At 38.8% G+C, this 144179-nt stretch overlaps 1 protein-coding gene across 1 annotated transcript; it reads left to right on the plus strand.

Annotated features, from left to right (window-relative positions):
- Positions 1 to 3838: 3838 nt before the first annotated feature.
- Positions 3839 to 67461, plus strand: KCNK5 (potassium two pore domain channel subfamily K member 5). The gene is made up of 5 exons (XM_003769030.4): positions 3839 to 4500; positions 60063 to 60174; positions 60820 to 60986; positions 61575 to 61743; positions 64724 to 67461. Exons 1-5 carry the CDS (start codon positions 4315 to 4317, stop codon positions 65596 to 65598), a joined length of 1509 nt encoding a protein of 502 aa, XP_003769078.1. The 5' UTR covers positions 3839 to 4314; the 3' UTR covers positions 65599 to 67461.
- The last annotated feature ends 76718 nt before the right edge of the window (positions 67462 to 144179 follow it).

A 144179-nucleotide genomic window follows, 5' to 3' on the forward strand; every position in this document is an offset into this window, starting at 1 on the left:
CAACTTTGACTTTCTCCTCTTCTCAGGAAAGGAGAGATTCAAAAGGAGCTACTTGACTATGCTTTTAAAAAGAAATCACTCTGTTCTCACTGATTGGCCAATAATAGATTCCAGTCCAAGTCTCACTTGCTCATTGTTGGGCTCAGAGTAAGGGTAAATTATAACTGTTTCTGTTTTGGCCTGAAATTCTGAGGATCTTCCCCTCCCAGTTTCTTTTGTGAAAGCAAGACCATTTTTGCCTCAATTCTTACTTAGCCTTTAACTACTAAAATGGATGTTGACTCAGACAAATTGGGGAGGAAGACCTCAGCTTAAGAAAGTCAAGGTCTCCCACTCCCAAGTGGCACTTCTTGCCACTTGTCTTGATCTATGACTTGCTACTGGACTCAAGGAGAATGAGGCTGATGACTTTGCACAGCCCTATCTCACTTAAATCCAATTCACTTGCAAGTCAAGACATCACCCTCCTGCTTCTATTGGTCCTCTTTGAGAACAGATGGACAACAATTTCAGTAAAATTAACAGTTGTTGTTGGTCCTTCATTCTTGAAGAGGGCCATGATATCAGGGAGGGGATGCCATGATATGCAAGTGAATTGGATTTAAGTGAGGGAAAGCTGTGCAAGATCACCTGTCTCACTTTCCTCTCCAGAGCCATGGAGTTCTAGTGGTCAGATATAAACCAGGATGACTGAAGATGGCCCTCGCTGAAGAAGGAGATCATGGCCTTTTTAAGTCTATCTTCAACAAGTCTCAGATTGACTGAGGTTCAGTGATTAAGGCTAGGTAGTAATTAAGGAAAAGAATCTCCTCTTTCACCTAGTTAAAATGAATAAATCTGGGAGGAAGACCCTCAGAGTTTTTGGTCAAAGCAAAAATGACTGGTATTTATAGTTCAATCTAAGTCAGGACCAAATGGAGCTTGGCCAGGGGCCAATCAATAAGAATCAGATCGGTTATGGTTTAAGGCTAGGTCCTTAAGAAATTTGGGCAATAAAGTTAACAGTGCTAGTTCAGGGGAAATTATAAAGGTTGAGTTAGGTGGCAATACTAGAAGTAGAACATAGTAACTGAATAGAAGGGACTGGTCAGGAAACTGCTTTAATAAAGGGAAGCCAAGGCTGAAAGGCCATGTAGGAAAATATGCTAGAGGAAGAAAGAGGTGGAAGAGGGCTAAAGATGGTACAGATAAGGAAGACATTGAAAAAGCAGGAGAATGAGAGACACATAGAGAAGAACAAATTTTGCCTTAGACATTTACAAGCTGTGTGACCCTGGGTAAGCAACTTGACTTCCCCCAGCCCCAGTTTCCTCATCTGTAAAATGGGGATGATACCCTCCATCTCAGAGGGTTTTTTGTTTGTTTGTTTAGGCAATTGAGGTTAAGTAACTTGCCCAGGGTCACACAGCTAGAAAGTGTTAAGTGTCTGAGAACCGATTTGAACTCAGGTCCTTCTGACTTCAGGACTGGAACTCTATCCACTATGCCATCTCAGAGGGTTCCTGTGAGGATCAAAGGTGCTTTGTAAAGCTTAAAAGCACATGTAAATTAAATGATAGCCATTAGATATGGAGATTAAGTAAACATAGGCAACTAGGTGGTGCCTTGGCCAGAGCAACAGATCTACAATTAGGAAAACCTGAGTTCAAAGCTAGCCTTATCCATTTGCTAATGGTGTGACCCTGGAAAAGTCACTTACTCCATTTTGCTTCAGGTTTTAATCTGTAAAATGAGCTGGAAAAGGAAATGGCAAACCCACTTCAGTATCTTTGCCCCCAAAAAAAAAAATCCCGAATGAGGTCACTAAGAGCAGAAACAACTGAACAACAACAACAAAAAATCAGAACATACAGAGATGGTAGTCATCATATCTACTAAAAATGCCAAGTTAAAGAGCTGGCCAAACTTTCAAACAATGCCTGGCATATAGTGAGGTTTAATAAATGATGGTTATTTAAAAAAAAAACAACAACCTCTTTCTACCTTCCATTTCATTGTTACAAGAAAACCATAATGAAGAATTTCTTTTCTCTCTCCACCTTCCACCCAGCCACAACCTGACAGACAGTGCCTTTTATTCCCCAAGAACAAACAAATTTGTGCCATCCCTATATTCCCTCCTACTCCTGTTAGGATGAACTGTTCAGACCAGCTGCAGAAGTTTCTCACAATCATATGTCTGAATTCTTCTCTCCTAGAAAGGAGAATAAATTTAGAAAGAATGGGAAAATGTTCCTTTTAAATGACAATGGACAGGATTAAAGAAAATAATGAAGAACTTGATTTGTGAAACCAAGGAGGGTGAGGTAAAGGATAGTCTGCCCCTAATATCAGCATCAGACAAGCTGGGAAAACCAAAGAACTATTTGAGACTGTGATACTGGAAACCCAAACCTTCTTCTTGCAGCAAAAGGCATAGGGAATAACTTACATAAATTCATAGGCACATAATACAGACACTAGAAACAACCATTTCCACCTTAAAGCCCTTCAACTGCCACTTTTTCATTCCCCCCCATACAGAGTGTCCAGAGCTTTAGATTACTGCTGCTCTATCCTCATCCCTACATTAAAGAATTTGTTGGACCCCCCCAAAAAAGGGACATTTATAAAAAAATTTTTTTTAAAAAGTCCAGCTTCCAGATGTTATGCCCTAGGAAGCTATGCAAAAGTTGTCAAACTTTTTTTTCCTAGCAACTAGCTGGAAATGGTATCTGAAGAAGTGGGGTATTTTATTCATTGTGGCTACCTTTTTCTCCTTCTGAGAGCTGTTCAGTGTCAATATGATCATAGAATTTAGAGCAGTTAGGCACTTTGGAGGTCATATACTCTACCATTGTAAAAGAGATGGATAGCATCGTCGTTCAGTCATATCCAACTATCCAAGACCAAGCAAAGACACTGGAATGGTTTGCCTTTTCTTCTCCAGCTTATTTTACAGATGAGGAAACTGAGGCAAGCAGGATTAAGTCCAGGGTCATATAGCTTTAAAAGTATTTGCGATCACGTTTGAACTCGTATCCAATTTGACTCCAGGTTCAGAGTTCCAGCCAATGCGCCTCCTAGCTTCCCCACACAGCACTGACCTCTCTTTATTTTACAGGTAAAGAAATTGAGACCCAGAGAGAGTAATAGACACAGGAAGTAGTTAAATTTAAAGGAAAACTTACATCTGCAGGAGAAATGTGCCTCCCAAATTAGAAGGTAAAGTAAGGTTAAATGGGACTAAAACTTTAAGTCAAACAGAAATCCCCAACTGTTCCCAAGGGACTATTTATTGTTTTTAAAGTTTTTGGAAGCCACCTACTTCTGTACGGCTCTCCAGCCTTGCAATCTGCACCCTTTTCTTTGGCCCACTCGCCTTTCTCCCTATTAGTTCCTTCTTTCCCCTTTTTCTGTCCCTGCCCCTCGCTTTCTTCCCGCAGGTCTCCAGCTTTGGGGGAGAAGCGAAATAAAGACAATTAGAAGCATCTATACTAATATAAAAAATAATAATGGGATGCCGCTGCCCTCAGGCAAGTTCCTCCAGCCCAGTTCCCAACATTCCCGCCCCCTCTCTCCCGGGACTGGGTGCCGGGTGGGGGTGATGCACCTGGAACTTAGGTGCTCCCAATCCTCTTCTAGGAATCAGGAGGAATAAATGGTTAAGCTTCCTACCATATTCAAAATTGTAAGCGCTGGAAGCCCTAAATTCCACCTTCCCTCCTCTCTCCTACACCCCCTTTCCCGCCGCCGGCAGACTGGCCCATCAAAGAGGGGCGGGGCCGAGCTCGCTCCCTCCTCTCAGTCCAGGGTTGGGGAGGGCGGGTGAACCGGTTGGCCCCTCCCCGGGCTCGGAGGAGTGCTCTTGGGGCCGCTGGTTAAAGAGGCGCAGGCAGGCAAGGCGGGCGCAGTGTAAGGCAATAGCTGGGTGGCGGGCAGAAAGGAAGCCCACGTGTCTCCCCTTAGAGTGAGACCTGGAGCGCCCACTTCTTTTTTCCAACGCAGGACTGCCCCTCCCAAAACTCCCTTCTGTTCTCAACCCCCAAGGTGGTATCAGTCGAGGGTCCTCCCCCCATACCCCCGATCACGAATCCTCAGCTACTCTAGGACCCCAAAGCGGACCAACTTGGCGGAGAAACTTTGCCCTGGGAGAGGCGCTCGGAGAGGCAAAAGGGGGGCACTGCGCATGCGGAGCTCCAAATTCAAACAGCTGTTTCTAGAGGCTGCTAGGGAGGGCGGTGGGGAGCCCTCGGAGTTGGGGGGCCATTTGCCCCCGGCACTGCCCGCCCCTACCCTGGAGCAGGCTGGGAGCGGCCGGCCTCCTCCAGAGCCATGGTGGACCGGGGACCTCTGCTAACATCGGCCATCATCTTCTACCTGTCCATCGGGGCGGCAATTTTCGAGGTGCTGGAGGAGCCGCACTGGAAGGCCGCCAAGGATAACTACAATAGGCAAAAGCTTAAGCTTCTCCAAGAGTACCCGTACCTGGGACAGGAGGGCCTGGACAAGATCCTACAGGTAAGCATGGGCAACCAGCCGGCCTTGGGGTTCTGCATTAACTCGGAGGCTTAGTCTTGCTTTTGGGGGGAAGGTGACTCAGCGTCCCCATTGTCCTGCCTCGGTGGCTCTCCGCATCTTCCAGGAGTGCTTATTCTAGGGCTTGGTACGTTCTGGGATGGTGTGGCGCCGACACTTCAAAGCTTTAGAGAGGGATTCCTGAAAGGAACCTCTTTCCCAGTCTTTCCTGTAACATTCTCCTGGATTGAAGCTGTCTCCTTTCCCTGGGATCCTTCTCTTGACTGAACTGAAAGCCTGGAAAGCTTCCTGGGGAGTTAAGAGAGGAAGGCTGGACCTTTCCTGGGACGATATAACTTTGGGGACAGAAGAGAGTAGTGTGTCACAGTTTTCAAGCGCCTGAAATGTGCCGGTTACTGTTTAGAAGCTTGGAGGAATACAAAGATGGGGAAAAAACGAGGGAGCCCCTGCTTTCTGGAAGCTTTCCGTTTACTAGAATACCGAGAAAGGTTCGGAGTCCTTTGAGTCCAGGGACATTGTGAGGTCCGCTTTGGCGAGTCTTAAGGATTGACCTTTCCTTGACCCTGGAATTGGCCCTTTCTGTGCTAGTGTGTGCCGCCAGTCCATCCCTCCCAGTGGAAGGGCTGGAAGGGAGGACAAAAGCTTCTGATTGTGCCTTGGAGCCCTCCATGCCAGTCCTAGGGGGATCTTGCATCCCCTCCCCATTCCATCCAATGCTACGAGTTGTGTGCGATCTTTCCACAGTTGCCACAGTGAGACTGGGGTGGGGATGGGAGGCCGAGGTGCAGTGCAGATCCGGGGCTCTGGCTCCCCAATTCTGCTCCCCACGTGCTGCCTGGAGGAAAGGCTCCACTCCCACAACGGGGCCTCAGGGAAAGGGAGTTGTGGAGCAGGTTGGATGTTGTGAGCTGATAACCCTGGAGCAGCCGGTCACGGATAGGGGGGACGAGGACGCCTTCTGGGAGATGAGAGGGTATTGTGGGGAGGGGGGGGACTACGGACTAAAATGAGAAAGAAGTTTGTGGCCTCACTTCCCGAGGTGGCTTATCTCCCCCAGACACTGGAGCTTAAAAACGCTACTGTTGGAAAGGAGGTTAAAATGCATTTTCCCAAAAGTCAAAGCAACAAAAAGAAAATCCCCTAAAACTTAGATTCCCCAGGGTCTCCAAGTTTTGCTCCAGGCATAGCTCTCCAGGTTCTTTCTTGAGGGAGACCACTGGGACTAAGGGTGGATAGCACTAGATGAAGGCGGGAATGGGAGATGGGGGGAGCCTCTAATCTTTGGTCGGTACACACCCCATCGATCCTGCTGACCTCACTGTTCGAGCTTCCAGCCGCCCATTCTGGGTGGTGCTGATCTTTGGGGGTACTAAAAACACTAGCATGGGGACAGGGAGAGACCACTAGCAGTCTGCACTGGGGTCTTCCAACGATCTCTGCCTGCTGCTCTGCTCTCCCTGTGCCTGCGGACAATGGGGGGAAGAAGCTAAGGGGGCCTGGGTAATCCTTTGACTGCAAAGTGGAAAGAAGAGCTGAAAGTGTTTGTTTTACTGAGGTGTTTATTTAAGATTAGGGTAAGGGTAAAACTGGAGACCTGTTTTTCCCTACTATCTCCTTGATGTTACTTTGGACAAATGGCACAGAGGCTCAGGTTCCCCATCTGTATAATAGGGAAGAGGTAGAGAGAATAAACTCAACTCTCCTTTGAGATTCTTAAAGCTACAAAAACAGAAATGATTGTGAAAACAGTGTACTCTGTTGGGGAAGCTCCCCAGATTTTTTCGAATCTTCAGGAATCCAGTTTCTAGTTGTTTTTTTTTTTTTTTTTAATGTCAGTGTCCAAGGTTCCTGTGAGTGAGTAGAAGTACTAGCACAATTGGCTTGTGTAGACATGCTTTCTCAAGACAAGGAGCCAGAGAGGACTTTCTGTCATTTTTCTGGGTCTGTCAACAGAGGGTGACCTACTAGTGGGACTCCATACCCATTTCTTGTGCTGGGGCCCAGAGAAGTCAGAGATGGGTGATTTGAGATTCAGAGAAGGGGCAGGGAAATCAGGATCCTGAATTTGGAGATCCTAGTGATGGGTAGTAAAGACCCTTACCAGGTTCATTTACTGAATCTGTTACTCTCAGGTACATTGCTGGTCTCAGCTGAGGGAAGAGGGAGGAGAGTATTACTGGATGGTTTCCCTTGAGGAAACAATTTCCCTGGAAAACAAGGTTTTCGTGTAGTTTTCTTTACCTCTTTGTTTGGTGGTGGTTGGGGAGGGGGGGTGCACATCAGGAAGGATTATAAAGCCTTGTTCTCTAACTCTAAACGTTTCCCTTTTAGCTGCTACAGGACTGTGATAGGGGAAGGAAGGAAAAAATTCAAGGCTGAATGTGAGAAAATAAATTTCAAAACATGAAGGGAAAGGGGGGAGAGGCAGCTGGGTACAGCTGCTGGTGGTACTGCAGCCTGCTGGCTTCCTTAAGGTGTTTGAACAAATAAAATGCCTCTTATTCTTAGATCCTGCTAAGATTGTAAACAGAGCTCCGGCCCTCACTATAAAGTGGGCAGGTAACTTGAAAAAAGAATTTGGGCATCGGCCCAGGGCTTTGAACAATGTGATTGAAGAACATCATGGACACGTCCACACATGCACTATTTCTCTTTCCTTCCCCCCAACTACTGACCCCCTTCTTTAACTTTCTCCCCAAAATAATGACCCAAGTGAAGCATTTCACCAACTGCAGTTTCCCTGGTGCTGACCTGCTTATGTTGCCCATCTTGCTCCTTTGCTATTTTTTAACACAAGAGTATTTAAGAACCATGTTTTCCTGTTATATCTCAGTAGAATAAAAATCCCTTTAAGGTAGGAATTGAGTTTTGGATTTGGTTGGATTTTTTTCTTTGTATCCCCAGGGCCTCAAACATAAGCAATAATCTAGAATATTATATTATCAGTTAGAGGGCATAGTGGATAGAGCACCCAACATGGAATATAGAAGATTTCTCTTCAAGTCTGGCCTCAGACACTTACTAGCTTTATGACCTTGGCAAGTCACTTTACCCTGTTTGCCTCAATTTCCTCCCCAGCAAAGTTGAACTGGAGAAAGAAATGGCAAACCACTCTAGTATCTTTGCCAAGAAAATTTAAATGGGGTCAGAAAAAGTCAGCCACAACTGAAATGACTCAACAACAACTTCCTGACTTAAAACACTATCCATTGCACCACCTCACTGTTTTGGGCTGTGTAATTCACAGTCAATTTAAGGAATATTTATTAAGTGCCTATAATATGCAAAAACTATGCAAAGTTCATATCTCCCCCAACAGAATTTAAAATCTAAAGACATGAGAAAGAGACTGAAAAATGCAAGGGAGAAATCAGTGTGGGTAGATTATGGGGAGCAACAAGGTTAGCAATGGAGTGTTTTGTCTGCAACTGCATAAAGCATTTCATTTTATAGATTTGCAGACAGTTTTCCAAATGTTTATTTGGAATTTGATACACCTTCACCTAGAAAAACTTTTTTTGACTTTCTGGTACTATGATTTGAATATACTATAGTAGAAAGAATGTTAGATTCAAACCCAAGGTCTACAATTTATTCTCCATGTGGCCTCTAGGATGATAATTTTAAAGACTACTTAATCCAACCCAAATCTTTCTGCTGACCTTCAATCTTATATCTTAAACTACCCAGCAGACATTTCAACATAACCAAAAATGAATTCATTATCCTTCCTCACAAACCTTTCCCTTCTTCTTACATCCATCCTTATTGCTGTCAGGGTACCCCCATCCTCCTAATTACCTGGTTCTGAAACCTAGGTATTATCCTCATTACTTTCTTCTCCTGACATTGCCGCACTATGCTATAATGCCTTCATTCCTGACCTCACACCTGAACTATTCAGTCTGCTGGTTTTGGTCTGCCTGTCGAAAATCTCTTCACAAGTTTATCTAAACTTCAGATCTGACCATGTCACTTCCCTATTCAAACTCCCCTGGTTCCCTGTCACCTCCAGGACCAAATATCACATCCTTTGTTTGGGCCAATTCATAATCTGCTCATCCTGACAGCTTTTCCAATCTTACTCATTTATTTTCCACTTTGTTGTTCTGTAATATCTAATCTGAAGTATCTAAACATATTTTTGTTCAGTCCTGTCCAACTCTCCTAGATTTCATTTGGGGTTTTCTTGGCAAAGATACTGAAATGGTTTGCCATTTCCCTCTCCAGCTCATCTTATAGATGAGTAACTAAGGTTAAATGATCATCAGATTTGAACTCAGGAAGAGTAGTTTTCCAGACTTGATGTGTCTGGTGCTTTATCTATCGTGCCACCTACTGCACTCCATATGCCCGGTGATCTAAAGACACCCTTTTCCTTGCTGTTCTCACAAAAGACAATTCATTTCCTGGCTCAGGACATCTAAACTGAGTTTCCCTTCCCTGGATTTCTCTTTCTCATGTCCTGTTCCTGGCTTTCTTCAAGTTCCAGCTAAGATCCCATCTCCTACAGAAAGGCTATCCCAATCCTGCTCTATTCTAATGCCTTCCATTCATTGATTACCTCAATTTTATTTTGCGTATATGTTGTTTGTAAGTAATTGTTTGCATCTTGTCTCTCCCATTAGATTGTAAGCTTCTTGAGAGCAGGAACTGTCTTTGGCTTTCTTGGTATGCATAGGACCTGACACATAGTAGGTACTTAAGAAATATTGACTGATTTGGGGCAAGTTGCTTCTGCCCATGTGTTTTTATCTGTAAAATGAGGGATTTAGGTTAGAATGCACTTAAGGTCTATTCCGATTCTAAATCTATGATTCTAGCACTATATTTTATTTACATTAAGAAGTCCTCCCAGTGTCTTTGCTCTTTAGACTGTCCTTATATTTATTTCTTTAAAAGAGCTGCTTCTCCCCAGTTTTAAATGTCTGCCTTCCTCCCAACCCCCATTCTTTCTTAATTACTAAGTTGGACGAGACAGCACAGATAATTGTGGGGGGAAAGGCACATTCTTGTTTCTAGACTTGGCTCTACTTTTTGTGCCTCGATTTCATCACTTGGAAAATGGACATTACAATAGCATTAACCTTTCTCCCTCACTGGAGTCCTCATTGCACTGAAGTAAGGGCCCCCAAAGTGGTTTTCCCCAGTATGTTGGTCAGCCTTCCCAGATTAACTGATTAATTTGCTCTTAATCGACACTTAGGTACCAAGTCCTGTGGTTTAGCCTTTTAAATGGTTTTTACTTTGTTTGCCAAACTATCTCCCAGTAAATATACTTAATCGGTAAGTGAGAAACTGGATGGATTGCAAACTCCCCAGAGGCAGGGACTTACTCTTTAGAGATACTCTACTTTTATTTTAGCAAGTCTGTACTGAAGTACCCAACACCCGTGATTCCTCTAGTAACAACAGTCATCTCTCTTTTGACCTGGCACTTATTATCCTCCCCACTTAATTAGCACTCATTGTAAGCAACACTTAATTAGCACTTAATTACACTCTATTCTTAATTGTTGCATGTATGAATCTTGTTTCTGCAACTAGATTTTGTAAGCTCCTTGAAGGCAAGCCAACCTCTCGAAGATATTTTATTTCCCCATGGTATGTTAGACTCGTAGATTAATTAAGAAGACATATTTCCCCCCTATAAAAACCCTCAACCAATATGGAACTGATAAGGTCTCTATACCAATCAACAAGCATTGTTAAGGAAAGGACGGGGAGGAAAGCATTTTTAAAGCACTACACACTGTGCTAAAGTCATTAATAAATATTATCTCATTTGATCCTCACAACAATCAGGTGGTAAGTGCTATCTTTATCCCCTTTTTACAGATGAGGAAACTGAGGCAGAGGTTAAGGACTTGCCTAGGGAAGCTTCCTAGGTAGGATTAGACTCTGATCTTCTAGGCCCAGCACTGAATCCACATTACCACCAGTATTTTCTCTGTATCAGGCATTGTCTTGTTGGGCCATTGTCATGCAAGATAAAACAGTCTCTTGGCCTCAGGGAGCTTATAGTCTGTCCTTTTAAAGACTCTTGATCCAAGATAATCTGGTTTTACCTCCAACTCTTACTGGGAGACTTTAGGCTAGAGGCTTAGCATTTAAATTACAGATGTGTTAGAAGGTGTTTATATAGCCATTCTCTACATTGAAAGGACTGCAGACATCTCTTGAGGGTATACTCCATTCAGAGTCATGGACTGCTAGGAAATGAGATCTCCAGAATTAGGTAATTGACAGTTATTTCTCCTCTAGAAATCTGTGGTGCTTTGGATCTTTTCCCAGTCTTTTGCATGAGAATGATCAGGACTTTTTTTTTTTTTTTTTTTTTAACTGGGAGACACTGGAAGTTCTTTATAAGAAAGGTTAGTGTTTAGAAAATGAGACAAAACACTAGTTTCTTTTCATAGCTGAGGGCAGCAAAAAGTAAATCTAATCTAGTTAAATGAATGTTTTTCTCCTTAATTGAGATTTTACTGTGGTTTAAAAAAAAAACCCAACATGGATTTTTAAATTTTTGAGAATCTGCAAATATTTTTACACTACTCAGTGAACACCATAATCAAGTCCAGGTAGGGAATTGCTGAGGACAGTATTTAGTTATATTTAGACTGAATAGTTCACCCATAAGTTTAGAATTAAAAAACATTCCCCCCTCCCCACACACACATTTTATAGATGAGGAAACTGAGACCTACAAAAGTAATTTGCCCAAGATCTCTCAGGTATAAGTGATAGAGCCAAGCTTCAAATTCAAACTCTGGCTCCAAATCTAGTCTTCCCTCAAACTGTCCCAAAATGCCTGGGATGATGAGGGGGATGGGTGGCTCAGGGAAGATGGTGCCTATTGCCCCCGAAAAAGGCAGGGAGAGAGGAAGGGGAAGGGTCACGGGTTATTTATAGTCTGGCACTTAAAAGAAACAAAATCTCTTGGTTTGGGTGCTTTGCTTCAGTGGCCCTGACCTTAAGCCAAGAGCTTTCATCTTTGAGTTTGGCTGGGCTGCTGTCTGATCTGGCTAGGCTCTGAACTCTGGGTTTTTTCCTTCTGGTGGTGATGATGGCAGGCGGTGGGGGGCAGTTAAGAGAGATTGCCAACTAAGATTTGTATGGCAGGCATCTTATAGGGCCAAGATCAGCCCCAGAGACTCTCTTTTCATACTGTGACTTTGTGTCTGAGTCAAGGAGGGGACCCTTAGAGGAGGTGGAATGGTGGATTATCATGGGGGCCTCATGAGGTATGATGGTGGGGGCAACACAGGAAATGAGGTATCCCAATAAATCCCTTTACTTCTTTGCTTGGTGTTGCTTTGGATGAATGCTGGAGGATTTCACCAAGGGGGACATTTTGAGAATTTCCACAAGCAGGACTAGAGATGTTCCTCCCAGAGGGCCAGGTCTTTGGGGTCTGGGAGTGGGTGGGATGGAGGCAAGGGCTGAGCCTGTTCTCCTGGGAAAAGTGTCTAGTGGACCCTGAGGAAGAGGGAGGAGGAGCCAAAAAAAAAAAACCTTCTGCATTTACTTCCCTCGATTCCTGTCCATCAGCTTACAGCTGCCCTAGAGACTCCACTGCTGTCCCTCCTCTGAACTCTGGCTGTTTTTGCCCCCTCAAAAGAACATCCTTCTGTGGGAATATTCCCCCTCTCCACCCCTAAGAGGTGTCACTGTGAGAACACAAGGTAATTTCCCACCCCTACTGCTACAGGCAGCTGTTTTTTTTTTTTTTTTTTTTTTTTTTTTAAATATAACTAGCTGATAAACCATCAACATCTCTCTAGGAGGCTGAGGCTGTAATGGGGACGCCCCCTCCTTCCTTCCCCTATACCTCCCCATCACCAAATCACTGAGTAATTTGTTTATAACGGAAACTTTTTTTTTCCTCTTTCCTTTCAACTGTTGACTTAATGCCCAAAGCCACCCAAAGGAGCTCCTATAGATCAGGGAGCAGAGGATTTTGTGTGTGTGTGTGTGTGTGTGTGTGTGTGGAGAGAGAGAGAGAGAGAGAGAGAGAGAGAGAGAGAGAGAGAGAGAGAGAGAGAGAGAGAGAGAGAGAGAGAGAGAGAGAAAGAGAAAGAGAAAGAAAGGAAAAAGAGCACCAGCCAGTCCAGGAGCTGGGAGACTTGGGTTCCAGAACCTGCTTACCTGACTGATCACTGCCCTGATCTCTGCCTCAGTGATTCAGATTTTCCAGAATGCTTTGTCTGCCTCCCCTTAGTTCTTATCTCATTCCACTTTATATCAATTATCTATACACAGATTTCATCTCCCTGTTAGATTGTGAGCTGCCGAAGAGAAGGGATTGTATCGATTTTCATCTTCCCCAGCATGTTTTATTTATTTTGTTAATCAGACCTATGATTTCCTCAGTAATGGGAGCACCTCAAGAGAAAACTCTTTCTGTTAATACAAACTTGCAATTGTTCTGTCACTTAAAATGTTGAAGAGTTGTCTGGGGCACTAAAAGGTTAAGAAAGGTACCCAAGGTTGGTTACAACCCATTTATCAGGTGTTGGAAGTCAGAAGTAGCCCTCAGGTCTTCCTAACTGAGCCTGGCTCTTAGCCATTCCTCTAAACAACCAACTTGACATTATCCAATTGTTTTCAGTTACGTCTGATGCTTTGTGACCCAGTTTAGGCATTTTCTTGGCAAAGATAATGGAATGGTTTGCCATTTTCTTCTCCAGCTCATTTTACAGATGAGATAAATGAGAAAAACAGAGTTAAGTGACTTGCCCAGGGTCTGAGTTCAGATTTGAACTCATGAGACTCCAGGCCCAGCATTCTATTTAGTAGAGAACCTGGCTGACCAATTTACACACAGGATTATTAATTTAGAACTAGATGGGACTTTAGAGCTCATCTAGTCCAGTGGTTCTCAAAGTATACGCCAAAGAATACTGGGGGTCTCTACCCCTTTCAGAGGGTCTACAAATTCAGAATTAGTTTTTATTTCTAAAGTGATAAATATCTATAAATATGACCCATATAAACAAAAACTTTTTGGACAGGTCTTCCATAAATTTTAATAATATAAAGATACTAAGAACAAAAGTTTAAGAACCACCAATCTAGTACAGTCCTTTCATTTCACAGTTGAGAAAATTGAGTTCCAAAGAGAAATTTAAGTGACTTGTCTAGGATCACTCAACTAATTTAATTGTTTTTGGTGAGATTCCAAGCTTGATTTTCCAGACTCAAGTACACCAAGTATACCATCGTCCCTTTTATGTAGGCACATAAAAGCTTTTTTTTTTTAATTAAATCTTTCCTTTGTGTAAAATACAATTATTTTTCTTTTCTTGCTTCCTTCCCTTGCCACTTGTGAAGGTTGTGTGATGATTGAAACTTCTCCTTGTGAGATTATTTCTGAATAAGCTTACCTCTTCCGAGAGGGGAAAGAAGATGGATATCTCCATTCTGACTAAAAATTGAACACAAGCTTCCCTTTCTAGAAAATGGGAATAATGTTAATTACAATATCTGCTTTGGAAGGAAGTGTGGTAGGACCAGAAAAGAGGACTGAATTTGGAGTTAGGGGAACTGTGTTCACATTCTGGCTGAGTCACTTAACCTTCTCTAAGTCTGTGAATTGGAAGCTATTCTAAAAATCATTGATTTGTAAAGTGCTTTGAAATGTGTGCACAACTTTGCTAACTCCCTCACTTGACTACTTTGTGCAGAAGTTTGGGGTTTTATTAATCGATGATTGCTTGTTTGTCTCCTCCATACACACACACCAAGTGTGTGATATCTCTGAAACTTTACCAAGGGACAGAGAGATTAAATGATTTGCTTAGTCATAGAGCCAGTGAGGCAGTTGGGTGGTATGATGGACAGTGCCAGGCCTAGAGTTAGACTGATCTCAGATAATTGCTGACTTTGTGACCCTGGGCAAATCACTTATGCCCATTTGCCTCAGTTTCCTCATCAATAAAATGAGCTGGAAATGGAATTGGCAAATCACTTCAAGTATCTTTGCCAAGAAAACCCCAAATGGAATCACAAAGGGTCAGACATGACTGAAATGATCAAATATAACCAGTACTATCAGAGATAGGAAGTCAGTTTTCTATCTGTGACCTCACAATGTCTTTCATACAATAGTTATTATTCAGGTATTATCATTCTTGTCTTAGAGCAATGAGGGTAAGAGAGATTAACTTGCTTAGAGTCTCACAACTCATGCTAGAGGTAGATTTTGAACTGGGTCTTACTGAGAATGGGACTGTAGCATGCCTTGATGCCTTTGCAAAATGGAGAGGGTAAGCCTGAGTGAGAAGGGCATTGACAGGAGAACAAGGGGGGGGGCTGGAAAAGGTTTTGTGAAAAGAGGTGGAACAGATTTGTTCCGATCTCTTATCTTGTAAGTGGAAGATATGTGCCCTCTTCCCAGCCCCCACAGTGGCCCAGCTCCACCCCATCAGCTGTTTGCTGGGCCATGAGTTCCCCTGTCAAATCACGAGTGAAGGAGACTGCCTTCATAGCCTTTTAAAATCAACAATAAAACCCTTTATGTCCTGCCTGTAAAGATTCTTCTCCCTCTAGCTCTCCCTTCTTCCCTGACCTGCCCTCATTTTCAAATCTGAATGAACCTCCCACAATTTTCCTCTTCCCTCCTAAGAAACTTTTCTCTCCTCTTCTTTCAAAGAAGGTTTGAAAACCTTGGAAAATTGGAGACTTTTTGCATCTTTCTGCCCTCCTTCCAGCTGAGCCTCCTCCCCACTGGTTGACTGACCTGAACTAATGAAAGGTTTTCTCTGTTCCAGGTCTGTCAGCCCCTGGAACTTGACAGTACTGGTCTTTCTGGTGTGTGGTCAGTGTTAGATCATGCTCTCTGATAGGGGGCCAAAGAAGGAGGGAGAAGATAACAACCAACTACCTCTTCTCTCCTATTATACCTTAGAGCCTGTTGGAATCATCCGTCTCAAGCCTCTTCAAAAGCCTTGATTTTGAAGCTTGTATCCCTATTTTAAATCTCTTTCTAAATATTTAGGTTGTCTTTAGTGATGTTTATCTAGGACTAAATTCTGTTAAATCCCTGTCTTCTCTATGATCCCTCCCCTTCAGCCCTGACATGCCTAGTCAGTAGTAAGTAGTTAGTTGTGGTTTTTCTAGGGCGCAAGTCCTACTTTTTTGGGGGGCATTAAGATATACTTCTCTTGGATCTAGAAAGGAGGAACTAATATCATGATCAGAAATGGTCACAGATGTATTTTCTAAATTATATTGCTGTCTTTAAAAAAAAAAAAAAACCCTTCATTTCCTAATGAATGACTCTGTCTTCCCTCCTAGAGTTTCCCTTTATAACAAATAAAGTCAAATAAAATACATCATCCAAATCTGAAAGTGAATCTCTAATGTATTGTTTGCTACCTCTCTCCTGAGGGGTAGCAAGAATCCCACAATCCTCTCCAGTAGGTTCTCAAAGTGATCCCCGAAATTGCTGATCAGAGTTCTCCTGTTTCATTCATACCAGTATCTATTCAGTTTATAAATTGTTTCTCCTGCTTCTTACCATTTGCCCATTAGCTTCTGTGCATTACATTCTATATCAGTTCATTAACATCTTCCTAAGTTTCCTTGATCTAAGATCTATATAGCCATGAAGTTGATGGGTTAGAGGCACAGAGAGCAAGAAAGCTACCATTTTTCCTATCTCACCTGGATACTGACTTGTTTCATATTTGACATAGTTAAGAGGGTGATTTGAGGTAGCATCAATACATCCTCTCTCCAATGAACAACCTTATAGCCATTCTCTACATATTCATTGTATGTGAATGAATGGGAGGAAAAAGCATTTAGTGGCACTTGGATATGGTATAGTGGATAGAGCTTCAGAAAATGGAGTCAGAAAGTCCTGAGTTCAAATCCAGCCTCAGAAATGTAATAATTGTATGACTTGGATAAATCACTTTTCTGCCCCAGTTTCCTTTCTAGAAATTAAAGATAATAATAGCACCTATCTCCCAAGGTTGTTGTGAGGATCAAATAATTGTAAGTTGCTTAGAACAGTTCTTGGCACACAATAAGTACTATATAAATGTTAGCTATTATTATGATGATATCGTGTGTCAAAAATTATTCTGTTGATGTTGTCCGGTTGATGAAATATAGCATTTCAGGTCTCCTGATTTGGGGAGGGCTTCTGTTCTAACAATAAGTCAATAGTCCTAAATCTTTTGGCTTTGGAGACTGCCTCAACCTGTCTGATTCTGAATAGACCACTCCTCAGTCAGATAGCTTCTGGCCTCAGGATAGTCCCACAGATCAAACTCCTGAGACAATAGTGAATAAACTACTCCTCAGGTCATTACTGTCTCTCAGTTGGTCAGTGATAAACAAATTCTGGAGACCACTTCTTTGGACCATAGAATTTGCATGTCAGTAATACAAAAGTGGATAAAGGGGCCTCCTCTGTCTTAGGACTTGAATTTAACCCGCTTATAATGGTGTTATAATTACAATAAACTTTGCCCCTTGGCTAGGAAATGGATTCAAGCCTGCAAATTCTTTTGAGGCATTTCTTGATACTGATCTGTGACCCCAAACCCTTCCCAGCTTCAACACAGTCATATCCAATACCTCATGAACTGTGGATTATAGCACACCAGGTCCTTCAGTCCTCCACTATATCTTCAAGTCTGTCCAGGTTCATGTTCATTGTTTCCATGACACAAGCTTTCCATCTGGTTATCTGTGGACCCCTTTTTCTTTTGCCTTCATTCCTTCTCAACATCAGGGTCTTTTCCAGTGAGAACTGTCTTCTCATCATGTGGCCAAAGTGTTTAAGCTTTAGTTGCAATACTGGTGATAAGAATGGAAAAATTGAGACATAGTCCCATAACATAAGGTGCTCACACTCTAATTGGGGAAGATAACATATAAAATTAAGTCCAACTACAGGGAAAATGGACTCAAAAGTTTTTAGGTTACTTTAATTTAAAGGATTAAAGGGGAAGAAGAGCACTTGGAAGAAGATGTTGAGGTTTACAGAGGCTATTAGGCAGCAAGGTCAGGCTGATGGTAGTGACTCTACCTAGCTAGGCCTGGGAATCTTCTAGCAACCCTGGGGTAAAGGGGAAGGTTGTCTTCCCTCTTTGGAATATAAATGTCTAGAAAGATTTTTTTTCTTTTTGTTTTTATATCCCCAGTGCTTAATTCAGTGGCTCACACATAATAGGCGTTTAATAAAATGCTTGTTGATTGATTTCTGTACAGCCCTGCCTTCAGGGAAGTTCACACACAGAACAGCCAAAAAAATCTCTGATTTCTTCTGCGTCTTTAGGAGTATAAATCTAGAGCTGGAAGAGACCTTAGAAATGTATCTAGTATTACTAACTCATTTCTTAGAAAAGTTTCCAGGTCGGATTTAGGAAAATAATGTGCCTAAAGTTACATCTTACTAAAAAACTCAGCAGAAGTTGAACCCATGTCCTCTTGACTTCAAACAGTATGCTGTACTTGCAGATTAGAGCTGTCAGAGCTTGCAGCTTGGTGACCAGAACCCAAGGTCACCTTGCTCCAAGGTAAGGCATCAAGGTAGGACTTTATTGCATGAGTAATCTCTATCTATGACTTACATAGAATTGTGTATGTGTATACACACCCCAATATACACATATATATCATATATATATATTGTTTTTTATATGTGTATGTGTGTATATAATCACAATATATATGTGTCTATATATGGCATTTATATATAACCCAATATGAAAAATCTATGGAAAAATTAGTCAAATATTCAATTATTGCAAGGGCAAAATGACCCAGACCAAAACAAAACAGATGGGAATAAGAAGAGAGTATTATTCAATCAGTTTCAATCGATGAATATATATAGCACTATAGTAGCAATTACGAGGTATACAGAAATATAAAATGTGTCTCTTACCTTCCACAAGCTTTAGTATATCATACCAAAATAATAGCGATGGTTGTGGCAGAACATAAAAGCATCACTAAGAGGAAAATGGCCTCTAAAAGATGGACTTTGACACCAAAGGGAAGTTTGGGAGTGTGAAAAATTTATGGATTTATACCCATGAAGGAATGTGTTGAATATTGCAGTTAGTCTCTATATGGATAGTTAGTACCCAGGAAGATTTGCATTACAATTCTGCTTTAGACTTTAGCTAGCTGTAGCTCTAGCTCTGTGGCCCTGAGCAAACCACTTAACTCTTCCTAGCTTCATTTCCCTCCTTTGTAAATTGGGGAATAATCCCTGCATTGTGAGGATCTTTTGAGAGAACAGACAAAAAGTACTTTGCAAACTTTACAAACCTTAGATGTATAAATCTTAGCTACTGTTATTTTTATGAGAAGGCACAGCAATGACTAACTGTAGCCAAGTATTAATGAATTTTTGACTATACTGTGGGAGGTCATGAAGACTTCCCATAAGAAGGAGGTTATTATGGTGACCTGGGGGGACAATGGCTGTTCCCCTTTAGACTTGGGAAGAGGTTTTGGACCTGGGTTTGAATGCTGCCTTTTTATGACCTTGAATAATTACCTGGAGCCTCAAGTTGTCATTTGTAAAATAAATGGTCTGGACCTGATGGAAAGCACTTACTAACTTCCTACCTTTAAGATCTTCTACCTTCCTCTTGTTTTTGCTTGCTTGGTCTCCTTGCTTTTCCTCACAAGAAGATACATGTCAGCTTCTGACTTGGCATTTTCCCTGGAACTCTCCTCTTGCAGCTCTACTTCCTCCCTTCCTGGGCTTCTTTCTAGTCTTAGCTAAAGACTTTCCTTTATGAGAAACCTTTGCTCATCTCCTCAAACTTCTTGTATATAGTTTGTTTGTACAAATCTATTTGCTAATATCTCCTACATTAGACTGATGTCTTTTGCCTTTTTTTGGATCCTCAATTCTTAGTACAATGCCAGGCACTTAATAAATGCTTATTGACCAGCTTAGCACTGGAGTAATGTTTCAGGAAAAGTTATTTAATCTTTGACCTGAATTTTCCCCTCTATAAAATGGGGATAATGGTCCCTCTACCATAAGATTGGGATAATGGTCTCTCTACCATAAGATGGGGATAATACCTTCCTTTTCAGTCAGAAATGATAAAAGTGTATTATAAATCTTGAGTAATAATTGCACCACTTGCACCTCATGAGTGGAGGGAGTACTTGGGGAGATGAAGGTGAAGATCCTTAAAAATAAAATAATTATTATTGGTTCAGATCCAGTAGACTCCTGGGTTCACAGACAAACAGGCGAACCATAGAGCCTGGAGCCTGGAGCCTGTCTCAGCCAGGGGCGGGGAAGGAAGGGATCACTGGGAAGAGAGACCTAGAGTCCCTTGTGCTGAATAGGAATGCTTAGAGGCCACTGACCTGCTCCCCTGACCCATGGCAGACCCTAGGGAGCTGCCGCTGAAGCTGAATTTGGAGGAGGGAGTCTCCTCAGCTTAGAAGGGAAGTGGAGCTGACTGATGCCTTCCCTTTCCTGTGAGGGAAAGGGGGGGTGAGATCTGAGTTAAAGGGGGCCAACAGCATTATCTGATTGTAGGAATTAGGAAGGAGCCTTGGAGATTATCTAGTTAAGCCCCTTACTCATTTTACAGATGAGGCTATTGGAAGATTTAGAGAGATTGGGATTTTTCCAAAGTCACACAGGTTTTAAGTAGCAGAACCTCAGAATTCAAGAGATGGGGATGAGGGTGTGTGTGTAGGGGGGTAATACTGAGTGGACAAAAGAATATGAAATGAAAATGCGAGACAGGAACATCAACCACCCAACTCAGCAGCAAGTTGGGTCTTTGTCCCTTATCACAACACTTTAACCTAATCCTCTGCTGTAAGTACTGGCTAAGTTTCTCTTTCATTATTATTTTTTTATTATAATTATTAATTTAAAAATTCAGGAGTGAAAATTGTGTAGTGAAAAGAACACTGGATCTAGAGGCCTGTGTTCAAATACAGATTTTGCAACTTAATATCTATGTGATGTTGGGTAATTACTTAACTTTCCAAGGTGTCTGTTTCCATCTATATTAAATGAGAATGTTAGATAAGGTGACCTGAGGTCTTTTCCAGCTCCAGCTGTAGTTATTACATGAAGATATACCTATAGATAGAAAACATAACTATATTTGTGTAAGTCTACAAGTCTATATGAATTTTTCTGCCTACTTTCTCCTTCCCTTCCCAACTCAAACAGAGAATTAAGCAAAAGGATGCCTGGATGTTGGTTTATCTTTATCTCCTTTGACCTCCCTCACTCTCTAGGTTCCTTTGGATGGAATTCATCCCTAAGTTCTTGTCTTTGTTCAAGATTTTGCCCAAGATTGGGGGAGAGGTTGAATAGAAAAAGGGGGTGGTCAGGGTAGAGTTGGAAGAACATTATAAAGATTGACCGGAAATCCAAACCCCTTCATTCTTAACTGATAAGGAAGCCAAGTAGATTATTTTTTCCCACGTTACAAGAGAAGGTCAGTGTTAATGATAGACCCAAAATTGGAATTCTGGGCTCCTAAACTATTAGGCTCTTGTTCCTTCCATCATTTTGTTCTGCAGCCTCAGTAGATCCATATTAAGTACCTATTGATTGATAGATTAGGAAAATAGCAATGGGTGAAGAGATTGCTGGGAGAATACATTGTGCAAGACCTAAGGATGTTCATTAAAATGTGTGGCCTGATGCAAGTGAGCACCATGTAAAATCAGGCTGAAGGCTGAGGGTGTCTGAGGGTAGTTCAGAGCCACCTCCTTCTTCCCTATGAAATAGCTACTTAATCTCCAAAATCTTCTGAAGAGGAAGAAGTTGGGGGCATTTCTAGATAAACAGGGGCAGGGCCTCTGTTATTGTTCCTGCTGCCTAGCCTTCGTGGAAGATATTTCCCCTTTTTCGGGATTTCCATTCCCTCTTCCTATCACAATCAAACAAGGGCACCTGCTTCTGACCAAGAAGGTTGGCCAGACACACAGAGTGTTTTCAGGATATTGTTTATTACATGAAGAGGTCCCTTGGGTCACATGTACCTCACCAGTCAACTCAGTCATCTAAGCAAGGAGTTTTACAAACAGTGGGGGAGGAGATACTACTCAACTCTTCCTCAGATAACCAACTTCATTTAAATTGATTTTAATCTTATTTTTGTTGATTATATTTTATTACATCTTAATTATTTTATTTACATAATCTGATCTTTACATCACATTCATTTCTGAATATGTCCCTTCCCTTTTCTGTACAAACCAACCCTTATGACAAAAAACTAATCAGTAAGACAATGTGAGAAGTATTCCATCCATAGTCTCCTAGTCAGTCAGAAAGTAAGATTTATTAAGCACCTATTATGGAACAGGCACTGTGCTAATAAGCAAATAGCTAAGAAGAGATGAGCATTTTCTAACTGATATCTGATTCATTGAGCTTACATTTTTGGCCTTTATGAAATAGAACAGATGTGATTATTCCCATTTTATGAACTGAGATTTAAAGGGTGTGAAGTCAGAATTTGACCAGAACTCAGATCTTTTGATTTCCAATTTCAGAGCTGTCTTCACAAAATGGCTTTTGACCTAGAAGATGCCTGTGAATGGGGCAGATGAAATAGTGGACAGAGTGCCTGAGTTCAGACACTAATTAGCTGTGTGTTGGACACGACTGGAAAAATGACTAAATAAGCATAAAAATGTGCCAATAACTATGTGTGAATAAGCTATGTACAGGATAAACTGGAAGTAAGCTATTGAGTGAAGATAACAGAATTAAGAGGGATCTGCAAAGGCTTCATGTAGAAGGGCTCAGACTTGAAGGAAGTCAGACAAGCAGTAAGGAGATAGAGATTAGCTGTGTGACCTTGGCCAAGTCACTTAACCCTGTTTGCTTCAGTTTCCTTATGTATAAAATGAGCTAGAGAAGGAAATGGCGAACTACTCCTGTCTCTTTGCCAAGAAAACCTGAAGTGGGGTCACAGAGTCAGACTGAAAAATGAGCAACAACAAAGCTTGTGGATGTCTGTTTTGCCCAATTCTAATCCTGTGTCCTTCCTTTAGTATTTGGAATGGAAGGTAATTTGTTTACAAGAAGTCAATGACGTAAAAAGGGTTGAGCTTCGTAGTCCTAACAATTAATAGCTGTATGACCTTGGACAAAATTTCTCATTCTTCATCAGTAATGGGGTAGAGGGGAGGCAATGAGTCTGTGTCTCTATATCTCCGCTTCCAGCTCTTAAATCCTGTGACTTCCAGCCATATAGCCTCTATTCTGAAAGAATACTTGAGAAAAGGGGCATTCAAGGAAAACTTCCTGGAAGTGGCAGCTAGGGGTGGGGAGACCTGGATTGGTAAATGACCCTTGCTGGTAATTTGATGGGAAGAGCACTACCTTGGGAGGCTATAGAGCTAGTTACAAATCCTGCCTCTGATATGTTTGTAAGCTTGGACAATTTCCTGGGTTTCAGCTTCCCCATCTATAAAATGGGAAGAAGGGGGAGTATCTTTAGACAGACTCTGAGATACCTTCCTGGCCTGAATCTGTGATTTGTGACACTTGTGTTGTTGAAATCACTTTCCCAGCAGTGATCAGTGGACAGTACCCAGATCTAATTCCCATAAATGTAGCTGCTTTTTCAGCCTAACGGATACTGTGGCCTCTAGATTAAGGGCTGTTTATTAATAACTCACTCAGTGTTATAAAGAATCTCCCTGGTTAAGGCTCCTGGCCCCACCCTCTCCCCAAGATACCTTCAAACAGGCCAGATGAAATCAAAGGCCTCCAAACTCCATGTAATTAAGAGGTTTGGTCAAGTCTCCTCCCAACTTTCTCCTGGATGCACAGGGACTTCATTCATTTATTCATCTACGTGCATTTATTAAATGCCTACTATGCAAGGAGCTGGGAATATTCAGACAAATAGAGAAAACAAAACAAAAAACCTTTGAAAGTTACTGTTTTGGAGCCTCAAAATGCTGTTGATGAGAGACTTTGGGCCAGAGGGAGAGAGAAGGAAAAACTGGATGGGAGTGGAAAAAGCCAACTGGGGAAGAGAGAAAAAAGGGTAGGAAAAATTCTAAATCTCAATAAATAGTGATTATCCAATATTATAATAAGGATCATCTAGCAGTGTTAGAGCATAAAGTTAAATATTTAGACCTGGAAGGAACCTTAGAAGTCTTCTAGTCCAACCTCATTTTACAGTTGAGAAAACTGAGTGATTTGCTTAAGGTTACACAACTTAGAAATAATCTAGCTAATATCTGATCCCAGCTTTCCTTACTGTCTCATCTGTCTCTCCATAGTTATAGAATGTCAGGACTGGAAAACCTTTTAAATGCACCTAATTAAGTTCTCCCACCCCATTTTATAGAGAAGGAACCAAACCCCAGAAAGAAATGACTTTTTTTGAGGTCACATAGGATCAGTGGTACAACCTGTTCTGATCTTATATTACTTTCTCTGTACCAGATTAAACTTTAGCCACCCAACCAATTAAGAGTTTTGTGGGTTTTGCTTTGTTTTATTGGGGAATGCCTAGAGAGTAGGACAGTGCCTTGGATGTACATCCAAACAAAATGATACTCCCAGGATTTTCTTCCAAGATTATTTTATTACAAAATATTGTCCTGCTGTTTAAATGATCTCTGGGGTTTTGAAAAGGAGCCGCCAAATTTATTTATCTCGTTGCAGGCCTGGTTATCCTTACTACCTGCATTGCTTCCTCCAACAACAACAAAATCCTTCTTTCTGCAATAGCAACTTAATTCCTCCTTCCAACAGAATGCCTCCTGTGATTTTATTATTGCTCTTTTCCTTAGCTAAATACCTATTCTACTTGGATTGATTTTTGCTCTTGCTACACTCTCTCCCTGGTTAGACTATAAATTCCCTGAGGGCAAAGACAGCCTGTCAGACTTCTCTATACCCATTTATAGTGTCAAGTTCTGGATTGAAGCTCACTAAACACTCAATATCCATTCTGTTAGTTGAGTGTCCTTTACTGATATGTGTCATGGATAGTACTGTGAGGTACAGAAAGACACATGGGTACCTTTCTGTATTACCCCCTTAAAGATAGTAATATAAGCAAGAAGCTCAGCTCTGACACTATGTTTTATAAGAGGAAGGCTACCAGTCCTATCCAAGTCTTTCTCATAGTACTTACTAGTAATTCCCATTCATATTCCTTAAAGGTTTACAAAGTGGGTTTTCTCACAGCAACCCAGAAATAAAACCATAGATTTAGAAATAAAAGTATCCTTCCTTATTAGTCATTTAATCCAACCCACTTATGTTACTGATGAAGATGCTGAGACCCATTGAGGTGAATTGACTCATCCAAGGTAACAGATAGTAAGTCAGGAGTAACAGGTAGTAAAGCAGAATCAGGATTTGAAGATAGTCTTCTGATTTCAAACCCAACAATCTTTTTCACAGTTATAGCACACCGTCACAAATTTGGGATGAAAAGCAGGGCTTAAGAAACAATGCTTTACCTACTGATTCAAAGTTCTAGTGATTCTACTAGGAACCTTTAAAGAGCATTTTCCTGAGACCTCATCACTTATCATCACTTCAGTTGAATCCTCTAGATTTAAAGTTAAACCTAGTTGCTACATGTCAGTTCCCAGGCTTGTTGTAAGGGTGAAATATTAATGGGGCCAGACTGCCTCAGAAGGTTGTGCAAACTCTTTCTCTTCCCCTCATATACCCCTACACAGAAGTATTAAATACCTTAAAGTCCCAGAGGAATCCTGTGTCAAGGGGCAGGAAATCTCCTTGCTTTGCAGTTACTAAGGAATAAGGGAGCCCTTCCTGAGATTTTTTTTCCCCTTTCCCAGGCGGTTCCCCAGATTTCCAGTTGTTGACAAGAGTTTATTCCCATGAATCTCCTGTCCTGCAAGCTATCTGTCCTACCTCCTGTCACTGGAACTAGGAACCTGCTCACAACCCTCCCCCACTCCCACCCCAACCCCCCAGGATCACTATCATCTGTCCCATCCCTTTATTCTACTCCTGTTTAAATAAAACACCACCACCCCCTCCCTGGTCATTGGATACATTTTCACTATGTTGATTTTGAAAATCTTCAAACCTTTGTAGATGCACAAATGATCTCATTTCATCCCATCTCTCATTTATTTTTCCATCTTTCCCTCTCTACTAATTGCTTCTTTATTGCCTACAATCCTACTATCCCATTCTCAAAGAACCCTCACTTGATTTGTCTATGCCCTGATAGCTTTCACCCCAAATTTCTTTCCTTTTATGATCAAACTCCTTGAGAATGCTGTTTATAATATGTTTCTCCACTTCTTTTCCCCTCATTCTCTTATTAGTCTAGTTTTAGACCTCACTATTCCATGGAAACTACCCTCTCCAAAGTTTTTGTCTCTGCAAGAAGACATTGCTCTCTTCTCCTTAATACTAATTTCTCTCTAGGTTTCTGTAACATTGTTCTTTCCTTCTCCTCCTGCCTATTTTGTGGATCCTTAGTTTCCTTTGTTATATCTTTTCCTCAACTCATATCTGACAAACCTGAGTGTCCTCCAAGGTTCTGCCCTGAATCCCACTATACTACTTCAGTTGATGATCTCATTAAGTTCCATGGATTCACTTATTATCTCTGTGCTCATGATTCTTAAATCTGCTTATCAAGCTGGATATGACTAAAATTGACTGGACAACAACAAAATAAGAAGGCAGAGAAATGGGAGTCATCAGAGATATTAAAATGTCAAGTAAAAAGCTGGCCAAACTTTGAGACAATGCCACAAAGAGTTGGATGTGATTGAACAACAACAAAGGGAAATCCCAGGTGAGGAAACCCTGCACATACATTTGTTGAACATGACTGAACAACAACAACAAAAAGAAGTCATCTAGTCTGACTTTCTCATTTTATAGATGAGGAAACTATGACCCAGAGAGTTAAGTAATCTAATGGTCATGCAAATCTCTCATAAAAAGGAGCATTTGAACCTCAGTCTTCTAATTCCAAATCTAATTGCAAGATCATTTGTGATAATGAATCGTCCCAGTGGGCCAGGTCCCTCAAACTAGGGAATCTGTTTTTCATCCCTCCCCCATGATTATTTCTTACCCTTTAAACAAACCATCCCTGAACCTGGGAAATTCCAGCCCTATTAGAGGAAGTTCTCTCTTTTAAAAAATTCATCACAGAAAAGTCTTCCTTAAATAACCCTGTTGATCTCTCTTCTCCCTCAACTGTCTGGCATGAATTTCCCATTTTTTTGTTGAGACAGGTTGTTATGTTTGCTATAAAATGGTGCATTTCAACAATTTTGTGTCTGTTGGAGGAGGTGGGAATGGGGGAGACTGTTTTGTAAGTCTGATATAAATGAGAAAATGAACCTTAGGGAATTGGATTTGAATGACATCTGTCTCTTAGCAAAAACTCCTCAAATTTTAGCCTCCTTACTTGTGAGAAGCCAGAATTGTCAGGAATATTAAATCTGGAAGTTTCCCAAAGAGAGGAAGAACCCTGAGATCTTGGAGGCAAGGGTAGCATTGGATTCCCATGGAGGGGGAAAATTCATTTCTTTGATTTGTTTTGATCAAGTTATCTTGTTCTCATTTTATAGGCGAGAAAAACTATGACCCAGAGAGATTAGGTAATTGAACCAAAAGTCACAGAGATCTCAGTCCCGATTTGAACTAAGATCTTCCTGGCTTCACATCAAATTCTAAATTCCAGGAACTTTGTATATGACTTGTATCACTCTGAGGGTTATTTCCTCTTGGCATTTTCCAGTCCTAAAGAGAGGAGAGCCAGGTTGTGAATGATGAAGCATTAGGTTTTAGAGTTTGAGTTAGTGATCTGTGAACCAGAAGGCCTGAGGTAAAAGAAGGTAAGCCAATCCTCTGGTCTCTATCCTCTGATAGGCTTGATCCAAACTATCTGGGCCTAGAGTCTCTGCTGGCTGTGTGGTATTACTTGGGCAAATCTTTGTCTCTCTAAACCTTCCCATTTTAGTTTCTTGTCTCCTGGTCTGGTCAAAGGAGCTTCTATCTCCCACCCACCTATCCCCAGGAAAAGGATGGGGTGATGATCTCAACCACAAACCATCAAAGGAACAGCCTACTTCCTTATCTAGCCTGCAGCTGATTGGTTTATTTAAAGTGCCTATGGTCTGCTCAAAGTAAATTAGTAAATTTATAATAGGCTTCAGTTATCTTTGTTCTTGTGATTTTAGCACAATGTGGCCACCAATGTTCATGATTCATTAAGACTTTTCTTGTGTATTGTGGTATGTCTCATACCTGTATCAAAAGAACCCAAGCAGAGATACACTGAGTATGTCCTTGCTTATAGCTTAAGTTTTCAGACAAATCATAGCTAAGTATTTTCTTTCTGTTGTATGACTCATTTTTCTTCTTTAGTCCAAAAATGACCACTGGATGAGATCATCTGGGAGATAACTTATTGTCATTGAGGTCAACCCTCTTGATTTACAGTTGAGAAAGTTGAGGTTTGAGCAAGTTGCATGGCTAGTCTATAGTCCTAAAAGGTAGTGAGTAAAGGTAGAATTTAAACTCAGAGCTCCAACTCCAGACCCACTGTTCTTTCCAATGGGTTTTCAGTCAGTAAAAATCAATTTTTTCCTTCCTATTAGAAAAAGAGACAACAAAAACCCATAATAAAATACATATGACCGAGCAAACAAAATTCCTGCATGAACCCATATCTGAAAAATAAATGACGAAATCGGCACACTGACTCATTGCTTTAATCTTTATGATGGTAGTTGTTCAGTCATCCAACGTGCCATGAGTTGAAAACCCTACTTGGATTTTTCTTGGCAGAGATGCTGGAGTGGTTTGCTATTTCCTTTTCCAACTCATTTTATTGATGAGGAAATTGATATAAAGGGAGTGAAATGACTTGTTCAGGATCACATGGTAAGTTCTTGAGACTGGATTTGAACCCATGAAGCTGAGTTTCCATGACTTCAAGCCCACTACTCTATCTCTGCACTACCCGGCTAGGTTCACATCTCATCTCTGCTATTATTTATTAACTGCTTGACTTTGGGCAAGTCATTTTCTATCTCTGGGTCACAGTTTTCTCAACTATAAAATAAGGAGAGTTAGCTCTAAATGGGTAGTCTTAAAGGTGATCTACCTAGATGTTTTCTTTGATTTCAGCCCTAAGAGAGGGTAGAAAAATCAAGTTGTGAGCAGGATATTGGAAGCCCACCTGACAGGTGTAGACTTAGCTTGGCCTTTTGCCAAAGTGTTGGAATCAGCATTTTTCTCCCTGTTCCAAAGTGATATTTAAAAATCAATTATTTAACAGAGTTAGGGAGGCAAGAAAAACAGGAGACCAAAGTCCCTTTCCTGGGACTTTTATATAATTTGTTTGGAGAGAGAAGAAAGAAAGATACAAGAAGTACTTAGGATAATATGTGAACAATTATAAGATTATGGTTGCGCAATATGGAGGATAGATGCTATAGGTCAAAGAAAGGGAAGATAAGTGTAGCCTATAGGAAGAGCTTCATGAGAAGGGGAGAATGCTGAGAGTTTAAATAAAATCAACATATTGTCCAAGTGTAGGCCCTTTTCCTCCTCAAACAGAGTTAATATTTTTGTGTCCTGGATTCCTCTGGTTATTATGTGAGGTCTGTGGGCTTTCTCAGAATGTTTTTAAATGCATAAATTAAAATACATAGAATTACAAAGAAAACCAGTTCTGTTGAAATATAGTCATCAATACATATATTTAACATATAAGGTCAGATTGCTTGCTGTCATGGTTTTCTTTGTAATCTTATGTATAAAGGGAGGTAAAGGAAGGGAGGAGAAAAATTTGGAACACAAAGTCTTACAAAAATGAATGTTAAAAGCAGTCTTTACATTTAATTGAAAATTTTAAGTTTTCTTAAGAATAAAAAAGAAATACAGTTTTTGATATATTAATAAAGAAATTTAAAGATTAAGAATTCCTAGGTTAGAAATAAGGCAGAAACATATAGAATGGAGTTTTGTAAGCTTTAGATGTTATTCAGTCATCCATACTCACCATATGGCTGCTTTTCTCCTGAAGTCTTAGTTTGAGCTATTGCTGAATCATTTTAGCCCAGTTAGGCGGGAAGATGAGGTTAAGAGTGAGTAAGTAACTGTAAGATTGGGGCCTGGGCAGTTAGTGGTTTGTTTTTTGGGGGAAGTTAGAAAAAAGGGGCTCCACCTAGGTCTAACTTAATAAACAACTGTCAGTTCTACTTAACAGAAAAATAACACTTTGGGGAACTGTAGAAGGGGGTTGGACAGGTTACCCTGGGTAGTGCATTGTGCATAGTTTCTAGAATTAAGAAAATGTAGGCTCCTTGGAAGCACTATCCTTAGTAGTACTTAATTAGTCTTTATTGTTGAATGCTTATTAAAGGAAGAGAGGTCAAAAGGGGCCAAGACTTTCTGGCCCATTGATATAATCAGTAGACCCTTGTTGGATAAATAGCTTAGGGGACTCATGGTGATGTGACTCTTAGGAGAAAGGAAGGATTTTTTTCCCTTACAAAAATCTGATCTCTTTGCTATCCCTAAATTTCTAATAAACCTGGACCACAGATTGCTTAATCTGACTCTCTATTTGCTACTCTGCTTTGAAGTTTTACAAAATTTCAAAATGTTCACTTTATCCTGGGGCTGTTTTGAGCAGGTGTTCCTAACAGAGTATCCCTGAATTTGGTTTGTTTATGTAGTTTTGTTTGTTTTTCATATTTTGATAATGATTTCAGTATATTTAGTTTCCTTTATAATCTTATGTATTTTATTATATGTCTTTAAAAAAACATTAAAAGAAGGAATTTGTGACTCCCCCCCAAAAGGTCAAGAGCCCCTGATTTAGAGTCTCTTCTTTGTGGGTCTGAATGGAAAGTTTGAGAAATCTTCCATTTCTTTCCTCTGGCTGTGAATTGTGAATAGTTCACTTTTCATTATCCTTCCCTGCCTGTAGGAAAAGTGAAATTAGAGGGTGATTAAAAAGCATATTCTGCAGTGGGGCTGCCTAAGAACCCTAAACTAAGTTGAACAAAGAGAAAAAAGAGGTTGAAAATTCAGGATTGATCCCCATTTGGGAATATAGAGGAGACCTTGTTTGGGATTTGAAGAAGAGGCAGGTGCCATTGTTTGAAAATAAACATTGCCATATCATATAAAACTTTCCAGCACATAAGGACAAACCCTGGGTCAAATGAAGCAATCTAGGGCTAAAAGTCATTTGGAATTTAGGGGTATAAGAGAAGCCAGATCTTTAAAAAATCCATCTATCCTCCTAAGACTAATGGCTCCTTGAAAAACAACATTCCCCTTCCCTCCTAACAACAATAACAATAGCTAGCATTTTTATAGCACTTTGTGGGTTATAAAGCACTTTACAGATATCTCATTTTATCTTTTCAACGACCCAGGAGGTAGATGCTAGAGGCCAGTCAAGGTACTTACCCAGGGTCATACAACTAGTAAATGTCTGAGGCCAGATTGAATTTGGGTCTTTCTAACTGTAGTTTATTCTCTCAGTTTTAGAGTGGTTCTCAAAGTATGGTGTAGAGAATCCTGGGTATCTCCAAAACCCTTTTAGAGGGTCTACAAATTCAAAAATAGTTTTTATTTTCAATATGGTAAATGTCTATAAATGTAATCCAGATAACAAAAAGGTTTTGGAGAGATCCTCAATAATTTTTAATAGGATAAAGATACTGAAAACAAAAGTTTGAGAACCACTGCTCTGAGACAACTAACTGCCTCAAACCTCTGCTAATTATTCCAATGGTCTGGGAAGCCAAGCTAAGTCCCTTTTCTAAATAAGCAAAAACAACAAAGATTTGTTAAATATCTACAAAGCATTGTGATTTCTTGGGACCTGAATTCAGTTTTGCTTCCAAACTCACTAATTTGTGCCCCAGTATACTCATCTATACACTGGAGGCATCCATATATGTACATAGATAGATATATATAGAGGGAGACAGATGTTCCCCTTTCTACCTTTTAGTAATAGTATGAAGCTAGAGAATTTAGCTATACACACTACCTATTTTGACCGTGAATGCTAATATTCTGCCTCAAATTCAAATTTGGAAACATATATATGTGCTTCCTCCCTCTCTCCCAGTAAGATTATGAGACAGTGGCTACAGAGTCTTCTATTATTACCCTTTGTGACAATAAGCATTGAGTTGATTCTTAGTTGAATTGAGTCTGGATGAATATGAACTATCCATGCTTAGAGCTCCTGGAGGCAAAGCACATTTTGTCTTATGTGTGTAGTCCAAGATGGTATCTGACCAGATGTTCTTTCTGTGTTCAGTGGTCACATCTTCAGATGCAACTGGAAGTACTTAGTCCATTTAGCTTTCTCAGAAATGATCTTTATTAGAGAAGAGTCCTAGTTACTCTCCAACATATGGGAGCAAAGACAGAAGAATTCCCTATCTTGTCTTCCTAGCTTTTTTCTTCTCACTGAGTAGTGATAAGAGGAGCATCAGGGAGCAGCCAGATCCATTCTACAGATAATTAGTCCAAGACTCTGTGAAGACAGAGTATGGTGGCAATAGAAGTCCCCAACTTAAAAATGAGGCATGATCTCTATTTGTCCAAAAGATAGGACCTCAAAGATCATCCAGCCTTCTTTTTACAGATGAAGAAATAAAAGTCTTGAGAATGTTTTAGGAAGACCAGTCAGATCAGTTAGTTGAGTGATGACTTTAGGATTTGAATCCAATCTCCTAATTCCAAATACACTTTTTATTATACCACTATAGGTCTAAAGCTTATATTCAAATAAAATTGTTCATTTTAAAAGAACCTTATATTCATTACCTCATAGAAGAGATTAGATGTCCTGGGAAAATCAACAGTGTTTTCTGGCTTTGTGACTATGGACAATCACAAGGTCTCTCTGAAGAATGACTAAACAACCACAAAAAAGTGCAAATAATTACATATGAATAAGCCATATACAGATAACTTGGAAGCAAGCAATTGAGTGAAGTCACCAGAATTAAGAGGGATCTGCAAAGGCTTCATGTAGAAAGATTCAGACTTGGAGGAAGCCAGAAAAGAGGTAAGGAGGTAGAGATAGCCAGTGAAAATGCTTGGAATCAGGAGATGAGTATCTTGTTTGGGAATTGCATCAATGTTACTTTCTCAGAGTATGTGATGGAATTTAAGGTATAAGAAGACCAGAAAGGTTAATGTTAGGGTGTTGGGGGGGAGCTACAGGTTATGACAGGCTTTGAATGGCTTTTTTATTTGATCCTGGAGGTAATGTGGAGCCAGTGCATTTTTTTTTTTGTGCAGGAGAGTAATATGTCAGAGCTGTGCTTTTGGGAAGTAATTGACAGCTGAGTGGAGGATGGACTAGCGAGCTATTGTAATCGTCCAGGTGTGAGATGATGAGGGTCTGTATCTGCCCAAAGTCAGTGACAGAGCTAGAATTTGAACTCAAAAACTCTTCCTCCTATATCACTCTTACAACAGCCCTCATGCTGTCTTTAGTGTGCTACTACGCTTCATTTACTAGAAACTGGGGGAAGAAATTATTTGTGGAGGTGGGTTAGATGGCCAAGGGTTATTAAGTACAAGATTGGAAACTGCTCCTGGTTGAAATCTCTTGCCCTGGCCTGGGAAATTTCCCAGTGGGATTCCATTGAAGAAGAAATGTCTCTCATTTCCTGTTGTCAGCTAGTCCCGGTGTCAGGCACAGCAGAAGGAGAAGTTAGGTGGAAGAGCTAGACCAGGTTTCCATCTCTCTCCTTCTTCCCCCACCCCCCAGTCAGCTTTGACCAGGGCTCCGCTGTACTTTTCCACACGGTGAGCTTAGAATGACTGGAGAGTTACTAACCCTGGTCACGTCCCACTCCTGAAACAGGCAGTATGGGGGGCCAGACTGGGTCGAATTGCCATTGCTCTGGTAATTTTGAAGCTAGAAATGCATTCAGTTTGTCTGCCCTCCCCCCTCCAAACACCAAAGAAGCTATCTCTTCTGGTGTAGGTAGCTACAGATGTTAGGAAACCCAACCCCCTCCTTATCTGGCTCCCCAATCAACTCTTCAACATAAGGAGTTGTTGTTGTTCAGTTGTGACCCCATTTAGAGCTGCCTGCCATTTCCTTCTCCAGTTCATTTTACAGATGAGGAAACTGAGGCAAACAAACAGTTCAGTGACTTGCTCCCAAAGTCACACAGCTGCTGTCTGAAGCAATAGTTGAACTCAGGAAGAGGAGTCTTCCAACTTCACACTCTATTCATTCTGACACGGAGCTGCCCTCCCACTACCATACAGGGAATTAATTCCTACTCCTCCTTCCCACCAGAAAGCCGGTATATTCCTATTCCTAAATGTAACAAAATAAATAAAAATATAACAACACAAAGTCAGTGTTAATATGTGGTTTTCTATGTCAATTTGCAGTCTGCAGTCAATCTTATTTACAGTTTAATATCCTAACTTCCCTTTCCTTCTCTATTTGAACTTGACATTATTGGACTAGAGGTGAAAAAGGGGGATTGTGCAACTATAAAGAATCAAGATATCGATTATGATTCCTGACTTGTAACTGTGATCTGGAGACAGTGAGGAATAACCACTGCTCCTACTCTCAATTAAAAAAAAAAACTCAGTTTCCCTGAGCCCTCCTGGAAGACCTGATAGATTCGTGTACAATTTATTCCAAGCTGGATGGAGAACAGCTGCTGTTCTTCTTTGCCCAAAGACGGAACCAGAGGAAATGGATCTGCGTTGCAGCCTGAGGGACTTGGGTTAGACAATAAGGAAGAATTTCCTGGCAGGTGGTGGTTAGCCCTTGGGGAGGGTCTTGGGCAGTGGAGGGAGGGAGGCAGACAGTCTGTGGAATCTCCTGCCAGGATCAGTGTTAGGTAAGAGTTTTCATGGAGGTAGGGGGTTGACTGAGGTGACCTCTGGCTGCCCCTTACAGCCCCTGCAGGAGCTGTTTTATAAACAGAAATGGATGTTTTCGTTTACCAGGCATCTTTAGGAGTGTGTAGAACCGCCATTATTCCACCAACTTTCTTTGTTTTTTTTAGTTGAGAGACTTAAGAGTTGAACCACTAAAGTGATCTTAAAAGAAAATAATAAATGGGTTGGGCTAATAAATCTCTTATCACATAAGTCCTAGCTTTCAAGGATGAGTGGTTACTTATTACCCAGAACTACCACCACTGCCCCACCTCTTCAAAGCCCATTCTGACTGAGCAAACTTCTTTCTTGAAGTGGCCAGGAAAAGGATAAGGGGAAAAGAGTAATTTTAGAGAATCCCAGGTATTAAAACACAAAACAAAATCCACCCAACCTGGTGGCTGTAGATACTGAACATCCAGGTTTGGTGGCTTTAGGAGGGGTAGGGGAACCACAGAAGTTTAACCTGGAAACACCCCACCCTCACTTTTCCTATATGAGGGAAATATATAAACATTGCCTCAGGTGGAAGGGGCACAGACAAGCTTTCAGCAAAAGCTCTGTTAGAAGAGGGCAGATGTAGATCTTTGAATTTCTTGCAGAAGGTTCCAGGGCAGACTGGAGGAAGAACACCCCCAGATTGACATTTATATTCTCTTGGGGGCAGCATATGGAAGAAAACCCCATTTGTCAACCCTGAACTCTTATCTCCCTCCACATCTTCCCCACTTCTTCAACTTTTGTCTGGAATTTATATAGTTCCAAAGTCTAGCCTGGAAGCTGAATCATGGAGGGAGAGGACTCTTAAGGGATTTTGACCTTGCAGGTGGGTCGTGCATGAGAGGAGAAAGATCAGGAAGTATCAAGCATAGCCCTGCCCTATCCCTTGGAGCAGCTAACATCCTACACTGGGCACCTTGTGAAACTATTCAAAAACTAGTGAATAAGGACCCATATCTGTGACCCTAAAGTGCCTGTTGGCCCTGACCCTGATCCAAAGTTTGTTCCTGGTAAAAGCATCTCATTCAGGGACTCAAACTGCCTATTTACCTTCCCAGAATATGGGCAATTCATATGAGCTATACCCAAGTGCAATTGGATTCATAACTGGGATGGACCAAATGTCAGAATCCCAGTAAAGCTTATTAGAGTCCCTAACCTCATGGAGCTTAGAGTTTGGGTATCCAAGAATGACTTTTCAGTTTTATAAGTCCTGAGCCCTCTAAAACTTTTCTTCTTAGAATGACAGTTTGTAGTTCATCCAGCCTGTGAATTCCTTTTTTTATATTCTGTGTCTATGGCTACATTCTGATCTTAGTTCATTTGTAGAATAACCTTACATATACAGATCTCAGAAAAGGTGTCTTTCCCTTGAAAGGTCCCAATCCTCCTCAAAACTCCAGCCCTTAAGGCACTACAGCCCCCCAAAAATAATATCTTAAAAAATAGCTGCCCAAACAATATTAAAATGCAATTGGGAAATATTGAACAAAATAAGTAAAAATATAATACAACATGGATAATGGTAATTATCCACACACACACACAGAGTATGCAGAGGGCCATAGTGTATAGACAACTAGTCAAAGTTTAAGCCCAGCATATGACACACACTGGCTGTGAGACTTAGGATATAGTAGACGTGTCTTTTAATTTCTCAGCCTTTTGAGCAACTTTAATTTTTTAAAATAAATTTATTTTTCACTTTTAGGATTCTTTTTTAAATGTTGATTTCCAAATCTTTCCCTCCCTTAAGTCCCTTTATCCATTGAGAAGGAAAAACATTATACATATGGAATCATGCAAAACATTTCTATAGTATCCATAATGCCAAAAAAAAGCAAGAAAAATAGAGAAAAAAATTATACTTCAATCTGCCCCTCTGAGCAACTTTCTAAGATAATAAATCACAGAGATGATGCTGACCTTCATTTGTAGAGGGAGTTTGTTAATCCAAGGAAAGTGAATTCCTTTGCTAATGAAATTACAGTTCTGCTCTCCATACAGTTCCTCATATATATAGCATTCAATTTCTACTTTGTCTGCAAAATGAATTGGAAGTAATTTATCCAGGGATTTTTGGTAGAGTGGCCTCTATTTCTCCTTTCCTCTCATCTTCTTTCCTGCCCACATCTTCCTAGAAAGCCAGGTGGAAAATCATTAGAAAAAGAAATAGAATAAAAGATGGACTGAGTCTCTTCCCTCAGAGAGCATTTGATGGGGAAAAGATTCAGTGGACAAGAAGCAGTAGCCATAGATGAACCCAAACTGCAGATAATCCTAATATGGATTTCTAATTTCAGTAGATTGTCCCTTTTAAATCATGGTATATTTTATAGTTTTTGAGTATAGAGTATTCTCCAAAGTCGTCTGTAGATAACACTCTCCCATCACTCCTCTCCTCCTCCCCTGCTAAAAAGATAATGACTAGAGGACTTAAGCTCTCATGAAAGGAGAATGATGGGTGAGAAGATTCCTGACCTGTTATTGCCAATCCTGTGTTCTGTATTCTCAAGGTACCATTTCCATTCTTCCTATCTCTCATAGCACTATAACTCTGAGGGACATAGGACCATAAGATTAGAGAGGTAGAGCAGGAGGTGATCTTAAAGATCATCCAGTGCAATTTCCTCACCTTACATATGGGGAAGTTCAAGGTCAGATGAAGTGACTTGCCTAAGACTTTATATAAATAGCAAGGGGACAGAGTCAAAATTTGAATTCAGATTCTTTGACTCCAAATTCAGTGACCTTTCCCTACATAAAGATTTCCCTAAAAGTTGAGGAGGGGGCAGATCACTAAATATGTCCTATACTTCCATTTCAAAAAGAATCTCTTTATATTTTCTGTTCCTTTTCTCTTAAAAGATAAACTAATTTTGAAACTGCAATCTCTCTACATAAAGGAGGGATTAAAAGCATAAGGGCAGATGGGGTTGATATGGTCCAGTGGAATAACTTATCCCATCCCTATTTGGAGTTGAGACTAGTTCTAATCTTGGTTCTGAATCTGTGACCTTGGGTCTTTGGAACTCTTCCCAAATCTATAAATTGGGCTATGCCCTTTGAAGTTACTAGATCTATGATAATATGACTCCTTATTTAGGGATGGAAGTGAGGACACTTTTGCCCAGGTCACAGTGAGACACCGTCCAGCCTCTATTCATATTACTTTATTTAGGAGGCTGGGGAGAGGCAATGAGAGTATCTGAGGCCAAATTTGAATTTCAGTATTCCTAATCCTGATACAGTGTACCATCTGGCTACCCCTCCCAAATGACTCTAAAATCTTTATCTGAAAGGGAGTATAAATTGGACAGATAATGGGGATCTCAGAGTACCCACTTTGCAGATTAGTTTATTCTCTTTGCTTTCTCCAAAACTGAGCCTTGGTGTTTTTGTTTCTCTAATTGGTATTTAGCTTTCCTTTTCTAGCTAAGTTCAACATCAGCCACTGTGTCTCCTACCTCTCCTGAATCTCTGATAACAGCACCTAACCATGATTCAGAGTATGTGCCAGAAAAGCAGTGCTTGATTGGGAAAACTAACTTTAGCCTCCAGGAAGAGGGTCAAGTTGATAAAAACTTCAATCCTCTGATATCAGCTGAGATCTAGAAGCCCATTTCCTCATTCTTCATTCAGTATGAGAGAGGCTGGGGTGGAAATTGTGGGGGGTAGGAGGAAGGCTTGGGTAGATCATACAGCCTCTGGACAGGTTCCAACCCCTGTCAGCCTCTTACCAAACATTTTCACCTGAAAAGGGCCAGGAACACCAATTGACACATTTATTTTACTTTGAAATAAAAATTTTTCACCTTTCTCCCATTTTATACATAAAAGATATTACTGCATTTACTGACACCACTTGATCCTTTAACTTATACTTAAATTCTGTTCCTTCTAGTATATAAAAAGTATTATTGATTTGTTGATTTTATATGAGTTCTGAGTTCAAATCTAGCCTTAGACAATTATAATCTATGTGATCCTGGGCAAGTAACTTAACCCTGTTTCCTCAGTTTCCTGTTCTGTAAAATGAGCTGTAGAAGAAAATGGCAAGTCACTCTAGTATCTCTGCCAAGAAAATCTAAATAAGGTCCCAAAAGAGTCAGACATGACTGAAAATGACTGAATAAATGCCTAAGTTGGTTGTTTAGTAGAGTAGCTAGAGCCAGACTCAATTCTGAAAAATGACTGAATTACACATTTTCAAGTGTACCCTCTTTCATCTTTTCCCTATGCTAGGGAGTCTTCTCTTGTAACAATTTTTTAAGTTAAGCAAAAGCAACCAACTTTAAAGCTGATCACAATTTGTTTATGTAGTATTCTATACTTGTAGCCCCCTACCTCGCTAAGGAAAGGAGGGAAGATTCTCTTCTAACTTGTCCAACAGTCTCCTAATTGATCTTTCTGTCTCCTTCCTTTCTAAAGGCATCCTTTGCCCCACTGCCAAAATGTTCATTAATTACATTATTTCTGTTCAAAAACCTTTAATAATGTCTAGTAACTTATAGGATAAAATGCAGTCTTCAGCATGAGATTTAAAGCCTGCTATAAAACCACCACCTACCTTATTAAGTCCTATTTCTTATTACTTCCCCTGATTCTAATTCAGTCAGATTAACCCCATAGTATTATTTCCTTTCCAAGAGATGACACTCCATCTGTGACTTCTTTGTTTAAGAGGTCTCTCTTCTCTGGATTCTATTTCTTTACCATCTCCAGTTAGTAGATTCACTAGCCTCCTTCAGAGTACAATCTACGGCCATAGATGCCTTTCCTGGCTGCTGTATTTGTTTATGCAAACAATAGACTAATAAGAGAATTTATTAAGCACTTTTATGTGTTAAGCTCTAAGCTAATCACTTAGGGGATACAATAAAAACATCCAAGGATAGCCTCTGTCCTCAAAGAGATTATATTCTCAGTGGAGGACCAATACCTAAGAGAAGCCAGAAAGGGCTAAAGATCGGTGTATTTTGGGCAAGACTAAAGCTAATCTTTCAGAACCCAGAGTCCTGTGGGGGAAGAGTAATGGCTCCACTAAAGCCAGCATGGCAAGAATTGGCCTGGAAGTATTGCGTCCTCCCCCTCCTCCCATCCCTGTTCCTTGAATTTGGGAGTTTTATTCTTGTGCTCCCATCACCTAGCACAGTGTCTTACCCAAAAGTTATCAAATTGATTGGTGAAAACCATGAAGAAAAAGGACAAATCTTTCTTGGAGTCTCTTAGAGGTGATGAAGAAGAATACTGCTTTTCAGGCAGAGGGCTTGGTCTTGAATGACAGCTCTACTATATACTTGTGTGACCTTAATCCTACTATTTACCTGTGTGTCTTCCCCTTGTTGAGACTCAGGTTCCCATAAAATAAATTGTTATTCAGTCATGTAACACTCTTCTTGATCCTGTATATGAGGTTTTCTTGGAAAAGATATGGAGTGGCTTACCATTTCCTTCTTCAGTGGATTAAGGCAAATAGAAGTAGAGATTAAGTGACTTGCTCAGCTTTTGAATAAACATCTCAAGCCAGATTTGAAATCAGATCTTCCAGACCTTAGACCCAATGTTCTATCCACTGAGTCACCCAACTACCACCATAGAATGAATGGGTTGGACTAAATTTACTTTAAACACCTTTCAAGCTCAAAGACTTCTGGAAATTGAATTAAATAGTCCAGTCATCACTCACAGCCTCCTCCTCCTTCTGCCAAGGTAGCTTTCTTTCCCCTATCATTTTACATCTCTATAAAAATCTAATTCCTTTAATGAAAAAAAAATCAAATGAAGGTGGTCTAGATGTACCAGATCTAAGACTATATTATAAAGCAACAGTCATCAAAATCATTTGGTACTGGATAAGGAATAGACTAGTTGATCAGTGGAATAGGTTAGGTTCACAGAACAAAGTAGTCTATGACTATAGTAATCTAGTGTTTGACAAACCCGAAGACCCCAACTTTGGGGATAAGAACTCACTATTTGACAAAAACTGCTGGGAAAATTGGAAATTAGTATGGCAGAAACTAGGCATTGACCAGTACCTAATACTATATACCGAGATAAGTTGAAATAGGTTCATGATCTGGACATAAAGAATGATATTATAAACAAATTAGAAGAACATAGGATAGTTTACCTCTCAGATCTGTGGAGGAGGAAGGAATTTGTGACCAAAAAAGAACTAGAGATCATTATGGATCACAAAATAGATAATTTTAGTTATATTAAGTTAAAAAGTTTTTGCTAAAACAAAATTAATTCAGATAAGATTAGAAGAGAAGCAATAAACTGGGAAAAGATTTTTACATTCAAAGATTCTGATAAAGGCCTTATTTCTAAAATTATATAGAGAAATGACACAGCTTTATCAGAATTCAAGCCATCCAATTGATAAATGGTCAGAGGATATGAACAATTTTCAGATGAAGAAATTGAAACTATTTGTAGTCATATGAAATCACTATTGATCAGAGAAATGCAAATTAAGACAACTCTGAGATACCACTATACACCTCTCAGATTGGCTAAGATGACAGAAAAAGATAATGATGAATGTTGGAAGGGATGTGGGAAAAGTAGGACACTGATACATTTTTGGTGGAATTGTGAACAGATTGAACTATTTTGGAGAGCAATCTAGAACTATGCTCAAAAAGTTATCAAACTCTGCATACCCTTTGATACAGCAGTGTTTCTACTGGGATTATATTCCAAAATGATATTAAAGGAGGAAAAAGGACCTGTATGTGCAAGAATGTTTGTGGCAGCCCTCTTTGTAGTGGCAAGAAACTGGAAACTGAGTGGATGTCCATCAATTGGAGAATGGCTGAATAAATTGTTGTATATGAATATAAGAAATGACCAACAGGATGATTTCAGAGAGCTTTGGAGAGACTTATATGAACTGATGCTAAATGAAATGAGCAGAACCGGGAGATCATTATACATGGCAATAACAAGACTATATGATGATCAATTCTGATGGACGTGGCTCTCTTCAACAATGAGATGATTCAAACCAATTCCAATTGTTCGGTAATGAAGAGAGCCATCTACACCCAGAGATAGAACTGTGGGAGCTGAGTCTGGATCACAACATAGCATTCTCACTCTTTCTGTTGTTTGCTTGCATTTTGTTTTTTTTTTTTTCCCAGTTTTTTTTCCTTATTGATCTGATTTTTCTTGTGCAGCAAGATAACTGTATAACTATGTATATGTATATTGGATTTAACATGTATTGGACTGCCTGCCATCTAGGCTATGGGATGGGGGGAAGGAGGGTCAATGTTGACCCATGCATATGTTTTATAAATAAAAAGCTTTAATAAAAAATGAAATAAAATATAAAAAAGGTTGAAATCAACTGGTTAAAAAAAGAATCTAATTCCTAAGGAGCTTTCCCAAACAAATGAGGGAAAATGGGTTTTGGAAATGGGAATGATTCCTACCCAACAGGATCACTGTATGGAGCTCATATTTCTCTAAACCTTTTATAAGGGCTTTCTTCTCAATAACCTGATGAATTACAATCCTCATTTTACAGACGGTAAAACTGAGGCTTAGAAAGAAAAAGTGTCTTGCTTTAGTTTGAGAAGCCAGCAAGAGTTATTAGTCAGATTTGAAAGCAGGTCTCTAGACTCTGGAGTTCAGTGTTCTTTCCACTAGACCTAGTGGAACTGGGAAAGGAAGGTAGTGATGAAGGAAACAGGGTCCAAAATGACAGATCACCTGTGTTAGCATACTTGGGGATTTCCAGTTTGTGTTGCTTCTCCTGTCCCCTTCCACCCTTCAGGGTCCTGGGAACTCTTGCTGACTTCCCATTCCGAGCCCAAAGCAACGCCAACTGCTTTTGTTTGTCTTAACCCAAACCTGCATCCCACCCAGGTCAACCCCTGACAGTAAAGTTTTCATTTCAGTTCTCTCCCAGCCAGGGGGCGAGATATTGGAAAGGTGTGGAAGGGGCCAAGGGGTTACTGTGCAAGCCTGGGAACAATGGTTAATGAGGGAGTCACCCCACCTTTTTTGTCCCACTTTGTTCTACCAGAAGCTGGACGGTGATTGCCAGACATGTGAAATTCGGAAATCCAGAGGTTTTTACTGAAAAAATTTCACATTCCCTAGGATTGTAACACAGCAGCCTCCCTCTTCTGTTGCTGAAGGATAAGGACTCAGGACTGGACAGAATAGGTTAGGAATGGTAGGAAAGAGGAAAAAAAAAAGAAAAAGTGGCAGTAAATTTGGGGGGAGGAGGTGAGAAAGGAGGAGAAGAAGGAAGTTGCATTAGTTTAGAGAGTTTTTTTGGCAGCCTTGTCCCAGAAATGACTAAAAAGCTGGCTAGAGCCCCCAACACATGGCAGCCCAGTTTGATCCTGACCCTCCATATCAGCTTCTTAAAGAACAGTTAGGAGAAGAGGTGTACAGAAGAGAGAGTGGGGAAGGAAGGAAGGAAGAATTGAAAGAGGAAGAAAGAACAAGTAGCCGAGGTCAGGAATAAAACTCCAATGGGAGGAGGAGGCAACATCTATTCTGGGAATTCAGTTGTAACCTCCCTTGTACCCTCCCCACCCTAGTGCCTGGTCTTGGGAGGGAGGCCAGAATTGGGCGTAGGGGGGAGGTGAGTGAGTGGAGGAGGGAGAGTAGCAAGGGGGACCTGGGGTGTGTATTTCCTCCCTATTCTGGTTGTGGTCGACCTAGTTCCTGTGGTTTTCATTTTAGGTTGAGAGACTCATAACGGGGGAAATTGAAGATCTAAAGGCTATCCAGGCAAGTGGAAAGGAATCCTGGCCTACCTTCAAGTGAGAAGAGGGATCCAATGGCCATTTCCTTTCTGGCCAGTGCCAGGCTCCCCCCGGGTGTGCAAGTTGAGCATTATTTTAAGGGCTGAGGAAGATGATAGAGAGATATGAGGTAACTCGCACATGAGAATAAAACCTGCCTAGATTTAAATACTGGTTCTGCTTAGCTGCTAGCTAGGGGGTAAGATGGATGGCCTCTGAAGTCCTTTCCAGCTCTAACCTCTGATCTTATGAAATGACTTCCCTTTCTCAGTTTCCTCACCTGTAAAATTGGATGATCTCTAAGTTCCTTCCAGTTCTAAATCTTATGAAAGAAGAGGGAATGGGGAGCTCAGTTATATGAAAGGGAAGGGGACAGTGATTGTAGAACAATCCCTTGAGCAAAAAAAAAGTTGAGGGAGGGGTTAGGGGTCATGTGAAAGAAATAAAAGCATCATGGCCCATGGCAAAGAGTAGGACATATGAGGCAAGCTTAAAAGTATCTGAGCTAAAGTAGGCTGATTGTCCTTTTTCTGAAAAGGATTTCATATATATGTATGTATACACACACCTAATTTAGCATAAATTAATTTTAGGTTATGTCCTGATAACTAGATTTGGGGGCTACAGGAATAGATATAGAAAGAAAGAAAGGATACTAGGAGTGCCTGTGATATTCAATAATTTGATTTTGCCCTGAATTTTTCCACCATAGCTCTAGTATCAGTCTGCCTCTTATCTGTTCCTAATACTTTTTTTTAATCAACAAAATTCTCCTGTTGGAAAAAGGAGAGAGGGAACCCTATAACAAAATGCACATGTTCAAGCAAACAAAATTCCTGCTTGGACTATATCTAAAAAATAAATGACTAAATCTGCACCCTGATTCATTGCTTTGATCACAGTTCTTAAGTCTTTCAAAATTGTTTGTTTTTATAGTGGTTGTTGTTCAGTTTCTGACTCTTTGTGACCCCTTTTGGGTTTTTGTTTTTTGTTTTTTGTTTTTTTTTTTGGTTTGGCAATGATACTGGACTGCTTTGCCATTTCCTCTCCAGCTCTTTTTTACAGATGCAGGTTAAGTGACTTGCTTAGGGTCACACAGCTAGTAAGTGTTTGAGATCATGTTTGAATTTAGATCCCCCTGACTCCATGTCTGAATGCTCTACATACTATGCCATGTAACAGCCCCTTTTTACAGTGTTATCATTATATAAATTGTTTTCCAGGTGTTGTGCCCTTTGTTTTTTTATCAACTTATAAAAGTCTTCTCAAATGTTCCCTAAAGAATTCCCCTCCTCATTTCTTAACTGTACAAAATGGTATTTCATATTATCCATCTATCACAATTTCTTAAGCTTTTCCCAGTCAATGTGCATCCCCTTTTGGTCCAGTACTTTGTGAAGAAATTTGGCTTTTGGATGATAGTGGGTTCTGATTGATGAAGACTTGTTTGGGGGGATTAGATATCTTCTTCTATCCCTTCCTTACCCTATTCCAAACTATGCTGTCTCCTGCTGGAACCTTCCTCTCATTGCCCTGGAATATCCAACCATCCCTTTGGTTGATTTCTCAACCTGGACATTTCCCCTTTTCCCACTGGTGAGTTCCTTCTGGAACGGGCATTTTATAAAAGAAGTCAGACTTTCCCTACTTTGTCCTAACTTCATAACTTTCAAAACCTGACTGCTCCCTAATCCTGCTTTTAAACAGCATGCTTTTATTAGGACAGTTCCTGGCTTATCATAAATACTCAATAAATGCTTGTTTCCTTCCTTACTTCCTTTTGGGGTTCTCAAATTATTAAATTACTTTTTTTTTTTTGCTGAGACAATTGGGGTTAAGTGACTTGTCCCACACAGCTAAGAAATATTGTCTCAGGCTGGATTTGAACACAGGTTCTCCTGACTTCAGGGCCAGTTCTCTATCCACTGTGCCATCTAGCTACTCCCTTAAATAAGTTTTTAAGTGAGGTTGACTCACTTAAGAATCTTGACTGCAAAATTAGTCTTCATTTGAAAAAACATACATACTTAAAAGTGCCAAGCTTCTTGCAAAGAGCTGGGGTTACAAATAAAGGTAAAAACATCCTCTCTATCGTCTTGGACCTTGCCATCTTTTTTTAAAATAGCCTTTTATTTTCAAAATACATGGAAAGATAGTTTTCAACATTTACCCTCACAAAATTTTGTGTTCCATTTTTTTCTCCCTCCCTCTCACCCCATCCCTATGCAGCAAGTAATCCAACAGAAGTTAAACATGTGCAATTCTTCTAAACATATTTCTACATTTATCATTGGAAGTTACCTTTTAAGGGAATGGGGAACTGCCTATAAATACAAAGTAGAAATCTTTTATATGCTAATAATTTGTTAAGATTGTAACTCAGTGCAATGATCAAAATCATTATTGGAGTGCTAATAAGCATATGTTTATTTTGGGTGATTGTCTGGGACTCTTTATTGTGTTTCTTCCCCCATTCACCTTCTTCTTGAGCTTTCCCTTTAGAATCTTTTGTTATTCTCCTGTCTGCCAGCAAAGTCTGGGAGCTACTCTGCCCACTTGGGGGTCAACCTTTGAGATGTTTATAAAAGAAAAAAGCACCTACATATTTTTTTTTTTAAATGCAGAGTTCCCAAGAGGAAAGGCTTTACTTCTTTGGGGAAGTACCTTGCCAAGTTTGTATAACTGGGTGATGGGGCCCAGTTGGGTTGGGGACACTAAGCATGTTAGCTAATCATGCATGTATCTAGAATTAGACTTTTCAGTTCTCCAAGCTTCTGCTAGTGACCTGCAGATGCACATGACACTGCCTGAAGAGGCAGGCTTTGTGGCATTTCCTGGAGGCTTCGACTTGTTTCAACTTGCTTGGATGCTTCAGCCTGTTCTAACTTGCTTGGCTGCATGGGAAACTGGTCAGGGTTGCCCTGTGGCTTGAGTTGGATCAGAAGCCTTGGGGAGATGGCCCCGATTGCCTTCTTGGAAGTTGGAGAGCACATGGACCCATCTCTGGCCCTCAGAGTTCTGCTGTCTCCCTTCTCCCTTTCTTCTTCCATCCTCATGCACACATGCCACCTTCCCTTCCTCCTGTGATAAAGTACTTGGCTCCCTTTGTGCTTCTGGTGGCCTATCGCCCAAGTGGCAGCCAGGAAATTCCCCTATGGCCTGTCTGTGTCCTAGTGGTTCTTGTGATCTGCTGCTGCCTTCTGATCCCTGCTGCCTCCAAGAGCAAATAAAAAATGCTCTAATTGGCATTAAAAGCCCTTCATAACCTATCCCCCTTAATACTTTATTCCTGTACTACATGTACTTTTCAATCAAGTGGCCCAGGCTCCTAGAGTTCTGTGAGCAACACATTCCATCTGTTGGTTCTGACTGTTCACCGTGCCCAGGATGCTCTATCTCTTCTTCACCAACTACAGATTTCCTTTAAGTACCAGTAGAAAATCCCTTTTTACTGGAAGCCTTACTCTGTTAATTACTTCCTATTTATCATATCTCTAGTTTGCTTTGGATTTATTTATTTGCATTTTGCCCTCCTCCTATCCCCCATCTCCATTAGATTATAAGCTCCTTTAGGGCCTGAACTGTTTATTGCCTCTTTTTGTATAACCAGCATTTAGGACAGTACTCGTCACATAATTGGTATTTAATAAATGTTTATTGACTCATCCAGTTGGTGAGAAGAAAGATCACTTTTCTTTAATATGATTAGCAGAGTTTGAATTTCATAAAGCTTTTATTTTAAAAAGGAGGATGGGAATGAGCATTTATTTTTTAATTTTTTTACTTTCAATTTACAAACAAAACAAGTATTTATTAAGTTCCTACTATGTCAGATCGTGTGCTGAGCACTTTACGGATACCTCATTTGATCCTCCTCAACACTGTATGAGATAAATGCTATTGTTTTACAATTAAGGAAAATGAAGAAATTAAGTGACTTGCCCAGAATCACTTAGTAAGTGTCTGGCTGGATTTGAATTCAAGTCCTTCTGATGTCAGGTCTAATGTTCTGCATCCACTTTTTCTTCTAGTTGCTTCATTTTAAAAGATGGATGAAGTGGGGGAGAAGGGGCAGAAAGATGAGCTGGCTGTTGAGCTTACATGGTTTAATGGAAAGACTAATGAATTTTGGAGAGAAAAGACATAGATTTTGAACCCCTTGTATTATCTCAACCAAGTCATTTCTTGATTTCCTGAGTTCTCTGTTTCATCCTCTAAAAAATGGTTGCATTAGATTAAGCATCTATTATGAGAGATACTGGGTACCCTAAAAATCCAAACAAAACAGCTCTTGCCTTCAAATAAGCAAACCCCAAGTCATAGCGATTTTAGAATGGCAGGACTACAAGCAGGTAGTGTCCTTTAGGGAGCTGTTTCTTTATTTCTTTTTTTTTTTTTTTTAATGCTGATGCTTTTTATTTTAAAGGAGAACTTTTTAAGGATGCTTAGTTCAAATCTGACCTCAAACCCTTAGTAGTTGTATGACCCTGGGCATTTAACCCTACTTGCCTTAGTTTCCTCCTCTGCCAAGTGATCTAGAGAAGGATCTTGCCAAGAAAACCCTAAGTGGGGTCACAAAAGAATCAGACACCATTGGAAAAAAAAATGACTGAATAGCAACAACTAACTTCAAGGGTCTCTACCGTGCTTGAAAAACAGGAAAATAAGTCCTGGCTTGCATGGGTAACCCCTTGACAAAGCATGAGAGAGAAAATACAGAGATAGGACTCCTCAAAAAGCCAATTAGTGAGGGTCTGAGCAAAATTGTGAGTCAGAGAAGCCAGTCTTCTCCATCCGCATCAGGGCTAACTCACCTCTCAGCCCTGAATCCCAGTAGCATCGGCTCTTGGGAAAGATAGGTTTCCTCCAAGTACATAATCCTCCTTGGTATTCCTGTGGATAGTAGGTGGGGTGGAGGTAGAGACAAGACTCTTTTGTCTTAGAAACTGGGGGCGAAGCCCCTTCCTTTTCCCTGGAGTCCTTACTACAATCATGATGTCCTTCCCCTGTGCTCTCGTACATCTCCCCATCCCTCACAGCTCTTATCCTTAGCTTCCCAGTCTTTCTCTTTTATCTTCATTTATGCTCTGATGACTTTCTTGGTCCCTTTCTCTCTACACCTTGCTCTATATCTTCTCAGTCTATATCTTTTGACCCTGCCCGGCTCCATTTTTCCTTCCATGTGGGACCAACTCTCCACAGGGAGAGTCTTGATGATATTAGTTTTGGCAGCTCACACATCCCATAGCCTGGCCAGCACCATTGTGGGGTGTTTGCTGATTAGATTTCGCTCTTCCCTCCCTTCCTCCCCTGCTAGATGGAGCAGCTTCAGGGTCCTGGTAGAAATCTGAGCCTGCTTTTGGTTATTACTGGCCATGATGGGATACTGGACAATCAGAATTGTTGCTGAAGGATTCAGCTGAAGCAAAAGTGCAAAAGGATGTCAGTACGAACCTGCATCCTTCCATGCTGTCCCCCTACAAGAGTCAGCTGGGGTTGGAGAACATGTGAATGGCTGGTGGGGCAAATATGTTAGCTGCTTTGCCTTCTGTAGGGCTTCACAAACCAAGCCAGATGCCTTTTTTCCTAATAGTTGTTTCTGCAAAGCTGGAGGGAGATCACACCTAACTGGTGTCCCTAGTCTTGGGTATCTCAAGTATTTAAGTGGACTGAGGCTGTATAAACAGAACCAAGGATGGTAGACCTGAGGCATCCAGACCCAGGTTTCTGGACTTCTCAATGGAAGGAACTGATCTCATAGGTCTAAGCACTGGGTCAGAATCTTAATTAGGAGAAGATTGAGCAAGTCATTACCCTTAATCTTAGCTACAAGTAGCTTAATTTCTTTATTAGAATTCTTCTTTGTAAACTTGTGTTAGGGATTCTTCCCCAAGGAAGGAATCCTGCCCACTTCTGTTGGCTTCGGGAAGGAGTCACAAGTGCCTCACGGAAGTCCTGGTCTCTATGGGAAAATGAATTGTGGTGTGGGATCAAGAGCATTGTTTGCCTTCTGGGTTCTAATCCCATTTTTATGACCATCTAGTTTGTGGGAATCTATCAACTACTCTAAAAAGGATCTGAATCACGCAACCTTAGATTTAGAGGTAGGAGGAACTTTAGAGTTTGAGTCCAACTTCCTAATTTTACAGATGAGGAAACTAAAACCAACAGAAATGAAATTATTTAAATAGGACTTTCAGGGTTTTAGCTTTAAGAGGTAAATAGATGATATATTATTTCTGCTTTATAGGTGAGAGTTTGGATCTCATCTTGGGTCTAATATTTAGAATTAGGGCCAGAATTAGGAGATCTAGTCTCCCAACTTTTAGTCTATAGCCAATTCTGCTATTTAGAGAATATAGTGCCTCCCAGAATTGTATAAGTAAAGTTCTTAAGGTCCCTTAAAGTTGTGGTGTTCCCAGAATCAAAAGATCCTGGGGTTTCCCTCTCAGGAAAGACTGACGGATTTCTTAGGGAAATAACTGTAATTCTGCATGGGAGCAGTGAGGTGACTAGGTGAATATAGCACTGACCCTGGAGTGAGGAGGACTTGAATTCAAATTCAGCCCCAGATCTAATTGTATGATCCCGAGCAAGTCACTTAACCCAGCTGCCTTCCTTCCCCTCTCCCCCCACCCAAAAAAAAAAAAAAAAAAAGACAGCATATTATAGATAAGTGGTAGAGCAGGAAACTTATAAAGTCAAGTCAGATAGATCTGAGTGTGAATCCCACCCCAGGCTCTTATTAGCTATGTGATTCTGGGTATATTACTTAATCTCTCCCAGCCTCATGTGTAAATTGAGAATGTTGAAGTGACATCTAAGGTGCATTCTGTTAGAATGTGAGCTTCTTGACAGTGGGGATTTTGTCATTCTTTGTCTTTATAGCCCAGGCTCTAGAAAGATACCTGGCACACAGTAGGTATTTAATAAGTGCTTGTTGATTGATTCCTACTCTAAATCTCTGGTCCTACAGAGTGTATCTGTAGGAGTGATTTTTCAAAGTAGACAAAATGCTGGATTTGGAGATAGGAAAACCCAAGTTCAAATCTTGATTCAGGATGTTTATTAGCTGTGTGATTTGGGACAAGCTAACTAGCTCTTCTGCCTCAGTAAAATTAGGATTCCATGACAAATCTAACGTTCTTTCTTTCTAAGGATTTTATGATTAGGTAAGACGGGAAAATACATTCAAATGCACCTCAGAGATCTCTGGGAAGCCTGCTAATGATGGGTTTGTAAGTTCTGGGGAATTGGGGGGGAAAGAGCTAGGTCAGGAGTACCCTGGCCATGGGATAAATCCTGTCCCTCCAGGAGGTTGACTGGACTTCCGTTAAGATTTATGTCCAAGCAAATTTGGCTAAATTGGGAACCCTTTAACCCTGATGGCGATCTTGTGGTTGTGATTGGAGAAGAGATGCCCTTTGTCTTTTGGACCCCAGGACCAAAGTTTATTCCTGTCGCTTGAAAGAAAATGGGAAAAAGAAAGGAATAAATCTGGACTCTTTCCAGAAATGAAAGCCAAGCCCATCCTTTCTCGAGATCCCCCTTTTTAGCCCTTTTTCATCCCTAGCCCAATCTCCAGGCTTATGCAGAAAATGAAAATATTGATTTGTGTAATTTTGAGAGCCAAGTTAAAGAATGTTTTGGGTGCATGAGACTGGCTGGGCCCTTTCCTGGGGAGGACTGCTTCTCTAACCCCAAGGCCTGGGCTGAGGCAAGGACAAGCTGTCTACATGGTGTTTGCTTGTCTGTGGCTTGTCTCTTCCACACCCAAATTCTATCCTCCACCCTGTCTGTCTAACCTCATAGAGGCCTCTGTTCCTCTGTAGGTTGGTTACCTCTTTCATTCCAAGACAGAATCTGGCGCCAATGAAGCATTGAAGTAAAGACTAATCTGAAGGTCTGTTCAGCAGGGGTCATTGAATCTTGCTTTGCACACAGTTGACAAAACCAGAATCTGCCCTATACATCCCATAAGACTTTGAAAAATGCCTCTCAGTCTTTCTTAACCTATATTAAGATTACTAGGTTTTGGACTATAGTTCCCCAAGACTGAGGCAACAGTGAGAACAATCTAGCTGTGGATGGATGAATTTATTCATTTAGTAAACTTTTATTAAGCACCTACTGTTTACTTGACCCTCTATTAAGGGGATACAATAAAAGGAGCAAAAGGCAGTTCTTGTCCTCAAGGAGTTTGTAATCTAGTGGATGGAAGAAATGAATGAAAAAACATTCATGAAGTGCTTACTGTGTACAAAGGCAGTGTGATATCCTTGTCTTGCTATTTACTTCTGTTAGACTTTTTGACAAGCAAATTCTTCCATTTTCTCTCTAAAATGATTAGACTAAGTAAATATCCTCCAAAGTTATTTTGAGCTCCAAATCCTGTATTATGAGCAGATTGAATGATAAACAGAGTCTATTGGCAACTGAGGGGAAAAAAATCTAGTAAGAGGTCACATGTATATAGTACTTTAAAGTTTATAAAGGTGAGTTTGGTGGTATGAATAGCATTACCATTTTCCAGATGAAGAAACTGAGTGCAGCTTGATTCTCTAGGGTCACATACTCTGCCCCCAAGTTGGAGTCTGAGTTTGAAATCACTTCTCCAAACTCCAAGGGCATCATTGTGGTAAATACCCTGACCATGCTGGGGAGCCCAATAGTAGACATAATACCTTGGTTGGAGTCTGGGAGACATTCCAGCAGCACCAGGATCTCCCAGCAGTGATAGGCTCTGGCTTCTGTAGTTATAAACAGTTTGTAGTTTGGCCCAATTTGAATCAAGGAGCTAAGAATTGAGTGTAGACTCTTAACTAAAGTGCTATATTTGGATGCAAGAAGGACCTGAATCTCAACCCATCTTTGACACCTTCCTTTATGACAATGAGCAAGTCCATTTGAATTCCACCAGCCTCAGTTTACCTGCATGAAAATTGAGGAGAGTGATAACTTTGTCATTGTGAGGAGCAAATGAAGTAATATTTGTAAAGCATTTAGCAAGACTTAGATTAGTATACATATCAGCTCCTAGGATTTCTGACAATTGATCAAGGATATCTGCTGTAAGAAGCCTAAAAAATGTCCACTAGTGTCAGCTGTTGGAAATATAAAGTCCCTATCCTTAAGAAGCATAATCCAATTGGGGTAATAAGATGGACACACATGGAATAATTAACAAGTAGAACAAATAAGGGAGGAATAATTTCAGCAGACTTCGCCACCGATGAAAATTTAGGGATACAGAAAATGTCCTTGAAGGAATCAGGAGAAAGGAAAATAATGTGAGGAAGTAAAGAATCCATGACTTTCATTTCCTGGATTGCAAATAGGTGGTTCTGTGAACAGAGTGCTGGATAGAGCATCAAAAAGAATTCAAATGCTGCCCTGGAACACTTCCTAGTTCTGTGAGTATGGGAATTTTTGCCAGTCTTAGTTTCCTCATCTGTAAAACTGGAATAATAGCTATCAGTTTTTGTCAGTATCAAAGTAGCATCCATAATGCTCCTTGCAGACCTGTCAGGAAATTGCTTCTTAAATCTCAAAGTGTTAGCTCCATTTGAATTATTGTTATTTATTTCTCAGCTATTTTGTTAGTGCCAAAATGGTCTCTCTTAAATCTATTAACCTCCCTGGGTTTTGGTTTCTCCACCTGCAAAATAAAAAAGGTTATTCCAGGTGGCTTCTGAGACATTGTCCAGTTCTCTGACTGTAGTTTTTACTTTCCTACTAAGTAGTGTCGTGTTGTTACTTCTCTCTTTCGACCTCAATTTCTTTATAAAGGATCAAATTAAATTAGATTCCCAGCTATCAGTCCTATGATCCCAGAATTGTAAGTGTCCTGAGGGCAGCTAGGAAGTATCTGAGGTCAGATTTGAAGTCAGGAAGATGAATCTTCTTGCCTTCAGAGCTGGCACTTTATCCAGTGGACCACATGGCTGCATCCAAGGAAGCATATCTGTTCTCACCTTCTGTCCTCCAGGTCTGCACAGTGCCTACCATACAGAAGAAATGCTTGTGAATTGAATTCCCTTAAACCCTCCTGAAAGGCTTTTCTTTGTTCCTTCTTCCTCTTGACCATAACCTGGAAGGGAAATCCCCCTTACTCCAGGCCTGTGTGACCCCAGGTTTTTTCCACATCCATGGGAGTAAAGACTGAGGGGTCCCTTAGAGAAGTGATTGTTTTGTAGGACTAAAGGCTTCTGGGGACTTTCTCATCCCTGACCCCTCCCCAAGCTCTGAGGCCTGTCAGAAGCATGTTGTGATAAAAGTAGGAATAGAGAGAGCAAGTGGGTCTGTTCCAGCCTGATAAGGAAAGGGGGCTAAAGGGTTATAATACAAATTGTACACTGTGCTGAGGAGAGCTGGCCCAGTTAATGGGATATGATACAGGTTATCAGCCAGATCCCCAAGGACAAGGGAGTTCCCAACTTTCTCAGTCTTTCAACACTTAGCTTGAAATAGTCAAAAAATCATAATTCTGGCCATGGGCAGAATATCAGAGGTCATCTAATTCTACCTCTTCTTTATACAGATGAAAAAACCATTGCCAGAGAGTTTGTAATTTAGCATAGTAAGCTTCACAGCCAAAACCTGAACCCATTTCCTCTTACTCTGAGCCCTTATTCTGAGTCAACTGCTCAGCTTCTAAACCGTGGTTCACGCCCTTATATGAAATTTCATAACTGAATGTAGAGGTTGCAAATTATGATCTTTTATCAGTAAATGTTTGATTTGTGTGTATATATATATATATATGTATATAAAATATTTTAATTAAAAAATAAAATAAAATTTTATATACATATATATCCAGGACCGAGTGAAAATTTCTTAGGCAAAAATGGGTTACGAGTATAAAGAGTTTTAAGAAATCCTGTACACTATATTTCTTCTGAACCACATTACCTAAGTGTCTTCAGTGGTCTGCCCCAATTCCTTTTATTCCTTCCTTTTAGTGGCATTAATTGCCTTTTTCACTCCCTCAAGATCTCTTATTCTCTATCATTACCCTAACTCTAGTCTAAATAGGTTATGAAAAAAATCATTTATACTAACATGTAAATGACTTGCTAAAAATTAGAAGCATTATTCTTTCTAGGTAAGATGTACATTTAGACAAAAACAGTACCAAAACCCAAAGGAATAAAATATACCAGGAATATATTTTCTTTGGAGGGCTAAGAAGGTTACACAATCCTAACAACCACATGAACACCATAGTTTAATGTGAAGAGTACTAGATTTGGGATCAGATCTGAGTCCAAAGGAAGACACTTCTTCTTGCCCAATTCACACAAGACTAAAAATCCATGTTTTCTGACTATCCAGCGCTCATTTCATTAAACCATATTTTCCCCATTTAGCATGACTTCTTAGTGATATCTGCTATAGACCTAGCTCTGGAGCCTTTTCATGGCCCTGGATCCTCAGGAGCTCTGCCAGTAAAGAGTACCAACAGGTCCCAGCAAGCTGGAAATACAAGCCTGGCAGGGAAATATGGGTGTGTTTCTCATCCAAGTACCAGCCTTGCTCATAACTAGAAGCTTGGCCACCTGGTGATAGATGAAGCATTTATTCAATGCTACTGTATTCTAGATAGTGTACTAAGTGCTAGAGATAAAAATACAACCCAGCAACAGATATTTCAACTGTCAAAAACAACATATAAAGAGGAACTGGGAAAACAGGGTGAAATGCCCACTTGGGATTATGACTGGATGATAAGAAGATGAAGTCCTAAGAATTCAGAGTTGGTAATGAAGGCCTGGGTGCTGTTCGTCCAGACCAATGACTGACCAGTCAGAAGAGAAAGTTGTTGGTGGAAAAGTAGACAATGTAAAAGATGAAGCCAGAAGTTATAATTCTAACACTAGCATGAAGACTATCTACTAAATAATGGAAAGGTTTCTTTCTCAGTAGATCACATGCCTAGCCACATCAGTAAAATCCTATCAAATACTGAAGAAATTCTCCATGAACCCATACTGGGTCCTAGTGATCAACACTTTCCTATCTAAATATTCAGAAATCATTTGTTTAATCAGCATAATTATAATTCTTCCTAAAACTCAAACTCAATAGTATGTGGTTATTTGGGGAAACACATACAGCAGACAGATAGACAAAGATCTCTGACTTTTTGGCCTTTTTCCAGTGTTATGTGTTTTTTAAAAATCACTGAAAGTAGTGGTCATATCTGTCGAGTTCTCTGAATTCCCTAGGATGAAAGTTACCTGCCCTAGAAAATTAAATTAAGGCTATCTTCTTACCTAACTTGGATTTCAATTCCCTTTTGAACATTTCCTTCCAATATGAAAATCCTTCCTGATAAAGTAGGAACTACAGATTTAGCAACTTTTTTTCTCTCTATTACACCATTTGCCTCAAGCATTGGGCCCACTTCCTCTTCCGTGTTATAAAAGCCCAATTTATTGTACTTAGATTTTCTGCCAGTCCAAAAGCAGGCTTTCAAACATTCCTTGCATTTTCACCTATTCATTTATATTTTCTCCAATTGTTTGACATTTCTTGTCTTATCTTTAGCTAGATGATGAATTCCCTGAAAACATTTTAATTTGTGTATTTGTATGTATGTATATATATATGTAATGTTTTAAAATATATATTTACATTATGTATTAAAATATATTTGAATTTGTATCATATGTAAAATGTATATTCTACTATAGTTAAATTTAATGTATTTAATATAAAATCAATCTAATGTAATAATGTCATAAAGGGCAGTTAGGGGGCTTATCAGGCCTAGAACCAGGAAGACCTGAGTTCAGATTAGGTCTCAAGACACTTACTAGCTGTGTTACCCTGGACAAGTCACTTTATTTGCTTAGATTCCTCATCTGTAAAATGAACTGGAGAAGGAAACTGCAAATCATTCCAGTATTTTTGCCAAGAAAACTCCATTTCAGGTCATGAAGGGTTGAATCCAAATGAAATGACTGAAGAACCATAATGTCACATTATATATTTAAAATATTATTATGTTAAATGATATATTAATATATAGTAAATTGTAACTTAATAAATTTAATTATAAAATATTTTAATATATTTTAAACTATCTTTTTCCCTGTCCCTGCCTCTATCTTTCTAACCACTGGAAGCAGTTAGGAACTGAGCATTTGAGTCTCTGGAGGGATGGATGATAAACAGTGTTGATAGCCTGTTGGACTAACAGATCAAATTGGAAAATTCCTTAAAGAACATACTGTATCCATTTACATGGATTCCCTCACCGTATCTGTAAACTTCACATTCCTGTCCAGCAAATCCACCCTTTTGCCTTTTTTCCCCTAGTACACGTCAGTGGAGCTGGAGCTGACACAAGCTCGGGGTGTGGTGGTGGTGGTAGTGGGAGAAGGATGATAAAGTTCTGTGCGACCTCATCCTGGATCCTGAATTCTACACCCCTCCCTTCTCCTCTTTCGGTCCTCCCTTCCAACCTTGCCCTGTTTCCTTTGTTAAACTTCCTGATTGATGCTTCAGTCAGTCTCTTCTAAGTGGAAATTTTTCCTGGGCCACTTTATTTGGGAATGGGATAAAGGAATATTGAGATATAGGAAAGACTTATACCTTGGGCCCCTGGGATTGGAGTCAAGAGTAGACTTTGGTTGGTCCCTTCCCATTTGGGGTTAAACCTGCTGGATCCCTGCAGGGCTCAGCATTCCATTACTAGTGGCAGCCAGGTGGTGTTCTTATTAGAATGTTCTGATAAGGCCTTTTGTTGTTCAGTCATTTTTTTTTTTCAATCATGTCCTACTCTCTCTGACCCCATTTGGGACTTTGTTGGCAGTGGAATGGTTTACCATTCCTTCTCCAACTCTTTGCAGATGAAGAAATTGAGGTAAACAGGATTAAGTGACTTGCCCAGGATCACACAGCCAGCAAGTATCTGAGGCCAGATTCAAAATCAGGGAAATGAGTCTTCCTGTTCCACCATGCTCTTAGCTGTCCCCCAAAACGGTCTCAGTATGACCTGCACAAGTCCCTTAACTTGTCTGCCTCAATTTCCCACCTGTAAAACTGAGATATTAATAGCTCTTGCCTTCTAAGTTGTCAAATGAGATAATAATTTTAAGGCATTTAGCAAAGTGTCCAGCATATAGTAAATGTTATATAAATGTGAACATTATCAAAGAAAAGTGAGAGTTGGACTAAATGATCTCTAAGGTACTTTCAAACTCTAAATCCTATGATCCTCCTAAGCCTTTCTTTCCTTCTGCTCAGAAGTAAGGATCTCCTAAGTAGCCTCTCTCCTATATCCCCCTGATCTTATCTACTTCTGAACCTCCCTGAAAGGCAAATACCATGCTCTCCCTCCCAGACCCTTGCCCCAGTGATTAATGCATGACAGCTTCCCTGTAAAACAGAACGCCTTCAGGCTGACAAAGTTCTCTCCATGGTTTTTGTGAGGTAACTGATACAAAGCTATAGATAAGGAAAGTGAAACCTAGGAATGTTAAATGGTCTATTCACGGTTTTTGTAAGTTGTCAGAGCTAGGATCTGATCTTAGATCTAGAATAGGAATGGGAAGGAACCTTAGGAACTATCCCAATTCCCTTATTTTTCAGATGAGGAAACAAATCTGGGAAGGTCAGATTACTTTGTCCAATTCAGTGACGTAGTCAGCTTCAAAGATGCAATTAGAAGGCCCTTATCATCAGATAGCTGGACTATTGCACTAGCCTGCATGAACCGATGCTGAATAAAACAAGCAGAACCAGGAAGACGTTGTACACAGCAACAGCAAGATTGTGCGATGATCATCTCTGATAAATGTAGATCTTCTCAGCGATTTCAGTGATCCAAGGGAGCTTCCTTGAGGGTCCATTGGGACTGCCCGATAAACTTTAGATGGAAAACACCACTCACATTCAGTGAGAACCCTGGAGACTAAATGTAAATTAACACATGCTATGCTCGCTTTTCTTTCCTTTTTCTTCTGTTTTTTCCTTCTCTCATAGTTTTTCCCTTTTGTTCCAACTTATCTCTATCCATGTGATTCACAAGGAAATATACAAATATATATGTATGTATGCATATATATATGTAAAAAATGTACATGTACAACCAAAAAATATTTTTTACATGTAACTGGGGTATTTTTTTTTAATTCTAGTGCCTTTTCTCTATTGATTATCCCAATTCATCCTGCTTGCTTTCAGGTCATTTTCCTCATTAGACTATGAACTACTTGAGGAGGGACTGTCTTTTGCCTCTTTTTGTCTTAGTGACTGGCACACAGTAGGTACTTCAAAAAATGTTGGGTTTTTTTGTTCAGTTGTTTCGATTGTATCCAGTTCTTCTGTAGCAAAGTTTCTTAAACTAAAGATCGTGACTCTATATAGGATTGAGAAACTGAATGTTAGGACTGCAAAATTATCATTTATTATCAATAAATGTTTGATTTGCATACCAATTTTATATATGTAGGGTTACATAAAAATGTCTTGGATGAAAAAGGGTTGTGACTGGAAAAGATTGGAAAAGCTCTGTTCTTTTAAAAAAAAATTTATATCTTTTTTTATATTTTTATTTTCAAAATACATGCATAGATAAGTCTTCAACATTCATCCTTACAAAACTTTGTGTTCCAATTTTTTTTCTCCCTTCCTTTCCCCAGCCCCTTCCCCTAGATGGCAAGCAATTATATATATATATATATATATATATATATATATATATATATATATATATATATATATCACATATATATAAAAATATATATTATATATATACACACACATATATACACAGTAGGTACTTCAAAAAATGTTGGGTTTAATATTTGGGTTTAATACATATATATATGTATTAAACATGTGCAATTCTTCTATACATATTTACACAATTATCATGCTGCACAAGAAAAATCAGATCAAAAATGAAATAAAATGCAAGCCAGCAACAACAACAAAAAAGCGAAAATACTATGTTGTGAACCACACTTGGTCCCCTCTGGGGTGCAGATGTCTCTCTTCATCACAAGACCATTGGAACTGGCCTGAATCACCTCTCTGTTGAAAAGAGCCACGTGCATCAGAATTGATCATCATATGATCTTGTTGTTGCGTACAATGTTCTCTTGGTTCCACTCCAGAAGCTCTGTTCTACAGCCTCATTTGGCGGTTCCTTGACAAATATACTGGAGTGTTTTATCATCTCCTTTTACAAATGAAGAAACTGAGGCAAACAGGGTTAAGTTGATTTGCCAAAGGTCTCAAACTAGTAAATGTCTGAAACCTGATTGAATTCAGGTCTTCCTGATTCCAGGTCCAGCACTGTCACTTAGCTACCTAAGCCTATGAATGGCCCTTTATAAATGTTTAGCTTGCCTCTATATGATAGTTTGCACATTGTCTCCCCTCGTTACACTATGAGTTTCTTGAGAGGAAGGACTCTCTATTGCCCTTCTCTGACACCTCGTAGCTGCTTGACTGACAGAAGCCAGAACCTGGTTCCTTCGTCCTCCTGACTTGACACATACCTTTCTACTATATGAGAAATCCCGCTTGTGTTGGAGAGATCTCACTGGCTTAGCACCTAGAAGTAAATGGGTGTGGAGATGGCCCCTGGTCCCTGAGTGATGATAGTAACCATAATAGTAAATAACAGTACCTCCTAGCTCGGTAATTCCCAGCCCTGAGCTAAGCCTGCTGGCTTTGGAGGGAAAGAATGAGGCTCTTTAGCAAAAGAATGCTTCTGGATATCCAGATCGGGAATCTTGCCTCCTGGAAGGCTCCCGATGAGCCTGGTTTCCCCTGAACTCCCTCTTCTCTTTTCCAAATCCTCACCATTTGGTTTTTTCTCTTCACCTCTCCCCCAGGTAGTATCGGATGCTACTGGACAAGGTGTGGCTATAACTGGGAACCAAACCTTCAATAACTGGAACTGGCCAAATGCTGTCATTTTTGCTGCCACAGTCATCACCACCATCGGTAGGTCATTCTGACTGTCTGTGCTGACGTGGGCCTCCCATATCTTCCTGTTTATTGGGGATTCTCCAGACATATCATTTCTCTCTGTCCTGTCTCCTGAGCTCAGTCCTTAGCTTCCAGGAAGGAGGAGGCAAGGTCCAGCAGCTCTTAACCACCAGACAAGATTAGTCACAGCTTGTCCTTTTGATGCCCTCCTGTGGACTTTAAGAAAAGAGCTTTTCCCTGAGTGTCTGACACAATTCACAAAGAATTACTGAACCTCAGCTTGGGCAGAACTATAGAACTATATTTGGGAGGCAGAGCCAAAGTTACTGTCCCCACCCTCCAAGAGCTCCCCCACCAGAGCCTGGTGATTAATCAGCCATGGGTAATTAATCAAAATAATTAGCAGCAGGTGTTGAGATTAAATCTTAGCCAGAGAAAATTCTGAATGACAGAGGTGGATATAAGCTGTGTAAATCCAGGAAGGCTTGGGTATGCCTAGAACTACTTGGGGGGGGGGTAAGGGAGGGAAGGGGCACATGTATCAATTCATCTGTTCTATCACATCCCCATTCCTCTCATTCCACTTCTTCCCCTACTAAATTATTTTATAGGAAGGGATTTTTTTTCCTGCCTGACCCCTTCTTGTTTCTTTTTCCAAAGGTTATGGAAATGTGGCTCCTAAAACCCCTGCCGGACGCCTCTTCTGTATATTCTATGGTCTCTTTGGGGTTCCCCTCTGCTTGACCTGGATCAATGCCTTGGGGAAGTTCTTCGGGGGACGGGCTAAGAGATTGGGGCAGTTCCTTACCAAGAGGGGCGTGAGCCTGGTATGTATAAGGACTCTCCCTGCCAGTCTGATGAGCTTGGGTTTTACTGGAGCATCACTAGGGGATGAGGCAAGCAGGCACCCCATTTGCTATTCTCTCTTTGGGCTGTGGAGAGCAGCCACACCAGCCTCCCCATTTCTAAGGCAATGGTAAGAGACAGCTATAGAATCATATAAGGTTAGAACTGAAAGTTAATGGGGTAAAATTTTTTCATTTAACAGACAAGGGAACAGATACCCAAGGTGATGAAATTCCTTTCCCTGGGAGTCCTGCAACTTGAAATCAAATCTTCTGATTCTAGAATTAGATCCATATTTTGAATAGTTGGTATGAAGGGGTGGAAGGGATGGTAAAGAAGAAGGTCTCTCCACAATATTATGTATCAAAACTGAGAAGAAAAATGAAAGTGTAAGACTAGATATCCAAAGAACAGAGAAGTAGAAACCTCCCTTCTCTACTTTCTTGGGCTTCCCCAGCTGAGATTTAATTCATTCCCAATGACCCTCTAAAGGCTTCATAGATAGGCTTTCAGAGCATCCTGATTCTTGAATATACTGACTTCTCCTTCTCTTTCCCTCCCCTAAATAGAGGAAAGCTCAGATAACCTGTACGGCTATCTTCATCATCTGGGGGGTACTCGTACACCTGGTGATCCCACCTTTTGTGTTCATGGTGACAGAAGACTGGGACTATATTGAAGGCCTCTACTATTCCTTTATTACCATCTCCACCATTGGCTTTGGCGACTATGTGGCTGGTGAGTAGACTCTCTCTTCCTCTTTCTTCTCCTACAATTCTTCTTTTAACCCTTTTTCTTTCTTGCTTTGTTCATTTCACCACTCCCCCATTTCCCTACTCAAAAATTTCTTTTAACTTTTTATTTTTTCTTGCCCTCTTCTCATCTTCATCTCTTTCCTTTTTCTCACCCTCCCTTCTATGACTCCTTTTTTCTCTTCCACCCCATTTTTCTCTCCTTCCCTTTCCTGAGGTCTGGTTGGACAGATTCCCCACTTTTCTCCCTCTTCCTTTAACATCGCCTTCTTCTACTTTTCTCCCTTCCCTTCCCCTTATCTCAAGCACAATTCCAGGCTTGACCCACTGTGTCATTTAGCTGCTCAAAAACTAAAGGTACCAGGGACCTTTCTCAATATGGATACTTGTGCTGCAAAAAGGAAGCTTGGGTGAATGTCCTGGCATGTACCTCTTTTTCTTAGACTAATCCAGACATGTGATAAGGCTCCAGGAAGTTTCTACAGTGCCTACCACCCCCCCCCCATAATGTACTTGACCCTTGTCCTGTACAAAACATGTTTTTAATCTTATCTGTTTACCATTTGTTTTTCTGAATTGTCTCCATTTCTCGGTAACTGTATAGACCTCTGAGCTTCTTCCAATGTCAGCACCTTTCCTCAGAGCCATTACGAAGAGTATGAGGAGGAAGACAAAGAGAGGAGAAAAGAGGAAAAGAAAAAGGGAATATCCACACCAACCTTCCTTACAAAAGATAGTCCCAGGTGGCCAGGGTGACAGGAATAGGGCAGCTGAGTCACAGCTTCTACAAAAACTCCAGTTGGAAGGTACCTAAGAAGGCAATTAATTAGCCCAACCCATACCTAAATAGGAATTCCCCTCTGCAATAGACAATGCTTATAATCCTCCAGGTCTAAGGATTAGGAATGAGTATTAAAGAATGGATGGAAAAGAAAGCACAGCGTCACTGAATTTCATTGCTAGAATGAATGTCAAATTTTAAGTTTAAACTAACTTGAATTTACGTTGCTTGACTATATATGTGTCTCCAGAACTTAGCGAAATATCTGGCACATAGTGAATAGTTAAATGCTTGTTGACTAGTTGTCACAGGCATTTTATTTTTGTTTTCGGGGAGAAAGAATTAATGCTTGAAAAATACTTTTTAATTAAAAAAACTTGTCTGAATTTTCATCTTCAGGGAGCTTTATTCTTTGATGGAGAATCACATTTTCTATATGGGGAGATGCTTAAAAAGCATCCAACCTCAGTCTGTGTACGATGGGCACTCCTTAGAGATAATCTAATAGGAAAGTAGGACCTATACACATTAAAAACCAAAATAACAGGTATTAGCAGGTTCAGATACAGCTAGGAGGAAATTAAGACAGCAAGAGGGGACTAAAAGTAAACATTCATCAAACTCAGGTAGAGGCTAATTAGCAGAGGTTTTTTGGAGTCTCCAGTCATATCTTGAAGGAGATGAGGAGTTTTATAGAAGTTGGAAGCAAAAGGGGGAAAAGCAAGAACTTTAGCAGATTCTGGGAGGAGAAGATTGAAAAAGTTCATGAATGAATGTGGATGTGGTAAGCTAGAAAGCCTCCAGAGGAGGGTAACTAGTATGATGAAAGACCTATCATGTTAAGAATTGATCAAAGGAAATGAAGTTAGTCTGGGAAAGAAGAGATTCAAAGAGAACTTGAAGGACTCTCCTATAGTGGAAGGGATTAGATTTATTCTTTCCCCCAGAAATCATTCTTATGCTTGATGTCAGGAAAAATTTCCTATCAGTTAGGTTTTAATAATTCAGTAATGAAATGTGCTGCTATGAGACGTGACAGGTTTGGAGGAACGCTTGTTAGTTGTGTTAGAAAACAGATTATTGTCAAGGTATGGGTTGAACTAGATTCATAGTTCTCAAATTTTTTGGTCTCAAGACTATTTTATAATCCTTTAAAAATAATATTGAAAATCCCAAAAAGCTTTTGTTTATGTCTATTTTATCTATCAATATTTATTAGAAGTGCACATTGAGCAACTAAAAAATATTTGATTAATTTAAATCATAATTTAAATTATAATTTAATTTAAATAATTTAAACAATAAATAATTTAATTTATAATTTAAATTATAATAACCCCATTAAATTTTAACATAAATATTGTGTGTGTGTGTGTGTGTGTGTGTGTGTGTATTTGCTGAGATAATTGGAGTTAAGCAACTTGTCCAGGATAATACAGCCAGGAAGTTTTAAGTGTCTGAGGTCAGATTTGAACTCAGGTCCTCCCTATACTAACCAGCTGCCTCTAAATAATAATTTTTTAATAAAAAAATAACTCTTCTCCAATATAAATATAGCAAGAAAGATTGTAATTTTTTTACATATTTGTGAAAATCTCTTTCATATCTGGCTTAATCAAAGAAGTTGGGTTCTCCTATCTCCTGCTTTCAGTCTTTAGGGAAGTTGTTTTGGTTGAAGTATGAAGAAAATCCAGATTCTCACAGACAGGTAGTTGGAAAAGGAAGTATGGAAGGAAGGAAAGAAGGAAAGGGAAATATTTAACTATCTAATGATTCTGACTTCATGTATCCCCTGTTTTGGGAACCCCCAAGATCTGTTCTGGACTGTTGCTGGTGAGGTTTCCAGTCTTAAGATCTATGAATATACAAGGCCTTTGCTCAGGTGCTCAGAACAGAGATTACTTAGTAAAAATAAAAAATATTTTCACATTGTTGACTCAGGTTACATGGAGAACAAAGGCTAAGTTATCTTGGAGATTTAGCATTATTCATAGATTTTTTCCAGCCTTTTTTGTATTCATCCCAAATCATTGACTAGGATATCCAGTCATGGCTCTGAGGATGAAAAAATCATATAAGGCAAAAGTGGAAGGGCACAGGGAACCCTTGATGATCTCCAAAGTCTCTTCCAGCTCTAAATTATAATCGATAAGGCTTATTTTTGTCTCTTTATCTCTTCTCCCAGGCGTGAATCCAGATGCCAACTACCATCCCCTCTATCGATACTTTGTAGAGCTGTGGATCTACCTAGGGCTAGCCTGGCTGTCCCTGTTTGTGAACTGGAAGGTGAGCATGTTTGTCGAAGTCCACAAAGCCATCAAGAAACGTCGGCGGAGGCGGAAAGAGTCCTTTGAAAGCTCCCCCCACTCCAAGAAAGGGCTGCAGATGGCATCCAGCGGAGGCGTCAAGGACGTCAATATCTTCAGCTTCTTGTCCAAGAAGGAGGAGACCTACAATGACCTTATCAAGCAGATTGGGAAGAAGGGTCTGAAGTCAAGTGGGGGAAATGGAGAGAGAGCCATGGGACCCGAGAGGGGAAGGCCTGCCCTCCCAGCTGCTCCTGTGGGTCCCCTGGCAATCTATACCAAAACCCGTGTACCCAGCTATGAGGAGGTATCTCAGACACTGAGGCTGAAGGGCCACATATCGAGGCCCCAGGTTGCGGAGATTGGGGAGGGACCTCCCAGTGACAACACCAACAGCCCCTCCACGATGTTTGTCAACCAGCTGGACCGGATCAGTGAGGAGGAGGGGGAAGCCTGGGATGCCCGGGACTGCCACCCACTGATCTTTGAGAACGCCAACATCACCTTTGTGAATGAGGAAGGAGGACTCTCCGATGAGGATACCTCTAAATCCTCCCTGGATGACAACTTGGCTGGGGAGGAAGAGGAGGAGCAGGAAGAGGGGGAGGGACCTGAGGCAGAGAGACCACTAAATCTGGGAGAATTCCCGTCTTCAGATGATTCCACTTTTACCAGCACAGAATCTGAACTCTCTGTGCCTTATGAACAGTTGATGAACGAATATAATAAAATCAACAGTCCCAGAGGCACGTGAAGGCCCCCTTCTCCACCCCTTGCCCTATCCCACAAATCATGCGGCCTTTTCTTTCCCTCACCTCCCCTTCAGGGTATCACCTGTGATGGCTGAAATTCCTGGACCCTTGGCCTGGGAAAGAAAAGGGAACCCTTGTGTTCCCATCTCCCCTGGCCAGATGCCATTAACCACCCATACTCCCCAGCTGCCTGCACTTCAGGATGGACTGTGTTTCCACATGATCCCTTGGTGATGTGGCTGAACAGATATGATCATGAAATTGGGAGAGATTTGGTTGCTGAAAGGTGGCTTTTGTTTTTTGTTTTGTTTTTTTTTTTTTAATGACATTTTGACAGAGTAAAGATGATACTGGGGCCGTGGGTGGTCAAACCTATAAAAAAGCACAAATTTTGGGTGTTGACAGGATTTCCCGTCCGGGGAGCATCTGTATAGAGAAAGCTTGATTCAGCACATATTAACTAAAATTTTAGTATGTTATCTAGCAATAGGACTCAAGTCTGAAAGGCAGTGCACTGTTCTTGTCCTCAAGACAATTTATGGTCAATTTGGGGGTTCTAGTGAACACATATGAGACAGTTAATGGGACAAGATAGTGTGTAAGCAAGTGTGGGAGTGAGGTTTACAAGAATGCCAGAGAAACAGACCCTATATCTGTTCCAAGCTGCTTCTTCCCAACCTCTTCTTTTTTCACACACCCTAATACTCTAATGCAGGGGTTCTTAAGGTTTTTTTTTTCATCATGGATCCCTTGCACAGTCGATATCCCTTTTTTCAGAATTATCTTTTTAAATGCATAAAATAAAATATGTAAGATTGCAATGGAAGCCAATTGCAATATTGACATCTATATGAAATATACATGGACCTCAAATTCTAATATTCTAATTCTAATTATGACCCATAAATTCTGTTCTAGTGAAGAAAAGGGCTGTAAGGGTTTTGAGTAGATGAAAGTCAACTTCCATACAGAATACAAACTGAAACACTCCCAATGGTAACCAGACCCATCCCATGGGCCCCACAGCCCCTGTTGCCCTTTCTTGATGAATATGAGTGTCCCTTTATGGAGTCACTGACGGTGGGAGTGCGCCAATGAGGGTCACCACAATTTGCCCTGTTCTAGATTATTTACCATTTCTGGAAGAAGCAGATGGAGCAAGATAAGATAGAAGGCAGTGTGGAGCAGCAGGATGTAGGAGCCGGTGTTTGCCATTTACCTAGCTGGTATTTCTCTTCCAAACTCATTTTTTCATCATCTGTATAATGGGATTAAATCCTAAGAGCCCTTCCAGCCTGTGGATCCCAAGTGTGTTCCTTGTGGCTCTGCCTTTGCTCACTTATTTTCGCTCCCCTCCTGTACTCTTCTCCTCCAATCCCAGGAGGCAAGGATCAGGAGAGAGACAGGTCAGTGTCTCCCCTTGAATCTTGCTCCTTCTGTCTTGGACTCTTCTCATGGACTGAGTGGCAAAGGTTAAGGCTATGTTCCATCCCCAGGGACTTGAGTGTGAGCCTCATTGGTTGGAGAAGACTGGGAGCTATTTCAGTATCCCTTCCTGTTTGGGAGATCTGCTCTGGACTAGCTTGAGGTTTCAGGTGGAAGAGAACCACCTGGAATAAAAATTCCAAAGCTTTTCCTTCCCTCCCATTGGCTACCCTAGAGAAACAAGTCAGTTGTGGGCCAGAAGCTAGATGGGCTGGGTAGGCTAAAACACTTGAATATGGGGATTCCACCTCACCTATTTCCTTGGATTAATATAGTCTCTCACAATACACTCCAAGTGCCCTCTGCAATTTTTTTTTTAACCACCCTTAACAGACTGTTATCACTAATTTCCCCACCTTCTCTGTAATCCCCCTTTTCTCCCAAATCCCTAATTTATCCGAGCTGCCTTCCTTCAGGCATTTATTTCCCTAGAGCAAAGACTGACACCGCACCCTATGGCCTGCCTTCGGTGAAGGAGAAGTGCTCCCAATCTACAATTGGCTTCTTGGGAAGCAGTGAAGTGCATATTAATAGGCCTAGGAGGGGTGTGCCTCCTACTACTTACCCCAGGAATCCCCAGCTGCTGTTTTGTGTTTTAAGGGAGAATGGGGAAACCAGAGCAGAAGATAAAATTGTAAAAGAAACTATTCCCCCTTTTTTTTCTGACAGGGGCTGGGTAGAGGGAGGAGAATGTGGGGCTAGACACTATCTGTGCAATGTCTCCCTGGGGCAGACCTGTTCTGCTTTCTATAGATATTTTTTGTTTTTATTTTTTATTATTTTGAAAAATTTTTTTAAATATGTATATATCAAGAGTCTGTGATTGGCTACTGATGGTGTCTTAAATACAAAAGTAAAGGGAAGGTTTGAAGAGGCAGTGAGTCTTACACTATCTCGGATGGAAAAGGGTGTAGAGATAACTCCCACCCTCCTCCTTTCCCCGTGGCTCAGGGCCTCAGCCAGTATCACATGTTAGGCGATCAAATAGCACTTTTATAGAGCCATCTTGGCCACTTCGGTTTTAGGTTTTATCTTCCTCCCCTGGTTATCTTCCAGGGCTAACTTTTAATTCTTAAATGCATTTGAAACTGTGGTTGATCCGATTTCCCACAGGTCACCACCAGCAGATACTATAAGCCAGAGGAGCTTTGATTGAACACTCTGAGTGTTCCCTGGGGCTCATCTGTGGTGAGAGGCAGAGTCTTGTAGTAGAAAAGAAGAAACTGAAAATTTGCATTCAAATCCCTGCCCTCAACACTCAATGCTTCTGTGTGATCCCGGGCAAGATTCTGAAACTCAAGTTGATCTATAAAATGAGGTTATAATAGTAGCACTACCCATCTCACAGGGTTGTTGTGAGGAATGTGATTTTTGTAAATCTGAAAACACTATAGAAATGTGAACCATCTTGGGGATGCATGGACCAGAAGCTCCCCCGTTCCGTGGAGCCTCAAATGCCAACCCTACACCCACCCTCACCTCCAAGTGTTCGGATGACAAGGATCATCCTCATCTTTTTGTTTGATTGATATTCATGACATTAACTTCGTTCTATGATCCCACCTTGCCTATCACTGACTGTCCTGGAATCGTACACACTGTATGTAAATATTGGCAGAGTCAATATCAAGTGTAATTTATTTTAACATTTTTGCAATAAAAAAATGAGATGAACAATTAAGCGTGGTGTTTGCCAAATAGAGACTTAGGTGGGAAAGTTGGGTGATGATGGTTCCTCTAGCTTAGGAACAAGGTGACCTCTGGAGGGAGCTGAGAATTTTAGGAAATTTAGGAATTTAAGGACCCCTTAGTGCGACAGTAGGCAAAATGAGGGTATGGAATGAGGGGTTTGCAGAATGGAGAGATGACATCACCAAATGTAACAAAATTGTGTACCTACTGTGTATCCTTAATAGAAGCTGGATTTGGCAGGAGGGATGTATATGCCTGGATTACTAATATAAAGTGTGAACATGCTTCAAGAGGTACAAAAATCACTTTTGGTTTAGGGGGAAGCAGGAATAGCTTCTTGTTTGACCTGGGAGATTTTATATATATATATGTGTGTATGTATATATATATATATATATATATATGTGTATATATATATATATACACACACACATATATATATATATATATATATATATATATATATATATATATATCCTGTACATTAGGTTATAGGGTAGAACTGCTCTGTCAACAACCACTTGATGAGCACCTACTATGTGTGAGTTGCTTGGGATACAAGAAAGAGTTTTTGCCTTCAAGAGACTTTTTATCAGCATCCTTATCTGTAGAATCAAAGATTTCCATCTTTCTAGAAGAGATAAGCTAAATTGGAAAAGGTGTGTTCAGAGAAAATGGGATTGGGCCGAATGGAGTTCAGGGAACTAGTGGAGAATCAAGTTGGATAGGAAGGTGGAGCCAAACGATGAAGCATCTTAGAATTCCAAGTAGGGGAGTTAGGAACTGATCCCATTGGCCAAGGGGAGCCCTCATTAGTTCTTGAGCAAGGCAGCAAAGATCAAAGGGGTGTTTTGGCGAGATTCATCTGGCAACACACAAGATGGATTAGAAGAGGAAGAAACTAGATATCCAGAGCCCAGCTAGGAGAATATAGCATTAATTCAGGGGTGAGTCACCCCTATTTTGAAGATGGAGAAACTGAAGCATGCTTCCCATGATCACCCATCATCTGCGGGCAGAGATGGGAATAGAACAGGGACTCCCTGCCTCCAGTGGGATTAAATTCAGCAACCGTATTAAGCATATGCTGTGTGCCAGATACTGAATTAGGCGGAAAATAAGAAATCTAGTTCTGCCCCAGGGAACTAAAGAAGGATGCCCACTCATCTGTGTTGCAGTTTATTGCTGCCTGGGTGGTGCTGAGTTCTTGGGAAAGAGCAGGGATAACCAGGTTTTGGGTTCTCACCACTTCTCTTTCCTGGCAACAATTTCTTTTCCACACCCACACTCAGGATCTCTCTGTGTCTCTGTCTCTGTCTCCAATCCCTTTCTCCTCCCTCTCCCTCTCCCTCCCTCCCTCCTTCTCTCTGTCTTTGTGTCTCTGTCTCTGTCTCCCTCCCTCCTTCTTCCGTCTGTCTCTGTCTCTGTCTCTGACTTTGTCTCTTTATGTCTCCCTCTCCCTCCCTCCGTCTCTTTCTTCCTCTAACTCTCCCTCTGTTTCTCTTTCTGTCTCTCTACTCATTTTTCTTTTCTCATTCTTCATCACAATAAATTTTATTAATGTCTTTCATTTTACATCAAAGTCATTTCTAGATATTAACCCTCCCCCCTCCCTGCCTCTCCTAGCAGTGGAGAGAGCACTGGACCCGGGGTAGACTCATCTTCCTGGGCTGAAATCTGCCTCAGACACTTACTAGCTGTGTGACACTGGGCAAATTACTTAACCCTGTTTACCTCAGTTTCCTGATCTGTAAAATGAACTGGAAACTGGAAGAGAAATGGTAACTCACTCCAGTACCTTTGCCAAGAAAACCCCAAGTGGGGGAACATGACTGAACAAAAACATCTAACTTTCTTAACAATTACTACCATAATATAAATGGAAATAATTTTAAAAGGAAGGAAAACAGTCATTTTTTTCCCTTTCTCACAAAATAACATTGATTAGTCAGGCCATCATCCACCCTCTGTCTTGGACACATGCTTTACCTAGAGTAGAGGAAGGAAAAGGCACAATATTCACCTTTAGGGAGCTTCCCATCTAGTTAATGGGTTTAATTTCTACCCTCAAGGAACTTCCTGTGGAAATGCACAGAGATCAGGAGAAAATGGAGAAATCAAAGAGAAACAGATTCAGACAGAGAGTCAAAGAGAAGATAGAAGTAGAAGAAGAAAGGGAGAGACAGAGAAGGGAAAAGAAGGAGGAAAGAATGAAAGGAAAAGGAGCAAGCTCAAAAAATGTGAAGGGATGAATATAGCAAATGAATTAGAAACAGAGTGGGGTGCTAATTAGTGAAAGCTTCTTGGAAGACTGGGAAAGAAATTCAGTTATAATTACACATTGAAACCTGTCTAGTAGGGCAAAGCTGCTGACTCCACTGGGCTGGTCACAGATCAGATGAATCACTTGCTATCCCCACCCCCTCACCTTCTCCCAGGGGTGTCCATCCAAAGCCCAGCTTGGCAGTCTTGTGTTATGTGTGGGTGTATGGGTGTTAGCAAACTCACAAAAGAAGCAATCACATATTAATATCCATGTCCAATTTGTACTGCTCAGGCAGCCATTTCATTAGGAGGACTTCAAGGTGGGGTTCTGGGAAGTCTCTTAGAAGGCAGTGAGAACACTCCAGTGCATTTGTAAGATGTGATTTGTAGACAGAACTTTTGGAGTTTAGATAGGGTTTCTACTTAAGGAACTAAGGACAGAGTAGGATTGTAAAGGAAAGACTGCAGAGAGGAAAGGGCTCAGCTGTTCTCCACTTACTTCTGCCTGAAGTTTTCATTGCTTTTTTAATGAATCTCACAACTGCTGGAGTAGAAGTCTTTCCTTCTTGCTGTCCCTATCACTAGTCCCCCTGCCTAGCTGCTAGGGTTCATAGAAAGTTAGATTTAAAGCTAGAAAGGGGCCTCTGAGGCCATCCAACCAAGCCCTCTCATTTTACAATTGAGGAAACTAAGACACAGACTTATTTGTTAAAGGTTACACAACTAACAAGTATCTGAGATGATAGGTATTCAAACCCAGGTCTTCCTGATTCCATCTGGCTCTAGTACTCTCTCCATCATACCAGATAAGCTTGTGGGTCAGATAAGCTCTAATCAATCAGCAATCATTTATTTAGTAATACTATGTGTCAAGAATAAAAATACAGCTCTTCTTAGTGCCATCTTGTCAACTTTCATTGCTCCAAGAGAGCCAAGTGGAGGAAGAAGTAAATATGTAGACTGAAACACAAGAGGAAAAAGGCAGAAGTCCAAGTAAACAGACTGTGCTGATCAAGGGCCACAGGAGTAGAGATGAGGTGACCCTTGGTGACATTGTCAGGAAGGCAGAAAACTGAAGGGCTCTTACCACCATTTGACACCTTCCTGACAAAGGAACATATCATCTTTTAATGCTGATTCCATCTTTTACTGAGTATTTCATCTACCTGCCTATTGATTTTGTGGTATGGGACTCTTGTCATTCTGGACTGCTTGTCCTTCTTTGTGGCTCAGTGTAGCACACCTGTATAATAAATGCTTGCTACTTTCTTGCTTGGGGGGAAAAAAAGAAATACAAAGAAACATTCTGTACTCTCAAAGAGCTTACCTAAGTCTTCCTAATTTCATCTGGGTCCAGCCATCACACCAGATGGCTGGGTCAGATAAGAATTAATCAATCAACAATCATTTATTTAGTATACTATGTGTCAAGAATAGAAATACAAAGAAACAAACATTCTCTACTCTCAGAGAGCTTACATTTTAACAGGAGAAGAAATTAAGTGCAGAAATATATATACATATACACATATATGCCCTCATAAATATGTATGTATGTATAGATAGATAGATAGGTAGTTAGAAGTATATGCTTTTTGCTGTTTGTCCTTCATTCTCAAAGAGAACCATGAAGTCAGAGAGCTGATGCCATGATATGTTAGTGAATTGGGCATAAGTAAGGGAGGGCTGGGCAAAGTCACCTGCCTCACTTTCTCCTCCAGGACCATCTGGGTCCAATGGCCAGATATAGAGCAGGATGATTGAAGATAGTTCTGGATGTGTATACACACATCCATACAGTAGATTGGGAAGAAGGACAGTATCAGTTGGGGCCATAAAGAAAGGCTTCACATAGAAAGAGGTATTAAAACTGTTTGAAGAAAAGGAGAGACCCCTTGTCTAAGCCAGGGTGAGGCAAACTCCCAGAGCTAGGATTGGAAAACGGATTCTAAAACAGCCCAGCAGTATTGATAAGCCAAATCTATTGGAAAGTCCACAGGCTAGCTAATAGAATGTCATAGCGAGTCAGGAAAACTTCTCTTCCTGAGTTCAAATTTGGTCTCAGATTTCTTTGGCAAAGATCTATCTCAGTTTCAATTCATCAATGATGGACAGAAGCAGCTACACCCAAAGAAAGAACACTGGGAAATGAATGCAAACTGTTTGCATTTTTGTTTTTTTTCCTGGGTTATTTAAACCTTCTAAATCCAATTCTTCCTGTGCAACAAGAGAACTGTTTGGTTCTGCACACATATATTGTAGCTATGATATACTGTGACATATTTAACATGTATAGGACTGCTTACCATCGGGGGGAGGTGGGGAGGAAGGGAGGGGGAAAGTCAGAACAGAAGTGAGTGCAAGGGATAATGTTGTAAAAAATTACCCAGGCGTGGGTTCTATCAATAAAAAATTATAATTATTAAAAATAATTAATTAATTAATTTTTAAAAATCTGGCCTCAGATTAGCTGTGTGACCAAGGCAAATCACTTAACTCTGCCTCAGTTTCCTCATCTTGCAATGAATTGGAAAAAGAAATGGTTAAAATATTCCAGTATCTTTACCACAAAGACTACAAAATGAGGTCACAAAGAGTCAGTCATAACAGAACAACAAAAGAAAAGTCACAATAGGATCAGCATCCACGGAAGGCAAAAATTGGGCTAATTCCTGAGGACAAGATATGAAGGCAGAAGATCAGTATCAGGGGGAGCTAAGTAAAATAAAGGTCTACTTCTCTGTATATCTCTTTGACAAGGATTGAATTTTAAAAAACTTTTTCCTCTTGCCATTTTAACATGATGGGCCATTTCCACATAGTGATCTGTAGATTGAAAAATAAATTAAAAACTATTAAATAGCCTCCCAAAAAACCCCAAAAGAGTTTTATGTTGATTGTTTTAGGGATTATTAAATAACCTGTAGTCCCTTGCAAAGAAGAAACAATTTTGAGGGAACCCAGGTCTGGAAGAGAAGTAGTGACATTGAAAAACCAGTGAGGGGAATCAATAGGGATAAGTCAGTCAACTAGCATTTATCAAGCACTTAATATATTTCATGTAGCATTAAAAGCTGGGAATGCAAGTAACGGCAAAATACAATCTATGTTCTCAAGGGAAACATCATTAGAACAATTATGTAAAACAAGATATAAACAGGATAAACTGAAGATAATCAATAGAGGGAAAGCACTAGAATTAAGGGGGATTGAAAAAAGGCAAATATTGAAACTGAAGTTTAAATACTTTGGCTGCATAACAGGACAGAACTCATTGGAAAAGATCCTGATGTTGGAAAAGATTGAAAGCAAAAGGAAAAAACTGCGGACAATGAGATGGATAGAAAGTGTCATGAAGACAATGAACACTAAACTGGGACAGACTTCAGGAAATGGTGAAGGATAGAAGGGCCCTGAAATGCTGTGGTCCATGAGGTCATAAAGAATTGGATTTGATTGACTGACAAACAATAACCATGAGGCAAGTTGAGAGTGTGGAGTTTGAGGAAGGATAAAATCACCTGTCTAGTGAGTGGGCTAATGAGTCAATTAGGGAAGCATAAACTGCTTTGCTGCAATGAGGGCACAGTTGAGATTCTGTAAATAAATATATGACAGACCCAGCCAGCATGCTTTTGTGATTTTTGCCATCTCTGTTCAGCATCATTAGGGTAGGAGCAAAGGTGATGGATAGTGAGAATGATCCCGGATTGAAGCTTATCAGGGCAAGATCTTCCTTGGTATAAGAGAGGGAAAGACTTTGAAAGAAAATGACAGAGTAGAATTGTACTGGTTTACAAAGGCTCAAGATGGCAGAGGAAGGAGTGTAGCTAATGTGGGGGTGATGACCAGGAGGTCACAGTGCAGGCAAAGAACAGGGTGTGAGGTTGCAAGGCAAAGGACAAGTGGAATGACAACAAACTGATCAGATGAAGAAATTTTGGAGTTCATAAAGATGCATTTGTGGGTAATGAATGGCAGGATTAAGAGTATAACGACCTCTGTAGCTAAGGTGGAGTGGAGAAATGGATCATGGGAAGTGAACAAATTGAGAAATGGTCAGGTTAGGGTTTTTGAGAGTGCCAATGTATTTTGAAGTCCCTTAATGTTGGAGGAAGAACTGGGGAGGAGAGAAAGATTGTGAGCCAAGCACTGAATTTATTGAGGAAAAGAGAGAAAATGTTCTGGAAGTTGATAGCTAAAAACCAGCAGAATCTTAATTGAGTGGTAGAGGAAGATTGAATGAACCTCAAAGTAAGAAGGATTCTTTAGGGATGGTGGTAGAGGGAGAGCCTGGAAGTAAACCAGAAGGATACAATGAGCCATGACACCCCATTGTCTTTCTGTTTGTTTCTATCAGTATCCCATCCCCCTTTCTCATTTCAACATATCTCACTTTCATAACCTGTCATATCTCCTAAGGTTACAGCTTAGTTTCCATTGATCACATTTCAAACCAACTGCTTCCTGTTGACATCAGGGGAGGCCACTTAATCTCATCAGTAACCTGATGCTAAATCCCATTCCAAAGTGGGTTGCTGCTGGTCAGGGTTGGCCAACAATCTACTAGGCTGTGGAGAGGTTTTATTGCCTTACTGACAGGGTTCTTTTTTTTTTTTCTTTCTCTTAAAGCATTTTATCCTTTATCTCTTAATTCCATTCTGGAAATGAGGAGATTTCAGTTTTAATTTCCTGTATGACACAGGGCAAATCACTTTCTACTTCCAAGTTTCCAAGTCCCATCACTCATCAAATATTATTGAACACCTGCTATGTAACAGGCATTGGCTAAATACTAGAGATTCAAAGATAAAAATTAAACAGTCCTTGCCCTCATGGAGCCTCCTATCAGGAAAACAACATGTATAAATATAGTTGAATACAAAATAAATGCCATGTAGAAAACAAGTAATTTCAGAGTTGAAGAAACACACTGCATTGGATGGAGTGGAAGGGAAAGAATAAGCAAAGAAATGGTAGTAGGAGGTATAGCTTGAGCTGAACTTTGAAAGGAGCTAGGGATTCTAAGAGACAAAATTGTAAAGTGACAGTTCTCTGAGTGGTTCTTTTGTGTGTGAGACAATCAGGATTAAGTGACTTGCCCAGTTATAAGAGTCTGAGTTCACATTTGAACTCAGGTCCTCCTGACTCCAGGGCTGGTCCTCTATCCTTTATGTCACCTCATTTCCCTTCCAAATGATCTTTAAAGACTATTCCTACTCTCTCTACTGTGTTTTGTATTCTAACACCCGATCCAGCTTTGACATTCAATTCTGAGTTTGAACAATCTGTTCTAATGTCCCTCCCAGCTCTGTCTGTGATTCTCTCCCCTGTTTGTTTTCATCCTACACAGTCTTTGGAGGTGTAGTGAGTTCTATGTATTTATTCCCAGCTGTGTCAATAGGACTTCTTTCCATTTGTCCAAAATTCCCTCTTCGTTTTCTGTTGGCAAGAAATGTAATTCCATGCAATTCAAGTTTTTGTTGAGTTGTTCAGTCATGTCTGACTCTTTGTGACCCCATTGGGGGTTTTCTTGGCAGATATACTAGAGTGGTTTGCCATTTCCTTCTCCAGATCGTTTTACAGATAAAGACATTGAGGCAAATAGACACTTAGGCAAACAGATTTGCTTGCCTAGGGTCACACAACTAGTAATTGTCTGAGGTCACATCCGAATTGAAGAAGAGTCTTTCCAACTCCAGGTCTGCCTCTCTATTCACTTTACCACCTAATTGTTGAGTGCTTAGGACATTTTGTCCTCTGGCCTTGGATTCCTTATGTTAACAACTATTGAAGCAGGTTTAGTAAAAGACATTAAAAATCCACCTGCTTCTCTTCTCACCCCATCCCCCCTTAACTCCTTCACCATTCTTTTAACTCTCAAAGCCAAAAAATGAAACTGCAGTCATTCAATTCAGAAAGAGAAATATCAAAGTTATAAGGAAGTTCCATCAGGTCTGTATCTATAAAAGGAAATATATAGATATATCCTTATAAAAGGAGGGACTGATCCTAGATTTATCTTCTATAAAAGGAGGGACTGATCCTAAATGAGCTTTTCATTTTCCTTCTAAATCTAAATCTTTTTCAAAACTTTATTCAAAGTTCACTTCAGAGAATTATAGCTTCATTTATTCTTAGCCTTAGAGATCACCCTTTATCGCTTCTCCAGGAAGAAATTCTCTCAAGCAGATCCTACAAGCCTGTGGAGGGACAGAGAGTGGTTCAGTTTGGCTGGAGTGTGGACTGGGGTGGGGAAAGGCAGATAGAGGTGGTGTGATGGAGGAATGGAAAGATTTGACAGACCAAGAATCCAAAGGATCTGATTTTAAATTCAGCCTTAAACAATCATTAGTTGTGTAACTTTGGGTAAATCAACTACCCTCTGCCTCTATCTCATCTATGAAATCAGATAAAAATGGGACCTACTTCCCAGAGTTGTTGTGAGGTTCAAACGAGATAATACTTACAAAGTGCTTTGCAAATTTTAAAGTAGCATATTATTGCTAGCTAATATTATTAATATGGGATAAAGTTGGAAAGAGAAAGTGGCACCTACTTAGGGATATAAAGGAATTGGAAAATTTTTTTGGTTGGCAATCGGGAGCCACTGAAGGTTTTTGAATAGAATGACACAGACATGATCCTAAGGAAAATTCTTGTGGTATTGTTATGAAGGATGGATTAGAAGGGAGAGAGATTTGAAAACTGGTTAGATGTTTCTACAGCTACAGGTAATGGTCTGGTAATAAAAGCCTATATAGGATGAGACTAAACCCCCTTTCATTCCACTCATGTTGGCACTTTTACTTCATCTCCTCCAACTCCTAAGGACCTGAAAGTACCTCAATTTAGATTCTCATCAGGGCGATCCATTTGCAGGAATAGATCATTACTCAGTATTCCCCTATCAACAACCACCAGTTTTGTTCTAAGGTAGAGAGGAGGGCAGGGCTATTTTAAGACTGGTTTTCCGGCCATGTCTACCCCCCCTCCCCAACACACACACGCACTTACCCCCACTCCAGTCCTTGGCAAGGAAGTCTACAACCCCTGGGATTGATAGAGCTGGGTTTGGGGAGCAGGTCAGGGAAGGACATAACCCCCACTCGCAACAGAGTAAACAAAAGAACAGATGAAAATTGTCTCCTGGGGGTCTGGGGGAAGGGGTCTTGTGAGATGTGAAAACAATAAGAATCTATGAGTCATGGTGGGGTGGCAGTAATATTTCCCATCATAAGCTCCTATTCCCGTCCCCCTCCATCTCCATCCCACTGTGAGTGTAGGGCCAGGTGGGGGTAGGGTCAACAATATCAACTAGCAGGCAGCCTTGGTAATGGTGGGAGATTACCCTACTCCATTCCTGGATCCTTTCTTCCATCCAAGGGTCGAAGCTGGCCATAGCACACAGAAGGACCAAGTACTGTACAAGGATGGAAATGGATAATGGGATTACTCTAAGTTCTCTCTTCTCCCCACCCTCCTCAAATATACAATCATTTCCTAAGTAAACCGCTTAGCAACAGTAGTAGCAGTCCCCTCTCCAAAGAGGAAAACTGAGGCCTTCTTCCCAATTGAGAGCTTCTTCCCAAATTTCCCAAATGAATGGGTGCTTAGCAAGGATTCCAATCCCAAGATTTTCCCTAACCCCCTCAGAAAGGTTCAGTGGAACCTAAGTATGATTTCCAAATGGGGTAGTACCTCCAAAAATCCCCATATGTTCAAGGAACTTCTTGGAATAAGAATATCAGAAGGAACCTAGGAGTTGGGAGAAATTTTTTTTTTCCCAAGATGAGAGGAAGCCATGTTAAGATATAACGATTTGTATTCTGATTTCTTGGGATTGTGTCTAACCAGCAGGGGGAAGGGGAAGCATCCTATTCTGATGATATTCATATATTATCCTAATCTAGCTACTAGATAAAGGAGGAGGAGGAGAAAGAGGAGGAAGAGGAGGAGGAAGAGGAGGGAAATAGATATAAAGAAGTCAGAATAAGAAAAGGAAGACAAGAGGAGGGGGGAAATAAGTGAAAAAAGGCCAAGAGCCAACCAGTCAGCCCAAGATGAGTAGCCCAGACTGTGGGCTGTACTCATACCTCCGGAATCCACTTGGTGTTGGTTTTGGCCTTGAAAGGGTCAGACAATCCAGTGAGAAATAGAACGCCTGCCAATGACTGCTGTTTACCTGACTGGGCTGTAAGGAGCCTCCCCCAATATAGAAGCAGGTAAAGAAAACACAGCCTGTCTGTACCAGGTTTCCTATCCTCATCTTGACCTTCCCAGCTTGGGCTGGCCCTTCACACAGACAGGAGGGGGTGAGGCGGTGGGGAGAAACTCCTCCCTGGTACAACAGCATCAAAAGTTCCCTCCTGACCTCAACTTGTCTCTCCCATCCAAATGACTGAAATTCCTTCCACTAGAGAAAACTATGTTTAAGACATTGTATCTCACACATATGGAAGACAGACCCCTTAGACAAGATACAGACCCCTGTATCATACTACCCATAAAGCATCAACATGAATTAATTTATAAAAATTATCCTACAGAGCTAGAACATCATACATTTAAGTTTTGGTAGGAAAATGGGGAAAAGGAGGTCAAGGACTTATTAAGCACCTACTGTGTGCCAGATATGATGCTAGAAATACAAAAAAGTTTTTAAAATAGCTCCTACTCTCAAGAAGCTAACAATCTAATGGGGAAAAAACAAAACAAAACAAAACAAAAAACAAGACAAATAGGAAATAAGTAAGAGAGGGGAAGCATTAAAATTAAGAGAGATTGGGGAAGACTTTCTAAAGATAGGAGGAAAGAAATGTAAAGCCTGGAGGTAAGTGACTACCACTACTTAGGAGTAATTATAGGGAGAAGGGATGGGAAGCCCTGGAGACATCAGAGGGCTGAATATGTAGAGTGGGAAAGTACAAGCATGTATATGCAGAGGCATAGACTCAGATATACACACGTACACTCACATATTCACTCACACATGCATGCTCACAATACACACATTTACAGACACATGTAAACTTAAATATATATATATATATATATATATATATTATATGTTTTACTTTATATTTTCATTGTTACGGAAAATACTTAGTGAGAAAAATCTCTTAACTAATTTAACCATTAGGCATTTTATAATATTATTTTATTATTAATAACAATAACATCTAACATTTACACAGCACTTTAAGGTTTCAAAAAGTACATTACAAACATTATCTCATGTTATATTGGAAAGTTGTCTGTAGCAAATGACTTTCCTAAGATTGCACAGTTAAACTATATAAGCAGCAAGGTTTAACCTCAGACCTCCTAGGCTGGGAGGCCAGTTCTGCTTACTATATCAGTTTGGCTTTCATCCAAATCCATATACACACATACATATATACATGCACATTTACATATGTTTGCATATATACTTATACAACCAGCATTTATTAAGTGACTACTGTGTTCTAAATTATAGTAGGCACTAGGAATTCAAAACAAAAGTGAAGTCATTTTCTCCAGAAACAATACATGCATGTATTTTGTATACACACTCCTTGAGAAGAAGCACTCGTTAAATGCTAAATGGATATATACAAATATATGCATGTATTTATGCACAAGTATATGAATATACATTTGTGTGCATGTGATAAATGTTGTTTCAGTCACATCTAGCTCTTTGTGACTCTGTGGATAGTATCACACTAATATTGTCCATGAGTTTTCATTGTAAAGATACTGAAGTGACTATTTCCTTCTTCACTGGATTAAGGCAAACAAGAGTCTAAATTGCTTGCCCAGGATCACACAGCTAGTTAGTATATGAGGTCAAATTTGAATTCGAGTCTTTCTGATTCTATACTGAGGGTTCTATCCACTGAACCCCACAGCTGCCTCAAGTGTTAAGTATATATACCATTATATATTTCATGTAGGAGATGAAGTTTAGAATGAGACTTGAAGGAAATCAGGGAAATTGAGGCAGCTTGGTATAATGGTTAGAGAGGGGGCCTGGAAAATTATGAAGACCTGGGTTAAAGTCTTATCTCTGATACATATTAATTATGTGACCCTAGGCAAATCAGTCAGTCAGTAAACATAGACAGTTAGAGCCTACTGTCTGCCTGGCACTCTGCTAAGTCTTTTTTTTTTAATTTTTTATAAAGCTTTTTTATTTTCAAAACATATGCATGGATAATTTGGCAACAATGAACCTCGAATACCCTTGTGTTTCAGATTTTCTCCTCCTCCCTCGTACTCCCCTACATGGCAAGCAATTCAATATATGTTAAACATGTTAAAATATGTTAAATCCAATATGTATAAACATATTTATACAGTTCTCTTGCTTCTGCTAAGTCTTGAAGATTAAATAAAAAACAAACAAACAAACAAACAAACCAATTCCTGCCCATTAGAAGCTTATAATCTTTAGGACAAGGAAGCTAAAAAGGCAAAGACCGGGGTGGGGAAGAAACCTGGGACATGGTAGAAAAGACAGGGAAATCCCAAAGTAGTGAAGCCAGCTGAGAAATGAGATTTTCTGAGCTGCACTCCCATCTGAAATGGAGATTTTAGAGTTCATGATTCCACCTTCCATTCAGAGTAATGAAGTAAAGTACCAAGGTTTAAGGGATCTTACAGAAAGAGGAGATTTTCCCAATAATAAAATTCCTGGGATGTGGTAGAGATGTCCTGAAGTCATGCAGTCAAGTGAGAAATGAGGAAACAATGCAGTAACCTCTCAGTTGCTTCACAATTCTTTGAAGACTGAAGGGTGCTAGTCTGCAATGGTGAAGGAGCTTGCTTACTTGGGAGTTCTTTACACTGATGAAATCACAGATTCAGTCCAAAAAAAACTTATACATGCAGATATGTGATTCAACATCCCCAGGCACAAATCAATATGCACACTTGCTCATTCAAACACATATTATTCAAGAAATCCTTCATACCTTTAGTAAATGGATTTTATTAATTGCTGTGACCCTCCCCCTACAAAAAAAAATTTTTTTTTATATCCTACCTTCTCCATTGATCCTTGAAGAACAGATACATAATCTGTCAGCTCAGTCATAGGTGGACACAGAATCTAGCCTTTCTGGTTAGAACCAGCCAGAGCCTGCTCTCAGCCAAGAACAACTTTCACCATTCTAGGGTCACCTCTACACTAGTGGAAGCAGAGTAGGGTTCTAGTAAAGCTGTGCCCATATGTGCTCCTCATTCCCCAGTTTCCTCACTCTGGCTTATTTTCTTCCCTATGTCCCATGGAATAAAAACAAACAAACAAACAAAAAACACAACTACACAGAATAGTAAGAGATCTGGAATCTCCTATCCAACTCCTGCTTGCCCAATATGCTATTGAGATAGAATAAGGAAACCCTCTTGACACAGACCCCACTAAAAATGCCTGTAAGGATTCCATTGACGGGATCTTTAGGAAGAAGGTAGAAAAAAAGAGTCATTCAAGACCAAGCTCTGAAGGGTTCTTAGTTCCTGAAGCCATTAGACTTAGTTCAGTACAGCTCAAGCCCAGGAGAGAAAGGCTGCAGAGAGTGATGAGACTACTGCCTGATCAGCTTTTTTTTCTCTGGGTTGAAGTCTGAGGAGAAACTAAAACATGGTCTCTCCAACTTTTTGGAGGCAATAAATAACCCTCTACTTCTTTTCCCCAATAGAGAAGACTTCCTAGGTTTAAGGAGAGATAAAATGTCATTTAGGAAAGTCATTTAAACTCTGGACTTCAATTTCCTCATCTGTAAATTGAGAGAGATTGACCAGATAACCTGTCTTGTTTTATTCTGGGGTCTTTTCCTAGAAAGATGCTCCACCTCTCATCCCATTTGATCTTGATGAAGGCATGGACGTATATGACTAGGGCTATAGAGGGAGGGATAGAGCTTGCAAAATAGAATCATTTGGGTTCTAGACTTTCAGTTGCTTTCTTTGGGAAATTGGGGACTAAAGAGGTCTGGATGTCTAATTGACTTTGTGGTTTGTATAAGAGGTATCATGTTCTATTTTGAAAGTGAGAGAAGCCCAGTCTTTACTGGTTTTGTCTTTCCCTGTTTTTTGGATGTTTGCATTTTTTTTTTTTTTTTTTTTTTTTTTTTTTGCTCAGGGGATATTAGGGGAAGGGGAAATGAGGATAAATTAGTCAGTGATGACGCAGGAATGTAGGTGAAACACATATGGTCTTGCCATGTAATCAGAAGGCTTCCTGATTAGCTGAGATTGCATAATAGATCAATGAGTTCCATACTGAGTACTCAAATAGACCAGTCTCAAATAGTGGTGTTCTGGAGTTTAGGAGCCATTTGGGGGGGTCTAGTAGAGATAAGACAATGATGGAGTGAGGATGTTGGGCTAAAGAGAGCAACCATCCAAACTAGATATGGAAAACTAGCAAGGTCAAAAATAGCTTAGGAAGTTTGAGGGTGTGCTTGTTTGGGACTTATTGAAACTTCTAATTACCTTATCCTTGTGTATTATTTCTGAATTTGTATATAGTCTTTTCCCTTGTAAATCTAACCTTGACAATCCACAGGTGGGTCCGGAAAAGATGGAGTGTTATTATCTCTTTGGGTTCTATATTCAGATGTGTGGTTTAGATCAGAGTCTTTCCTAGGGAGCCTTTCATCTAATAAAAGGGGTCAGATTCCCTTTTCTCACATACTTTTGTTCATTAAATCCTAATTATGGCATCGTGGGGAATATTTTACTTCTTGATTATGTCATGGTGCACATCTAAGGTTTCTTCAAAAAAGGGAGAGTAAAATAGGTATTCAGTATAAGATATAAATCAGGGATATGGCAGGCAATTTATTTCTACCACACAGTAACTATTCATCATAAAAGATTCATAAGTGCATATTAACAGAATAGTATTCACTAATTTATAACCATAATTTCAATCTGCTTAGAGGTTGACACATATCTGCTGGTGAAGTGGTCTGGCTTGGGCCAGTCATCTCATCAATGGTTGCCCACTTTTTCACAGAAACTTCCTCTGCTGCCATTCATCTCCACATCTGATGTTCAATCACCTGTCTGGAAAGACCAACAAGAGCTAGGTGTATTTGCTTAGTCAAGTGCAGAGATTCAGGGGGAACAGTATGGAGGGAAAGAGTCACTTTTCTCCTCATCCCTTTACTGTGAATCTAGAGACAGAGTGTACAATTTGCCACTTAGAGGCAACTGAAAGAATAAGATGCTCGCTCTTCTTTTTTAGTGGATATGGCACCCTAATCCCAATGCTTTTGTCAGAAGGAGGTGAATAATTAACTCACTAATTTGAAGCCTTTTTGAAGCAAGTCCCAAAGTTCTCACGAGATTGTTCAAAATTAGGACAACCTGAAGCTTGTTCCATGGAATGTAAACCAATGGTGTCAAATTCAAATAGAAAGGGATGCCTTAGAATTGCCTTGTTGACTTAGAAAACTACAAATTAGTAGTATCCATGTTGTATTGTATTTTTATTTATTTTGCTAAACATTTTCCAATTACATTTTATTTGATTCCTGTGGCACTCCATCATTTGCATGGCGATTTTGCTATCTACACTATAAGCTAATTCAACTCCTCAAGATCAACAAACACTGAAGTATGCATTCTTATGGTATGGAATGAACGGAGAGGACTAAAGGTAAATAGGAAGTAGATGTTGGATTTGAGTATTCAGTAATTATAGCAGCTGCAGAACAGGGAGAAATATAATTGATGTTCCTGTGTAGGGAACTCTTTGAACCCTGGAAACTAAGCTGGATCAGCACCAAACAAGGCCATGAGTCTTGATGCCTTGAGGCAGGTTTTCCAAAAGCAAAAAAAGAAATGGAAGAGAAAGTCCAACCACCAAAGTCCAAAGCCAAACCACTCCTAGAAGAAGAGGGAATCTCTAGGAAGATGACTGGGATCAGCAAGACCCAAGACAGAGCTTGATTCTTCCCTCCGCAGCACATCACTCATGGGTAGTAACTACAGGAGAAAGCAGAGTTCAGGCTGAGGGATGATTAGTTATGGGTACAATGGAAAAGGTCAAAAGCAGAATATATGAATCAACAGATTCATATATTCAAGGGCCAAAGAGATATTTCCTCCTCACTTCAGAGAAAAGCTAACCACCTAGATAGGTTAAGGAAATGTCAGACCTCTGCCACATGTTGTAGTGAAAGGAGCATTTGCCCATGTTTGAATGCTGGCTCTATTACTTATTTCCTTTATGACCTTAGATGAGAAATGATCTGGTAGAGTAGATAGACAACTGGTTTGAGCATACTTTGGCTCCAGATTTGCCTCTGGCATAATGGCTAAGTGACACTTAGCAAGTAAGCTATCAGTGCTTCTAAACAAACTTTTAAACCTATAAATTGCAAAGAAAGTATCTATCTGTTTTGTAAAGAGAGTTTCTGTATTGGAAATTCCCTACAATGTTAAAATCACAAGTCTTATTAAAAAATAGATAAATTATGCACGGAAGTGTGCCAAGTAGTTGGAATATAAAAACAAAACAATAAACTCTCTTTGCCCTCAAGTTGCTTACTTTCTGCCAGGAAGATTCAGTCTCAACTTGGAAGAGTCAAACTAGTTATGTTTGGTCATAAGGGCTTTCTTCTCAAACTATTTTCTTTTAAAATTTTACCCTATTTAATTTCTAGTCTTTATTTTTATAATACATTGATTTGGGTATATATCCTTCCTTCCCAATCCTATCAATGAAAAAAGATGAAACAAAGTAAGGGGGAAAGAGCACAATTCAATAAAATTAACCAATTTCATGTGTTTGACTGTGTATGCAACATTCTATACTCATAATTTCCTACCCCTGCAATAACTACTGAAGATACTTTCTAAATTTTTTCTAATTCCCAAACCCACAATTTGAGGCTTCAAATCACCAGAACCCTTTGAAGTCCTAAATTAATAAGACTTTCTGAGATCAAAGCCATAATTGGGCTCCCTAGACTGGCATTCATTCAATGAGGAGGAGCAAAGTAAGACTAAAGCAAGATCGATTTTCAAGTTGAGAAATCAATAAATCCTCCCAAAACTATTTGCACACCTCCCTCCCAGGCTTATCTTTGGAGATAGAATGTCCAAGGACCCAGACCATTCTAACCCTGAGAAAGGTCCTACAGAGCAGGGTCAATTGCTTAATATTTTCCTTAAGTTAAGGCAGGACATGAATTCTTTTGTTCTCAGATCTTATCCTGCTTCTCTAGGGAAGAAAAATAAAAGATCATTCAATATAAGGCCATTCCTGGACTTCTTAGAGTTCAGAAATGCCTCTTCTCAGATCTCTCTTTCTCTAGGTCTTAGTATATATATATATAAGATGGTGGTAATATACAATAAAGATTGTTGTGAGGCTCAAATCAGATCAAGTATTTAAAATGCTTTTCAAACTTTCAAGCTTCATAAAAATGTCAATGATGATTTTTTTCATACAGATTTATGATTTTATAGGTTTATGGAATGCCTTGTATAGAGATTCTCTCTACCAGTATAGAGAGAAAATTTTTCTACAACTAACAATCCTAGATCATTGCCCAGGACACTAAAAGGTAAATAATTTGTCCATGGTCATGAAACCAGTAGATATAAGAGACACCAATTGTCATTTTTCAGAAAAATCAACTCTATCCATTACAGCAGTTCTTTAGTAATAAAAAATTATCACAATTATTACTAATTATTATGAGAAACAGTATACACACCAGCTATGTGACTCTGGACACATTGCTTAAGCTCTCAGTACTCTAGACAACACTCAAGAGTATAAGTTTGCAAAGAAAGTACTGCCCCTCCATTGGTAGAAGTTATCTCATCTGGGAGTCCCCTATCTGACTTTAGCAATCTCTAATTGCTGACTTTATCTTTGCCGCTGATATTATGAAGTATGTGACTCCCAACTTTCTCCTTATTCTGCAAATGATAAAGTACACCTTAATAGGGATCCCTTTTATGTAGCCCCAGTGATAAATAGCACATAACTTGGCAATTCAATTCTGTAAGTCATTGTTTCTAGGACAGTGACATTTAGAGTTGGGTCCATTTGGTCCAGAGAGAACAGAAGGCTAAGAATGGGTGGTCTTAAGTAAAAATCTCCAGACTCAGTGGTCTATGGAGATGACTCTCAAATCTATATACCTAGACCCAATCTTTCCATGGAATTCCAATCTTGTGTTTCCATATTGCCTGTTGGATATTCTGTTGTCACTTAAAACTTAATGAGTCTCCAAACGAACCTTAAACCTGTAGTTCATACCAACTTCCCTCCTTCTGCTGGCAGCACCAACACAAGATGGGATCAGATCCCCCAATTTCCCAGGCTCGAAATTTCATCTTGTCTCTCCCTTATACCAAGTCCTGGGGTTTTTACCTCCATGGTGTCTCTTCTCTTCTCTCCACTCACCACTACCTCTCTACTTTCCACATGGACTACTGTAATGGTCTCCTAAATAGTCTCCTCCTCTTTAGTCTTTCCCTTAGTTAGAGTGCAGTGGAATGAGTGCTGGGTTTGGAATCAGCAGTTTTATTACTTTCTGTCTATACAGCTATGAGAACATCACTTAATCTCTCTGCCTTAAGTTTTATCCTTTTTAAAATCAGGACATTAGACTAGATAACTTCTAATGTCCCTTTCTTTTCTATAATCTATGAGCCTCTCCAATCTGTTCCCTTTGCTCTATGACCATCCTCAGCTCCCTACTGCCTAAAGGACGCCATTTAAATTCATAATCTTGAATCTTTCTGAATCCAAAAATTTGTGCAGACTGCCACTTTCCCCCCACCCCCACACTACATCTCATCATTAACGATTTCTTTCTTTGAAATCCAATACTACCTCCTCTTTGAAATCTGATCCCCTTCCTTCCACTCCAACTTTTTCTCTTCCTATTCCCCATAGAACTTCATCTAGACCTCTCCTTTTCTTTATTGCACTCTAATTTTGCCAGGCTTATTTTTATAAATGTTGTATCTTCCCCTCCACCCCCATTGATAGTAAGCTCCTGAAGACTGCTACCATGGTGTTTTTTATTTTTGTATTCCCAGTCTTCAAACACAAATGACTTAATTATAGGAGATGCTTAATGGTAAGGGAACCAGCATTATTTATTAAATGAATGCTCTGTAGGGTAGTGTGTTAAGGCTTCTCATTTGCTAGTGTTCTATGAATTAAATTGCATTCATTGACCAATCTCAGTCCCAAAGAGCATATGAGGTACAGTATGTTGTATATGCCATCAGATTGTGTAGCTGCATTGATTATCTTTTATTAATTATTTTTCTTTGTTGCAAGGAAAGGTTCCACAGAGGGGATGACGCATTAGGAAATGACTGCAAAAACAAGAGATATTAATATAACTTTAAAAGTTGTTTTTATTAGAACTTACTACTCTGAAGGGTGACATCTACGTCTAAGGCACTGTGTGTATAGAGTATTAATACAGAAAGCTTCCTGTCTCTTGAGTTTGCCTCTGCTCTCCTCTCTGTCTCTCTCTCCCTACCTCAACCCTATCCCCACTCAGTCTCTCTCTTTTTCTTCCTCATTCCCTCTCCTTTTCCCCAATATTTCTTTTTCTCTTTGTCTTCTTTTCTTCCTCCATTTCTTTTTTCTCTCCTTTTCTTCCTCCTTTTTTTCTTTTCCTCTCTCTCCTTTTCTTCTTCCTTACCTCTCTTTTTCTCCCTGTCTCTTTTGCTCTATTTCTTTCTCCCTTTCCCCTTTTCCTCTCTCTCCCTGTCTCTTTCTCTTCTCCTTACTCCTTCTCTCTCTCTTCTTCCCTTCTCTCCCTTTGTCTTTCTTCTTTTTCTGTCTCTGCCTTTCTTTGTATCCTCATCCTGGCACACATTAAGTCCGAAATAAATAAATGCTTGTTGACTTGGAGTCAAAAAGCCTACATTCTAGTCCTTGTTCTTCCACATACCAGGTATTTGACCCTGGGCAAGTTATTTGGACCTCTTTGCATCTTGGTTTATTCATCTGTGATATGAGGTTAATAATATCCACTCTGCCTACCACACGTGGTTGTTGTGGGAACCAAATTAAATAATACGTACATACAAAACACTTTGTTATCATAAAACATTATATCAATATTATTATTATTACTGTACCCATCCACCTGGGAGGCTTTGGGTACAATCTCATCTGGAGGCAGAGGCGATGGCAGCAGCTTGGGGCCTCCATTGCAATAAGCCTTCCCCCTTTTTGGGTCCAGTTGGTTTCAGGAACCTCAGCCACTGTCTACTTAGCACCTAATCCATGATCTCTGAGGGCAGCTGCTTCCCAGGAGTCAGGCCTGGAGACTTCAGAATTTTCTTCTTGTCTCCCTTCTGTATTTGCTTCTGTACTTCAGCTCACGGCCCTCAGGATCCCTACCCTGAGTTCTGATGCATAGCCCTTTGTTTCTTCTGCTAGGGACCCAGCCATGCTGCCTCCTAGTACAATGCCCAGGATTATCACCTAAATCACTGGTCCTGGCTCTGCTCCAGCAGGCTGGCACAGCCTCCCAACTCACGCCTCCCTTCTCTCCACCCTCCCACCCCCCTCCCAAGGCAGTTTCTCCACTCTGCCACTGGCAGCAGCTGTGACAACCTTGGACAGGAGCCATCTCTCTACACATGTGTTCAAATAGGGTTATTTTTCCCTTCAAGCTCCTAACTTGTTAGCTGAGAGGGAGGGAAGTTACATCAGAAAAGTTGCAGAATCATAAATGTACAGCTGGAAGGGACATCAGAGAATAGCTAGACCAGCCCCTTTGATTTAAGGATGAAGAAAGTAGGGGGCAGATAAATGGCACAATGATTAGAGCACTGGCTCTGAAGTCAGGAGGACCTGAGTTCAAATTCAATCTCAGACACTTAATAGATATTCATGTCTCTATGTATAGATACTCCTTTATAGGTATATCTATGTTAATCTCTGTGTTTATATTTCCAGAGAGAGTTGTGGTGGAGGAGATAAAGTAAGAGGACTTGAGTTCTTACTTCTTGTGTCACCTTGAATACATTAATTAATTTCTCTGTGTCTCAGTCTCCCCAGTTGTTAAATGAGAGATTGGACAAGATGGCTTCTAAGGTCTCATTTAATTCTAGAGCTAAAAAAAAAAAAAAAAAAAAACAGAAAATAAAAATCCCCAAGTTTGGCAGACTCTGTAGCTACTGGTGGATATATACCAGCGTGTGTCTTTTTGGAGGTGGATCATCTCATTCCCCAGCCCATTCCTTGTAATAGTATTTTTATTCTCCATTTGGGTGTTGGCAGTGGAGATGAGGAAGATGCCCTGGAAGCCAAGACCTCCTAAAGGACTCTGCCCCTTACCTCCAGATGAACAAATGCTCTGCTTGTCCACGGGGCTAGCCAGGGGCCACCCTTCACCAACCCTCTGCTTTCCACCCCAGGGCTCAGGAATAACTGGGCTCTGTGGCAGAAGTCTGGCCAATTCATAATCCTGGAGCGTGGGAAATGCCAAGGCCCATAGGCAGAGTGCCAGGTCCTGGGTGCCAGCCCACCAGCTCCTGTTGATCTAACAAGGCGGTTCTGAGCTGGTACACACCTATTTACACCCTGGGCCTACATCGGGCTTTCCTCTCTCCCACCTCCCCTTCCCCCTTTCCCTGCCCACCTCCTCCCACTCCCTCCTCCCCACCTCCCTGGCGCCACCTAGGAGCACAATGGGGCTATTTTAGAGCAAAATCTCCTTTAAGAAGGAAGAATTCCCGGATCCTATCAGGAAGACTCTGAGCCTTCTTATGTAAGCCTCACCTGGCCCCCCTCCTTCCCCTCCACCTCCCCTCACCCGAGCAGCTCCAGGCTGAAGGAAAGCGAATCCCTTAGCATTATAGACAAGTCAGTAGGAAAACCAGGAATTTGGGATTCCAGATTAGATTGGGTTGTGTTGATAGGTTGTGAGCTCCCTGTCACTGGTAGTGTTCCAGGAAAGATTAGCTATATTTCAAGAATGCAGTAGAAAGAGTTCTTGTATAAGATTCAAATCACCAGTTCTGAAAGGGTGGGGATCCCTGAAAATTTTCAAGGGATCTAAAAGGTCAAAGTATATATTCTCATAATAATACCAAAATGTTTTAATTTTGAATATAGCTAATATTGATTGATGTAACTCATTTGAACAAAAGACCATGAGGGAAGAGAGAAAGAAAAAAAAGTGATAAAAGAGGGAGAAAGAAGAGAAAATTAGAAGAGGAGAGAGGGGGAGAAAGAGAGACAGAGAGAGAGAGAAAGGGAGAAAGAGAGAGATGGGGAAAGAGAAACTAAGAGAAGAGAAGAAGAGAAGAGAAGGCAAAAGGAAAGGAAGGGAAGAATGAAGAGAGAGACAGAGAGTTAATCTCTGGCTGGTACAATGGATAGGCCTAGAGTCAGTTAAAAATCTAGGTTCAAATATAGTCTCAGAAACTAATTGTGTGACCCTGGGCAAACCATTTAATCCTATTTGCCTCAATTTCCTTATTCACACCCATCAGTTTGGCAAAAATTACCAAAAAGGAAAATGACAAATGTTGGCGGAGCTGCAGGAAAACAGACATTTTGCTGTACTTTTGGAGAATTGGTCCAGCCATTCTGGAAAGAAATTTGGAACTATGCCCAAAAAGTTACTAAACTGTGATACTCTTTGACTCAAAGATACCACTGTTAAGCCTATGTCCCAAAAGATCAAAGAAAGAGGAAAAGGACTTATAAAAAATAAAAATATTTATAGCAGTACTTTTTGTGGGTGACAAAGAATTGAAAACTAAAGACAGGATCATCAGCTGGGGAGTGACTGAATAAATCACCAGGTACAAGTATAGTGGAATAGAGCACCAAGACTGGAGGAAGGAAGACTACTTTTTCTAAATTCAAATCCAGATTCAGACATGTACTAGTTGTGTGACCGTGGTCAGGTCACTTAACTATGTTTGCTTCACTTTGCTCATCTATAAAATGAGCTGAAGAAAATGACCCCAGGATCTTTGCCTAGAAATCCCCAAAGGAGGGTCACAGAGAATGAGACATGAATAAAATGCCTGAACAACATAAATACATTGGAACACTATTATGTCATCAGAAAATAGATTAGTTCAGAGAAACTGGGAGGATTTGTATGGACCTTATGAAGAGTGAAAGTAATAGAACCAAGAGAATGATTTATACAACAACAATAACATTGTGAATACAAAAACTTGACTAATGAAAAGACTTCAGATTCATGATTCAGATGACAGACATACATCATTAAAGTATGATATTCTCTTTGTGTGTGTCTGTCTCTCTCTCTTTCTCTTTCTGATATACATACACACACACATACATCTCCTTTTCTCTCTGTCTCCCTCTCTCCTTCCTCCCTCTTTTTTCCTTCCTTATTCCTTCTTCCCCCTCTTTTTTCTCTTTTCTTTTTATCTTTCTCTCTATTCTCTTTTCTTTTTCTTCTCTCTTCTCTTCTCTTTTCCTTCTATTCTCTTTCTCTTTCGCTCTTTTTTCCTTTTTTTCTTCTCTCTCTCTCTCTTTCTCCTTTTCTGATAGAAAAGGGATAGAATCAAGATAGAGAGTGAAATATACATCTTCAGATTGAACAATGTGGGAATTTGTTTTCCTTGATTAGCTATTTGTTACAGGGTGCTTTTCCCTGCTTATAAATGAAGTGGGGAAATGGAAGAGAGAATAAATGCCTAAAAAGTGAAAAATAAAAGAAAATGGATAAAAAGGAGACAACTGAGGCAGGCTTCAGAAGCCTCTGCCAAACCCAGGGAATGTGAGACCAGCTCTGGGATATCAGGTTTAAGGTTAAAGAAAGGTCTTGATTTACTCATTAATAGAATAGTAACCTTGAGTATAATCTAAAGGGGCATTTGTGTCCCTAAGGGCCTGAGGTTATACAATTTTTGTCTACTCTTCCTCCCTGTAAAGGGATTAGATTAGAGATATCATCGCTATAGTAAGAACTCCAAAGTTTGCCACCATTCAACAACCCTCCTTTTTGTCTGACCTGTGCTGTCAGGGTAGATACAGCGAGTGATTGATGTCACAATTCATTACATTTTTTTTGTGCTTTATCCTCCCCAAATATGCACTGGTTGTTGTCACAGACCCTTGGAAAAGATCATCACGTTTTGCCTGCAGCCAGTGTTCCTGGTACACGCTGAGCAAATCTTGGAGCTGGAGAGTTCATAATCTCTGGCTCCTGGAGCATCTCTGTGACCCAAAATCGGGCATGTCCCTGAAGGCCTTTCTATCCTGAGGAACTTCTGACATCAGGTCCTGGACATACCTGCTCAGGCATTTCCCCATTAGCAGTCTGTACAACCGTTTTCAGAGTATTTGTGTATTAATGGGTATATTTTGCAGAAATCTTACATCATTTTACCTGTATCTTTTTGGTCTTCTTTTTTAGACTTTTATGCTCAAGAAAGAAGGAAAGGAGGCAGCGAATTCTAGATTACACAGTGGATAGAGATCCAGGACAGTTGTCAGGAAGACTTATCTTACTGAGTTCAAATGCAGCCTCAGATACTTACTAGCTGTGAAACCCTGATCAGGTCACTTAACCCTATTTGTCTCAATTTCCTCACTTGTAAAATGATCTGGAGAAGGAAATGGCAAATCACTCCAGAATTTTTGCCAAGAAAACCCCAAATAGGGTCAGAAAGAACTGAATATGACAAAAAAAACAACTCAACAATAACAACAATCTTCTTGTTGGGAGCTTTGTCTGTAGAAGCTTTATGCCCCTTTCCCTATGGAGTCTGAGTTAACATTTCACCTGTTGAATAGAAGAGGGGTAAAAACAAACAACCCATAAGCACTTTTATGTGGCCTTTGATCTCTCCTTTGAATGAACAGTCCAAGAACAGTCTTCTGACACTTGCCAGAAAATTGGCATTTATCCCATGAGTGTAAACTAACCCTTGTATTTTGGCTTTTACCCCTAAAAGCAGACTGAAATATCTCAGTCTTTGCCCAATGATTATTTCATAGATAAATGTACATCTGGGCTTAGGCTGCCCCTCTTGCACCTGGAATCATAAAAATAAAAATCCTCTATTTCCCCCTTCCTAGTTAAATTTGGATATATCATAGAACAATGATCTTCCATACACTTATCTTTCATTTGTTGCACTCAAAAACCCATTTGTCATTTGTTGCATTCAAAAATCCCCAAATTTTGAGATGGAATAAGAGATGGTAAATGACAAAGATAGAATTTATAGAATACTTTAAGATTTGCTTTTTGCAGATATTATCTCATTTTATCATAACAACAACTCTTGGAAATAGGTACTATTATTATCCACATTTCACAAATGGGCACAAATGGGAAACTGAAGCAGGGAGAAAAAGAGAGAGACAGAGAGGTTAAGTGATTAACTCCCAACCAATCACCATCCTAGAAATCCTGAAAAGGAGGGGATATCTCTTATACACCCATTAGAAACCAGACTTTTCTTATGTAAAAAGAGAAAACTGGGTAGCCATTTGGGGAGCTTGGCAGCTCCTAATTTTGATATTGATTTGGAAGTTGGCAATATTCCATCCCTGTGTTCCACCATCTGTAAAGAATGATCTTTAGTAAATCTCTTTTAGACACATAAGTCTTGTGTGTAAGTTTCCTTTTCCCCTTCCTAGTGCCAAGGCACTCATTTGTAGAGGCATTTGACACCCCATGAAAGAATGGAAATAGGTGGGAGAAACTACCCATTCTACTCTTCCTTTTCAAATTATTTGAATGCAGAGAATCTTCAGTCCATTTGCTACAGTTAGTGTCCCTTACTTAGGAGAAAAAGAGAATACCAGGAACCTCTTGTGTGTGTGGTGGGGGGTAAGGAAGGGGGGGTTAGGGAGAAGTCCACTGCTCTCAATATAATCGTTAAAGGTTCAGACAATTGGATTGAAGTAATCAAAAATGAAAAAAAAAATAGGTATGAAACAAGTCTAAGGTCAATTTGAGAGGAATAAAATGTTTCAGTTGGCTGGAAGATTCATACACACCTCCGGACTGTATAACCTAGCCAGACAATGCAGAATCACAGGTTCCAAAAACAGAACAGTCTAGTGATGGTCAGACTGAAGCCAGATCCCTTAGAGGGAATCAATAGGAGGGAGGAGAGAGTTAATTTCTCTCCTTTTCTCTCCTCTACCTTTCCCTTCAGGAAATAGTATGCTGGTAAATGTTTAACAACCAGCTCTTTGGAAACCTTTCTTGTAGACAATCCATAGAACAGCCAATCAAGAGCTGATTTTGTAGCCTTTGCCTGAATTCTGAATTGAAAATTTAACAAATGGCTCTCCCCAATACATTTGAGCTGCCTCCAGTACACCCCTATTTCCCAGTGACTATGTGAATTCAGGAGATTCTGCTTTGTGAACAGAAGCTAGAACAAAGATGATTAGATTGAGATGGCCCAGGAACAGAAACAAAGAACCTGAAGGCAGATATGTAAAGAGTTATTGCAAGTGCATCATTGGCTTCTGGAAGTGAGACCCATATTAGAAAAAAAAGTTGTTACATCCTTTCAGTTGTGTCTTAATCTTTGTGACCTCATTTGAAATTTTCTTTGCAAAGATTCTGAAGTGGTTTGCCTTCTCCAGCTCATTTTACAGATGAGAAAACTGAGGGAAACAAGTTAAAGTGACTTGTCCAGGGTCACAGTTAGTAAGTCTCTGAGATCACATTTGAACTCAGGCTCCAGTCCCCTTACTGTATACAGTAACCACCTAGCTCTCCATCAGAGAAAAGTACAGGCTGTGAATGCCAGAAAGGTATTGATCCTTGAACCTCATCTTCCTAAGTTTATTTTTTGTGCAACTTTTTTTATTATTGTTATTAAAGCTTCTTTATTTTTCAAACATATGCATGGATAATTTTTCAACATTGATCCTTGCATAACCTTGTGTTCAAAATTTTCCCCTTTTCCCACCTCTTCCTGTAGATGGCAAGTAATCCAATATATGTTATACATATTAAATATATATGTTAAATCTAATATATGTAAATATATTTGTACAATCATGTTGTTGCATAAAAAAGATCAGATCAAAAAGGAAAGAAAATGAATAAGGACGGAAAATGCATGCGAATAACAACAAAAAGGGTGAGAATGTTATGTTATGATCCACACTCAGTTCCCTCAGTTCTTCCCGAGTTTAAATCTGGCCTCAGACATTTCAAGTCACTTCACCCTGTTCGCCTCAGTTTCATCATCTGTAAAATGAAGTGGAGACAGTAATGACAAATCATTCCAGGATCTTTGCCAAGAAAATCCCCAATGGGGCCATGAGGAGTCATACACGACTGAAATTACTGAACAACAACCAGCTACCAACTGTAAATCCTAGCCTATAACTTTATAGTTAATAAAAATAAAAATAAAAAACTTTACAGTTAAGCCCCCCAGCAAGCTCAGTTCAGGAGCCCCAAATCCTTGCTTGCATCTACTTACCTTTTACACACGTCATTGCTGCCCTCGTGTGGTTAAAGATTGTAAAAAGAAAGTCTACTTTCTTTGGCTAGAATAGGACAAAGTGTTGTCCCAATATAAGATTACCTACCCTTGTCCAGTAGAAAGTGCTAAGATGGAAGAGAAAAGTCAGGATTTCTTTGCAACAAGCTACTTATGTTAACTCATAGAGAGCCAAACTTGCAACACTATCTCTGGCATGTCTGGCTCATGAGAACAAAAACATCAGGCTTAGTTCTATCAACTCCTACAATATAGGATGTCAGAGATGAAAGGAACCTTAGTGACCCTCTGATTCTCATTTTACAGCTGAGGAAAATGAGTTCCTTAAAGGAAGTATTCAATTCCTCTATTTAAACCAAAAGGACAGATGCTGTATCAAAGGATCTAGGGTATTTTCTTTCTTTCTTTCTTTTTCTTTTTCTGAGGCAATTGGGGTAAAGTGACTTGCCCAGGGTCACATAGCTAGGAAGTGTTAAGTGTCTGAGGTCAAATTTGAACTCAGGTCTGGTGCTCTATCCACTGAGCCACCTAGCTGCTCCTATCTAGGGTATTTTCACAGGGCCACATTGGAGGAGGAAATTTATTAAGCACCTCCTATATGATATGCACTGTGCTAATAATCACTGGGGACACAAAAAAAGGCAAAAGATATTTCTTGCCCTCAAAGAACTTTCTAAGGAAAAGCCCAACACCTTTTCCTTTCTAGCATTTTCTGCATCCAGACTCCATCAATGGAATCAAAAACAAGAAAAGAAATAACATCAGGAGACCATGCATAGCCTTTATTACATAGTTAATGTTTTTTTTTTTTTTAGTAAACAGTGTGAAATGTAAATTTATGATTTTATATTCAATCCTTTTTTATTGGTACTGTGTCCATGGAAATGTGTTTTTTTTTTGTCTTTTTGTATTTAAGTTTGAAAAGAATAAAATTTCTTTAAAAAACAAACATAATAATAAATCTCCAATAATAAATTAAAAAGCGCCATCAGTTCTAGTCGTGCAGACAATTTAAAGGCTTCCAACCATAGAGTAAGACAGATAGATCTAGCTACAAAGTAGCTACATATAATCCAAAGGCATTTCAATTCCCCATCATCAGAAATAAATTCCTCAGCTTCCTCTACATGGGGAATAGCATCGTCAGCCTCTTGTGACAAAGAAGTGATTTGCCTAATGTCTCATTGGTTACTCAGGAGAAGAAAGATAGGAGGAAAGGAAAAAAGAACCACAGTCTAAGCCTTCTCTCATCTGGATCCTGGGTCCTCTTCCTAGAACACTTTTCACTCCTATCTCCCTGAAATACTTCCCTTGTCCTAGGAAACAATTAATAGTAATAATACTTTCTATTTGTACAGTTACATAGGAAATTGATTTGTCCTCTGTATTAAAAAGCAACATACTTTATTCGAACAGATCAAAACATATTCCCAGAACTCCCCTGGAAATTTTTGGGTATTCTAGTGGCATGGTAATTCAGTTCTCATTGAAGGAATAATAGCTACTTGGCTACTTCCAGTCATGTGCTTATTGTTTGTCCTTCATCCTCAAAGAGGACCATGACATCAGGAGGGTGATGCCATGACATGCAAGTGAATTGGATTTGAGTGATGGAGAGCTGTGCACCATCTGGGTCCAGTGACAAGATATAGATCAGGAGGACTGGAGATGGCTCTAGATGAAATGGAAGATCTTGGCTTTTTAAGCCAAAATCTTCAACAGGTCTTAGTTTGACTGAGGCTACACCCCTCGATGATTAAGACTAGGTTGTAACTGAGCAAACCAAAAAAATTAAATAAATGAACAAATAAATCTGGGAAGGAAAGACCCTCAGAATTTCTGGCCAAAGCAAAAGCAATAAGGGGAATTTTTGTATTATTTTTTTCTGTTGGAGCTGATCACCAAGCAGGAGTTGGTTGGACAGTGCAGAACTGAAGATAACGATTTCTACCACAAATTTTTATGGTACAATAAAGTTTAATTGTCCACTTTTCAGGAGAGTAGTAGTAGTTATAAATTAAGTTACTGAATCCTGTTTTAAGTCTTTCTGTCACTTCAAACTTGTACAAATCTTTTGTGTTTAACATTTTAAATTGTAATAATAATAGCTAGCATTTATATAATATCTACTTTATTCAGGCTATGCTAAGTACTTAACAAATAAACACACTCGATATTCACAACCCTGAGAAATATCATTATAATATCCATTTTATGGTTGAGGAAACTGAGAAATAGAGGACAGGTCACACAGCTACAAGCTAGATTTGAATTGGAGTTTGGGCCTGATTCCTAGTCTAGAGCTTTATCTAGTGTGCCATTTACATGCCTTCCTTTGTAAAAGATAAATACCAGTCCTCTATCCTCTATCTGATTCATACTGTTCGTGTACCTTGTTTTAGGGAGACTTAGGTATGAGCTTCATACTTAAGTTTTGAATCATTTGTCCTCTAGGATAGAGATTGCCAAAAAGTGTGGGGAAAGGGAGTTTAGTCCCTTATGAGAGGCCAGATCCCCAAGGACTGAATTCAGTAAGACTGAGCATCTGGGTCTAGAAAAGAGAGGGACTCTTTAGGAAAAGGGAATTAGAGAAATATCATATCCCTTTGGTTTCAATAGTAGTTCCTTAATTCTAATCTGTACTTTTAATTTTTCCAGTTATCCTTTTTTTTACACTCTCTTCCCTTCTCCCAAGATCCTTAATTCAGATGCCGAGAAATGTCAAACACAAGAATGACCGTGCCTTTGCTCAAGAACTTCAGGGGCTCCTTATTTTCTTCAGAATGAAGTACATTTATAGATTGTTATAATGTGTCTCTAGGCTATCTTTTCTCATTGAACATTATTGCCTTATCTACTTTTTCTAAGGCCAAATTGATCTAATAGCTATTCCCAATACACGGCATTCTACCTCCTATCTACATCCACCAAATCGATCAACAAGTATTAATTAAGTCTACGATGGGTGCTGGATACTGGCAATACAAAGACAGTTAAGGAGTTTCAATTAGATCCAGACGGACAGTTCCTTTTTATAAGTTTGAAATATAGTCTCCTTTTAAGACTCTGCCCAATTACCACTTGTACACTAGTCCTACTGCTAGAAATTATTTTTATTTATTTGTGTTTTTCCTAATCACTCAACATAGTTTCTACCAACAGAATGAAAGCTCCTTGAAATCAGGTACTGATGTGTTTTGTCTTTTTATCTCTAGCACCTGACACATCATAGGTGTTTACTAAAGTGCTTATTGAATGAATCAATGAATGAGATTCCATCTACTCACAAGGCTTTGGATATTATCTAAAATCAGATAGTTCCAGATTGATATCTTCAGTTCCACATCTCTCTCCTGAGTTTTAATTGGGATTGAGCTCTGAAACTGGAGTCAGAAAATATTTGAATTCAAATCTAGATACTTACTATGGTGTTCTGTGACACTGGACAAGACATTTGATCTTTATCTGCTTCAGTTTTCTCAATTATAAAATGGGGATAATAATAGCACCTATTTCCTAAGGTTGTTTTAAGGATCAAAAATATGATCTTTGCAAAGTTCCTGGAATATGGTTAGTGCTTAATAAATGCTTTTCTTCCTTCTAACTGCTTGTTGGGAATCTTCATACTGAAACCTCAAGATAAATATGTTAAAATCAAGTTTTTCTGATTCCAAAGTCAATGCTCATCACTGTATGACATTAGCTGAGATAATTTACCCAAGATCACATAGTTAGCAACTGGGAGATCAGGGTTTGGGGCTTAAGTTCTGATTCTAAATTCAGTACTTTTTCCCTTTTTAATGTAAATTTTATTGATATAATTTATTTCTAAATCATTTAAAATTTCCCTTCTTCCCTTCCAGTGATATGTAAGAAAGAATTTTTCTTAGAAAGAGAGACTTTTCAGCAAGGCAATTACAATATACTTGTGATAGAAATAGTCATGTACATCTAGAGAGAGAATTATGAAGACTGAATGTGGATTGAAACAAAGTATTCACCTTTTTATTGTTGTTTGCTTGCTTGTTTTTTTTCTTTCTAGTGTTTTTTTTTTTCATTTTGATCTGATTTTTCTTGCAGCAAAGGATGAAGAATATGGAAATAAGTTTAGAAGAATTGCTCATGTTCAACCTATATAGGATTGCTTGCTGTCTTGGGAGGGGATGAGGAAGGTGGAGAGAGAGGAAGAAAAATTTGGAACACAAGATTTTGTAAAAGTGAATGTTAAAAACTATCTTTGCATGTATTTGGAAAAATAAAAGGCTATTTTAAAAAAGAGACAAACAGACAGACAAAGAAATAAATCACTAAAAGTCAATCAGTGCATTATGAAAAAACCTAAAAATATGCAATGCCTCCCTTTCCCATTCCCTCCCCTGTTTACCCCCCTACCACTCTCTCTCTTTTATAAAGGAGAAAGAGAAGGTATCTATCATATTTCTTCTCTTTAGCCAAACTTGACCTTTGTAATTTTGCAACATTCATGTCAACTGTTTTGTGATTGTTGCACTTTCCATTCCTACCCTTACCAACCCATATATATTATTTTTGGCTCTACTTGCTTAACTTTTCATCAATTCATTATTTTTCCATGCTTCTTAGTATTCATCATTTCTTAATAATGAGTGAAATGTTTCATTACATTCATTGTTAACCACAGCATAATGATTCACACTAGAACTCTCTTTTAGCACAAACATATGTGGTACATTCAAGTACCACAATTTATTTAACTATTTCCCAATCTATGGACATCTGTTTTATTTCTGTCACTTTGCTTCTACAAAAAAAGTACTTCTTTATATGTTTTTGGTAGCTTTCTTTTTTTTTTTTATCAATGATCTCCTTAGAATATATTCCTAACAGTAAAATTTCTGATTCAAAAAAATTGACATTTTTGTAATTTAATTTGCAAAAGTAAATATTGTTTTCCCAAATGGTAGTATTAAACCATTGACAATACATGAGTGTAGTCTAGTGCTTTTTTCAACTAACCCACATTGCGAACCATTTAGACACAAAAATCACAGTCATCCTCTCTCAGTTATTAAAGTTTTGTTCATCCCTTCTTCCTTCATATTTCTCATATCACACTTTCTTTTAAAAAGAGTTTAATTGATGCTCCTTTTTTACACGTCTCTCTGCTCTTCTTTACTTATCTCCCAAACCATCTCAAACCCACCCCAAGTCCCAAAGAACTTGTAATAACAAAGTAGTAAAATAGTAAACATTGGCCGTCTCTGATAGCATATGTCTCATTCATTGTTGAGAGACTGAATCATAAATCCTCTGAAATTACTGCTTTGGTCTTTCAGTGTGGTTTATATATAGAATATTGTGGCCCCTGGATGAATTATTCTCTTATTTCTGCTTACTTTACTCTATACCAGTTCATTTATATTCCTAGTTTTCTCTGAATTCTTCATCATCATCATTTACATAATAATAATATTTTTGTGTGATTATTGTTGTTCAGTCATATCTGACTCTTTGGGACCTCATTTAGAGATTTCTTGACAAAGCGGTTTTCCATTTCCTTCTGCAGCTCATAAAGCTTAGGAATTTGAGACAAAGAGGGTTAAGTGACTTGTGGTCAAATTGCTACTAAGTATCTGAAGCTCCATTTGAACTCAGGAGGATGAGAGTTTCTGACTCCAGGTCTTATCTTTAACTACTTTGCCGCCCAGCTGCCCCAATTCTTTCATATGCCACAATTTATTCATTTTTCTCAATTGATGAACATCTTTCTTTTCAGTTCTTTATGAATGATACAAAGAATATCATAAACATTTTTATATTTAGGGGGCTTTTTCTGTTTTTTCTTCTTCTTCTTGGGGTTATATATTTATAGTAGTAATAATAACAAAAACTACCGATTACATTTGTATCATGCTTTAAGGCTTTCAAAAGTCTATATGATCAAAAGATGGACATTTCAGAGATTTTTTTAGTATAATTCCATATTATTTTCCAGAATATTGGGACCAAATCATAATTCCAACAATAGTGCATTAATGTGCCTGTATTCTCACAGCACCCCCCAATATTAAACATTCTTTTATTTGTTATCTCTACCGATTTGATGAATATAAAGTGATGCCCCAGAGTTGTTTTTAATTTGCATTTTTCTTGTCTTTAGTTCTTTGGAAATTCTTTAACATGGTTTCATATGAGCATATTAACAGCTTGCATGCTCATATGTTTTACTTACTATTAGAAATTGTTTCTTATTATATATCTTGGATATGAGACTTTTTCAGAATTAATTTTGGAGTTTTTACTGCATTTATTTTATTCACATAGAAACATTTTGATATCATATTACTGAAAGGATCTATTTTGTATTTTATGATTTTTTCTCTCCTTTGGTTAAGAATTCTCCCTTTAATCATAGAAGAGAGAAAAGGATCCACGTGTGCACAAATGTTTGTAGCAGCCCTTTTTGTAGTGCCAAGGAACTGGAAACTGAGTGGATATTCATCCATTGGGGAATGGCTGAATAAGTTACAGTAAATGAATAGTAGAATGAAAAAGGAATATTATTGTTCCATAAGAATCAATCAGCAGAATGATTTCAAAAAAGCTCAGAAAGACTTACATGAACTGGTGCCGAGTGAAATCACTAGAACCAAGAGAACACTGTATACAGTAACCAAAAGATGATATGTCAGTCAACTGTGATGGACTTTGTTCTTTTCAACAACATGGTGATTCAAGGCAATTCCAACAAACTTGAGATAGAAAAATGTCATACACATCTAGAGAGAGAACTATGGAGACTGGCTGTGGATCAAAGCATAGAATTTCTACCTATTTGTCATTATTGTTTATTTGCTTGTTTTTTTTTTCTATTTTTCCCTTTTTTTATTTGCTTTTTTCTTGAATAGCATGATTAATATGGAAATATGTTTAAAAGAATTGCACACATTTAGCCTATATCAAATTGTATGCTGTCTTGCAGAAGGCAGAGAGAGGGAGTAAGGGAGAAAAATTTGGAACACAAACTTTTGCAAAGGTGAACATTGAAAACTATCTTTACATGTATTTAGAAAAATAAAATACTTTTGAAAAAAAAGAATTCTGCTTATAGCCAGAATTTTACAGTGTACCTCTTTCTATTTTGTCTAAATTTTAATGCTATAAACTTTCTTATTTTTATTTTTATTGGTTTTTTACTTTCAAAACATATGCAAGGATAATTTTTTCAACACTGAACTTTTAAAAACCTCATGTTCCAATTTTCCCCCTTTTCACCTACCCACTCCCCTAGATGGATGTAATTCAATATATGTTAAACATGATAAAAATATATATGTTAAATCCAATATAGGCATACATATTTATACAATTATCTTGCTGCACAAGAAAAATTAAATAAAAATGTGAAAAAATGAGGAAGAAAATAAAATTCAATTAAACCACAACAAAAAGTAAAAATGCTATGTTGTAAATCACCCTCAATTCCTACAGTCCTCTCTCTGGATGTAGATGGCTCTCTTCATCACTAGATCATTGGAACAGATCTAAATCATATCATTGTTGAAAAGAGCCATGTCCATCCGAACTAATCATCATATAATCTTGTTGTTGCCATGTACAACGATCTCTTGGTTCTGCTCATTTCACTCAGCATCAGTTCATGTAAGTCTCTCCAGGCCTCTCTGAAATCACCCTGTTGGTCATTTCTTACAGAACAATAATAGTCCATAACATTCATATACCATAACTTATTCAGCCATTCTCCAATTGATGGGCATTGACTCAGTTTCCAATTTCTTGCCACTACAAAAAGGGCTGTCACAAACATTTTTGCACATGTGGGTCCCTTTCCCTCCTTTAAGATATCTTTAGGATATAAGCCTAGTAGAAAAACTACTGGATCAAAAGGTATGTCCAGTTTGATAACCCTTTGAGCATAGTTCCAAACTGCTGTCCAAAATGATTGGATCCATTCACAATTCCAATTTATTTCCTCTTCTGTTAATCTGGGCAATTTCTATAGGTATTTTATAGGTATTCCTTCATTTCACTTAGATTATTAAATTTATTGACATAAAGTTGGGCAAAATAACTCTTAATTATTGCTCTAATTTTCTCTTCATTGGTGGAAAGTTCTCTTTTCATTTTTGAGGAACAATTTAATTTTCTTCTTTCCTTTTTCTAAACAAATTAACTAAAGGTTTATCTATTTTTTGTTTTTTTTTCATAAAACCAGCTCTTTGTTTTATTTATTAATTCAATATTTTTCTTATTTTCAATTTTATTATTCTCCCTTTTTGTTTTCAGAATTTCAAATTTGGTATTAATTGGGGGTTTTAATTTGTTCTTTTTCTAGCTTTTTTAGTTGTAAGCCCAATTCATTGATCTTCTCTTTCTCTATTTTATACAAGTAAGCATCTAGAGATATAAAATTTCCCCTAATAACTGTTTTGGCTGTATCCCACAAATTTTGGTATGTTGCTTCATTATTATCATTCTCTTGGATGAAATTATTCATTATGTCTATGATTTGTTGTTTTACCCATTCATTTTTTAGGATTAAATTATTTAGTTTCCAATTAATTTTTGGTCTATTTTCCCCTGGCCTTTTATTGTTTGTAATTTTTATTGCATCATAATCTGAAAAAAATGCATTTACTATTTCTGCCTTTCTGCATTTGATTTTGAAGTTTTGCCCAAATACATGGTCAATTTTTGTATAGGTTCCATGAACTGCTGAGAAAAATGTATATTATTTTCTGTATCTATTCAATTTTCTCTAAAGAGCTATCATACCTAACTTTTCTAAAATTCAATTTACCTCCTTAACTTCTTTCTTATTTATTTTGTGTTTTGATTTATCTAGTTCTGAGGGAGCTAAGTTGAGATCCCCCACTAGTATAGTTTTGCTGTCTATTTTTTGTTGTCGCTCTCTTAACTTTTCCTCTAGGAATTTGGGTGCTATACCATTTGGTGCATATATATTTAGTATTGGTATTGCTTGATTGTCTATAGTACTCTTTAGCAAGATATAGTTTTCTTATTTATCTCTTTTAATTAGATCTATTTTTACTTTTGCTTGATCTGAGATCAGGATTGCTACTCCTCCTTTTCTTACTTCACCGGAAGCATAATAAATTCTGCCTTTTACCTTTACCCTCTGCTTTCTGCTTTAAATGTGTTTCTTTTAAATGACATATTGATGCTGGATTTTAATCCCATCTGCTATCCACTTCCTTTTTATGGGGGAGTTCATCCCATTCACATTCACAGTTAAAATAACTAATTCTGTATTTCCTGCTATCTTATTAATTTCACATTATGCCTTTCTCTTTCCTTTCCCCCTTTCCCTTCTCCCCAGTATTTTGCTTCTGATCACCGTCTCTCTCAAACAGCTCTTTCCCTTTCTAGCCCTTCCCCCTTTCTTACACTTTTCCCCTACTACTTCTGTTTTCCTTTCTATTAGCCTCCCCATTTCCTTTCTCATTTCTCCTTCCACTTCCCTATAAGGTGAGAGAAGTTTCTCTGTGAAACCAAATATGTCTGATATTCTCTCTTTGAGCCAAATCTGCTGAGAATAAGATTCACGCAACATTCATTCCCCCTTCCTTCTTTCCCTCAATTATAATATGCCTTCTTTGCCTCTTCAGGGGTGTGATTTCCCTCATTTTAGCTCCATTTTCCTCTTTTTCCAGTTTGAGCCCCTTTCCATCTTTGTTTCATATGATCACAATAAAATCAAATTATATCCACACTCTTTAGTATACCCATAACAGAGATACAATTCTCAAGAGTTTTTTTTTTTTTCCTTTTTATGCTTCTCTTGAGTTTTGTATTTAGAGATCATTTTCTTTGTTTAGCTCTGGTCTTTTCATCAGAAATAAATGGAATTCACTTATATCATTGAATGTCCATCTTCTTCCCTGAAAGATAATGCTCAGTTTAGCTGGATAGTTGATTCTTGACTGAAATCCAAGTTCCTTTGCCTTTCAAAATATCAGATACCAGGCCCTTAGATCCTTTAAGTGGAAGCTGCTAGGTCCTGGGCAATCCTGATTGTGGCTCCTCGATATTTAAATTTTTTCTTTCTGGCTGCTTGGAATATTTTTTCCTTGATCTGATAATTCTGAAAGTTAGTTATGATATTCCTTAGAGTTTTCATTTGGGGGGGCTTTTTCAGGAGGTGATCGGTAAATTCTTTAATGGTTATTTTACCTTATGATTCTAGTACATCAGGGCAGTTTTTCCTTGATGATTTCCTGAAATATGATGGGTAGGCTCTTTTTTCATCATGATTTTCAAGAAGTCCCATAATCGTTATATTGTCTCTCCTAGATCTATTTTCCAGATCAGTTGTTTTTTCAGTGCGGTATTTTACATTTTTTTCTATTTTTTCTTTCTTCCTTTCTTTCTTTCTTTTTTTTGGGGGGGGTTTATTTGACTGATTCTTGATGTCATATTGAGTCATTCATTTCCATTTGTTCAATTCTAAGTTTTAGTGAATTGTTTTCTTCAGTTACCTTTTTAGTTCTTTTTGTATTTGGCCAATTAAATTTTTAAATGAGTTGTTTTGTTCATTGCATTTTTTTTTTCATTTCATAAATTCTGTTTTTCAATAAACTGGTTTCTTTTTCATATCTATTTTGTAAGAAGTTATATGCTTTTTTCATTTCATCAAATCTATTTTGTAGGGAGTTAGATGCTTTTCCCATTTCATCATATCTATTTTTTTTCCTGAGGCAGTTGGGGTTGTGACTGGCCCAGGGCCACACAGTTAGGAAGTGTTAATTATCTGAGGCCATATTTGAACTCAGCTCCTCCTGACTTCAGGACTGGTGCTCACCTAGCTGCCCCTCATCATATCTATTTTTAAGGAGTTTTCTTCAGATAATTTCTGGTTTTTCTTTTCCATACCTTCTTGCAAAGATCTTATTTCCTTTCCCCATTTTCCCTCTAACTTTCTTTTAAGATCCTTTTTAAATTATTCCAAGAAAGCCTTGTGAAATGGGGACCAACTTATATCATCCTTTGGGGTTTCATCTGGAGCTGATTTGCCTTTAGGAACCTCAGGATTTGAGGTCTGTTCTTCTCTCTCTCCATAAAAGCTGCTTATGATCAGAATTCTTTTTGATTTTTTGTTCATATTTTTTAAAGTTGAGGTCTGCTCTTGTCTGCTCTTAAGGCAAAGGGGTGACAGCTTTAGTTTGCCCTGGGGCCAGTGTTTCTGACTGACTCCTGATACTGTGTAATCAAGGCCAAGTCCCACATTCTTCCAGGGCTCAATAACTTACAATTTGCCTTTTGTATTTGCTTTTGGGTGTCTCATAGCAAATCTGCTAAACCACTGGCTTGCAACCAGGACAGACTAGTCTTAGAACCTCCCAGTTGATTCTGCAGAATGCTGACAAAGCAACATTCTGCCTCCCCACCTCAGCCTCTTGCCCCAGGCTCCCTGGCCTGTGCTCTGGCTTGGCAGCCTTTCCCTCTGCCCAAATGAAACCAATCTTTCCTCAAGATTTTCCAAAGTAACTTCTGGAAATTTGTTGTACCCCAAATATTTGTGAGCTCTATCACTCCAAAACCCGTTCAGAGCCTTAATCTGCTGTTGATTTGAGGGAAAGTTGGAGGAGATCACATAAAGATGGAGTCTATTCTCTACAATCTTGGCTCTGCCCATCTGACTTTCTTATTTTTAAAATTTAATTTAAAATTTTAATTAACAAAAATCTGTTTTCTCTTTCTGTGTCTCCCAATGCCATTGAAAAAAGAAAAGGAAAAAACCCTTATAATAAATAGAGTAAAGAAAGAGAGAGAAAGAGAGAGAGAGAGAGAGAGAGAGAGAGAGAGAGAGAGAGAGAGAGAGATGGAGAGAATGTTGCACCTGTGTTTAAAAAGTCCTAAGTTCAAATCTTGCTTCAGATACTTACTAGCTGTGGAACCTTGACCAAATAAGTCACTTAATTTCTGTTGCTTCAGTCTTCTCATTTGTACAATGGAAATGATAATAATATCTATCTCTCAGGGTTGCTGTGAGAATTTAAAAAGATGATAATTATAAATATATTGCAAACCCTAAGGTACTATATCAATGTTTATTGATATTTTCACAACATATTTAGGTAGATAATATATTAAAATTTATTGTGGTTCATCATGGCATTCTTACAGCTTCCACCCTCATTCAGAGTTTCACCACCAATTATCTAGACCCACTTGACTGATCTTCCCACATGCATTCTTTCTATTCCAGGCCATCTAAAGCTATTTATAGCAAACTTTTTATATTAGCAAATATTATTTTTCAATCATTTCAATTTCCCATTCAAAAACCTCTGTTAAGGGGCAGCTAGGTAGTGCAGTGGATAGAGCACCAGCCCTGAATCAGGAGGCCCTGAGTTCAAATCTGATCTCAGACACTTAACACTTCCTAGCTGTGTGATCCTGGGCAAGTCATTTAACCCCAATTGCCTCAGGGGAAAAAAAACCTGTGGTAGCTTTCCCTTGTCACCTAGTGAATCAGCCTGTACCATTTTCCTATATACCTATATATCATTCTATATACTTTTTCTATACATTATTGATCCATGATTTCATTAGAATGGCTGGTCTCAGTCTTTACAAATGATCTTCCTAAGTTGCCTAAGTTGTCCAAAAACCATTATACGAGGTGTCTTAATGTTGGTTAAATTTGTGATGCAAAGCTATTCTAATAAGGAATTCTATGTTTTTTAAAAAAGATATTTGAATAAAGTATGTTATTTTTGAATATCCACAGGGATACTGTAGACAGTTAGGTGGTACAGTAGACAGAGTGCTGAGCTTGGAGTCAGCATCTCCTTGAGTTCAAATCTGGCCTCAGATACCTATTAGCTGTGTGATCCTGAGCAAGTCACTTCATTCTGTTTATCTAAGTTCATCATCTATAAAAATGATCTGGAGAAGAAAATGGCAAACTACTCTAGTGTCTTTGTCAAGAAATCCCCAGATGAGATCACAAAGTTATATACAAGTGAAACAACCAAATAACAAAAACCCTCCCTCCCTCCATTCCTCATGGCTAGATGAAGTGGATAGAACATTTCCAGAAAGTCTCATGTTCATGATTTTAGATCCAGCATCACTTATTGGCTTCATGACCTTTGAAAAATCACTTAACTCTTTTGCCTCAGTTTCTCATCTATAAAATGAGATGGAAAAGGAAATGGCAATCCATCCCACTACTTTTGCCAAGACAGCTGAAAATACAACAAAAGTGATATTGGGTTCTTTAGTCTTTTCTACCTCTTGTTGTGTATTTGGGTTCTTCCCATGGGATTTGAACCACAGATAGTTAGGTTTGTGTGTGTGTGTGTGTGTGTGTGTGTGTGTGTGTGTATGTGTGTGTGTGTTTTACTATATCCTAGGGATAGAATCTGAAAGACCTTATCTGTCTGTGGGCTGAGGGAGTAAATTGGGAATGTGATCTGCATCAGAAAGGATTACTGAGGATTGCTTATGATGACATCTGACCCCAATTTACTGATGGAAACATCTCCAAGTGTGTTCCCCTTTCACATCTGGAGCACAATAACAGTAGAGCAAGAAATCATCCCTAAAGATAGAGAGAATCCAAAAACGAATCTTCTTTTCTTGGGAACATACCAGGTCAGTTCTCAAGATGACTTGACTTTTTTTTTTTTTAACATAAGCAATTATGGGACTACACAAGCTAGGAAGTGTTAAATGTCTGAGACTGGATTTGAATTTAGGTCTTCCTGATTCCAGAGCTGGTGCTTTACTCACTGCACTATCTAGCTACTTTTCAAGGTGACTTCAGAATGAAAATGACTATCACCTTCTCCTTTGCTTTGCTCTCTCTAGTACTCTGTCCTCTTCTCCATATTCCCCAGTTAGAGAGTATGGTACCATTTCAAATCTTTTATTCCAGTGAGTGACAGTCTGATTACAAAGGCTTAGGGAAATAGGCAGAACTTTTTAGACTTAGAAGGTATTCTCAAGGAGATAGATCACTCCAAATTAGCTATTAGGCAAAGGAACCAGCTCCTGGAAGATAACACCATTATAAAAAAATCAACCTCTTATTTGTTTTCTAATCAGGTAGGGGTATATTTCAAGAGGACTTGATAAATTATTTGGTTCTATCTTCTGTTTGGGGAAACACTTCCCTTTTATCTCTGTGATTGCTTCTTTATTTGGCAACCTAGCAAGCTTATCTATTTTCCCTTAATATAATTGCCTGGCCCCTCTCAGACTCAGCAATAATGTCAACAGGGCCAACATTGTGTTTTCCTCTTGTGTTTAATATATTTTTTAAGCAAACTAATTGGACTTTATTTCATTTTGCTTTATTCTCCTGAATCAGACTGAATATTTGGCTACTTGCTGTCTGCTTGTTTTTTGGGACCTGGAAAAGTTTCACTTCTTAGGCTGCCAATGCAATGGGACAGCCTCTTGAGACAGTTCCCATTTCTTAGTTAATTCGCTTAGCAAGTGTTTATGGAGGCCTATTAAGTAGTAGGAGCTATGGATAGGGCTGAAGAATAAGGTACAATCTTTGCCCTCAAGGACTTTATAATCTAGACCAGGCAGAGATACGATTTAGTCACAAATGATTACAATAACATACACAAATAAAATGAGTATCATGAAAAAGATTTAAGTAAGGTGTTCTATAAATCTATGTAAGGGAGATGTTATTTTGGACTGGAAATTGGTGGTAGACTTCAGGGAAAGGCTTCATGAAGGTAAGAATATTTTAAAAAGGTCTTGAAGAATGGGCAGGACTTGGACTTTTAGAGACATCTACATTAAGTGATTTGTCCAAGATTAAATAGTAATAATTAGTACAATGTGCCAAAACACTAAGAAAATACAAAGGGGAAAAATTAAATAATTCCTACCTTCAAAGAGATGGCATTCAAGGGAGGAGAGGGAGTGCTACATATATAGATACTTAGAGAATGGAGAGTTGTGGAGAGGAAGTATATATTTTATGTCCCTATGTGAAGTCCATAAGCACATTCTATATCCAAGTTGAAAGTACATTTTCTTTGCAGATTCAGGCATTAAGAGTTGGGTCTGAACTTACTCTGGTGCTAAGGAATACTGTTCCAGCAAAGGGGTAAGAAGAAAGAAGAAATAGAAACAGAAACAGTTCTGCCTGTCTAGCTAAAGAAACTGCCAACATCTTCTAGTGTTTTGTAAAGAATTGGAGAGAGAGCTTCCTAGAGCTAGGGTTAGGAGTGGAATGATGACTGGCTATGTGCTGAATACTCAGAGCTGCCAAGAACCCCTACACAAAACACACACACACACACACACACACACACACACACACACACACTGCATGTAGGAACCTGTGATTGGGCAAGGTCATGAGACTCACTCATTTAGGAGAATGGTTCATGAGGTTTCTAATTATTTTTTAAACCATTCCAATTAATTGCTTTTTGCTGATTCTGTGTCATTGGTTGCCTGGGTTTCTGTTAGCATTTAAACCTGTGTTTACTTTAGAAGGCCCCAATGAGTGTGGATGTGGAGTGGGATGGATATTGAGCTATATGGGTCAAACTTATTAGAAAATAATATACCATCTTCCATGAATTTAAGTCTGGAATGGACTATGGACATATAAATTGAAGAGTAGAGAGAACATTAATAAATGACACCTAGGAAAAGATTTCTGTGGGTGCCACAGGAACTAAATCTTAGAGGAAACTAGGAAAGGCAGAGGTAAGAAGAAGGGACATTTTAGACATGAGGGACAGTTTATGCAAAAGCACCCTGATGAAAGATGGATTGTTGTATGTACTAAACAACTTGCTAGTAGGCCAGGTTGGCTGGAACATGAAAAACATAATGGAATTCAATGGGAAATATCTTAGAAAGGCTGGTTGAAGCTAAATTACAGAGATCCTGAAATGCCAAGTTGAGGAGTTTGTTTTTTAATTCTAGAGACTACAAATGAAGATTTTTTTATTAGGAGATTTTCAAGATGAAACCTGTCCTTTAAAGAAAGAAGAACTAGGGAGGTTGACCAGGAGGCTATTTCTGAAGTACAATCAAGAAACCTTGAACTGGGATGGTTGTCATGTGAGTGGAGAGGATGTGGGTGTGGAATTGACAAGAATAGGCAAGGACATGTAGAATCCTGGGAACTGAAATACCTATCACCTTACTAAGCAAACACATTGGCTCAAAACTGAGATCTGGATAACCTCTAGAAGGATTGGCTCTGAAAATGAGACACATAAAAAATTCAGAGTTCAGCCAGAGAGTCTGGAAGAGAGCCCAAGAAGTGTTCATTTTAGCTCCCCATAGCTTTGTAGAAGACAAGAAATGAATATAAATGTGAACATAACTGTAACATACATAAAATTATTAGACATACAATATCAGAGTTGGTGAAGAATTTAGAGAACATGGGATTATAGATAGGGTTAATGCCTAAGTCTAATAACTTAGATGAGATAGAGTATTAAATGAGTTCAAATTCTGAGTTATACACTTATCGTATATCCTGATCATGTAACCTAACCTCTCTGTGCTTCAGTTTTCTCATCTATGAAATGAATGTATTGATAATGATGATCTCTGAACTCCTTGTTCTTGTCCCAGAAAAGGAAAAAAAAGAGAGAGAGGGATAAAGGGCTATTAATAAAGAGTATAAGGAAAGACTTCATCCAAGAAGCAGTATCTCAGCTATGCTTTGATAAAATTTCAGGATTTTAGAAGGTAGAGGGGAGGAAGAAGTTCATTACAGGCATAGAGGTGCACTTTATCCATTCCCTTCTCCTGTGCCTTCTCATCTCAATATTCTTTGAGAAATAAGTGCTGTACAAGAGAACTGTTCGGTTCTGCACACATATATTGTATCCAAGATCTACTATAACCTATTTAACATGTATAGGACTGCTTGCCATCTGGGGGAGGGGGTGGAGGGAGGAAGGGGAAAAATGGGAACAGAAGTGAGTGCAAGGGATAATGTTGTAAAAAATTATCCTGGCATGGGTTCTGTCAATAAAAAGTTACTTAAATAAAAAAAATTTAAAAAAAGAATAATAATTTAAAAAGAGAAATAAGTGCTGTATTTGCCTTTAAAAAGAAAACAACTTCTCCAAGATGATACAATGTCCCAACCTCAGGTTCCTACATGCAGTGTGTGTATATGTGTGTATGGGAGGTGGGGAGATGGTTCTTGGCAGCCCTGAGTATCCAACACATAGCCATCAGTCATCATTCCATTCCCAGCTGTAGCTCACAAAATAGAATCATAAATATAAAATCAGGAAAGGTCTTCACAGGCAAATTAATCAAATTGGAGATGGGAAACCAGGCCCAAGAAGATGATTTTACTCCAGATCAGAGATTTGAGCTCTGGTCTTGTCTCCAGAGGCAATCTTTTTATACCTTACCACATTGTCTGTCCCTCTTATATAACAGAAATAAGGTTTAGAGAGAGGTAGTCACATAAGTCAGTTACTATAACCTCCCACCATATTGGGCTGTGCTTTTTTTTTTTTTTATCAGACCTGAGATTTCATCTATGTTGGGAATACCCATTAAAGAAACTTCCTCTACTAATGCACATTGGCACCTGCTTTGCAACACATATAGTCTTAGAGAGTTGCCACTCAAGTTCATAGAATAATGAAATCCTAAATTTAGAGCTGGAAGTAATTTAGACCATCATCTGGTACAATCCTCTTCAATCTATGTATTTAAAAAAAATTCCCAATTATCAAGAATTAGTTTTTTATCTCACCTCCTTCTGGCATTGAAAAACAAAGAAAAAGATGTCCTTTGTAACAATTATGCAGAATCAAGCAAAACAAATGACAATTTTTGGTCATATTAAAAAATGTCTGCCTCATTCTGCATATTAAAAGTCCAGCAACTCTTGTCTGGCAGCCCCTATTGCTTTTTATTTACTTTACTTGCTTTAAGAATTTATGATTTTTATCAGTATGGGTCTTATTTGTTCATGTAAATCCAGACTTATTGTATTAGACTAGATTTTTTTTTTTTCTGAGTTGTTGTGGCTGGTGGGGTGGGAGTGGGGAGGAGATTTTCTATTGGCTTAATTAATTTTGCAATTCTTTAGAATGTCTGTTTAGGGCCCACTTATGAAGACTTTTCAGTTTAATAGGATCTATATAAATAAGTGCTTGACTAATAAAGCTTAGGGAGAATTGAGGCTTACCTCCTCAAAGTGGACACTACCCTAGTTCAGGCCTTCAGCAACCTTTCACATGCACTATTGACATAGCCTCCCTTTCAAGCCTTTCTCTTTCCCAATTCTTCAAATAATCATTAAGCATTTATTAAGTGCCTACTATATGTAATATATATTTTATATTATATTATATATATTCATTATATATATAATCTTATATAGCAATTTATTAGGCATCTACTATAAACCCATACATGTACTATCTATATAGACCCTATATACAGACTACCTAATCTATAAATAGACATATATATATATATGCATGTGTGTGTGTCAATAAGCATTTATTAGGCACCTATCTACATACATACACATGTAGATGTACACATTATTCATACAGCTATCAAAGTGATATTCCTAAAATCTCTATAACTTCCTTCTGTGGTAGAGGCCTCTTGCCTATGGAGATTTATACTAATATATCCCAGAAAATTGGCAAAACCAGCTGATAATTATGCCCTCAGGTAGCTTATAGTCCAATAACATTTTCATCCTAGCTCTTGGGATGAGGAAAGCAATGTTTCACTCTGGTGTATGGAAAATGTTGATAACGAGCTCTGTTGGAGGGTTCAAAAGGAACTATCAGTGATTATGTGTCACTGGAAACCATGATAATGTAATAATTTCATTATCATTGTAATGGACATTATCATTACATTGTAATGGACTTATAGTTTTTGGACCAGGAAAGACTTAGAGCTGCTTCCTCAACAGAAAGTATAAAAATTTTTCTTTTGATTTGATTCCTTCAGATCAATCAGGTTTTATCAAACAGAAATGTCATCATTTTGGTGAAAGTGGAATAATTGTAGGAAATCAAAGCCCACCAACATATTGGTCCATGCGATCTTTCCATTGGTTGTGGATTGTATTACACGTATGCTATGGGTCAATGTCCAGAAATTATCTTCTGAAAAAATGGGAGAAATCAATCATCCTCAGGGATGATAGAGAATATACACTCCATGTAGTGGTCTTTCTCCCAGCTGCTGAGATTCACACTGTATTTAATTGGACAGTAACAAATAGGGAATGTCTGACAAAGAGGAAATGAATTCTCTCAGATACTATCAACAACTGATGACACTGTGTTGATAGACTTCACAAGTAGCAACCTTGTAGCTACTTTCAAGATGGAATGCTGACTATTTGAGATGTCACAAACAAGGGAACCTGCCAAAATCTCTAATGCAGATTCATGAAACTAAACTGTAAGAAATTCACTTGCACCCTACAACACAGATCCTTTATTTATTTGTTTTGATGATTGGATATCTTTGGCACTGGGGTGCCTTCACAGACCTTCCTGAAAAATCATCACTTTTTCACCAAGGTGGAAATGGTAGCATGTTATCTCATGTTGCAAGTAACTTGCTTAACATTAACCAATCCCTTATCTTATAAGTTCCTGGCTTAGCACTTAGCTTACAAATGACTTCATTGAGATTAGAAGCTTTCTTTCAGATAAGATACTACTTGTGACAGATTTGTCCATTTTAGGATCTTGTCTTTTTCTTTGTGGAACTGATACAGAAAAAATGGCACTTTTAGACAAGTTTTTTTTTTTTTTTTTTTTTTTAAGATCACTTTTCTCATGAAATATCATGATTTGCGTTTGTTCTTAATGGCATTGACTTTTCAAATCAAATTGACTTGTGAATAAACTTCTTTATTTTTACTATGGAACCTTCAGTAAATAAATGAACTATTTTTTCTCATTATTGTCTATGATCAAAGATTCTGATGCATAAGTCTAAAACAAATACTGCCCAGTTTTAGTTTTAACAGTTGCATATACCTGTTAGTTATAAGATTTGGTGTCTGATTTAAACCTTCTAAAGAGTATCAAAGACACCCTTGGCTGTTATTTTGTGCTTTAAATTTTTAAACATTTTTTCCTCTACTCATTAAATCTAAAAAAAATTAATCTGAATTTAATGAACACCAAATATAATGAGTATTTCCCAATACAAAACAGAACAGAGGAGAATGGCATACAAGACAATCTCTGTTATATACATCCTGCTTTTCTTTTTAAGTATTATATGCTTTAAATTTTTTAGCTTCTAAAATTTAGCTGGAATAATTTAAATTCCATTCCATTTTGCTAATGCTCAAGAAGCAATTGGGAAAATAGATAAGTTAACTGATTCCTTAGGAATTGGAAGGTGAAGGCTTTTCAACATTACAAAAGCAATGATAATATTAACAAAGGGCAAGAAAGATGACTCCATTTCTAGTTGTATTGTCTTTTATCTTATGGATCCCAAGGACTTTCTTACCCTTTCTCCCCATCATGAGTTTGAAATACACTTTCAACACACATTTAGTAAAAGCTACTAAAGGAAAGGCTAGGCCTTTAAACTAACAAAACACCACCAAAAACACAACACAAAACCAAAAAAACAAAAGGATACTTCTTTATAATGTTGGGGCATGGTTTGTCAGTTTTCAATTCCTTTAGAAGCCACTAGACAATGGGTCACTTGATTTCTTTTCATTCATCTTTAATTATTTATTTTCATCTATCCAAATATATTCTCCTATATTTAATATGTATGTTTGCTTTCTGAATAGATAGAAAAGAATGTTAATTGGAGCAAAAGGTGGGGGGAAGAGAAGAGAAAAGGGAGGGAAGAAGGAATTAAGTATCTGCTACAGTGCCAGGCACTGTACTAAGTGCTTTACAAATATTATCTTCAAAGTTTTAGGGTGGGACACTAGTTTCAAAGCTATCCATCATCAAAACAAGTAAACAGAGGACCTGAGTTGGAGGGTGCAAGCAGATTTCCCACAGTCTAGTTTCATAAACCAGTACAGACAGCATTCAAAATACAAAAATGTTCTAGTTCTTTTAATGATACTTTTGAACTAAACTTACCAATAATCAACAAATATTAAGAGCTTAGTGCCAGGCCCTACTGTGCTGGGCATTGGTGATAAAAATACAAAAATGAAAAAATCCCCCTCCCAAAAAATTTACATTCTAACAAGCAAAGCAATATTTATTAGATACCTAAATTTCTTTGTGGTTGAAAGTTTTAAAATTCCTATATTATAAAAACCTTTAAAAATATAATCCTTCAAAATTTAATTGTGAAAGCCTTGACATGATTTTGTGTCAGGACATTAAAAGCAGTTAAAAACATTTAGTAATCTAAATAACTGCTATTGGGTAACTAATATATGTGAAAGTAATTTGGTGGAGAGATGGTCATAGTTATACTGTCCCTACCATCAGAATGTAATTGTGACTTAATACACAGCGGTATAGGACATGCTCATGATATTCCTATCAAATTTATTGGGTCAAAAAAAGCAAAAAAAATTATTGGGTCAAAACAGAAGTCTCATTAAACTAATGAGATTTAGACGATATCGGTATTGACATATTTCATATTCATTTACTAACAATTTAATGAAAAGAAATGTTATTGTTTGACTTTTATAGTCAAATAAATAGATAGTCCTATTTTGGGGGGGACAAAGAGACAGACAGACAAAGAGAGAGAAAAAAAGAGAAAGAGAGAGAGATGCTTAGCACAATGCCTGTTACTGTCTAAATGTTACTGTACTCTCTCTCATTTCCATATTCATCATACTGCTCAAGAAAAATCAAATCAAAAAGAAAAAAACAAGAAAGAAAAAAAACCAAGCAAATAAACAACAAAAGGCAAAAATATTATGCTTTGATCCACATTCAATCTCCATAGTTCTCTCTGCGTGCAGATGGAACTTTCCCTCCCAAGTCTATTGGAATTGTCTTGAATTGTCTTGAATCACTGCATTGTTGAAAAGAGTCAAGTCCATCATAGCTGATCATCACATAATCTTACTGTTACTGTGTACAATGTTTTCTTGGTTCTGCTTACTTCACTTAGCATCAATTCATGTAGAGCTTTCCAGGCTTTTCTGAAATCAGCCTTCATCATTTCTTATATAACAATACTATACTATAACTTATTTCGTCATTGCCCAACTGATGAGCATCCATTCAGTTTCCACTTAACACCACAAAAAATGACTACTACAAACAGTTTTGCATATGTGAGTTCTTTTCTTTTTTTATGATCTCTTTGAGACACAGACCCAGTAGAGACTGGATCAAAGGGTATGGGCAGTTTGATAGCTCTTTGGGCATAGTTACAAATTGCTTTCTAGAACTGTTAGATCATTTCACAACTCCACCAACAATGCATTAGTGTCTTAGTTTTCATACATGCCCTCTAATATACATCATTATTTTTTTCTTGTCATCTTAGCCAATCTGAGAGGTGGGAAATGGTACCTCTAAATTGTCTTAATTTGCATAAAAGGCTACATCTTCCTCTCTGCCCTAAGCTACATAGTGGGGAACTGAGTTATAAAAGGAAACCCTAGTAATAATGAGATACTTTTGGAAAGCAGAAGCAGGACAAGTCCTGAGTCACCTGCTGGCACAAAGGTGGTATTCACATCTGCTGGGGTCAGGGGTTGAAGTGGGGAAACATGTAGGGGATGATGCTTATAGAGACTCTCTTCTCCAAAGACTTGTTGTCTGAAATCCCAGGTGGTTTCTACTTCTTAATAGAAATCTTCCCCCTTCCTAGTCAGTAGCCAAGGTATTTACAACAGCCACTCCAGAAAGCATATCATCTCATTACAGATGCAATCAATACAATCAAGCTCCGCAGTCAGCCGTGCAGCCCCAAGAAGTGTTGACGTCCAAGGGCCAGATCCACACTGGCAAGGAATGAAATATCACCAGGGCCATAAAGACTAATGAACTTCTCCTATTCAGCCCTTGACCCTGGGAGGGGGTAGAAGTGGCTTTTTTTTTTTTTTTTAATAGAAATGACAACAGGTCTAAATGAGAGTCGGCTGACAATTACTGAGAATGGATTAAATTAGCCTGGGGAGCTCTGGGAGGCCAGAAAGGCAAGGAAATTGCATTTAAAACAGAGACAGAGAAAGAAACCAACCAAAACAAGAACAAACAAACTGGGAATGAGTGAGATTAGTCTAGGTTAGGAATTCCTTTGGCTATTCAGACCCAGGATTATAACTAAGCAGGTTGGGTGGGAATAGAAGGAAAAAAGTGGGAGAGACGAAAAAAGGTATAAAACCATCTCTAGCTCAATTTAACTCCCTCACTTCATAGCAGCATAGATTTAAAGCTAGAGAAGGAGGGAACTTCAAAAGCCATTTAGACCAACATTCTCATTTTACAAGTGGGGAAACTGAGGCTCAGAGAGATTATGTGACTTGCCCAAGGTCACACAGTCGGTCACTAGCAGAACTAGGTTTGAACCCAGCTCCCCTGACTCAAAATTAAACACTTTATCTGTTTGTACCAAGCTAAAAAGAGGACTCCTAAGGGAAGTGGGGTAGGATAGTATTCAGGAGGAATGTTTAGGTACATAGAATAATGAAATTTGACTTGGGCCTTAAAAAATGGATCCAGTTTGAGAGGTGGGATGTCACTGCTCTCAGTCTCTCCCTAGTGTTCCCTCAGGACCAAAGCATTATGTTTTTCTTCTTTTTTGTATTTCATTATCTGTAGCAGGGTAGCCAGGTAGCACGGTGCTAAGCCCGGAATGAAGAAGATTGATCTTCCTGAGTTGAAATCTGGACTTAGACACTTATTAACTGCATGACTCTGGACAAATCACTTAACCCTGTTTGCCTCAGTTTTGTCATCTGTAAAATGATCTGGAGAAGGAAATCACAAACCATTCCAGTACCTTTGCCAAGAAAACCCTAAATGGGTCATGAAGAGTTGACATGACTAAAATGACTCAATAGCAACAGTAATAGGACTACTTCAAAATGGCTGAGTGGGTCTTGTCATTGTTATTTTTTACATAGGAGTTATTTGATCATAGCTTACTTCTGCAAATTTGAGGACTGCTTTTACACACTCAGAATTGAAATCCCCTGAGAGTTGAGACTGAGACTACAAGCACCCCCTTCATAACTACCATTATCACCATCACAATAACACTCCCAACACACACACACACAAATGGAGTTCCTAGGGCAGGGACTCTCTCAGACTGGGTCCTGCATCACACTGGGAGGAAAAGATAGAACTTCTGCCCTTCAAAAAAGGCAAGATTCTTTGCCTTTCCAGCCTCATGTAAGTGATGCTAATATACAGAATGGTTTCCTCTGTGTATAAGCCAGTCTAGAAAACTCAATGGGAGGCTAGGAGCTTTCTCTGCAAGCTGGCAAAAAGCTGAGTTTCCTCAGTTGGACTCCTGGATCCCCCACAGCAGCATCTGCCCCCCTGAGACAGGTCTCTGCGCTTGGAACTGTCTAGATGATGTACAGAACAGAGATGCTTCATCTAAAGCCAAGAGCACACAGGAAGTTTTATTAACTGCACCAGCCGTGCCTGCTTTTGATTAAAATTTCAGCCTAAAACAGACAGTTCCGCTAACTGGAGACTTTCATTAAAGTGATGTACTGTATCTGGATGCTGCTGAGCCCAAGGTCGGCCTTCTCTTTCTGGCTCAGTTTTTATTACATTGTAACGTGCTTGGTCATAATATTTGGATCTACTTAAAGTCATAGTTACTTTAAGATACTACATATTATACAACAGGAAACAATTCATTCAACAAGTTTATTGGGTTCTGATGTGTTCAGAGTACTGTGCTAGGCGGTGGGAAAGACACAGTGTTTAAATAATGCAATCTCCCTGCTCTCAGGGAGTTGGTGGTCCTGGATGTTTGTGGGGTGAAGGGTAAATAGACATATGAATTAATTGGTACTGGGAACTCCAGGTGAAGAAACTCCCTAGATCTAGGTAGATCAGCACCTATCTGGTTACTTGTAGTAAGTGAGAGTTGCCTGGGGTATGGATTAGTTAAGTAACTAGGGTCTCAAAGCCAATAAGAGTTAGAGGAAGTATTTGAACCTCTTCAAGGTTCAAGGGTCTTCTTCCTGACCTCTCTAGACACTACTTCATACTGATTCTTAAAATAATTTACATAATACATTATTAATGCATTTGAGAGATACAGAATTAAATGCTATAGGAGGCCTGAGACAAAGTCTTACTGATGAGGGGGAAATCAAGGAAGTATCCTTGAAGAGGTAGCTATCAGAGAAATGATAATGTAGCTCATTGTATCTCCAGCCAGAGAGGTGATGGGTTTAAGGTGAAGAATGGATTTAAGGTCTATTTCTGAATATGGATTTTTGTTAGACTCTGCATATTTATTTGTAGAGTTTTGTTTTTTAATAGTTCACTGAGGAGAAGAGGGAAAGAGAAGGGAACAAACAATAAACTGATATTTAAAAATAAATTTACTAATGCCTAAATTCTTAAAAATCACAAGTAGGAATAAAACAAATGCAGAGAGGATAGGGAGGCCATTCAAAACTTGGAGAGCAGAATCGACAAAGGTATAGTGCTGGGAGAATAATAGGGAACAGAGTAATTCATTTTGTCTGTCATAGGCAGTATCTGCAGAGATAGTTTAAGATGAACCTAGAAAGGTATCTTAGAGTCAGAATGTAAAGGGCCTTAAATGCCTTGCAAAAGCGTCTGCACCTGCCTAAAGATGTTTCACTTTTATGCAAGAAGAGAAAGTATTTGACTCTGTTGTTGAAACTAATTTAGACACATTTCTGGCCTGAGAATTAGAAGAACTGGGTTCTGACTCAGACACTGTCACAGGGTTTCCTTGTGACCTTCATGAAATCATATAGTTTCATCCTGTATACATGAAAAATTGGGACTAGATCACTGGTTGTCAAACTTTTTGGTCATGGACCCTTTTACACTCTTAAAAATTATTGAGAATTCCTCCCCCCAAATCTTCTATTTCTGTGGGTGATATCTATCAGTATTTACTATATTCAAAATTAAAAATCATAGTATTACTATGAGAATATTATGAAATTTATGAAAATAGTTATGATCTTACAACTCCACCCCAAAAGGACTCCCTGAGGAGTCCTTGGACCACACTTTGTGACTGTTGGCCTACATAATCTAGTACTTATGTGAGGCATTCTAGGCATGGTTTGTGAGTAACTGTGGGATAAATAGCTCTCCTCCCCAAATATGTGTGAATTGCATTCCTATTTCTGTCTTCTTTGAACACAAGATGTCTAATAAAATTATTTGTAAATGCAGAACATATTATCATGTAGTTAACTATGCATTGGGCTGCTCTAGATCTAAATCCTGTGATTAAATAATCCAAGAAACAGTTTTCTTTGTGGCTGAAGATCAGGGAATATGAAGTGTACTGAGTGGGGAGAGATATGACAAAGTATAGAACTTGCTTAGAAAAGGGTCAGAAAAACTTGACTTGGGCAGTTAGGTGGCAGTTAGGTGCTGTCCCAGAGTCAGGAAAACTCATCTTTTTGAGTTCAAATCTGGCCTCAGGTTTTTACTAGCTGTGTGATCCTGGCAAATCAGTTAACCCCAATTTTTTTTTTTGCTTCAGTTTTCTCATTTGTAAAATGAGCTGTAGGTGGAATTAGCAAACCACTCTATTATCTTTGCCAAGAAAATCCCAAATGACATCATGAAAAGCCAGACGTCACTGAACAACAAAAACTTGATTCCAAAGAAGAAAAGAGAAAGAAAACCTTCCTTTCTTCTCTGCAGAAGTGGAGGACCACAGGTATGCAACATTGCATATTCCATTGGTTGATGTGTAAGTTAGTTGAACTGTATTTTTTCTTCTTTCTTTTTTATTTTTTTGTTATAAGAAATGACTCACTGGGCTGGGCAGGGAAGAGGAATATTTTCAAAATGATGTGACCTAAAACCAAAATATATTAATACATTTTTTAAAGGATTAAGAATCATTGAATTTCAAAGTCAGTAGACACCTAAGAGGTCATTTATTTAAAAAGTATGATTCCCTCGAGACTAGTATGCCTTATTTGTGCTTATTCTATCTTTGATTGAAAACATTCTTCAATAAATGGATACTTCCTGCGCAACCTATTTGCTCTGGGATGGTACTATTTATTATGGAGGTTTTTCCTTATCTTAAAGTGATATGTCCCTTTATAACGTCTGCTGATTGCACCTAGCTCTACCTCCTGGGTTCAAATAGACCAAATTTACTCCTTCTTCTCCTAAAGAACCTTAAAATATTTGAAAACAGCTTTCATGTTTTTCTTCATCTTTATTTTTCCAAGTTGAATAATCTGAATTGCTTCAACTGATTCTCATAGAGCATGGCCTCTGACCTGCTGTTTACTTTCTACTTTAACATTGGGAAAATTCCCTCTGAACCTCAGTGTATAAAATTAGGGGCTTTGACAAGATCTCCTTTCTACTCTAAATCTCTGATTGTACAATTCTAAAACCCATCACCATTCCTATACCTTCCTGGATATAACCTACCTTGTCTTTCTTCTTCTTCCTCCTCCAAATACCATGCACAGAATTGAGCAAAGGTTTATAGATTTAGAGCTTGAAGGAAGCTTATCTGTCATCCAGACCTTTATTTTGAAAAGAATCTGAAGCCAAAGAGATATAAAATTACTTGTTTGGGTTCCCACAGTCAGTAAGAGTATGAGGTGATTTATTTAATGCAAGTCTTCTAGACTTCAAATTCAGTGTTCTATTCATTAAGCTTGGGATTCCATCTGACTAGCACTGACTGATGACCTCTTTCATTCTGGACACTGTTATTCTATTAATAAAATCTAATATTTCCATTGCTTCTTTTTTGGCCGGGGGGCTGGGGAAGAAGTTGGTGGGGAGAGGTTGCTCGATAATTTAAAGAGACTTGTCAGAGTGAGTCAGCTTCCAGAAATTGATCTGAGTAGAGAAAGACTGAGAAATAACATTCATTCAAGGGGGGTATGGAATCCAGAAGAGTGAGTGCATTCTGACAAACATGTCAGGTGGTAATTGAGAAGCCTTTCACTCTGGAGCTTCTTATTATACCTGAAGCCCAGCCAATCAGACTCTTCCTCCTGAAACGACACACATATGCAAAAATGTTTGTGGCAGCCTTTGTAGTGGCAAGAAACTGGAAACTGAGTGGATGTCCATCAGTGAAGAATGCCTAATTAAGTTATGGTATATGAATGTTATGGAATATTATTGTTCTATAAGAACCAATCAGCAGGATGATTTTAGAAATGCCTGAAGAGACTTACATGAACTGATGCTAAGTAAAATGAGCACAACCAGGAAATCATTATACACAGAACCTACACGATTATACAATGATCAACTCTGATGACTCTTTCCAACAATGAGATGATTGAAGCCAGTGATCTTGTGATGAAGAGAGCCATTTATGCCCAGAGGGAGGACTATGGGAACTGAATGTGGGTCACAATATTTTCACTTTTTTTGTTGTCATTTGCTTGCATTTTGTTTTCTTTCTCATTTGTTTCCTTTTTGATCTGATTTTTCTTGTGCAGCAAGATTATTATATAAATATGTATACATATATAGGATTTAATATATATTTTAACATGTTTAACATATATTGGATTACTTGACATCTAAGGGAGGAGGTGGGTGGGGGAAAGAGGGGAACATTTGGAATACAAGCTTTTGTGAGGGTCAGTGTTGAAAAATTATGCATGCATATCTTTTGAAAATAAAAAGCTTTAATAAAAAAAAAAAAAAGAGAGAGAGAGAACCTTCCTCCCACCTATCTTGGGTAGTGGTAAGCATTGCTCTCTAGGACAATATTATAATTAAGTTGTATACCTTTACCATTCTATATGCAGTTTGTACCTGGAGAATTTTTTTCCTTCTTGTATTGTTCTTATATTGTATAGATTTACTGGGCCTGGGATGGGGGCCAGTGTGGGGCACTTACCAATTCCCAGTAAGAACACCCTAACTCTTGGCTCATACTGAAGTTCAGTCTGGGGTGTGGAGTGTCAGAAATCTGCCTCTTTCATTGTACTCTCTGGCTTTTTAGTCCCCTACTATGGAATCCAGTGGAATCCAGGAGAAATCATTTGGGACTTGGTTTCAAAAGAGATTTGAGAGATACTCAAAGTATATAGAAAAACAGGTATGATTGTCTCCACAAGAAAGAAATGTTTAAAATACAAAAGACTCATTATAATATAGATTGTGATAATAAAAATCTTAAACATGAGGAGTAAGTCCACAGCTACTTCTATACTTTCCCTGGAGTTGAGATTAAAAACATTAAAATACAGAGTGGTAGGATGTTAAATAGTTCTTGTTCTTTGACTTTGGCTCTGCAGTGTTTGGACAACTTCCTTAAGGTCTATGTCTTCTGACAAGCTAGACAGAAGCCTCAGCACCTTTTCTTAGACATTTCCTTCTAGAAATATTATAGCACAAAATTAAAACAGCTCTGAGATACCACCTCACACCTATCAGATTGGCTAAGAAGTCAGAAAAAGTTAATGATAAATGCTGGAAGGGATGCAGAAAAACTGGTGGAATTGTGAAATGATCCAACTATTTTGGAGATCAATTTGGAACTATGCCTAAAGAGTATACCCTTTGATCCAGCAGTGCCACTACTGGGTCTGTATTTCAAAGAAATCATAAAGGAGGGAAAAGGACTCATGTGTGCAAAAATATTTGTAGCAGCTCTTTTTCTGGTGTTAAAGGACTGGAAAATAAGTATATGTCCATCAGTTGAGAAATGGCTGGATAAGTTATGTTTTATAAAAGTAATGGAATATTATTGTTCTATAAGAAATGATGAGCAGGTGAATTTCAGAAAAGCCTGGAAAGATTTAAATAAATTGATCCTGAGTGAAACAAGTATAACCAAGAAAACATTGTACATAGCAACAAGATTGTGTGATGATCAACTATGATAGACTTGGCTATTCTCAGCAATTCAGTAATCCAGGACAGTTCCAGTTAACTTTAGATAGAAAATGCCATCTACTTCTAGAGAAAGAAGGAGGGAGGGAAGAGAGAGAGAGAGCGAGATCCTTACTTTATGTTCTAGAGGAAGGAAGAAGAGAATGAATGAGAATAGAAGTTGCCTCTCTTTTGCCTACCTTATAGGTGGCTCCTCATGGCCAAAATGGCCATTTTACCCTCTTTTCTTGCCATCTTGCCATCACAGGGACAAAGGGATGTTTTTAACACCTCAAAGCATCAGATCCTTGAGATCTGGGTACATATATGTCTCCAGAAGAGACCAGGATCTCAGCACATACTCCATGGGATGAGCCCCCAGGTCTATCCCCAAATATACTCCATAAAGCATTCTCCAACCCAATCCTCACTTATATTTTAAATGGTCAACCAAGACATTTATGACTTGGATTATTTGTTGTGGAAAAAGGGAAGGAAACAGATCTGGGTCAGAGTTATAATTTCAAGGAAAAGTCTTCCTGAAATGTAGTGAAGCATTATTTGATGGATAGAGATTGGACCTAGAGTCAGAAAAAAACTAAGTTCAAGTGTGACTTCAGGTGAATTCTAACTCTGTGACCTTGAACAAATCCTTTAACTATTCCCCACCCCAGATAAATCTCTAAATTGCAGAGCAGGTGTTTCTCTCCATTGGTAGATGAAGTTTTTCACTGGGCATTTCCTATAAAAATGAAGTCATAGAAAGAAAATTGAAAGGTAGAGACAGAAACAATAAGATGCAAAGATGGAGAGTTACCTATCTGAGTTACCTAAGTAGTTTCATTACAGGGCTATGAAAAATTTCTTAACAGAAACTTCTAAAGGAGAAAATGAAAACTTTTTGTTTCAGAAATTGTATTAGAAGTGAGTTTGAGATTTACTCATTTACTGGTTTAAGTGCTCAAAGGGCCTTAGGAATCATCAAGTATAAAAAACAAAAGAAAACTGAGGGCCAGGAAAATTAAGTGACTTATTTTTGATATACAAAGCACCACAAGGATTTGAACCCAGAAGCTCTGATTTGCTCTCCATTGCTTTCCCCTGATATACAGTATTATCTCCTGACTACCCTCCCCACCTCATCTCCACATCTCTGCCAATTTCCAAACTATCAGAGAAGCAGAGGAACAGGAGGAGCCCAGTGCTTAGAGATGTCTCTTGCAGATACATTTCTTCTCAGTGTTCCACACAGCCCCTTCCCTAGCCACATGGCTCCTGAACTCTACAATTTGATGTTAATTAAAAAAAAACAGAAGAGCAAGTTGAGGGCATGGAGACAAGCCAGATGGTAGGTGTAAAAAAATTCATTGTGAGTCAGCAGTGGGATATAATGGCCAAAAAAAGATAATGAGGTCTTGGGGTACATTAAGAGATGTAGAGATGTATAGATAGCTTCCAAAAATAGCCAGGTGATGTTCTACCTGCTGGTCAGACCACACATGGAGTATTGTATTTAGTTCTGGGGATCACTGTTTAAGCACAATGATAATCTGAAAAGCATCCAGAGTGGGCAGCTAGGATGGTAAGGATTTCTGTGTCTATGACACATGTACATCAATTGAAGGAAATGGGAATGTTTAGCTTGGAGAAGATTCAGAAGAGATCATGATTACTCTCTTCAGGTATTTAAAAAGAGGACACATGGACAAGGAATTCAATTGTCTCGTACCATTTGGCCTCAGAGGGCAAAACCAGAAACAATGGGTGGAAACTGCAAGGTGGCTAATTTAGGATTGATATTAAAGGGGCGGGAGGGAAACTTCCTAATAGTCAGAACTGTCCAAAAGTACAATTTGTTAGGAAGAATTAGTTTCCCTGTCTTGGTAGGTCTTAATGAAAGACTGAAATGTCCGCTTATCAGCTATGCCGTAGAAGGTAATAAACTTGTACTGGAGATGAGGCAATCAGCTAAGTAGATTTCTGAAAGGAAAGGCAAAATTTGTCTTCTATTTTCTATCCATATTCTCCCTGCTCCTACACCTATACCAGGAAGCTCTTCATTCAGGACCTAACTTCCCCTATTCAGTTCCTTTATTCTGACCTGCCAGGATCATCCACTTCATATTCTAAAGGGACAGAATCAGGGCCTTTGCAGCAGTAGTAAAGGACTGTAGAACAGGGAGGAAGAATGAACCAGGGATAGAAACTGCCTTTTAGCATAATTGATTTTTCACTAGCCCATTGAAACTTCTCTCTTCCTTTTTGTTCCATTCCCTCATTCTTTGTTTCCACCAAGGTAGCAAATAACTAGTCTGAATAATTCACCCATGTTCAGGGGTGATTAGCTAGCAGAGAATTCTCACCCCTATAATGTTCTCTTATCCTTAAGTAACATGATTATTTTCTCACAAACCCTTCTGGAAAAATATAATAATCAATATAAACCCTTTGTTCACCATTGTCAAGGATTCATCCTTTTTGTTAAGATATAAAATAAATAACCTCTAAAGAAGAGAAGACCCAAGAAGAAATATGATTACTCTCTTCAGGTACTCTAAAATTTTTTAAACTTGTGTGTTCTGATTCTTGGGGCAGAGCCTAATGATGAATATTTTAGACCTGATATAAAGAGTAGGCAGTATTCAGACAGGTCAGTGGGAGAGATACATTGAGATAAGTGAGGTCCTTCAGTATCAATGAAATCATAGTCTAAGTTGGGCACCCCAGTTTCTCTGTGGTTAGAGAGGCTGCTGGGCTGAAGGACAGTGGTGATGCTGGGAAAGTGTGTGATAACAGGGTTGAAGAGGAAAGTCTTAATGGTGAAGGAATTTTCATAGCATCAAAGCAAGTTAGCAGCTCTGCTCCTTCCTCCAGTCCATGAATTATTGAAATGTCAATTGTCCATCTTTCCTTTGAGTTGGAACTTGAAGAAAGGTTAGGATTTCAAGGGGAAGAAATGGGAATGCATTTGAAGACTCAGCAACACCTGTGGCAAGGCATAGTGATAGAAGGGCAATGCAAGAGCTGGAAAGAAGCGCAGTTTGATTGCAATGGCATTCATAGAAGAGGAGAATACAGATAAGATTGGACATGGAGAAGCCATACACTGTGAAAAGCCTTCAATGATGGGCTAAGGATTTTGGATTTTATTTATTGGAGAAATGTTGAAATGGTTTGGGGTTTGGTTTTTTAAAATAGTAGAAGGGATAGAGATTGATCTGTTGGGGACCCTTGATCTGGGAAGCTACCTGGTTCTTAGTGCAATAGAATTTGCTCTGCTGATGGGCTCCTATCTTGGCTAGTGGGACTAGGAGTCTAGAAAGCACTAGACTTGGAACCAAGAAGACTTGGATTCACATCTTACATTAAATAAAATGAACCACTCTATGTTTCAGTTTCCTCATCTATGAAATTGAGATGTTAACCTAATTGACCTCTAAGATAACTTCCAGCTCTGAATCTATAATCCTCTAAATAGAATGAGTGTAGTTACTTTCAACTTAATCACTGATGCATAGAGAGGGGAATCTTAGGCTATAAGTTTTAAATTATGAATTAAAGAATGAATCAACAACTATGATTACCTAGCTCTTCTTAGCAACACAATGATCCAAGGCAATTCTAGAAGACTCATGACAGAAAACACTATCCACTATCCAGGGAAAGAACTGGATACTGAATACAGATTGAAGCACATTATTTTCATTTTTTTGTTTTTGTGACTTTTCTCTTTATTCTGTTTCTTCTTTCATAACATGGCTAATGTGGAAATATGTTTCCATTATTGTGTGTGTGTGTGTGTGTGTATAACACATAAGATTGCTTGCTGTCTTTGGGAGTGGCAGGGAAAGGAAGAGAGGAGAAAAAATGGGACTCAAGATCTTATAAAAGTGAAAGTTGAAATCTATCTTTACATGTAATTGGAAAAAGTAAAATACAAAACAAACAAACCCTTAATAGTTCTAAAAAAAAAAAAAAAAAAAAAAGGAAGAAAGAAAAAAAAAAGAATGTATCAGTTATTCCAAAATGGTCCATCCAAGAAAGTCTAAAGGAAGCTCTAGGAGAGAAAAAAGTAATTGAAAGGGAAAAGAGAAAAAGAGGGGTCTCTCCTCCCTCTCGGGGGGTAAGAGAGAAAATGAAAGGGAGAGAGAAGGGAGGAAGAGTGGCAGAGAGATGAGAAGATAAGAAAGGGAAAACAAGAGGGAGAGAGAAAAGAGGAGATAGGAAAGGAAGGGAGAGAGAAAAAAAGGAAAAAAGAAAGAATAAGACAGGGAGATAAGAAGAGAGGGAGGGAGAAAAAAAGAATAAGAAAGAAAAAATAAGAAAGGGAGAGAGAGAAGAGGGGGAGGAAGGGAGGGATGGAAGCACTATAGCCTGAAGGGAGCTGGCAAGAAATATGTTTCCCCAGCACTTTTCAAAGCCGTAAATGTCATCGCTCATTGTAGAGAAATTGCTCTCAGGGGAAATACTGATGAACAAATCTACTCTCTTCAGGTGATGACATTTGATAAACACATTGGACACTTCTTTTTCAGCTCCTCATCTGGATGACTGAATAGACTACACAAGGTGAAATGCAGTGAGGTATTCATGGAAAGAGCACTGGACTAGAGTTCATAAGACCCAACTATCTTTGTGACCTTGCATACCCTCTTCCAACCCCCATTTTCTTCATCAGACAAATGGGGATAATATCACATGTACTTCCAAAAACTATGCAGGCTTCCATGCTCACCGTGCTGGTCCTGTAGGTGTATGTGTGTGTGTCCATATGGGTCTTTGGAGATGAGGCAGGAATATGTTGGAGTCAGCTTGAACTGGCTCCTGGAAGCTGGTTGTTAAATTTTCAGTGTGAACATTTACATTTCAGAAAATAACAAAAGCTACAAATCTAGATTTGATTTTTTGTTTTATTGATTTCAACACTTAAGAAAGTGATTTAACTAAAAAGTTGTAGTAATTTTTTTTTTTTTTGAGAGAGAGAGAGAGAGAGACAGTTGAAGATCTGTGTGTTAAAATGGATAGAGCTCTGGGTCTGGAGTCTGGAATATCTGAGCTAAAATCCAGTCTCAGATACTTACTGGATCTGACCCTGTGTGTGACCCTGGGCAAGTCACTTAACCCTGTTTGCCTTAATCTATTGGAAAAGAAAATCACAAACCATTTAACCTCAGTTTCCTCAATTGTAAATTGAGGTCATAATGACACCCTGTAGGGTTGTTGTGAAGATCAAATGAGAAATAATTATCCTTACAGGATAATAATAACAAGCATTTATATGTAGGAGGAGCTCAGTGTCTGGCACAAAGGAGAAGCAATATGATAATAGATGCAATTTATGTAGCATTTACTATGTGCCAGGCACTGTGCTAAGTACTTTATAATTATTATCTCATGTGATCCTTAAAACAACTCTGGGAGATATGCCCACCTCCCTGCTTGCATAGTCCTGCCATTCCTATACCTGTATCCACTTAACCTTCCTCTGTTGACTCAGTCCAGATTTGACCTCAGGCACTTAACTTTAGGCAACCTCAATTTCCTCACCTGTATAATGAGGATAATAATACCTTCCCTGCTTTCCCATTTTACAGAAGAAGAAACTGAAGCAAATAGAAATTAAGTGCCTTACCCAGATTCACATAACAAGTAAATGCCTTGACCAAATTTGAATTCAGGTCTTCCTGATTCCATAACAAATGCCCTATCCACTGAACCATCTAGCTGCTCCTACATATAAATGCTTGTTATTATCATTATTGTTGTTGTTGTTGTTGTTATTTACTAGTATATCTCTGGGATGGAAGGTATTTAAAGCATTGCTAAATTGACAGAACCTTGAGTAATCTATGACTGTCATGGTTATTTGAGCTCTGCTAAGTCTTTCCTTAGGTTTCTTCTTCTAAAGTTAGAAGAGAAAGAAAAACAGATCTTAGAGATTTAATTCCCTCTCTTAGTTTTGTAGAAGAGGAAATTAAGATCCAGAGGGATTGTTTTTATAGGACCCTTAATCTGAAACTGGGAAGAACCTCCTTCATTTTGCAGAGGAGAAAATTGAGATCTACAGGAAAGGAAAGGAGAGAGGGAGGTAAGAAAGAAAAAGAAAGGTGGTATGTGTCAGAAGGCAGAATCTGGACCTCAACCCTCAGCCTCCAGAAACAGAGAATAGTCTGCTGTCTCCTTCTTCCTTAGTTTTTCCAACCTGGCCACCAGGCTGAATGGTGGTTTCAGATTCCCTGACATTGGATCACCCTTGACTAGTCAGTTAGGATTGATTTTCTGATTATACCCTCTTAGTACCTGAGTGCTAAAGCTTCAGACTGTGACTGATTTATGCCTGGAGAACTATGGCTGCTGCCCACACCAGTGTCAATGTCTGACTCACTCCAAACCAAAGATAATGCTTCAGTGAAGGTTCCCTGGGGAAGGTGCTAACAATGAGACATAACCTCTTAGGTCTCCTTGTACTTAGTTTGTTGGTGGATTTTATTTTTGATCTACAAAATAGTACAAGAGTAAAACAGAAATCCATCACCCTAGAGGAAGAAGAGGAAAGAAAGAAAAAGGAAGAAAGGGAGGGAGGAAAGGAGGAAGGAAGGAAAGGAAGAAAGAAAAAATAAAGGAAGAAACAAGAAAATAAAAAGGAAGGAAGGAGAGAAAGAAAGAGAAAGAGAGAGGGGAAAGAAACAAATAAAAAGAAATTTCAAAAGTCTATCCTTTTCCATACTGGAGCTATTCATTACATTTAATGGCAACTCATGTGTCTTAGTATACTTTGGGGAATTTTTTGCTTCTTTTATTTATAGACTCTATCCAGAAAATCAGAGGAAATTATTCTCTGCTAATATACTTCCATCAACTTTCCTCAAGCATTATACTTTAATATTTGTTGTTCTTGGGTTGTGCCTAACTTCTGATGGGTTTTCTTGGCAAAGATGCTGGAGTGATTTGTCATTTCTTTCTCCAAGTCATTAAACAGATGATGAAACTGAGGCAAACATGGTTAAGTGACTTATTCAGGGTCATACAATTAGTATCTGAAGTCAGATTTGAACTCATGAAGATCAGTCTTCCTGAGTCTAGGCCCAGTGCTTTACTCATTGTGCCTGTGTACTTTACTATTTATAAAGTATGATAGAACCTTAAAGACAAATGAATCAATACATGCTTCTCTATTAAATACAAACACATTCAGTTAGTTGCTAGTCTGTTAATTTATTTGTTCATCTATATGTTTCTTTATCTATTTGTTTAATAATCTTTCTTTCTATTGGTAGGTAGGTGGCTCACAGGATAGAACATTGGATTCTGAATGAGGAAAGCCTGAGTTCATACATAGTAACTGTATGATCCTGATCAATTCACTTAACTTTTCAGCCTTAGTTTCCTCATTTATTAAACTGGCAATAATAATAATAGTAGTACCTCACAGGGTTGTTGTGATGTTCCAGTGAGATAGTGTACATTTCTTGTAAATCTCATAAAACTATTTAAGTATAAGCTATGATTATTATTATATAGTAAGACTCTACAAGTGCAGATATGCATTGTTCTGCAATGCATATTTTTAGAATGTTTCATAGAGCAGTGAGAAGTTAAGTGACTTATTTAAGGTCTTAGAGCCAATATAGAAAATCAGAGAATCTTAGACCCAGTTCTTCCTGCTGAGGGTAGTTCTCAAACTATTACAGTATCCTGCTTCTTGAACATCTAGTTACTACAGTGGATAGAGTATGGGCTTGCAGTCAGGAAAACCTGGATTCAAATCCATCCTCAAATACTTATTAGCTGTGTGGCCCTGTACAAGTCATTTAACCCTCTTTGACTCAGTTTCCTCATCTGAAAAATGAGCTGGAGAAGAAAATATCAAAGTATCTAGTATCAGTCAAGAAAACCCAAATTGAGTCACAAAGACTGAATCACAACAACTTTTATTGAAAGAACAAAGAAAGCAAGTAGAAAATTCTGGAGAAAATGAGTAGTCCCTCCTATGAATAGTCCTGTGCCAAAGAGGTATACAAATCCCAGTAGTAGAAATAGTAGAAAAACTGACTAAATGTAAGAATTAGTGAAAGAAAAATTTATTAAGCTCTTCCCTTCTCCAAAGCATAGTATTAAGAGCTGAAGAGACAAGTAGAAAAACAAGACAGCTCCTGTTCTTGAAGATGGCACATACTTGTTGATTGATTTAATATGCAATAAATACTTGTTGATTGATTTAATATGCAAAGTAGCTCCCTGTAGCTCTGAGCAGATGGTTTTCAGCTGTCTGTCTTCTGCTCTATAATGGTTGAGTGACTTCAGTAATACATGATGTCTCAAAAGACTTGGTGCAATTTTGCTTAAAACTAAGACTTTTGGGGACACCCTGTAGCATTTTTTTGCTGTTCCTATCAGTTCCATTGCCAGGAGCTTCCCTTATGGAGTGGCTCATACTTCCAGATGCCTTGAATATCTCTTTTATAGGATCCTAGATCTAGAGCTGGAAGGGACCTCAGGAATCCTCTGGTCCAACTGCCCTCCTTTTAAGAACAAGAAATTAGAGTCCAGAAGACAAAAATTACCTATGATTATACAAGTAGGTCATAACTAAGTCAGGATTTGAATTCAGGTCCTCTGACTCAAGCTCCCCTACCCTTTTATTGTACAATGCTTTTATAGTCTGGAAAAATCCCACTGAACTTTGAGCTTGGGGCTCCAAGTAGGTCTTTCTTAACAAAGTTGAGTTTTGTCCTGAAAGTCAGTTTTCAGCCTCTTAGAAGAAAAGTCTTAAAGATTCTCCTTATCTAACAGTAGAGACAGATCTCCTTGAAGTGAGTGCATCCCTCCTCTCTTAGAAGTGCCCTCTTACAGAGACTATTATTCCCTTTGAGTAGTTTGTTATCCTCTGGCCATACAACAACATGTTTAGCTATAGTCGCGTTTCAGGAAAGTTTCCATCACACATTTCCAGTGCATATAAGGTGATCACACATCTTTTTAATATTACTTAGCATTTTATTTTCCCCCACTATATGTAACAAACAATTTTTGATAATCATTAAAAAATTGAATTTCAAATTCTTTCTCTCCCCACCCCCTTCATTGAGAATGCAAGCAATTTGAAATAGTTATATATGTATAGTGATGCAAAACATGTTTCCATATTAGTCATGTTGTAAGAAAAAACAGATCAAAATAAAACCCCAAGAAAAATAAGTTTTAAAAGTATGTTTCAATCTGTATTTAAACTCCATCAGTTCTTTCCCTGGGGATGGATAGCATTTTACATCAAAAATCCCTTAGAGTTGTTTTGTATCATTGTATTCCTTAGAATAGCTACATCACTCATAGTTGATTATCTTACAATATTGTTGTTACTGTGTACAGTTTTCCCAGTTCTCTTCATTTCTCTTTGTAGCGGTTCATGTAAGTCTTTCCAGATTTTTCTGAGCGCATCTAGCTCATAATTTCTTATAGCACAATAGTATTACATCACAATCATACGCCACAAATTGTTCAGCCATTTCCCAACTTATGAGCATCTCTTCAATTTTCAATTCCTTGGCCCCAGGAAAGAGCTATTTTAAATATTTCAGCATAGTTTCAAATTATTCTACATGGTGGTGAAATCAGTTCAAAATTCCACCAACAGAGGTAGAGTTGTGAACTGCTGCAACCATTCTAGAGAACAATTTGGAACTATGCCCAAAGAGCTATCAAACTGTGAATATTTTTTGATCCAGCAGTGTCTCTACTGAGCCTGTATCCCAAAGAGATCATAAAAAATGGAAAAGAACGCACGTGTGCAAAAATCTTTTGTAGCAGCCCTTTTTGTAGGGATAAGAAACTGACTGAATAATTTATGGTATATGAATGTAATAGAAAATTATTGTTTTATAAGAAACAATCAGCAGGATGATTTCAGAGAGGCCTGGAGAGATTTGCAGGATGATTTCAGAGAGGCCTGGAGAGATTTACATGAACTAATGTGAAGTGAGTAGAGCCAGGAGAACTTTCTACACAGCAGCAACAAAATTATATGAGGATCAATTCTGATGGACATGGCTCTTTTCAACAATGAGATGATTCAGACTACTTTCAATGATCTTGTGATGAAGAGAGCCATATGCACCCAGAGAGAGAACTATAAGGACTGAGTGTAGATCACAGCTTAGTTTTTTCTTTTTTTCTTTTTTTCTTCCTTTCTTTCTTTCCTTTCTTTCCTTCCTTCCTTCCTTCCTTCCTTCCTTCCTTCCTTCCTTCCTTCCTTCCTTCCTTCCTTCCTTCCTTCCTTCCTTCCTTCCTTCCTTCCTTCCTTTCTTTCTTTCTTTCTTTCTTTCTTTCTTTCTTTCTTTCTTTCTTTCTTTCTTTCTTTCTTGGCTGAGGCAATTGGGGTTAAGTGACTTGCCCAGGGTCACACAGCTGGGAAGTGTTAAATGTCTGAGGTCAAATTTGAACTCAGGTCCTCCTGACTTCAGGGCTGGTGCTCTATTCACTGCACAGCATGGTATTTTCACCTTTTTAATTGTTGTGTTCTTGCATTTTGTTTTGTTTCTATTTTTTTTTCCTTTTTTATCTGATTTTTCTTGTGCAGCATGATAATTGTGGAAATATATATAGAAGAATTGCACATACTTAACACAATGGATTATTTGCCATCTAGCGAAATTGATAGGGGGAAAGGAAAAAAAATTGGGAGCACAAGGTTTTGCAAAGGTGAATGTCAAAAATTATCTATGCATATGTTTTGAAAATAAAAAGCATTTTAATCAAAAAAAATTGAGGAAAAAAAGGAAAAACATTCCACCAACAGTATGTAATTATCTCCATTTTCTCTCCAACATTTGTCACCTTCCTTTTCTGTCCAGTCTAATGGATATGATGTATTAACTCAGAATTGTTTTAATTTGCTTTTCTCTAATCAACAGGATTTAGAACACCTTTGATATGGGTATAGATACTTTTGATTACTTCATCTGAAAACTTTATTTTTTTGATCATCTGTCAGTTGGGGAATGACTCTTATTTTTATAAATTTGACTCACTTCTCTGTAAATTTTGAAAGATGAAAGCTTTGTAAGAAAAAAAATTACTTCCAAAATGTTTTCATAGTTATAATTGCTAACTGTATTTTCCTCCATCCTATTTCCCCCATTTATTTTATCGTCTCTCCTTTTAAACTGTCCCTTCTCAAAAAGTGTTTTACTTCTGATGACTACCTCCCTCCTACTTTCCTGCAGGTTAAGATATAGTTCTATACCCAATTGAGATTGTATGTTATTTGCTATTTGGGCAAAGTGGATGAAAATAAGGTTAAATCATTCTTCCCTGCTTCCCCCATCTTCCCCTCAACTAAAAGAGATATTTCTTGTCTCTTTCATGTGAGATAATTTACTCTATTGTATCTTTCCATTCCCCTTTATTTTAGTGCATTCCCTTTTCTCACCCCTTAATTTTATTTTTAAAGATGTCATCCCATAGCATTCAACTTACACCTGTGTCCTCTATATATCTTCTAACTGCCCTAATAATGATATAGTTCTTATAAATTATAAGTATCATCTTTCCATGTAGAAATGCAAACTGTTTAACATTAATAAGTTCCTTATATTTCCTTTTTATTTCCTTTTCATTTTACCTGTTTATGTTCCTTTTAAGTTTTATATTTGGAAGTCAAATTTCCAGTTCAGCTTTGCTTTTTTTCATCAGGAATGTTAGAAAGTCCTCTATTTCATTAAAAAATCATTTTTATATTGAAAGGATTATGTCTAGTTTTGCTGGATAAATAATTGTTAGTTTTAATCCTAGCTTCTTTGCCCTACAAAATATTATATTCCAAGTTCTTCAGTTCTTTAATGGAGAAGCTGATAAATCTTGTGTTATTATCAGTGTGATTCCACAGTACTTGAATTGTTTCTTTTTAGCTATTGCAATATTTTTTCCTTGACCTAGGAGTTGTGGAATTTGGTCAAATATTTCTAGGAGTTTTCATTTTTGAGATCTCTTTCAAGAAGCAATCAATAGATTTTCTCCATTTTTATTTATTTATTTTTGCTGAGGCAATTGGGGTTGACTTGCCCAAGGTCACACAAGTAGAAGTATTAAGTGTCTGAGGCCAGATTTGAACTCAGGTCCTCCTGACTTCAAGGCTGGTACTCTATCCACTGGGCCATCTAGCTGTCCCTCTGTTTCTATTTTATCCTCTAGAATATCAGGACAATTTTCCTTGATAATTTCTTGAAAGATGATGCCTAGGCTTTTTTTCTGATATGGCTTTCAGGAAGTTAAATAATTTTAAAAATTCTCTTTCCTGGATCTATTTTCCAGGTCAGTTGGTTTTTATAATGAAATATTTCACATTGTTTTCTATTTTTTATCATTTTGGTTTTGTTTTATTGTTTCTTGATATTTCTTAGAGACATTATCTTCTATTTAATCAATTCTATTTTTTCAGGAGTTCTTTTCTTCAGTGAATTTTTGTGCCTCTTTTCCCATTTTCCAATTCTGCTTTTTAAGGAGTTTTTCTTTTCAGTGAATTTTTGTATATCCTTTTCCATTTGGCCAGTTCCTTTTATGAATTCTGCCACTCCAGATTTTGTTTTTAGGGAATTATTTAAAGGTCTTTGGATGGGTTTGGGAGAGAACTCAGATGAGTCCTTGCCCTTTCTCTACGATCTTGACTCTGCCCCCTCCAAAACCACAAGTGCTAATGACTTATTTTTTCTCTGACATTTAAGGTAGATCTCTTCCACTCAAAGGAAGATTTCCTACTTGTTCAGTTGTTGTTCATTCTTCATTCTCAAAGAGGACTATGGCATCAGGAAGGGGATGCAATGACTTACAAGTGAATTGAATATACGTGAGGGACGATTGTGCAAAGTCATCGGCTATACTTTCTCTTCCAGAGACATCTGGGTCCAGGGGCAAGACATAGATCAAAATAATTGGAGATGGCCCTGGATGCAAAGTCTTTCCCAAGTCTCAACTGACTGACACTATTGTTCATTCAGTGTTTAAGGCTATATAAGAAATGAGGCAAATAATGATCTCTTTTTTACCTATTCAAATATATATATATATATATATATTATATATATATATTATATATATCTTATCTGGTATATAGTTATTCTCCTGCTCTTGAGGGCAGCTGACAGGTAGATGGCACAATAGATAATCATTTAACTTCTGACAGACTCAGTTTCCTAAACTGTAAAATGGGGTAATAATAGTACCTACTTAAAGGTTTATTATGAGGATAAATTTAGATGACATTTATAAAGTGCTTTACAAGCTTTAAGATGTTATATAAAGGCTATTATTATTAATAATGTAATAAGCACAAATATGTTGCAAAGTAATTACAAAGTAGTAGAGAACTAATAGATGGGAGGATCAGAAAAGATTTTATGTATTTTATAATACTGAACTTTAAAGGAAACTAGAGATTCTAAGAAGCAGAGATGTGGGAGAGTGCATTTCAGGCATGGGATATGGCTGGTACAAGGGAGTAGAATTAGGAGACTGGGTGTCATGGTTCAGGAGCAGCAATACAAAAAGAATGGATAAGAATTCTGGAAAGGTAGGATGGGGTCAGGTTGTGAAGGGTTTTAAGTGCTAACTGAAGACTTTGTATCAGATTTTAGAGGCAATAGAAAGCCACTAGAGTTTATTAAGCATGGGAATGAAATGGCCAGTCTCACATTTTAAGAAAGTTGTCATGACATTTGTATAGAGCAGAAATGTCAAACACACAGCTTGGGGGTCACAACATTCTCAAGTACAGTTTAAACTAAATTAAAATGTAGTTCCTGCCTGATTTTAATGTTTTAATAAAAGAAGAAATATTTAAATATGCTTGGTTTTCTAAGTCAACATGAGACCTCACAGGGATCTTTATATCTGGTTTTTGTTGTTGTTGTTCATTCATTTCAGCCATGTCTTACTTTTTGTGACTCCATTTGAGGTTTTCTTGGCAGAGATACTGGAGCTGTTTGCCATTTCTTTGCCCAGATTCTTTTTACAGATAAGGAAACCAAGATATACAGGGTCACACAGCTAGTTAATGTCTGATTTGAACTCATGAAGATGATTCTTCCTGATTACAAGCCCACTACTCTATCTACTACAGTACCTAAGTGTCCTATGTCTGATTTAGGGATCCCCGTTTCTATCTGAGTTTGAAACTACTGATGTAGTAGATTGATTAATATAGGGAACAATTTGAAGCAAGATCACTGTGTTGTAAGCTCTAGAAGAAAGAGATCATATCCTGTTTTTTCATTTTATTCTGTAAAGTATCCAACCTCTAGGAATGATTTGTGATGGAAGCTACCACATGCTAATCTGATGCAACTTCCTCATGTGGAGAAGCTGAGGATCCTGCTTCCAAAAGAGCTGTGATGATATGGAATAGTAGTACCCTAGAGAAACAGTAGAGCAGAGTTAAATCTTCTGTAACTGCTTCCAAATTGCAAATCATATAGTAAAAAGGGATCATTTTAGTTGGTTTTATAGTCATAAATGGAGGCTTTTCTCAAAAAAAGCTGACTAAGTTTGTGCTTAGTCTTTATTTCTGTGCTCTTGAGGAGTTATTTTAAATTTTTTGCACACATACACACACACACACACACACACACACACATATACACTCTTTAAGTCTTCACCTTTCATTCCAACACATATTTCTTTGATCCAATAACACTGGTCTCCTTACTATTCCTCAAACAAGACATTCCATTTCTAGGCTCTGAGCAATGACTTGATAATCTGCATTAGTAGTCCCTCATGTCTGAAATACTCTCCCTCATCTCCTGACTTCCTTCAAGTCCCAAGTAAAATCTCACCTTCTACAGGAAGCCTTTCCTAATCCCCTTCATTCTAGTGCCTTTTCTCTGTTAATGATTTCCTATTTATCCTGTATATTCTTTATCTTTACAGTTATTTGCATGTATCTGAACTGTGAGTTCCTAACTGTCTTTTGCTCTTCTTTTTGTACCAGAAATTCCCACAGAGTCTGGCACATAGTACTTAAAAATGTTTATTGATTGAACGACTGAAGAGATCAATGTTGTGTAAAAACTATTATAAGAGTGTGCCTTCTCTAATCAAAGGCCAAGGTGTGAAGCAGAGAAGGTTCTGACTTATTGAGGGAAATACCTGTATCCTTCCTTTTCCCAAAATAACAAAGTAATCAAAAATTAGTTCAAAATTCATCATATCCCCTAGATAAACAATATTTAAGGAAGCAGATAGATATACAATTAGGCATCTCTCTGAGAAAAACAGAACTAATTTTTGATTGCTTTATTATTTTGGAGAAAGGGAGACCCCCAAGCTTTATATCCAAGGTTTGACCCTTTCCCACCTAATGCTAGTCCTACAATAAACACCCATAGCCAACTGCAAAGAAGCCCATTTAGCCAAATCACAGCAAAATAGAAATCAGAGAAGGTACACATAGGATGGTATATATACCAAAAAATACAGAAGGAAGGAGCTCTCCTATTGTGAGGGAGATAATCAGCTCAACTAAGAGAGAGAGTTCTAAATCTCACAGGAAACTCCCCAAAGTCTCCAGAGTAGCAAGATGGAAATTGGGACACAATGAGATTGATCACTCCTTTCATGTCTTCACCAAACTGAATGTGGTTGGTCTCTTCCATCTTCTCTCTGAAAAGGACTGAAAGGGAATATTTGTTTGTACCATCCTTCTGATCTCGGGAACTTCATTTCCACCAATAAGGAAAGAGTTACATATCAGTGGACTCCACCATACTTCAAGTCTCCCAGGTTCATAGCCTTGGCATTGTAGTTATTCCTTTCACAGTGGTGACATGGTATCCCACAATCTGGAAAATCTGCATAAAATCTTTTGACCCTTCCTTTGTACCAGAGAAGTCTGAATTATTATCATATTAAAAGAAAAAATGTGTTGATATTTTACAGTACTATTTATATATTTTATACATTTCTGACTTTCTAAACTTTTTCTGTGTTATCCTTCACATGTTATCTGTGGCTTCCACTAAATTCCTAAAAATATTCCTATTTAATTTTTTATGCTGATCTGTGATATGTTATAACCATAATGGAGAAAGTCTTAATGCCTCCTCTCCCCACATATCAAACCAATTGTCATAGCTTTCTCCCTCAATCACATTTCTTGAATCTGATCTCTTCTCTACTGAAGCAGCCACGATTTGATTTCAAGTCCTCATCATCTCTCACCTAGATTATTTCATCAGTTTCCTAATAATCTCTCCTCACTGCATTGCTGCCAGAATGATTTTCCTTAAGTACAGATCTGAACTTGTCACTCTCTCACTCAGTAAACCCCAGTAGCTTCCTATTGCCTTGGAAATCAAATATTAACTCCTTTGTTTAGTGTTTTAAAGCTTTTTACAACCTGACCTATCTTTCTAGCTACATAGGACATTAGTCTTTTCCTGAATCCCTGACTTCCTTAAACATAACACTCCATTTCTGCCTTTTTGCCCTTGGATAGCAATTCCCCAAATCTGTCATTCACTTCCTCTTTACCTCCACATTGCAGAATTCTTCTTTTTCTTCAACATAAATAAAATTTCCTGATTCTTTCAACTTTGAGTATCTTACCTCCCAAGCTGTATTAATTTATTTTGTTTATATCTGATGCTTCCTGACCCCATTTGGGTTTTTTGTTTTTGGCAAAAATACTGGAGATGTTTGCCATTTCCTTCTCCAATTCTTTTTACAGATGAGGAAATGGAGATAAATCAGGGTAAGTGCTTTGCCCAGAAAAAAACACAGCTATTAAGTGTCAGAGGCCAGATTTGCACTCAAGTCTTCCTGATTCCATCCATTGCGTAATCCAGCCACCTTATTTGTATTTAATTTTTTCTATTTATTTGTGTTATTCTTTGTTCATTTCATCTTCATTTTTGAAGATGTGATATCACACTTGAATTGGATTTAACTCAGACAGAGTAGCACAAAGTTGTCAGCATCATCTTTTCTTCCTGAGTCATCAAAATGCAGGGGCAGGACAAAAGTTAAGATGATTGGTGATAGACCAGGATGCAGTTGATTTACCTTGGGGGTCTTTGAGTTCTGACCAACATCTGAGCACCCTGGTTTAGCAGCCTTTATGGTGGTTGCAAGAAATTGTTCTCAACCACTGACTCCACTGGAGGAAGTCTTCACATGCTTGGGGTAGACAAATCCCTAACTCATCAATGGATTTGAGTTCCATCAGTTACTCTCCACATGGTTTAGCCATAGACAGTTTTACTGGGGTATGCCTCCTATTTATGCTACAGTTTCTTGGAGCCACAGATGAGAGTTGGGTACCAGATGGACACCAAAAGTGAATGGACAGTGTTAGTCTTCCCAGAACACCCAAACATCCCATATATTTACTTATACAAACCATCATCTTTTCCACTAGAATGGAAACTCCTTGAATTGTTTCTTTCATTGTATTTGCATCCCCCAGCTCCCCGCACATTGCTTGGTACATAGCAGGCACTTAGTAAATACTTATTGATTGATTGATTGATTGGCCATAGAGGATTGAACTAACCCTGTGTCTTTATCTCTCCACTCATATAACCATCACTAATTCAAGTTCTTATCACCAATTACTTAAACCAGCCTCCTAATTGGTCTTTTTGTCTTAAATCTCTCCTTCTCTCCATTTAGCTGCCAAAATGATTTCCCTA

This window comes from Sarcophilus harrisii, chromosome 4 (genome assembly GCF_902635505.1).
Source record: "Sarcophilus harrisii chromosome 4, mSarHar1.11, whole genome shotgun sequence".
Classification (NCBI taxonomy): domain Eukaryota; kingdom Metazoa; phylum Chordata; class Mammalia; order Dasyuromorphia; family Dasyuridae; genus Sarcophilus; species Sarcophilus harrisii.

Excerpts from the sequence above, each read along its gene's own strand:
- KCNK5 (XM_003769030.4), top strand. The coding sequence starts at position 4,315 with ATGGTGGACCGGGGACCTCTGCTAACATCGGCCATCATCTTCTACCTG. Across the intron at positions 60,175-60,819 it reads CACAGTCATCACCACCATCG|GTTATGGAAATGTGGCTCCT; the intron begins GTAGGTCATTCT and ends CTTTTTCCAAAG. Across the intron at positions 61,744-64,723 it reads CTTTGGCGACTATGTGGCTG|GCGTGAATCCAGATGCCAAC; the intron begins GTGAGTAGACTC and ends CTCTTCTCCCAG.